General features: G+C 43.0%; 4 protein-coding genes across 9 annotated transcripts; all 4 read left to right on the top strand.

The window, feature by feature from the left end:
* The first annotated feature begins 5,710 nt into the window (after positions 1-5,710).
* sepsecs (Sep (O-phosphoserine) tRNA:Sec (selenocysteine) tRNA synthase) lies at positions 5,711-17,688 on the top strand. Of its 2 annotated transcripts, none has more exons than XM_080486825.1 (12): positions 5,711-5,791; positions 8,519-8,606; positions 8,698-8,852; positions 9,810-9,928; positions 10,027-10,185; positions 10,414-10,567; positions 10,682-10,784; positions 10,942-11,071; positions 12,085-12,176; positions 14,365-14,458; positions 14,552-14,642; positions 16,579-17,445. In XM_080486825.1, the coding sequence occupies exons 3-12, from the start codon at positions 8,764-8,766 to the stop codon at positions 16,817-16,819; spliced, it is 1,272 nt and encodes a 423-aa protein (XP_080342951.1). In that variant the 5' UTR covers positions 5,711-5,791; positions 8,519-8,606; positions 8,698-8,763; the 3' UTR covers positions 16,820-17,445. The 2 variants fall into 2 exon arrangements, with proteins under 2 accessions (XP_080342951.1, XP_080342950.1); XM_080486824.1 differs by having other exon boundaries at positions 5,724-5,791; positions 8,493-8,606; positions 16,579-17,688.
* Positions 17,689-20,287: 2,599 nt separating this feature from the next.
* LOC308123494 (leucine-rich repeat LGI family member 2-like) lies at positions 20,288-24,109 on the top strand (the record flags this gene model as incomplete). The annotated part of the gene is given in 10 exon segments (XM_080486006.1): positions 20,288-20,324; positions 20,327-20,358; positions 20,415-20,641; positions 20,888-20,959; positions 21,776-21,847; positions 22,364-22,435; positions 22,527-22,598; positions 22,742-22,911; positions 23,042-23,206; positions 23,292-24,109. Coding segments are annotated over 10 exon segments (1,737 nt in total).
* A 3,272-nt stretch (positions 24,110-27,381) lies between these two features.
* LOC308123471 (coiled-coil domain-containing protein 149-like) lies at positions 27,382-40,571 on the top strand. Of its 2 annotated transcripts, XM_080485978.1 has the most exons (13): positions 27,382-27,577; positions 28,946-29,107; positions 29,247-29,285; positions 30,057-30,164; positions 30,281-30,397; positions 30,910-31,082; positions 32,883-32,955; positions 33,105-33,189; positions 34,074-34,218; positions 34,411-34,487; positions 34,906-34,938; positions 38,242-38,334; positions 39,192-40,555. In XM_080485978.1, exons 1-13 carry the CDS (start codon positions 27,527-27,529, stop codon positions 39,743-39,745), a joined length of 1,710 nt encoding a protein of 569 aa, XP_080342104.1. In that variant the 5' UTR covers positions 27,382-27,526; the 3' UTR covers positions 39,746-40,555. The 2 variants fall into 2 exon arrangements, with proteins under 2 accessions (XP_080342104.1, XP_080342105.1); XM_080485979.1 differs by lacking the exon at positions 34,906-34,938 and having other exon boundaries at positions 27,404-27,577; positions 39,192-40,571.
* Positions 40,572-49,368: 8,797 nt separating this feature from the next.
* Positions 49,369-79,827, top strand: dhx15 (DEAH (Asp-Glu-Ala-His) box helicase 15). 4 transcript variants are annotated; one of them, XR_013936266.1, is made up of 14 exons: positions 49,369-49,607; positions 50,975-51,308; positions 53,228-53,421; positions 53,879-54,038; positions 55,364-55,582; positions 61,038-61,205; positions 68,571-68,657; positions 69,069-69,218; positions 69,738-69,846; positions 73,910-74,101; positions 75,101-75,215; positions 75,295-75,485; positions 76,670-76,839; positions 78,486-79,827. XR_013936266.1 is itself a non-coding variant. In XM_080486665.1 (14 exons), exons 1-14 carry the CDS (start codon positions 49,603-49,605, stop codon positions 78,601-78,603), a joined length of 2,220 nt encoding a protein of 739 aa, XP_080342791.1. In that variant the 5' UTR covers positions 49,388-49,602; the 3' UTR covers positions 78,604-79,827. The 4 variants fall into 4 exon arrangements, 2 of the variants coding, with proteins under 2 accessions (XP_080342791.1, XP_080342790.1); XM_080486665.1 differs by having other exon boundaries at positions 49,388-49,607; positions 75,093-75,215; XR_013936267.1 differs by having other exon boundaries at positions 49,605-49,773.
* The last annotated feature ends 42,069 nt before the right edge of the window (positions 79,828-121,896 follow it).

Genomic DNA, 121,896 nt, shown 5'->3' with positions numbered 1-121,896 from the left:
GTAGTAAAAACATTCTGAAATGTGTGAAACTGTACAACTTTCAAAAAGTTTACATTTTTCTTCTGTGATTTCAAGACGCCTTATAAAATTAGTGAATTCATGAAGTTGGAGGTTATTTTTTATTTTTATCTTTTGCTATAAGCTTGTTTATGTGTGGTTTTCTACAGGGGCAGTGGGATTGTGTCAAAATGACAGTGTCTGTAGTAATCTGGGTTAAATTATCAACGTTATGTACAGAGAAAGCTAGATTAATACCGAGAACACGTCACAACAATTTGCATTTAATTTTGGTAAAACGATCAAATGAGAGTCATCAGGACATTTAAGAATCACAATTTATACTGAAACTTTATAATTGAGATAAACTTGAGTTTTCTAATTAAAAAAAACAAACAATCAACACATTTTATACATAAAATACACGTTTGATACATAAAATACTTTCAATTATTTGAAATACAATAGAGGCTGTATTAAAAAATGTTTCAGCTTGTATGTATTTGTTCGAAAGTGCATCGCAGCACAGAACCTCCAGATTAGATCCGATTTCTAATTTATTCCTCCACGTGTTCTCGATTCATGAATCTGACTCATCAGCTCTTTTCATTTGATCTGATTGTGATTCGTACGGTCCGGACTCCAACGTGTAACCCTCCTTCTCACTTCCTATGAAAGACTCCACGGGCCTGGGAAAGCGCTTCTACTTGTCTACTTTCTTAAAAAGAAATAACTAAAAGGTGGGGATTCCTTTCAAATGTGTCAGTCCGAAGGGGGGGATTTCCATCCGTCCAGTTCCCCAACTTCCACCTACAGTCGGGGACAGCTCACTGGGTCTCTCTCTGTCTCTCTGTCTCTTCGCCAGCAGTTAATAAACTCCACATGCTTGCGAGGGCAAGTTTAGGAGCGGCAGGGGCGGCTTGTTCAGCAAGTCAGCCTGCTACCCGGCCCAGACTTTGCTCGGTGACTTCACGCTCTTACAGGGTGTGCTTGTATTTGACTCAGCAAAAAAAAAAAAAGGAGGCTGCAGGCCAAAGCCTGCTCCGTCTCATGCAGACTTCTCGCTGCCAAGTGAGAGAATAGCTTCGAAAATATCTCGGAGAGTCATCGTCTTTTCATGTTCAGGGGGAATTTATGTGACGGGTTATTTTCATAGATTAGAAAGAAACAAAATTGGGCTTTTTGGGGTCTCAGTGGAGTTGAGTCACAACAAGTTCTTGTGTTTATTCTGCGTGGTTCGGGCCGGCCGCACATGTGGCCGTGTGATTCAGCCTGAGACGTGTCTGAGGAACGTCTCTGCGTCGCAGAGCGAGCCGGTCCAACAGTGACACAAATACATGGTGACGTTCACGTGTTGAGGCTTCAAACCCGAGTCATGGAAGTGAGGAGAAACACCAAATAAGGAGAAAGTGCAGCTTTCTGGACTGAATTCACGACTTGAACTGATAGTAGAGAGACACCAGGTTTCTAGTCCGGAAAAGGGACTTTATTCCCTCGTGTTTTTGTTTCTTAAAAAGATTTACACCGAGTAATCAAACGGGATAAGAAATTAAAAAAAATAAAAAATGATTGTGTTTCTATTAAAATGTAGACGCACGTTCGCCTTGGTGGACTGACGGGTTATATTCCAGCTTTAATCAAGACACGATATGGAAAAAGGAGAATTGGTGTATTTGACAGTCACACAGAACAATCCATCCATCCATCCATCCATCCATCCATCCATCCATCCATCCATCCATCCATCCATCCATCCATCCATCCATCCATCCATCCAGGCTGGACAGTGCCATCAGGTGGACCAGCTCCCCACTGGACTCCCTGGGGACGATGGCAGAGAAGAGGACCCAGAACAAGCTGCTACCCTCTGCCACTACTTAACCCTAACTTCTGGTGGAGCACTGGGCAGGGACACCCTGGAGAGGTCACCGCCCACAGAAAGACGACGAGTCCTCGTGTGGGGAGCTCGGTGCTTCCCTCCGTTACAACTAGTCTCTCTAAAAAAAAAACCTTCTGTGTCTTGAATGTTTGATTTGCTGCTGCAGTCTGTTGAAGAACCGTCATAACGTGGGGCCTTCACACCTCTCCCTGCGGTCCTCAGCAAACAGCCATTAAACCGTAATACGTTCTATTTAAAGACGTTATTTAAACCCTTTTGTTTAATGTATTTGATCAGCATTGGTAATCAGGGAACCAGGCGTCACACTAATCAGGCGTCTTCTCTCTCGCTCTGCAGCCACGGTCCTCCACACGAAGTTAGTCCTTGTAAGAAAGATCGACAAGGTTTATAGAGCTTAGATGTAGGGTTTAGGATGTGTGTCCCAGTCTTTTTTTTTTTTTTTTCTACATTCAGAGTTCCTGCCCTGGCCATGTGTCCACGGTGCAAGTCTTTCCGTGCGAGTGTGAACTGCGTCCTCCACTCGTGGCTGGAATGAATGAAAAAAACCTCTCCCAATGGTTGCCACCTAGAATCTCCATGCACCATGTGGCTCCCGTGATAGACCAGCGCTTCCCGCACGTAATGGAACAGGACAAGTCCTGTAATTGTCTCTTCACCTCAAACTATTTGCTCTGTGGGAGTTTACAGGTGCGGCCCGAGTCGACACTTTCTCCAGTGAGTCATCAGAGCCAAACCTCCCGAAGTTAACTTACAAATTGTTTCACAATAGACAGAAAACTGCCTTTTTTTTTTTTTAATTTATCAGATTATTCTCAGGCGCAGGTTAATTGGACGTGTCACCTAGAATATTGGTTGTGCTGCATCATGTTGTACCCAGCAGGATAAGGAAAGAACAATTAACTATAGTGAATATGCACCAAAAACATTCCACATTAAATCTTATTTTCACGACAAGATAACCGGGAAATTCATTTCCTGCAGAAATATGTGTTCTTAATAGTGGTAAATTATTAAAAATAATGTAGGATTATGCCTAACTGGCAGTTCAGCATTTTGATTTGAGCAGCTCAAACTCTGGGTCCACCGTTTCAGGTGATTCATATTAAGCAAGAAACGAAAGTTTGAATCAACAAGTTGTGTTTTTTAACATCTGAAGACGAAGTAAAAATCCTCTAAAGAGTTTTGAGGGAAATCCCTATTTATAATAGATTTTTTATACATACGAGCCCTGACTGGTATTTTGTGTTTTCGGAGGTCACAAGGCAACAAGAGGTTCTTTTATACAGATAGTAAAGTTTAATATAAGCAATGGTATAGTTAGTTACACTTCTACCCTCTTTTGGAACACACACATATTGTAAAAGTGGAGTGTGTGTCAAATGGATGAGTCTTGTTTTGTTGTTCGAAAAAATATATAGATGTTTCTGGAGTGTATGTAAATATATAACTTAAGTAAAACTAAGGGGAAATGGATGAAGAAAGAAACTACATGGACTTCTGTATAAATTCTGTAAGAAAGAAAGATCCTGGTCATTCCTCAGACCGTGTCCTGAGTGGCGACCTCTCTCTGGTCTAGACACATTTTGAATCATTGCCTGTGATTCATTAATGATCCAGATCCTGAAGTCGAGATCAGCAAATACTAGTTTATGGTTTTCTTCTTCTCTTTTTTTTTCTTTTTCTTCTTATATATTTGAGACACATTTCCAGAGAGGCTTCACACGGTGATTTTTTTTTTGGGTGAGATCCTTCAGTCCGGACGGGTTTGGGCGGGTTTCGTCTCTCGGCGCTTCTTCTCTCCTCGGAAGGATTGTCCTCTGTCGCGATGAGGCCAATGGGATTCCTCGTGAGCGCCTAAAGGTGGCGGGAAGCCAAGCCCTTCAAAAACACACCTACCGTGCAAGTAAATTACCAGAGTCAGCGTTGATAGTGGACGTGGTGGAAGAAGACGGACTTATCTCGTCCTACTTTTTATTTATTTTTTTGTTTGTTTGTTTTTTTTAATCCGCGGGCCGCCTGATGCCATGAACGCACGTGGATCTATGGAGCAGGGAGCGCGCGGAGAAATGGTCCAACAGGTATGATGGTACGCCTAACAGGAGGGAGTGGACTAACTTTAATGCCTACGTTTCTATGGACCTATGTCAGCACTGAAGGTTGATTTCATCCGCAAAAGTGAAGCCTGGACAAAGTTACTGTTTAGTAAACGATCAGAATTGATCCATGCCCATGTCGGATCCGTCTCGATATTGTGTTTTGTGGAACTCTTGGTTTTCCATCCTCCTGCGTGGACCTGACCACCCACAGAGTGTGAACGTGGGTCTCGGAAGGAAGGCAAGATGTTGGCATAGCTGTTGAGTTCAGAGCCCTGCTATGCCATCAAATTGCCATCTTTCTCTCCACCGTGCAGCCGAAAAACCTCAGGACTTTTCAAGGCGTTTTTCCCCCCCAATCCATCTTCATCACACTGGAAGATTTTTCATCGTTCTACCACTCCCAGAAGTTGGTTGTAAGATGTTGCTGTATTTAAACTAAATTAATAACATTAAAATATATATATTCTAATGACTATAGCAATAATCTATGCACTTAAATTGTAAGATCAAATTTTTTCAGAGGGAAACCCATCCTAACAAATACATGCATTGCTTCCTGCCTATGGAGGATTATTTATATATGTATTTATTTATTGTTACAGTTGTATTTTCGAGATTATTTCATCTTTTTTTTTAAAGAATATCACAAAAGTAATTTCATAGTGGCACGACGTTGTTGTCGTTGTGGTTGTTGTTTTTAAAAATAAACCATTCTGTCAACGATTTTGTTTTGATGTTGCACAAAACACGGTGTGTGGGACTGTTTACCTGTTGTTTGTTCAATCAATTTGAGTCATAATTTCACATCAATATTCTCTTTTCCATATCAAATGTTACTGTGCTACTTTTTACCTGATCGTTATGAATATGCTTGAAATATTTATCATCCAGTATTGGAGAATAACGTTTCAAGTTTATAAATCTTGAAATGCTTTATGAGAATATTTCAATTTTATGGCGTTGATACACTAGAAATATATATTGTTTTCCTATATATTCATTTAAAATGTATTTTTTCCCTATTATTTGACTTTATAAACATATGTTCAAACATAGATATATTAAACTTGAATCGATGTGGTTATAAATTAAAACATTAGGTGTTTTGAACAATGATATTAAAAATAAATTTGGTTATCCTTGGTTAAATCACTGTTGTGCTGATATAATTGGAACTTTAAAATTGTGTTGGTTTTTTGTTTTTTTTAATTTATTATTACTAGTATTGATATTATTATTATAAGTAGTATTATTAGTAGTTGTAGATCATTCTTAACAAACTACTAATATCTATAGAGAAGGGGTATAGATAATGGATGAATAAAGATATTATTATTATTATTATTATTATTAATGGACATTCGATAGATAGATAGATAGATAGATAGATAGATAGATAGATAGATAGATAGATAGATAGATTTCTTTGATGTTATGTCAGCCAATAAATAAACTATGGCAATCAAGCATAAGCAATGAAACATGTTGTTTCTGTTAACTTAAATATTTTATTAAATTAAAAAAATTATTTGTCATATTTTTTGTTCGGTTGACTATTTCAGTGTAGAAAGTCTTTTCCTTGTTATAGCCCGGGAGGACAGTAGTTTATTGCATATTCGTTTAGTACAATAATAAATATAAAAAAGTTTAAACGTACTCATTTTGGCGGGAAAGGGAACACGTAATCAACGCGCAGACACGGCGTGCCTGTGACCTCACTTCCGGTCGTTACTTCCGGCTTTCTTCACGCCTGCTTCGGGAGCTGACAGCCTGAAACGAGGAGGGAAGCTCAGAAAAGGTAAGAAAACAACGTGCAGCTGCGCGGTGCTGCGTCCCCTTTGCTCATATCAGAGCCGCAGAAAGCCGAGACGAGAAAAGAGGCTTCCAGCGCATCTATACACACTTTATATGCTCTATAACGCAACTTTGCTTTTTCTTCTTCTATCATGTCCTAGCTGTTGCAAAATGAGGGTAAACAGAGGATGCAACCTTCATTTTTCTTTTTATAAATCACGTGTCAATTGCAAAACACGGGATCCTGATAAATGAGGTGTTGTCGCAAGTCTGCATTTTCTATTGAGACGCACCTTGATGCTTTATTTCAGCCTCTTTGTTTACTATACGGACTGAAACTGTTATCAGATACAAACAAAACTGCTTAGACTGATAAAATACAAAAATCCTGTGACTTCCTGTTGCCATAAGACTATAACTGTTCTTTATAAATAGTATTTGCTGTGTTTTAGTTAATGTTATCATTTCTGTAATTACTTTTAGTCACCTTTGAGCCTTATATATGTTATTTAAAATTGTGTGATTTATTTTTTTCATCCTGTCTTATTTGATATTCAGTTTTATTTCTTTTTATTCTGTGTGGAGCAATAGTTACTGGAATTTCCCTCTGGGATTGATAATGTATTTCTATTATATTCTGTTCTATTCTATTCTAAAATGACAAAATAGTCTGTATAATGCCAGAAAAGAAGGATGCAACCTTTAAAATCAAGTACAACTTCTGAAAATGTAATGAAATGCACTTCCCCTTGCTGATATAAGATACAGTTATTGTACGCATTTCAAAACTTCTGTATAATACCTTATAAACTGTCTTATTCTAAGTGTCTTGCGGCTCCACGTAAATTTGATTTGGTGGTCAAATCACATTAATGTCTCTTTTGGTCATAAAAGCTGCAGACTTTTTCTATTGTAGCGACATTATCATCAATCCACACTACGTTTGAGTGAAATCATCATACTGCAGCCTGAGAGGAGGAGAAAGTCCTTGATGGCCTCCCTCCTGCATGTTTTCTCTCCCAGTTGCAACACACCTGAATGCAATGAGAAGCTGTTTTTTTGGATTTTTTTAATAAGAGTGATGATGACATGGTCATTAGGTTGTGGTGTGCTCAAGCAGGGAGACATCTAAACACACGGGACGCCAGTTTGACACCACAAGTATCTCGGTTGGGGCAGGACATTGATCTGAAGTGTCGCCATGTTGCAATAATTTGCTGTGGTGACCCTGAAACTTTTAAGACAAACTCACAATGTACCCTGACTTCTTTGCTGTAAAACAAAGTAAAAAAAAAATTGTCTGTATTTTCAGCTCATTGTATTATATCTTTATTAGTCCACACCAGTTAGGACCAAACAAGGCTTAAAGTGGCCCCTGAAGCAAACTGAATTGTACATCTTCATTCATGTGGTAGGAGAAATGAATTCACTGTATTTGTATTTGTGTATTTAAGATCCAAACATAGATGATTACAGTTTAGGAGCCACCAGAGCAACAACATTTCACTTGTTATAAAAAAAAAACTCCACATTGCCAAACATGTGATATTTGTCTGAAATGAATTAAAAAAAAATTGATTTCAGCTGAATCTGCTCATGAATTCTTAAAATTGAACTCATGGATTATTTTCGTTAGTTCACTCATTTAAAATCCAAAACGTAAGCGATATTGTGCACATTTATCTACTTCTATTTTGTTAATAAAGCACTCAAAGCAGAGATACCTTTATCAATCAGTTATATATATATATTTATATATGGCAATTTTCATCCAAAATACAATGTAACACCAAGTGCTTTTACACAATAACCACCACGATGAGGTTTGCTCTTAAAACGTATTGACGTTCAAATCAATCTAAACATCACATTTCTGATATTCCATTTCTGCATAAGTCATGACAAGACTTGGAAGAGAAAACGTTTCCAACAAGTGACACATCTGTTCTGCAGAAATACAGGGGAAAAAAAAACAGTCGAAACAGCATGACTCCAATATGAGTCAGTCGGAGGAATTTTTCGCTGACTCAGGACTGACGGCGCAGCAGCTGCTGATCACTCGGCAGTGCTGATGCAGACACACAGTCCACGTGGAAGCAAACTTCACCTGCCACCTAATTTGGGAAAGTCAGCAAAAAGCAACATGTGGGTCGTGACCTTCTGGAGAACATCAACCATTTGGTCTTGATCACTTGAGGAATGTTTAGAAAGTAAAAAAAAAAAAAAGCAGCATTTTGTTGAATACAACATCATGTGCGGCTGTAAATCTTGGTTGTTTTTGCAGCTGAAGAAACACTGAACTGATTAAACTCTTAAACAAAAGCAAGATCTGGCTGCAGACGGTCTGACATGAAAGAGGAAACGGGAAATTTGCAGCAAGGATTCCTGTAAAGTGAAGCTCTGCAAATGTGCTGCTCTGAAAACCAGGAATCGACTTTGAATGGCAAAAACATGCCGCGCATGACTGGCCGCCTCGAAAGAAGTCATAGATCAATAATAGAAAGACGCTGTAAAGCACTCAGTATTTAATTCTGATAATATCTGGAATTTAGTCATTAGTCAAAAATTAGCTTTTTAGTCTCTTCTTCAGAAGACATACGAATAAAAGTGTAATTTCTTTTTGACAAACATTAAATAAGTGAACATTTTGCCTAAACTGTACCTGCTGTTGGAACACATTTAACATGAACGTGTGTGTCGGGCAGATGAACAGTGAGAACTTCACCCTCAGTGAGAAGCTGGTGTCGCCCTCCTACGTCCGGCAGGGCTCTCAGGCCCGCCGCAGCCATGAGCAGCTCATCAGACACTTACTGGAGCAGGTGAGCTCACACACTCCTTTCTTTTATTATTTAGTTTTCTTGATGTCACGTTTTGAATGTGTGTGTGTGTGTGTGTGTGTGTGTGTCGTAGGGAAAGTGTCCCGAAGAAGGCTGGAGTGAGAGCACCATCGAACTCTTCCTGAATGAACTGGCCGTGATGGACAGCAATAACTACCTTGGGAATTGCGGCGTGGGCGAGAGGGAGGGCCGCGTGGCTTCCAGTCTGGTGGCCAGACGACATTACAGGTTCGTCTGGGAGATTTTAGGCTTTGCCCGTCATTCAGCATTAAAATCCCGTGTTGCACCAAAAATATATAGATTTATGGTCCGCTTACAAGTTTTACTGAGGCGAATGTCTTCCTCGAGTGGTAGTCATCATGTCATTGCTGATTGCATCGGACACATTTCAAATCAAATTTAAATTTTACTCCCTGAAAGATGCTGAGTTTGATCACTATGTGATGATGTTTGATCATGTTTTATTGATGTCAGATGTATAAGAAGTTAAGTTTTTTTTTTCTGTACATTAAGCAAGAGTGGATTAATATCGAGGAGGACTGCATTAGATCTTTAATTGTCAAGTAGATTAATCTGGGCAGGTAACTGGTTTCTATTCAGCTCCTCCAGCTTCACTAACACATAAACAGCTGCTGGGTTTCACTTCCTCTTTCACTGGCTTGTTTCTTGAAATAACTGGGATGAAATTGACGCACTACCACCTAGTGGTGGAAGTGGGGAATTTGCTGTTGGAAGACGATAACTCCTTAAACGTGCCTAATTGTGAATATTGTGTCAACACATCGCCTTGATTACAGTGCAGTATAGGTCTGCATATTCACAGTATTCATCAGTTTAGAAAAAAGAAGAGGATAAAAAATAGTGAAGCACCATGTTTCTACATGTGACCGTCCTGGTCATGTGATTAGAGACACTCATTTCACTCATGGAATATCAACTTCCAGACAAAACTGGTCGAGTATTGATCAGATAAATGAAGAGAATGACACAGAATTTAATCAGCCTTTCATTTTTGACAGAAATATGTGTCTGTGTATTTTTAGTAGTAATAAACTAATTCAGCCTATACCCTTTTCTGTACGTGATGTATTGGAGTGTTGGGAGTGTTGGGCCAGCACATGTTTCCCAGGACTTGTCGGAAGTTGTTTAATGGTTGCTGTTTTGACCTTCAGCTGTTTCGTGCAGGTTGATCCACGGCATCGGTCGATCAGGCGACATTGCTGCTGTCCAGCCCAAAGCCGCAGGATCCAGTCTGCTCAACAAGCTGACCAACTCGGTTGTGCTGGACATCTTAAAGCTCACAGGTCAGTACAGGTTAGCAGTCAAACGAGGGGGTATCACTCGAATTTAGAGCTTTCGAGTATTCAAAACTTAAGCGTGCTCTCTCTCTCTCTCCCCCCAGGTGTCCGGAGCGTGGCGAGCTGCTTCGTGGTTCCCATGGCCACGGGAATGAGCCTGACTCTCTGCTTCCTGACCCTTCGTCACAGGAGACCCAAGGCTCGTTACATCATCTGGCCTCGCATCGACCAGAAGTCCTGTTTCAAATCCATGATCACAGCAGGTGAAACTATCCTCCCAACAACCACTCGGCCTTACATCCCCATCCACTGGCGAGATCACAATTTAAAAAAAAAACAAAAAAACGGTGTCGGGTCTCATTAAGCCTTTTCTGAGCAACTTTCGATTCCTTGTACTTTAGGATTAGAATACCAAACCTTTTCACTCTCTGCAGACTTTATCTGTGCGTGACGGTAAAACGTCCCCGCGTGTACGCTCCTTCCTCATCCAGGCTTTGAACCGGTGGTTGTGGAGAACGTTCTGGAGGGCGACGAGCTGCGCACAGACCTGCAAGCGGTGGAACGCAAGATCGAGGAGCTCGGAGCCGAGAACGTCCTGTGCGTCCACTCAACGACGTCCTGCTTCGCCCCACGGGTCCCCGACAGGTGAGAGAAGACTCTGGTCTACGCGTTTTGACCTGCCGTGCGCGCGATAGTGGCGTTATCCTGAAAAGTGGCCCACGTTCTACCCCGGTTGGTTGTTTGCCTTCTTTCTTGCAGACTGGAGGAGTTGGCTGCTCTCTGTGCTAAAAATGACATTCCCCACGTAGTCAACAATGCATATGGAGTGCAGTCATCCAAATGCATGCATCTTATACAACAGGTAGCTGCCGCTGCATTCATGTTCGACTCATCTAACTCGTCTGGAACTGGAGCATTTGCAGCTTAAATTCTGTTTTCAATAATTATTCAAATTGATGTCTTTAAACTCTACGATTTCCTCCCCGCCGACTCACCTGGTGACGGTCTCGTCTTCTCAGGGGGCTCGCGTGGGCCGAATCGACGCCTTTGTTCAGAGCTTGGACAAGAACTTCATGGTCCCAGTAGGTGGCGCCATTATTGCGGGCTTCGACGAGGCCTTCATACAGGAGATAAGCAAGATGTACCCCGGTGAGTAACTCTGGATTCGAAACTCCTGGCAGCACCGTATCGACTCCCCACTCGTTTCAGTCTGACAGCAGTGGCTGACTTACCGTTGAAACGGATCCCTTTATTTGTACTTTAACGCTCCAGGTGGCATCGACATGATGCCTCCTCCTGTTCAGAACGCCAGCGTGTGTTTGAAAACAAACAGGCCAACACTCAGATGCAGTTTCACTACCGGAGCCATTGTAGATCCGTACAATCTGAATGATAGAAGATTAAATGCACCTCTATTTCACAGACCAGTGGATTAGACTTGTAGAGATTTGCAAGTACACTGAAATAGTTGCAATTAGAATCTGTGAATCTATCTTTACGTAAAATGTTTTAAAGACGAGGTTTTCAGCTTTAATGATATAACAGCACAGCATCCAGCACTCTGTCTATTACTATGAGCTGCAAACTAATTATTCCTGCTCCAGATGTGATGTCAGATGTTTTTTGCAGCAAGACGACCATGAATGTGGTATTTAAATAACCAGTATTTTGAAGCTGTTTGGATTTAAAAAAAAAAAAAAAAAAAAAATATGGATCTGACTCCTTGTTCTTTTTTTTGCCATTCATTTATCTTCTGACGTGTCACTTTCATGAAGAACAGTCTGCGTAAATGAGTAAACAAGACTGAGTCTGACCCAGCGTTCTGCATCAACTTGACGGTTTTTGAAACCGACATTTTCTACTTTTATTCTCAAAGTGTTCAAATTTGACACCTGCCTCCATTTTGTTATTTAAAGCCTTTTGTTTTTTTTGTCGGGTCAGCTCTGATGTGCGGTCATACACAGTCAGAGAAAACTGATATCTGGTCTTATTCTAGACCTACACAAAGCGTTTAACCTCTGCAGAGGGCAAAGTGCCAGCTCATGTTTAGTTTCTTCATAAGGTAACGTGGCATTGAAGGAGATTGGGCGCTGCGTGTACAGTAACGGGCGGCTTTTTTTTAGCTGCTTAACAGAGTTCACCTCTTGGCCCTCTGCGTACAGGACGAGCATCAGCTTCACCTTCCCTCGATGTGCTCATCACCCTCCTCAGTCTGGGAGCCAGCGGCTATAAGAAATACCTGTCGGAAAGAAAGGTGAGCTCGATCGAACAGGACCTCGTCGCTCCGTGACACTTCACACTCTGTGGGACAGACTGACGAGCTGATGAAACTCACATTAATCACTTTATTCAATGTTCATTGAAACAAACAATCGGATCTCTTTATTGGAGAGAATTCAGTCAGATTGATCAGAACATGCACACTGAAAACTCTCATCTGACTTCTGCAGTGATCAGAATTTTCAAGTGATTATTTAAACTGCAAAATGTGATTTTTTATTATTATTTTTTTTTTAATCAAATAACAGCAGGTGTCTGATTATGGAAAATGGGACTAACACACCTGCATTTCTCCCCGATTGGAAAAAGTTGTACAAAATAGAGTGAATGTAGTGTCGTGATCAGAAGACCAAAAGAAATTGAATAAAACGTACATCATCAGAAAGTCGATAGCTTTTGGCTGTAATCAAATTCCTCCGCACGGAGGCATCGCAGTGTTTAATAAGACAAGACTGGATGTTGTGACAATTACTCACAGTTATGTAAAGGCAGTTAGTGTCATTCCAAGTGTGTTTTATGTCTGCTGTGTGTGTCTCCTTGAAAGGAAGACGTCTTACATAAGCTGCGGTGAGTCTTATGTCGCGCTTGTGTGTGTGTCTGTACGGCTCGTTTTGCTTCACTTGCATTCTGGCTGAGGAGAAAGTCTCGGGACTCCGGTGATCATTGTGGAAGGAGGAGTACGCTCCAGCAAGATAAAAATTGATCCAGAAGTTTCAGACAACGTCCCTCGTGGCTCCCCGCTTTAAAGCGGAGTTGCTCACTATGCCGCAGCCCTCTTCTTTTTGGCACTGCAGCATTCAAACGCCTCCGAGGCGCTCTGCCGCCAATGTACTACATCGAGATGAAATCAGCTTCTCTCGGTGCTGATATCGGAGCACATGCTGAACAAATGTGATACCCGGGAAGCTGAAATTTGAATTAATTTGAGAAACAACCCAAAGCAGGTTAGTTTTGTTTCCCCAGGCATGTATATTAGCGAGAGCTTTTAAAGATTCATATTTAATGAAGAGTTGCATACATCGGGATGACATACAACACCTCGAATCCTGTTTCCCTCACAACAGCAGGTATGTACATTTAGGAAACTCCTCTGGTATCTAACATGAGCTGAGCCCATCAAGGCCGATTGATTTCTTTCGGTCCACTTTATGAATAATTAATGTGCAGAACCGTCCTTTCTATAATGTCTGCAGAACTGAGTGAGTTCCTCACATCTCTCCTGGGGTCACAGGCTTTAAATAATTAAGACTTTTCATCTATTGAGGCTCATTTACAGCCTCGTGTTGCACAAGTTTTGAGAAATATCCACATCCGACAAAAAAAAACAATGAATCGCCCATGTTTGTATGTGTCATGTTTCTGTTGTTTTCTTTTTCTGATGTTTTTGTGAAGATAGGCTTTACTCATCGCTCACACTAAGTTATTGTCTGCAAAGTCTCTCCACCAATTGCCCTCCTTCTCCGGAATAATAAGCTGCTTTGTGATTTGGAAACAAAGGACACTTGGAGACACTTGATCTCACTGAAACTTTTGTCTTCGTCTTCACAGAGAAAATATTTTTCTTGACAGTTTCCAACCAGGACTGTGTGAGTCAGCGGAATCTGCAGAGCGCACGTCCTTTAATTTGCAACGCTTCTCTCTGGGGGGGGGGAATCTCGCACTTGTATCCGTCAACAAAGAAACACGGCGATGTGTTGTGCCGCGGCTCGTCGCAGCTTGCGTCCTGAACCCCTCAGCTCCGGTTCAGTCGTCCACACCCTTCTTTTGAGTCTCCAAACGAAACACTGTGTCAGCGTATTTCAGACATCTGAACGTCAGAAGCCTCGTTTAAAAGCATCCCTTCACCGGTTCTGGCTTACTAATTGATCCCCGGGGTGAAAGTTTGATGCAGAACATCAACATCCTGGTCGGAGAGGGACAGAAACTGAGCAGAAACAGTCATTCAGAAAGGAAAGGGACGTGGACTGACCGGCTTACTGGTGGAGCTGCTTTATTGGTAATAACAGCAAGGTTGCTACTGTTAAAACAAGGATGTGGCAGTGTGCAGAGAAAAAAAAAAGAAAATCACTGCTGCTATTTATAGGTCTTTTCTGGAGCCCCCCCACCACCCCCCCTCTGTTCTGTTTCTTCAAGCCTCTTGTCTGTGTCTGCATGGCCTGCAGGAGATTTATTCATTCCTGGCTCAGGAGCTGAAAACCCTGGCTTCTACACACGGGGAGAGATTACTCCACACCCCACACAACCCCATTTCACTAGGTAAGCTCCAAGTAGCAGCAAGTGATCCTGCTCACGTCTTGAACCCGAAACCTTTCACCGCGCTCACTGGGTGTGGCTCCTCTCCCCTCGCAGCCATGTCTCTGGATGGTCTCCGGGCCGGAGGCGACCAGGCCGTCACTCAGCTGGGCTCCATGCTGTTCACCAGACAAGTATCGGGAGCAAGGTATGACGGGTTTAGAGAAGGGCCACGCTGTTCTGCAAGTATAAGGAGGTTTGTGAAGGGAAACGGAGGAAAGTGACGGAGCGTGAAAGTTAAGAAATGATTTGTCCGTGCCCTTGGGCAGGAGGGGGTCTGGAGTGTTTTGCTAAACAGAGGGCCCCGTGAAAATCAGCAATCATGAAGATGGATTTGCTGAATGTGGCAGAGTGGAAACTACTTTAGAAGATTAGACAGCCTGTCGTCCGTCCTAATTTAACGGGATGTTTCCATTAGATGTGGAAAGATGTTTTCTCCTCTGGGACAGCCGGCGCAAACGGCTCAATGTCCCTTTCTTGTGGTTACTGGCGGTTTTAGGCACTTATATACACATTAAAGAAATAATTCTATGTTGTTTTAGGTGTTTGTTTTTCTTTTATAGTTTTTAAACAAGCAAGTGAATCAATATAAAGTCTCCAAACCTGATTCTTCTGTTTTATGTCAGTCAGATTTGAATGCAATTACATAGAAATAGCTTCCGTGCTTGCTTCTCCCAAGGTCATCTTCAAACCTGTGGCCCCCCTATTTCCACAGCACACGTTAGACGACACATTGACTTCTTGGCTTCATGCTTCAATCTACACTTTAATCTTAGAGAGCTGCAGCATTGTGCACTGCTTCTTTGATCAGTTGTGTTCTGTCCGTGAAATGTGTAGGAGCAAAGTGGCTTCATTTCACATCCACAGTGACCTGCGCCCTCGTGCAGCACGACCGATTAATAGAGGTCTACATCTCATTACGGTGCATTTCTCCACCATAATGGTTTCTCTCATGCACATAGTTCTAGTCGCGGGCCAGTAATTGATTTCACATTAAAGTGAGTCTAAACTGTGCTGACAGCGGAGAATCCCTGCCAAATCTGATGGGCATGCTTGTTGTCTACAGTGTGGTGGAGTATGAAGCTTCAAAACATACTGAAAGATGCATTGGGGTTTTGCTTTTATGCATATCTAGATTACACTATTTCGGTCATGTGGCACAACTCTGCTTTGTTGTTACTATTTTATAAACCTAGACTTATCAAGAGTTAAGCTGACAAAGGCAGTAGCTTAATCCAGGAGACTTTAATGGTAATTCCACGTCTTATTAAAACCTTTGACCCTCTGTGATGCTTGTGCTTTTCAAGAGCGGCTAAATGTAACCATATATAAGTTGAATGAAAGGAAGGTGACGTCTTCCAGCTTGTCATAATTTGCAATTAACAACTAGAGCAATCTGAGATTTCTGACGTCCGCTAAAGGTCGACCTGGAAAATCTGTCATGTAGTTTAGACGTGATCCTTCAACTCTATAAAATGAAATCCTGATCCAGAATCCAGATCCGCATCACCTCTGAAATATCTTGGAATTTTCCGCGTTCTAATCTCTACCTGTGGTGACATGTTTCGACAAAATCCTTGCAGTAGGTTTGGCGTGATCTTGCTGACAGACGTACAAACAGTTAAATACAGTGTACGCCGAGGATTTTATTGCGTCCTTGGCGGCTGCAATAACTCTGAATGACATTCTTGCTCGTCCCATGGAAAGAAATACGGTGAAATCTGAAATATAATAATCAAGGTAGTGACCTTCAAGTGAATGATAATACTGTTTTTGGTTCCTTGTTGAAAATAGATGGTCAAATAGAGGCACAGTCATTTTCTCTGGGAGCTTGTCGAATATTGTTGCTTCCCAGTTTTTCCTCTTTGCTCCATGACAGAGAAAGTCAGCAAATGTTCGCAGTCAAATTAATCTTTAACACAGTTTTCCTTCCTTTAGTGTGTACGTTATGTCAATTAAAAAGTTCTTGTGTATCAAGTAAATATCCTACTTTGAAGCTACTTTATGATCCTAAAACTACTTGATTACAGTTGTTTGCATACTTATAAAAGTTAAAAGATCCTTGTTTTCACCCATGTTTCCAGGGTGATACCACTGGGCAAGGAGCAGACCGTAGGCGGACATACTTTCCGGGGGTTCATGTCGCACGCCGAGTCGTATCCCTGTCCTTACCTCAACGCCGCGTCTGCTGTGGGCATCACTCGAGAAGATGTGACGCTGTGCATGAAAAGACTTGACAAGTGCCTGAAGAGCCTGAAGAAAGAAGGAAGTGCAGCGAGCAGCAGTTCCACGACGCCTGTTGAGAAGGACGCCGTTGAAATATGAGGGGGGGAAAAAATGGGACTTTTCTGCAGCGAGGATACATTTTGATGGGCTCCTGGATTATAAATTCAAACTTTTTTCTTTTTTTTTTTTAAATAGGTTCAATGACTGGCTGCAGCTGGCGATGAAGCCTCGGGCGTTTGTTCCAAAGTAAAATGACACAAAGTGATGCAGGTTGTTAGTTCCCTCTCGTGTGCTCATTACTGTCTGATGTGAGGAGCTGAGTCCGACCGTTTCCCTGTACTACAAAGTCAAAAACCACTGTTTTATCAAGTTATGGTTTAAAAAAAAAAAAAAAAAAAAAAAAGTAAATGCATTGGTGACTGTTTAAAAAGTTTAACTTTATTAGATTATTGCTCGAAATAAATTATAGATTCATCATTTACATATCGCTCTGTCATTTTTTCGTGCAGTAATGAATTGAAATGAGGCAAATTATGTAATTATTATAAACTGCTGCAATTGTTTGACACGTTGCAGACAAATTATCAACAGCTCGGAGAATATCATTTGTATTTGAGTCCATTCGGCTTGTCTGCTCACCGATGTATGTATATAGCTTTATGATATATTCGTTTGTTTCGTTCCTCCTGCATTGTCGAGTAACACGATACAAATCCTGTTGAACCATTAACTCCACGTGTATCCTGTGTATTATATGAGCTTCTTTATTTTAAGGCTCTATAACAGACGACTGGTAACCAATGACGTACACCCGACATAGATCAGTTCTGTCTTTAGAGAAGGAAATGCTCACCATCCGTCTCAGTGAGAATCGGGACATTACAGCATTATCTGGATCAGAAATCTTATCTCAGCTATTGTACAGCTTGTGCAGTGTTGGATTAATTTAAATCACATCTATTGAAGTCACCAGGGAGTTGATCTTTAATCACACAACCCTTCACAATCTCTTTTCTTCTGCAGGTTTTTACACAGTCTTTTTAATTAGCTCAACTCTCTCGTCGCAGTCACTACGAAGCGTAATGGAATGAAACCCTCGGTACAGCATCGACGAATCTATATTTTTATATTTTACTGTCCGAACCGCCGCCATTTCAGCCCCGGAGGATGATCAGGTTTAATAAGTCCTGGGAGGGTTTGTAGTTCAAACATGAAGCAGAACTGGAAACACGAGCAGCCACAGTTTTTATTTTTTTTTTGCTTCAGCTCCGCTCCCAGGTGTGCGTGGGTACGGGAGTGTAGGCACTCTGCACATGTTGGTTGTTCTCTAAAGCAATTAGTCATGCGGGGCGGAATCAACGGCACAACCAATCCACCCGGCAGCCTTTTGGAAAAAGTGGGCTGGACTCAGACAAGGGTGCTGTTTCAGCACACTTTGACTGTTCCCGAGCTGTGATGAACCGTTAAACGGAACACAGTGGAAAATCACCGCCCTGAGACTGTGGCTTTCACATAGAGCTGCTTTTTATTCGCTTCCTTTTCAGGTCATCATCGGCCTATCTTAACACCCACCCCCCCATGAAAATGGCCTCTACAATCACAAGCCCAGTATTTTCTATTCTATTCTATTAAATGTCTTGGTGGATGCTGTTGCTGCAGAACAAATTGCTCTTTGCTTTGGGCGGCCGGCAACGGCCAACAGGAGTTCAGTGCTAACGGAGTGCCAGAGGGCCACAGAACAGCAGCCAGATATACTTAAAGGACCATTGTCGCTTGTTGTCAACAAATATCAACCCTGCGTTGCCCTTTTAAAGCAGAAATGAGCTCTTGTTGTTTGTGTTGTCCGCTGGTTTTGGACCAGCTATCTTTTATACAGCTTCATCCAGTTCATGATTGCAGAGTGGCTGGAGCCGACCCCAGCTCTTTGTTGGGAGAAGGAAGAATCCACCCGTCTGCCAACACAGAAGAGACATACCACCAACACACAGACCAGGTAACAGGACTCAAACCAGGAACATTCCCGCTGTGACGGGACACCTTTTAGGTGCTACACTAACCCTGGTTTCTGTGTCAGGTATTTCAAATCACATCACCTCGTCCATACAAATTTCCTCCAGTTGCAAGATAATTAACGCTGTTGTTCCTTCTGCTCTTCCTTTCAAATCACACCAACACATTTCAGCATTATTTGACTTTGTAGCCTTTCTTTGTCATCCTGTCAAAGGATTCATCACTGGATTCATTGCTACCCTGATCGAACTTCACTCATTAACCAAGGTTCGACTTGAGCAGAAGTATTTGCAGTATTTTACAGTGACCAATTAAAGGAACAAGGAGGACTTGGAATTGTAGGAGAAGGAAATGCCTGAAAAAATTCATTCAAATTCACTCATACTTGTGCCAGAGAAGGTGTTAGTAAAGAGTCACGGACAAGAAATCACCTTATTGCTTATTAAGTATCACAAGCACGAAATGCAAAATCATGCATGAAGTCTAAATAATGCTATAAATTGAAGTCTTGGTTTTTATAATATAGCACTGTATTTTACACCAGAAATTCTACTTTTTTTCTTTGTGAAGCTCATCTTGTTCAGGCTTGATCTAAAGATAATGGATTCATTGTAACCTGTTTCCACTAAAACACTCAGTCAACCAACAATGAGTATTCAAATGTTGTTATGTCGGCATAATATTGCTCTGGCTCTATCTGGCTTGCTGGACTGAATTCAGCTGGACAGTCCTGCTTTGGTACATGAACTTAACCAACTGGTGTTGATGTTATGGAGTGTGACAAATGGAGTATATTACGATTTTACATTTAGATTTTTCTTGGAAACTACTAACAAGTATTTTTTTTTTTTTATATATATATATATCTAAAATAAATCACTACTGCTCTGTATTAATACCCATTATTGTTTCACAGAAGACCAAGCCAAGATTGTGGTGGGAATGAGTGTGAAGAGGAGACAGTAGACATTGTTTGCATGGCTTCACACTGTGTTTTGAGTCTGTGTGCGTGCGTGTGAGTGTGTGTGTGTGCGCGCGTGCGGACGGCCACAGAGGCGCTGTCCATAGTGCTGCAGTTATGCGCCTCAGACTTTATGGAGAAAGGAGGGGGTAAACCCACTCCTATTCTGTAGCTTTCTGCGTCTCCAAAATTTCTCCTGTGACACGTTATATAACTCCAAACCGCTCAGTCGAAAGCTTTTCAATGTTCCTTCCTGTGTTGTATTTGATTGGAGACATAAACAATCCCAGAACGAGGGTCGAAATAACAAGAAACCGCTTAGAATTGGGTTTGATTGCGCACCTATACCTACATTTCGCATTATGAATTTATCCATGCATGATTGGAAATGCTTTTTAAAAATTATTATTATTATTATATCAATACATCAGCGTGTCTCACTAACTACACATGAAAACGTGCTGCAGCTGTTTCTTTCTCTTCTGTCCCCTCCTCCGCGTGTGCAAACGCGGCTGTTTAACCAACAGTTATCCGAGCGAAGCCCTGACTTAATAAATAATGAAAGTGGACGGAGGGGAGCTGCAGCTGATTTGCTGATGTCAGGGAGCCAGTGCAGCATTTCATGGTGCAGGGTGGAAACGCGCGCTGCCGTCTGCCTCCTCCGTCGGTGCTCTCGGGCTCTCAGAAAAAAAAAAATACAACAAACAAACAAACAAACAAAAGAAACAAACCAAAAAAAAAAACCTCACACATGCAAGCCCGGCAAGAAAGATGCTGCCAACTCTCAAGATTTGGGCATTGTTTAGTGTGTGGCTGTGCTGCCTGTTTCCACCGGGCCATTTGAAGAGGGCTTTCCGATGTCCTTCAACATGCAGCTGCTCCAAGGAGTCTATCATCTGCGTCGGATCCTCCTACATCCCGAGGATTTCCCCCAACGAGATAAATTCTCTGTGAGTAGCTGCCTTGTCGGGCATTTATTCAGCAATCGTGCGTTGTTGCGCAGTCCACGCGTGCATTTCATGTCGATCCAGACCCGTAAAGCTGATTATTAACTCCCATTGTATTCCTCCCTATGTGATGCACAGCCTCCAAATAGGAGCTTATATCAGAAGACAGTGCAGGGTACCAAGTGCTTGGTTCACTTTCTAACGTTTTTACTGTCTGTTGGTTATTCGTTTCTGCTTGGTTTTTTACAGGAGTATTGTCAATGGGACTTTCACTGAGGTCAAAGAGGCAATGTTTTCTCACATGCCTTCTCTTCAGCTACTGTAAGAATACTTCTTCTGTTTCATTTATTTTTTTCATATTCATAAGGCTTCATAGGTTGATGCTGCCTAGTAATCAAAGCTTTTGCGGGATGGAATTGGGAAAAACAGGCCCAATAATCGGACGATTTTAAAATAAAATGTGAATGTTATGATCTTTTCTGAAAGGACAGAGGAATTAGCCTGCGCAGCCTTTATGGTGGTGGAGATCCAACAATGATGCACGACACAAGTTATTTAAGGTTACGACAGCATATGCATGCCCACCAGTCATTTCTACTGTTTCAGTCACACCAGTGCCTCCCGAATGTGTGTTATTCAACTATATTGCATGGAAGATCTAACCCCCAGAGATTAATGATGGAGGTCTAGTCTTGGGCTTTTAGTGCTCCCCCCTGCTGTTAAGCCATCAATCCACTTTTCTTACTCCAGGAGTGACAGCTGGGATGTCAGCATAAACAAAGGTGTGGCAAATATTGAGCATTGAGGGAAAATCCTAACAGACACTGGATTTTTTATTAAATCCTGATATAAGACATTTTTTTCTTTACAAGAAAAAGCTTCTCACATGTCACTGAGATGTAAAGTTGGCATAAAAAAAAATCTAATTTGATTTGCAATGTTCAATCTAAATGCATGTTTGAGTTACACAACTGACTGTATTAGCCAGATTCAAGATTTGATATGAATCAAAATATTTATTGTTCTGTGATGTAACTTCAATACCAATTGAAGAGTTTGCATAATCTTGAACATAGGCATGGATTACATTGTTGTAAGGTTGGCCGGCATTGTTCATATTCATTGTGTTTGTTGCAGGCTTCTGAATTCCAACTCTCTGACAACGATAAGGGATGACGCCTTCTCGGGCCTTCCTCATCTGGAGTATCTGTGAGTTCATTAGTGGTTGTGAACACATCAACAACACAATGTGTGTTCAGGATTAACTTGCCCAACCTGGAAGAAACCTTTTTTTTTGGGGGGGGGGGGGGGGGGGTCTATCACTGCACCAAGCCAGCTTCAACCACAAGCACACTAGTAGTTTCATTTCTACCAGACTAAGAAAAAAAAAACGTATTTTGTAAATCACAGAAGAAAGAAAAGACTTCAGCGAACTATAACAAGGAACAGTTCAACCAAAACTTCAGTAAAGATGTTGTTGCGGCTCGATTACTGATCATCCATAAATGTGGGTTTCAGGTTAAACATGAGTTTTAAATGATTTCCTAAATAGTCTAAAGTGTTTTTTGTCTTTTTTTTTTAAAGTATGTGCGTGTTTATTAAAGTACAATCGTATTCCTCAAGAGCAACTTTTTTGCAGTCCTTTTTTTTTTTAAATTATTAACACTGTTTATACTAATATCTTGTGTCCCTAATTGATTGGCTAATTTTATTTTTCATCCGCAGGTTCATTGAGAGTAATAAGATGGAGACTACTTCGAAATACGCCTTCAGAGGACTCAGGGACTTGACTCACTTGTATGCTGTATCTTTATACATTTTTCTTTTTATTTCTATTTTGGTTTGGAATTATGATAATCTGTCTGTATTTACTCCCCATGTGTTCTAGATCTTTGGCTCACAACAACATTAAAGCCTTACCCAGGGACCTCTTCATTGACATGGACTCACTGATAGAGCTGTGAGTATGTCATTCGGTTAATCTTCTATATAAAAAAAAAACAGTGTAATGTTTCCACGTATGACTTGTATTCCCTTTCTGAAGTGCCATGGGGGTCGTCTGCTGTGTTTTCAACATTGACATTCAGTTGTCTTTTCCGGCAGGGACCTGCGAGGCAATGCCTTTGAGTGCGATTGCAGAGCCAAGTGGCTCATGGCGTGGTTGAAGAGCACCAACGCCACAGTATCGGATGTCGTGTGTGCTGGGCCGGAGGACCTGAAGGACAAGCGCCTCAATGATATGACCAGCCTGCACAATGAGTGCACCTCAACGGGTGAGAAACACCGGAGCCAGCTGGATCGAGCTCAACTGGCGTCCGAGTCGGTCAGCTCTGCGGGACCACGCTAGGAAAATGTGTGTTTTTCGTTGAAAGTCTTTGCTTTTGCTTTCTACTTTTTACCCAGATTTCGTCCTCCATCAGTCTGTGGCTGCAGAATCGTTGTCCGTCGACACCTTCAGCTATAAGAATGACGTCTATGTGACCATCGCTGCTCCCAGCGCAGAGAGCTGTTTGGTTTTCCAGTGGGATCACATCGAAATGAACTTCAGGACTTATGATAATATAACAGGTCCTAGTTTTTATGACCGAACTGCCTCAGAAGGCCCCGGTAAAGTTGGTCATTTATGTAACTGGGCTGTGTCCTCTGTCCACAGGTCAGTCCATCGTAGGGTGCAAGTCAGTGGTCATCGAGGACGAGGTGTTTGTCATTGTGGCTCAGCTCTTTGGCGGTTCTCACATCTACAAGTTCGACGATGACCAAAGTAGGTTCAGTAAGTTCCAGGACATCGAGGGCTCCAAAATCTCCAAGCCCAACGACATCGAGGCCTTCCAGATCGGCTCGGACTGGTTCTTTGTAATCGCCGACAGCTCGAAAGCGGGCCTGTCAACTCTGTACAAGTGGAACGATAATGGTTTTTATTCTTACCAGTCGCTCCATGAGTGGTACCGCGACACAGATGCGGAGTTCCTGAACCTGGATGGGAAGGCCCACCTCATCTTGGCGAGCCGTTCGCAGGTTCCCGTGGTCTACCAGTGGATCCGGAACAACCAGAAGTTTGTCCTCCAGGGGGAGATCCCCAACATGGAGGACGTGGTTGCCGTGAAACACTTTCACATCAAGGACGAGCTCTACCTGGCCCTGACGCGTTACATCGGCGACTCCAAAGTCCTCCGCTGGGGCGCCAAACAGTTCTCGGAGGTCCAGGCTTTGCCCTCTCGAGGCTCCATGATTCTCCAGCCGTTCTCCTTCAAGGGACGCTACTACTTGGCTCTGGGAAGCGATTACACGTTTTCACAAGTATACCTGTGGGATGACGAGAAGAAACTTTTTGACCGGTTCAAAGAGGTCTACATCCAGGCGCCGCGGTCCTTCACTGTGGTGTCCACTGACCGCAGGGACTTCATTTTTTCCTCCAGCTTCAAGGGAAACACTCAGATTTTTGAGCACGTCATCCTCGACCTGAGCTTGTGAGGGGTTGTGCCTTATTGCCCCTCCTGCAATTAATCGTCTTCCTCCCAAAAGATACATTTGCAAAGGATAAGCAAAGGACTTAATGAACTCTTTAAATTCTCTTCATTAGTTTCATTCATGTTTAGGTTTCTGCCATGAATCTTAGCCCGGTCAGATAGTGGCACTGACTCAAAGGCCTCGTTCTACTGCTTGTTCTCATGGCCTCTTACATTTTTAGAGGTCGTACCATTTCACAAAGACTGCTGGTATTCATTTTCACATCCAGCCAACATTCCTGAAGGTGGAACTATTTGAAGCTCAGTGTGGGGTTTTTTTTTGGGGGGGGGGGGGGGCGGGGTGTAGATTTTCTGTCTCTGACTAGATACTAATAGTTTGATATCCCCTGAAACAAGGATGTGTGGATGTTACAAGTTTGTTTCCTCTTGTTCTAATGCCCTGTGGTAATGTGCAGAAAGTTGCCTTATCAGCGTTGGGGTATTGTGTTGTGATGGGCCTGCAGTGCCTCCCTCTGGCTGTGATGACATATCACACCCCCTCCTCTGCTTTTTCCATACAGGGAGTATCTCGAAAGCACAAACCTTTAAGTAACATAGGCAGTAACTTAGTGTGTAATTGATAATTAAAATAGAAAAAAAAACAATTGTCGGTGCTGCAGATAATAGTAAATACAGTAAAAAAAAAAAAACAGAAAACAACTGGTTTCTAAAATTAGACGGAGACTAGATATAGTGTAGTTCATTTTTAACAGACAAAAATGAAAGTTCCCACTTTGATACAACTTTTGGTTGAGGATTAGATTACATGGCAGAGTAGAGTTCTCTTTAAAATGTAATGCATATAATTTGTGTTCAGACGATGCCAAGGGGGGGGGGGGGGAAGCTACAGTTTAAAAAAAGTCAGAGGCCTCAAATAAATCAACTTGATAAGAAGGTGAACTTTATCTAAAACAAATGGAAGGGATGTAAATATATCTGCTGCAGTTGTGAGGCTTTTTTTTTTCCCAGTCTGCCATTCTGTTCTCTCAAACCACTGAATGTCAACAAAGCTACACAATGTACATAAAACAAGGACTGCAATGCCACTACCTGTTCTAAAGGGATCTTTGCACTGACTTACAAAAATTAGATGTTACTGCAGCTTGCAAGAGCATGGCACTTTTAAAAAAAAAAAAAAAAAGGGGTGTTTGCCAAATTCTTTTGAGATAAACTGATTAAAAGTCCTAAAGTGCTAAATAGGTGAATGGCATTGCAACTGAAAATTAAAACACAATGGAATATGCAAGCTTTATGTTTCTTTTGTATGATTTACTTTGAAGCATATTGAATGTTATTCTAATAATATGCTGTAAGTTTTATCGGTTGAAAATCAAAATAAATGTAATAATATGTAATACACTCATGTACATATCATTATTGATAATGAGGTTGATGTTGCATTGTCATGTAAAGGTTAATGACTGGAATAATTTGTTTGTAAAAAATATCAAATTAGGTTTTCTTTTATACTCCAGCTACATTTGGATGCTGACAGTAAAAGGTCTATCGACGATAATCCTCCTCTTGCACTAAAAACAAAACTACCCCACAGTATTTTTTACTCCTGCAAAGCATTTCAGCGTTTGCTATATCAGAAACAGTCAGCTTTAAACAGAGAACATGTCTTTTTGTTGTTGTTGTTGTTGTTCCATGCCTGAACACATTAGTGTATGACTATCAAAACATTTAAATATGAAGTGCAAAGTGCAGACATCCCTCTCCTCTGCAACGCTCTCCAACTCTTCTGAGTGGATCCCAAGCTGCTTCCAGACCACCCAGGAGATACACAACTCACAGAAAGTTAGGGATATTTGACTTTCACATCCAATTTCAGGAATGCTACTAAAATACATTACTTCTCCAGGATGATAATAATAATAATATTATATTTATTTGTATAGCACATTTCTAAACATAGTTACTAAGCGCTTTTACGTTGAAAACCACAATAAAACTTACAATATTAAAATACAGAGGTCAGATGTTTTATTTTGAGCTTCTCTTGACATTTCAATGTACATGTCAATATTTTGTATCTTAATGATTAACCGCTACAAATCACAACAAGTGTCTGGTCCTTGAATCGACCATTACAAACTGTCCTTTAGTCACAATCCGTATTTACTACTTTTCATATTTTGACATCATGAGACCAAGACGAGGCCTCACGATTGATCAGCAGTCCGTGGTCACTGCGAGGCTTCAGACAGAATATTCTCAGGGGGGATTTGTCACCGAACTTTGAGTGTCACAGTGTTATCAGCAGGGAGCCGCAGAAACGGAGAGAGACTGGAGGGTCACAGAAAGGCATAGAAGTGAACGTCTTTTGGCCACGACCCACAGCGGTGACAGTGCCCTGCAAACCCAATGATGTGTTCCACTCAACTCCAGGTATGTCCAGAGGAGGTAGGAGGTACCCGGGTATCAGCATGGTCTGCGTGCTAGACGACCTGCAAGGGAAGCTGACCACTTCATCAGACGCGGGCGTCATCGTCTTCCATTGGCCAGGGAGCAATTACACCGGACGAGGGACCAATTCAATTAAATGTTTTTGTATAGCGCTAAATCAACACAGTCATGCACTTTCACTGAGAAAAACCAATTCCACATGAAGAAATCTATAGAACCAGACTCAGAGGTAGAGACTTTCTGCTGTTTGGGATGCCGTTAGAGTGTGTAAGATGAACTGAATAGAATTTGACAACATTTTATTCCATTTTTATTTCTTCCTGCTGGTTTAATCTCATTCAAAAATAAACAGATTAAATTTTGATGGTCAAATGTCAAAGGCTTTGAGATATAGCCAATCAACTCAGGCCATCACATTTTCCATCCATCCATCCATCCATCCATCCATCCATAAGTTTTAAAAAGATAGCATACTTAACTTCACAGGTGTCAGGAAAAGCTACAGTGAACTCTACAGCCACAGGTGAAAAGCTTTGAGTTTAAACAAGAAAAATCATTAAGTTTATTTTAGATTATTTCATTTCACTAATTACACGATTATATCAGTCAGACGTAGTCTGAAAATCAAAGAACCCCAAACTATATATTAATACTCTACAAACATACACATTTATGTATAATTTCATTACTAGTAAACATGACTTTTGAGACACGTTTCACAACTTTGTGCTCTTATGATAAGACATTCACTCGTAACTCACAAGGAATCAAAAAGACTTTAATCAAGATATATTTGTTTTAAAATCTCGTTCCGGAAGTTGTTCCTCTACTTCCGGTTCTACAGGCCGACGACTTGACGATGGAGACAAAAAATAAAAACGTGACGTGACGTCGCAGGATAAACAAACGGAGGAGGAGAAGCTGTCTGCTGCCTGACATTTCTTTTTTTTTTTTTTATGCAAACTGTGGAATAATGCAGTCTTCCAAGAGGAGCGAGAGCGACTGGCAGGGGTTAGTCAGCGAGGTAAGTGAGGGGAAACACGCCGGGAGCAGACGCCGTGCGGACGGACACGTTCTGGAGATGTTGTCGGTCCATATGGTACCAAGCTCTCCGGGCTGGAAGCTGGTTAATGTCACTTTAAGTCTTCTCGGGTTTTTTTGGGTTTTTTTTTCGTCATATGGACTTCTATTTGTTGGGGTTTTCTATTTAAACGATCATCATCCGAGCCTTTCTGTGGAAAAGACCCTGCCCACATTTCTGTACACCTCATAATATAATCCACCTGTGGGCCCAAACTCTTTAAATAGTCTATATTCGCTTCAACCCACCTGGTTAGTTTATACTTGTATGAATGGATCTGATGATGGAAAGTATTACCGATTATAAATATACATTTAAACGCTTTAACGTCAAGATTAAATTATTATACAGTTCTCATATCTTTCTCTCATATAAGTCATTTCTATTAGTGGATAGTGGAGAATAGCCATCTGCTACTTGCTACTTGTGGAAATAATTACTGAAATTTGGGCGAATTAACATTTCTAAACCTTGTTGTTGAAAGCTGTTTGAAAACTTTTAAAATAACTTTTTATTTTTCAAGAGGGAGTTTGATAGACACTGTTTAACTGTATGGCATAAGGCCAGTAACCCATTGCTCCTTTAGACCGGATGTAGAGTTCAAAAAAGTATTATTCTTAAATCCGATTGTCTTTTTATTTGCACACTGGACTATTTTCTCATCTATAAAATGGCTAAAACTGTTCGAAAAGAGTACACAAATGAGCCAAAAGGCTAAAATTGCAAGAGAGGTTGATTAAAAAAGAGTAAAAATGTCAAAAGGCAGCTAAACTTGTAAGATTTCTATTAAAAAAAATCAGACTGCATGCTTTGGGATTGTAAAATAATCCATCCTACCACTTGAGACGCAGCAAACCCCAAGCTATGACACCATCTCAAGGCCACTACTAACAATAACCAACCAACAAACTCCAGCAGGAATGACACAGCGAACCTAAACTTCCATCCATCTGCAGTGTAAAGTCGGGTTCTGTGTGACCGGAGTAATGCCGGTCATCGTACCTCACTATGTTCACTGTCAATTTTGTTTGATTTGGTTCTGAGCTGGTCTGACGGCTGCTCGCCACACTGTTCCTGTTTCTTATCTCCACTTTGCACCTTTTCAGGAACTGGTCAGGGGCGTCACGGTTTGTGCAGTCAAGTAATCTGACCGGTTCCCTCACACATTTTGGACGGAAGGAAAAAAAATAAAGCCAAGAGCGAGCTTTGTTTTACACAGGAGCTGGATTCGTTGACGACTCACGGTGTGATCGCTCTGTGGCATGTGTTTTTGTTTGTTTTTTCTTTTCTCTCGGCGTTTCCTTGCTGCAGTTCCTGGTGTGCAAGCGTAAGCTGGAGAGCAAGAAGGAGGCGCTGCTCATCCTGTCCAAAGAGCTGGATACCTGCCAGCAGGAGCGGGACCAGTACCAGCTGATGGCCAACCAGCTGCGAGAGCGGCACCAGGGACTGAAGAAGAAGTACCGGGAACTCATTGTGAGTGGTTCAAACCTTCAAGGTGAAGCTTTTCAATGAAGTTACAGTTGATTAACAATCATTTTGCAGTATGTGTCATCACTCTATATAGTAGAAGCAAATCAACGAGATCTTAATCGGTCTCTCCGTCATGTTTTAGGATGGCGATCCCTCTTTGCCACCAGAAAAACGCAACCAAGTAAGTTCAGCTTTCTTGCTGCTGCTGATTTTAAAGATTGTTCCTTGATGTATCGTGGTGTATCTTTGAGAACATCTTCGTCTACATCTTGGTTGTTTTTTTTAATTCATGTAAATGAAGAGCACCAGATGATTATGGGTATGACAAACATTACAGTGGGTGTGTTTTGTTGGCGGATTTGAAGCCTGTGCTTGCTGTGACAGCCGTGATTAAAGAGAGCGGGCGGCAGGATAGGAGTGTAAAGAAGAAGTGAAAACACACTCACGCCGCTCCACAACATGTAACTTTAGCTGTAGCGTGTGTTTTATCTGAAACGTCTGTCTGCCATTTTTATGATCACTATTGTTAAATGAGGATTACTTGTTCCAATTATTATTTTTTTTACTTCTTTGTGTTGCGTTGTTGATTTTAAAACGTATAAAGCAGTTTGTTGTTTTTTTCCCCCTTCGAGGTAAAGGATGATTCTAATTCAGAGGCGCGCCATCCTGCTTTATAGAGGGCAGGGTTGGCATGTTTATGATGCCTCCCTGCTACGACGTACCTAAATCTTGTTAATGTTGCATTATCAAGATATGCGGACAGAAAATCCGACTTGAAGTCGGGAGACATCTAAAATGTTCAGGACTCTCGGATTGGGATTGAACAACTCTGTCCTCAGTGAACAGGACCCGGACTCTGTGAAGTGGCATGGATCACGAGCTGTTCCTCCTCCTCTCCTCCTCTCCTCCTCCTCTCCTCCTCTCCTCCTCCTCTCCTCCTCTCGCTCCCCAGGTGAACCTGGCCCAGCTGTTGAGGGACTCCAGGGAGCGATCGAAGCGGCTCGCCGAGGAGGTGAAGGAGCTCACTCAGAGGCTCACAGAGGCCCAGGGAGATAACAAGGTGCAGTCACCGACGCCAACATGGCACACGGCTGAAGTAACACTCCTGTAATGAACCCCGCGCTGTGCGTCGGTTGGAGACACCGTCGTGAAGAAAATCTGTCTTATTTCCCGCAGCTCTTGAGGATGACCATCACTCGCCAGAGGCTGGGGGACGAGGAAGTCGGGGTGCGCCACTTTCCCGCGCACGAGCGAGAGGATCTGGTTTGCCAGCTGGAGAGGGCGGGACTACAGGTAGATTGGCGCATTTGTTAAGCAACATATTTTCTCACTTCATCGCGTGTTCACTCGGGTGTTATCGCCACAGTTTGGCTGCAAGACGTTACTTAATTACCGGCACACATCTACTCACCAAAACCCTTAACGGTGTAATCCCCATTGTTGGTAATTACAGTAACGTGGTCGTTTAGTGTAATGGAGAGTAAAAGGAAACTTTCTCCTCTTTCAAAACTACTCTGGAGTTTTTTTTTTCTCGCTGCTCCAGTCGAAGCCACTTAGTTGAAAGCAGTAGATGAGGTTTCACAGTGGGGAGCTCCTGAGGTGCTGATTGCTGAGAACGGCATACGCACTATCAGCAAACTCTGCTTTAATGAACACCGCTTTCGAAAACCTGTCACTTTCGCTTTTTAAGTGTCTTCTTTTTTATTTGCCCCGGTGCATTTTTTTTTCTCTCACTCTCTCTCTCTCTCTCTCTCTCTCTCTCTCTCTCTCTCTCTCTCTCTCTCTCTCTCTCTCTCTCTCTCTAGATTGAGGAGATGGAGCACAATGTCAAAGCCTTGACAGACGAGCTGCAGGACGTGAAGGCCGAGCGAAACGTGTTCAGAGAGAAGGCCGACCGCCTAAATGTGGAGCTCAACCACATTCTGGGGAACCATGAGGCGCGTATCATTGACGTCGATGCCCTTTGTATGGAAAACAGGTGAGTTGGACACAGAAAGTATCACGGTAGAAGATTTCCGGTAGGCATGGATACAGTACATGCTCCTCAGGGATTCATCATGTCGAATGCGGTGTGCCCCAAAGCCCAATTCTTTTCTTATATACTTCCACTTGGAGATGTCACCAGGGGATATACATTGAATTTCACATCTTTACTGACGACATAAACTGTACAATGCTATGTGTCGTGAAGACATGCGGCCAATTGATGAACTTTTTAATTGTTATTTAGATATTAAGCCATGGATGGACGGAAACTTCCCTCAGGTCATTGAGGACAAAACAGAAGTTTCAGTTATCGATCCTAAAGCTCATTATAAGAAACATTGGTGGAGATTAAAGGCACCGTCTTTAAAAACATCAAATCAAAGTAACAAACCAAGTAAAGGTTGGGTATCACTATGTTTTTATCCAGTTTTTACCCTATAAATCACTTTTTCTTTTTCTTTATACTGAACGTGCAATATAATTAATGTTTGATGTCATATTAATTATTTTAGTTTCGCTCATTGGACATGATAAGTGAAGGAATTTGAATGAGTGTCTATAAAAGTTTTTGGGGGGATTTCTTTGGTACCTTTGTATCTATTAAATATTAGCTTTGCTCACTTATCCATTGTGAGGAGGTCATCGCCCGGACTGCGTTTGAAGGAAGTTCCACATATTTTTTACAGCTTATCGGCCTTTTTCCTTTACTGGTCCAACTTTTCCCATCCTTCCATCTCCTGATGCTTTAAACTTGCTTAATCTGATGTACGAGTGCATTACCAGTTTGATGTCCAGTCCTTGTATTTCTGGGTCTCCAAGAGTTATCTCCTTCTCACCGGTCGGTCCCAGTTGGGGGTTTATTTTCAGCGGTGTAACATTAAAGGTCCGATCCGCACGGCCTCCTCCTGTCTGATGATGTGGAGGTGTGCCGTTTGAACTCGGTGAAACATTGATGGAGGTTCTGATCTGAGGGGCCGTTAATTGGCCGTTTCTGAGACTGCGACCTCGGGTGAACCGTTCCTTCGCAGCGGCCCTATTTCCTCGGGCAGACCTCATAAGTCCTGATTACAATACAGACTTTGATGGGTTCTGGAGAAACTTTTGAGTTTTTTTCTGACCTGGAAGAACTGTAATATTATTTTGGATTTATTTTTTTTGTTGCTGTATGGTTTATGCAGCAGCTGTTCACCTCGATCACCGTCGCAGGACCAATAATCTCAAAAAATTAAAAAAAAGGCAGTGGGTGACTCCTAACAGGACTCATTAGTTTAAACAAATCGGCTTTATTTCTAAACAAAATAGCTCAAGCATAAATAAACCTGAACGCAGCGACTGCTCATTTACAGTGTTTTTATCCTCTGTCGATCATTAGACTTTATTTTTTTTTTTTTTTTTTCAGCAACAGCAAACATTGAGAAAATGGTTTCCCTTTATTTTAAGTTGTTTCACTTGAATCATCTCAGGTATATGTGAACAGATTGACAAATTATAAAGAGCGGTTGAATTAACAAATGAAGCTCATTAATCATCGGGGCTTGTGTGATGGACAAAATATATATATTTTTTCCTTCTTGATACTCTGACTGTGTTATAATACTAAAACGCTGGATAACTATTCCACACCTCAGCTTTCTGCAACCGTTTTTATGTTTTTCTTCATAAATCATAACTCCTCTTCTCTCTGCTTCAGCAAAGAACAAACTTTAAATGCTCTGTATTCGTTGCACACCCCCTCCTACCCGTTTGTGTCTCCTGACTGCATTTATCAAGCGGTTCATCGTTGCTTCTGCAGGTACTTGCATGATCGTTTCAGCCAGCTGCAGGAGGAGGTGAACCTGCTGAAATCAAACATCATGAAGTACAAGGTAGCAAGTGTTCAGATACTGAGAAAAATCCATTTAATCTCTTTATATTTGAAATTGTATTAAAGAAAAAAAAAGGTGCTGTTTTATTCAAACTGTGCATCAAACTCAAGCAGGGTGAACTTTGTTGTCTTGGTTCTCCCTCCCTGCAGACCGCCCTGGAGCGGAGGAAAAACTCCACCGCATACGGGAAATCAAACAGCAGCCCTCTTACCGGAGTCCTCTCAGCCAAACAAGGTGACAACCCAAACTGTTCTGCACGCTTTGAATTCCCTTTGAGCGCCGACGTAGATGGATGTCGGCGCAGCCGACGTGGAGAGCCAGTAAATGTTTTGTCTGTCGCCTCACGGTATTTCACATGCAAATGCTTTCTGATGCGATAAACTTCCCTCAACTGACGGGCCTGCCTTCCGTGTAAGAGAGCTGCTTCTTTGTTTCTTACTCTGTCTCAGTGTATTATTAAATAACTTTTTTTCTTTTCTTTTTTTGCCAATCCCTCAAGCCACCGCTCGGACACCAGCTGGGCTACTAATTGTATTCTGAGTGGTAGAGAGCACCACTGGCAGGGAAATGAGCCTGCCATGATGACTGACAGTTTCTGGCAGAAGCAGCACAGTGGGCTCTGGAGTTAAAGTTAGGAGAGTGTCACCTCGCAGACAGCTGTTTCCAACTCTCCATCTCTGTCTTGCTCTTGTCATGCTGTTCTTTGCCGTCTCTTGTTAGATCGCCCCCTTTTTCGCGCCGCTCTCTATTTTTTAACTTTCTGTGCCCAATGCTGTTGGTGCATCATCGGTAAGGCCGTCGGTTAGCGCGCCTGTCTCTTCAGTGCGCGAAGTCACGTCTTTATATCCTGCGTGTCTTTCGTCCAGTGAGACATTTCGGTGATCGTCGATCCCTGTTCGTCCTGTCAGGCTGCACGGTGGTGTTTGTCTTTAGAACTCTTGTCTCGTCGTTTCGTCCCACAAAAACATAACGTGTATTTGGGTTCATTTGTGAGTGTGTGACTTTCTGTCTGTCAGCCGTTGGTCTCTGATGGACTGTCTAAGGTGTACCGTACCCTCACCCACAGTCAGCTGGGCTCCTTTCCTCATTGCCCTTTTTATTTATTTATTTATTTTCAGTCCAAGAGATGCTTCTGGAAGAGCATGGCTGTAGCCTCCCAGCCACGCCTCAGTCCATCCACGACCTTAAGTCCCTGGCCACTGCGCTGCTGGAGACCATCCACGAGAAGAATTTGGTCATCCAGCACCAGAGGCACACCAACAGGTACTTGGACGACACCCGGGGCTATCAAGAGGAGCACTGTTACGAAGCCGTTACTGTTTAACTCCTGTGATGTTTGTCTACTGATTAGAAGAGTCCTTCTCCTCCTCAAAGGCAAACACATGAAAACATACACCTGAGCGTGTGCACACGGCGCAGTCCGCAGAAACCTGACACTTCCCACTTGGTCCACAGGATCCTGGGAAACCGAGTTGCAGATTTGGAAAGGAAGTTGAAAACCCTGGAGGTTTCGGGCTTATGGAGTCTTCCAGGTGAGGTTCAGCAACAAAAAGAAAGCAGTCATTGTCCTTACTGTAGACCTGAAACTATCGACATTAATTAGTCAAACATCCAGCTCTTTTTAGGTAAACAAGTCACATTAACGTCACAGAATTGTTATTTTTCAGATTGGGTATATAATGTTAAATGGGGGTTTAATGTTTTACCACGTCATTATAGCAAACATGACTGTGGCAATTTGCAAATCATGTGCTTCTGAAGCTGCATCCTCAGTTCTATCGTGTGTAATTTAGACTTTTTTTTTTTTTTTAAGTCATTTTAACCAGCCAACTGGTTTAAATAATTTCTCTCCATCTCTCTCTTTTTTTTTTTTTTGAATTTTAACACTTTAATGAGATTTTTCCCCTCTCTTAACACTGTTTCTTTCTCTCCACTCTGGCTGCATCTCAGGCTTGACCTACCACGTATCCGTGGGAATTGGGAGTATGTATTCCTTCTGCCCCACTTAGCCCATCCATGCCCTCCACTCTGTCATGCCAGGACAAATCTGGGCAGACGCCCAGAAAACATGTCACCTCACGCCCACCGTTTACAATGTGTCGAGTCCACTGACCACCCGCTCATGTGTCTGTTCATGATACCACTGACTGAATCAGGCTGCCTGTGTATCACTCTGACCCTTTTGGTCCAGTGGGCCAAAGCTGGCTGTCTTAGATCTTACACAGAGAAGGGAAGAAAAAAAAAGAGGCTTGTTCTTGTTTTAAGGATAGCAGAAAGATTTTAAAGCTCCTCTTATAAATTATTTTGCAGATAACTGTATGCATTTTTTTTTTTGGGAGTCAAATGAACATGCAGGTGAAAATGGATTATGAAAAAGAAGATGCTATAATCTGATTTTCTGACAGAATGGAGCAATGTTCATTAGTAATAATTAGCAAAAGAGCTGATATTTTATTAAACACCATTTTGGATTCATCGTCAAAAAAATAAAAATACTTTGACAGTCACTATCATCATAACGGCCGTCGTATTTGTCCCGAATACGGGGCTGCCAGATGTTTCTCTCTAGTAAACAAGCCCCTTTCTCACCGAGCAAAATGTCAAAACTGACACATTCAACAAAAACTCATTAAAAGCAACGTTTCCAAACTTTATTTACAGCAGCAAGCAATAAGGAAGTTCGCCTCAGAAAGCCGTTCCCCTTCCTTCCCACTGGAGGGCGATGTTGTGCCATCATTGGGAATGACTGAAAAGGTGGAGGGGCTGTGGCTGAATGGAGGTACCCTGTCATGAGACCGTCATTCTCCCTGCCATAAAACTGACAAGCATCCATTACTGAAAATGATTGCCCACATTACAAACACATTTAGGGGAATGTGCCGTTATTAGGGAATTTGTAGGCGAGGGCCCAGAGTGCCTGACGACCACGCTGTCCACCACAGTTAGGGAGACAGAGATATAGAGAGAGATGTGAGCGTCTGTGGCCTTGATGTGATATGAAGTTCGGCTGATGGATATTAAAGACGAACGGGATAGGATGGAGGGCCTTGGCCGCCTACCTGCGGCCCGGAGAACACTGGCGGTGACTACATTGTCTTCGGATGAGAGGGAGAGAGACGAAAACAATAACAATGACATGGGCGCAGTGAGTCAGATAAAGTTGTGATTGATGGATCGCCCCGGTCCCGCAGTTCACCTCCACCCCGGCGCTGAATGAGTGCAAGCTGAAATGTAACACGGCAAGTGAGAGCCTGTCACTGCGCATCGGCTTTTGGCAAGACGGAGGTGGACGCAGAATGCACCTCGCCAAAGCTCCGTTCTAGTCCTCTGACAGGCTTTCTCGAGCATAGAGGAAGACGTTTCCTGTCAGCCCAGAATGAAACGGCCCTCCATTCCAGTGTAGTTTTATGTTTGACAGATTTGTACACCTCTCATCTTTTTGTCTTCTTCTTTGAGATGCCGAGATCGCGATCTCGCCACGATAGCGTGCAGAATAGCGCAGTGCTGATGGACGTGCGCTCATGCATATACAGTAAGTTGTGTTACAGTGATAGACGGGTGACTGATTGACTGGACATGTGGCTGTCAGGAACTTTTAGAGCACGTCCACATGCTTTAAGCGTTTTCTTTTTTTTGCGTCCTCCGGGGTTCCACTTGCTTCATAGAGACGCGACGGTTGTGCACAGTCAAGTCTTTGCTCTGTCTATGTAAGAGCCGTCTGGCTGCCTCTCTTAAAGTAGGAGATGGTTCATTACGACAAACTGCATTTGTGATTTTTTTATTTATTTTTTTTGCTTGATGGGATGAATGTGGAAGTGGATTCCTTTTCAGGGCAGGTTTAAGCAAGGTTTCTGTTGTCAGGATTGTGTCTCGGCTGATGATGAGAGGAGAAAAGAAGGGGAGAATTAATGATTGAAACAAGTGGTGGGTACAGTTCAGATGAAATGGGACAATTAATGAATGAAAAGCAGGTTTTGGCAGGGTGGATATGAAGGGCATTGGAACAGCGCTGGGAGGGTTGATCAGCTTTAAGTATGCTGATCGTAATGATCACAGGAGCGTGTGAGGCGAGAGCTTTCCTTGAAGAACTCCTGTAAACAATTTAACTAGACATACACAAACTTGGGTAAGTGTTGAGTCGGCAGCCGGCTCACACACTGCCGTGGGACGGAAACCTTTCTTCAACCAGTGTTTGTCCAAAGTCCTCCAACATGGTTGTGTTGGTCACTCTGGCAAAAACAAATGGCACATTCAAGATGAACAAGAGTTCAATGGCAAGAGATTTAAGGCCAAGAAGCATTGTTGCAGCAAAGAAAGAATCTACCAAACACAAATGTCTTTACCATGTCAGCTGAAGGGAAAGGGAAACCGGGCAAACACAGACAAAAGAAGATGAAAAACAAAAACCAAGGTTAACAGTATAACCTTGTTGTAAAAACAGTGTAGTAAGGAGACTCGAGGAATTAAAAGTAAACTACAAAAACTCAATCTAAACAACAAACTAAGCCAGGGAGGAGAAAAACACCTTGTGCCCTGTAGAGCGAGTACTTTTATAAGGCAGCGACAGAGGTTGTCACGCTGTATGTTCACGTTATTAAAACAAGGCGTGGTGCTAAAACAAAAGGAAGATTCTTTTTTTTTTTTTTGACTTTTGAGATCAACTGTTAGGCTCTTTCTTGTTGGTGCTTCAGGATCCTCCAGTGTTGTTCTCACATCGCTGTGAACATTGAGTATCCGCAACAATATGGACTGCCTTCCCGACAATATGCTCCCCCGTTCACCACTCATGATTCTCATGCATTGTGTCACCCAGTCATCCATTTGCCCGTTCTTCTGTTTGTCTTCGTGCCTCACACTCCAACGATCATAGAATTGTGGCGTCCGCTCACACCACCATGTCCGTGAAGACAAAGCCTGCATGCGTACGGACTTCTTTGTTTGTGGCGTACACTTTTGTGTGTGTGTGTGTGTGTGTGTGTGTGTGTAGAGTTGTGACGTCTGGTTCCGAGCGCACGGTCTCCTATGAGCAACATATGGTGTCAGCCTAAGAGGCGTGCAGCCATCACTAATGAAGACAGATGACGGGGAGCCGAAGCCTCTTCCTGTGAGCTCTGCGGTGCATACGTGCATGGGTTTGGGTGCCGTGCGAAGAGCGCACGGAACGTGGCGGCGCACATGCGCGCCCTCCAATCCAACACACCACGACAACTCGGTGTTATCACTCTTCTTTCTCGCTCCCGAGCTCGATGCTTGAAAGTTTGTTGTTTTTTTTCCCCCTCCTCACAGGGCCACGGGACACGATCACGCTGAGCGAGAACCTTCAACCGGAGCTTCGTCCGACGCGTGCCGTGCCGTTGATAAACGTGCAGCCGCAGAAAGGTGAGGGTGTAATCGCGTGTGGCCTTCTTCTCCTCTCGTTGATTAGAGCCCCCCACAGTTAATGGCGCAAAGACGGCAATTAGCGTGCCGCGTGCTAAACGCGCCTGCCCGTCTTCCCCCATGTTTAACCCGAGTCCCTTTCCCTTCCCTTCCCGCCTCCCGACTCCTCTCCGCTTCTCATTGGTGCAAGCTGCCCAAATGCCATGGCATTTTGGAAATGTGAAACAAATTCTCGCCCACTGACATTCAGAAACTTCTGCCGTGTTCTCTTTGAAAGGAGGTGGGGTGTGGAGGGAGGGAGGGGAGGCATAAATATGGATGCCACTTCAAGTAATGTTGCCTCCTTGTTGCGTGTTTTTGCATGTGTGTGTGCGCGCACGGGGGAAAAAGGTGGCTCGGAGTCTGTGTGCAGTCTTTAACCTTTTTCCCTGCACATCCACAAATATGGGTCAGTAATCCCCAAAGTGAGAGCATATTTTGGCAAAGAAGCAGAACTAAGCTGTTGCTATTGCAAGGCGTCACACTTGTCTTGTGTCCCCTTGTCTGGGGCACGGCTGCTAAATTTAGGCTGTTGCCATGGAAGCACTTCAGTCATATAAGTAATTGAAATAACTTTGCACATTGACACAAGGGGTCCAGCTCTAAAAGTGGAAAGTGGCTTTTCGCCACTTTGCATTCAGGTGGCAACAATAATAATCTGTTTTCAAGCAACGCGAGAGTGTTCGGCGGAGAAAGCAGCGAGTGATCAGTCTTGAAGCGGAACACCGTCACAGCTGACAATACTTCTCTAATGTGGCTGTGGCTCCAGATCAAGTGAGATATTAAAATGACCAGTCGTCCCATCTTCCTTTTCCCAGGTCTGTCAGACAACAGAAGTTCGTATGAATCATCCTGGGAACGCCACACAGCTGGCAGTGACCTTGGCACAGATGGCGTCGGCGGGGAAGACGCACCTGCACTGCTCAACAGCCTGGATCCTCGCGAGGGGGCGGAGACAAATGGGATTGACAGGAGAGGGGGAGAAACGGCGACCCTGGTGGAGGTTCCGGTCGCCGTCGAGCTGGAGGAGGGACGGAGCCCGGTGGAGGAGTCGGGCCGCGAGGTAGAGGAAGTTGAAGATGAAGAGCTGGGCTCCACAGTGGAGGAGGGGGAAGAGGCGGCTCTAGCGTTGGATGCCCCCCCCACTCAATCAGACCGTCGGAGGCCTTCAATGAAACAACGACCTGTCAGTCGTTCAGAGGCGGTTCATCCACCCTGCGCCTCCCCGGACAGTGTGTCTAATAATACACCTGAATATGAAGCCGCCTCACGATCGGTTCCAGTGAGCCGAGTCACAGAGGCGTCGAGTACCTGCGAGTGGGGCGGCCATTGTCCTTCTGCAGAGACTTGTCACGGCGAGAACTTGGCATGATTCACGCTTCCTTAAATTCTCGGAATGATTGATTAACCATTCCTAGTTGCATTTCTATGTGAGCACTGCCCTCCAGCTCCCGTCTCATCCTCACAGCTGCTTTGGTCAGTAAAACACAGAAAAAAAAAACCTTCTCTGCCACACTTGATGAATCCAGGGGAGCACTTTGTATCGCGATGAGGATGGAGTCGCACTCGCTAGACCCTGGAGCACGAATTTAGCTGAAAAAAAGCAAGAAAACCGCCAGCATCGTTTGCTGTGCCCCATATTCCGATCCTCCGATCCCCTGTGAAAAGATAATCCCAATTGTTTGCTTTCGCTTTCTTCTTAAGGGATGCCACTAAATTCAATGCTGCATTTTGCTCCGACTCTTCGAGGAATTCTAAATTGACATATCAAATGTCACAATTAGTGTGTTGTGTAAACTGTGTGACTGAACCATCTTAACGGTAGAGATCGCATCAATGTCTTTTTATCTGTACGGGTGGAAATTGCTCATTGTATATTTTTCAGTTTTTGAGTGCCTTACATGTGGAAATACTGATATTTATGAATAGAAAATGATAAACCTGCTGCGTTGTTGGTTTTTCCTCTTCATCTCAGCAAACACACACATAAGATCAATCAAAAATGCATATTTTTAAATTGTCAAAACTTTAATAAATTAATTAATTGCTAAGAAAATTATGAAAAATGGAAATAAATAGTGCCGTCTGAATCATTAGAATGAATCAATAAGCTGTTGAAGATTGTAAAAGTTACGGGGAGACTTTGTAAACTATGAATAATCATCAAATAAAGTGAGAAATAAGGGGGGAAATGATTTAACAGATTTAATGATTGCATTTTAATACATTACATGTATAAGTACTGCTATTGAGAATATACCCCATTGTTAAAAATAGGCATTCAATTCAATTTACCTCTGTTAAAGCACATTTCTCAGACAATACAACATATACTTTTTGTAAATAAAAACATGATAAACAAATATAGAAAAGAAAGAAACTAATTTTCCCTGTTAAACACTAACATGCCTGTGAAATCTGAAATTGACTGTTAATCCAGATTGTGAGCGACCTCAGTTGAGACATAATCATTTGTCTTTTTGGAGCCGACAGTCGATGTAAGTGAAGGAGATGTTGAGCTCATCCGACGGGGATTTGGATCCGTCAGACGACAGGTGGAGACCAGGTGGCCTTGTGGGATTGAAAGCCCGATATTTGCATTAGGTCTTAAGCTTGAAGCCACACAACGTGCAAACTATCTGATCAAAACTGCAGCTGACAGGAGCTGACTTTGTGAACTTTTCTGTAACGCCTGTTTGAGCTTCCACACGCAGCTGGTTTGTTTGATGGTGACGTTCCGGAAGAGAAAATGTAATTTACGCCGCAGTGTTCGCAAGGTTGATGTTTCATTAATGTCAGATCTGGAAGCTCCAGGTTTTTTTTTTTTTGATGGTTGATTGATGGATTTGAGGATCTTAACTTGATTCCTGTCTCTTTTGTCTCGAATGTGAACTACACTGATTTGCCTTGCAAAACCTCTAATAACAACAAAAAGAGAAGGAACAGTAACAAACTCGCTGACTTGAGTTAACCTAACTGTATGTCGACAGCAGCAGGCAGCTCTTAGAAATATAAGTTGATATTTATCTGAGAGCTGTGGATCGCTGGCACTCAGGGTTGCCAGATGTGACTGACATTTTCCAGCCAAACACACCCAAGTTAATAAAAGGTAGTTTCCTGATAATATCTTCTTATAACAACCATAACGAAGTAATGCAGTAACAACAGATACTCTCACTCCTTCTTAAACTTGAATTAAATGCCTTTTTTTGTCCCACTGTACTGACATAAACATTCCACCAATTCCTTATAAACTTCATAATTTTAGTGGGCGAATTCATACACCAACAAAACCTTCACTTTATTTCTCCTGGAAACTAAAGTGCTTCACACGTTTTTAAAAATAACCAAAGAAAACGAGAAAATCTGACATGGCTACAATAAAATGACGGTGGACTTTCTCAATTCAAAATAAATGAAATGCTGATATGCATGATATGCAATATTTTGCAAAGCAACACAAAGTTGATCAAACTGCCAAATGTTATTTTCCCCAGCCCAACATGTTCAAAACAAGCCCAACCTGGCAACACTGCTGGCGGTATGGCGTCGGCGGGTGAACTCAGGAAGTTGTACAGAGAGAGAGACAGCAGCTCTACGACAAAACTCACCGAAACTGAGTTATTATTTCAAACTAGTCATCAGTTACTGGCTTGTTACTGCCAAGACTGATTTGTAAATACCGAGTCCCAGGTTAGGTCATTTCACTCAAATTAGTCTCATATGATTCTAAAAATAATCTTATAAACAGCAGAAATGTACCAGCTCTGTGTGTGTGTGTGTGTGCGTGCGTGCGTGCGTGCGTGTGTGTGTGTGTGGCCCCGCATGCAGGTGACAGCTGGCCTCTCCAGGCAAACACGGCGTCAAAGCCAGAATCCATGAACTGCTTATTCTGCAGAAGGCCACTTGCTATTTTTAATCTCCGACACAAAATAGAGGAGAGAGAAAGTATTCCAAGCGAGGGAGCAGAGGTTTGTAGCCGGGGTCGGCCTTGTGCCAGGCAGCTGATTTGGCACGCTGCAGCAAGACGGGCTTTTTTTTTTTTTTTTTCTTCTTCTTCTTAAGTTTAAGTTTATAAACCAGATGGAAACTGAACTAATGAATTTGCACGACGGTGCCAGCTTGCCATTGGGTCCCTCATAAAATCGCTGACCAATTTTAGTTGTTTGTTTGCGTCTGAATGCCTCGAGGAAGTTAGATCGCTTTGAATACATTAGAAAAGACGGAGTGGAGCAGTGAGCTGCACTGTCTGATCCGAGGGCGGAGGAAGTGGGTATGTGAGGTGCCCATATGGACAAGGGAGAAATGGATTGACATTGACAATATGCTGCAGGTACACAAGTCTACAGTTCACAATAGAGCAGATGTTTTTTTTAGCCAAAGTGGCAGATCTGGAAGTCCATGGATGTGAGTAAAGATCTATTCAGGAGTAAACAACCCGAGCAAAGTGCCATGAGTTCTGCTTTGAGTCTTTTAGGACGCAGGTGCCCTGCTGGGGGGAGACACAAGGATTTTGTTCCTCATCCATATTCATCGAGAGTCCATGAAAGAAGTTGTTCCTCAGCTTCGTCTTCTTAAAGAGAGATGTCGTTCTATCTGCTCTGCGCACAACTGTCATGTAAGTAGCCGAAACATCATAAATGAGGCGGGCCCATACATTGAGACATATTGGGAGTAATCTAGCTGTAATGCCAGTTAATTCAATTAATCCATTTTTGATTTTCATCGCTTAGAAATTCAAATTATATAGAATAAAACCGCTTACAATATTTCAGTTTCGGTGTGAAACTGAAATCGAATATGTACAGATACTGCACTGTGTGTAAATTAGGGAACGTGGAATGTTTTTACTTTTATACGATTTTTTTATATGTGACTTTGTATTGTCAAAAATCGATTCAAGTTTATTTAAAACTAATTGGATGATGTCCATCCATCCATGCAACTGTGTATCTGACCATTTTTTTAATTGGAACTTTATCTCACTTAAGATTGAGGCGCACTGAAGCAAATCCCAGCTGTTAATATTCCCCCGTTACAGGTACTACAGATACTGCAAATGGACAACATGCAAACGCCGCACAGAAAACACAAATTGAACCTGGATACACTCTCGATCCGAGACGGTGGGGTGGTGTGCAAACAGCTCAACTTCATTTGCTTGCCTGCAGCTGAAAGACGAAGGCTGTTTTCCTCACTAAAAAAAAAAAAAAAAAAAAAAAAAAGAGACGATTGCCAGGAGCTGTTGTAGTCTATAATCACCACTCGAGATAAATCCAGCCCACAGTACCGGCAACTAGCCCATCACAAAAACAAATCTTAGCCCCTTATCTGTGACGGTGACATCGCCCAATAGCAGGCAAGTAAAGAATTGTGCCCAGCGAAGGGTTGTAAGGCCATGTGCTTTCAGTTTCACTCCAGTGTGTGTGTGTGTGTGTGTGTGTGTGTGTGTGTGTGTGTGTGTGTGTGTGTGTTTGCATCTGTATATTTCGTTTGAAAGAGAGATCAAGGGATGAACGGTTTGTATGTGTGCACACACACCTGTCCTGTGATGTTTGTGGCTTTATACTTACCTTCAGCCGTTTCATGTTTTAGATGCCGAAGCCCATGAAGCGAATCTTATCTCGGCCTTAATTCGCTTTGTTCTGTTCGCTGGCTGGCCCTCCACTTACTCCGGGCTGGAGCATGAAAAGCAAGAGGCATCAGCCAGGTCACAGCAATGCCTGCTGGCTTTAATAAGTGTGGAGACGGGTGTCGGATGGGGTGGGGCGGGGGTGGGGGTGCGTGGAGGCTACAAGATGGAGGAGAATTTGACTCCCCATCATGTCTGGGTCCTCCAGAGGTTTGGTAGATGGGGCCATTTGGAGGCCGCCGTTTCCAAGCCATCCTCGCAGCAGGGTTAATTACTCCACCCACCGCGCACCCCCTGCCAGTGATGATCAGTGCCCTTATGATCCAGGCGCCGTTCGCTCACCTTGCTTTTTTTACGCTCACCTGAGTTTTATATCATGTAGCGCCTCCGAGATGCCGGAGTCGGTGGAGCCGTGCGGGTTTGCTCCCTCGGCGCTGCGCTTTGACGACCGCAACTTTCTGCTCCGTTGCTGACAAGGCTGTTATTATCTCGGATAATAGAAAGGGGGGGAGGGAGGGGGGGGGGATAAAACACAGCTGTCATCTTTTCCCTCCCTCATTTCACGTGGCGTTAATGTTGCAGAAGCCTAAATATCGGCATCACTTTGTAAAGTCTGAAGGAAAGAGACCAAATTAGTCTCATTTGCTTGGACACGTCTATTGTTCACTCCTGACCGGGACGTACCAAGAGTTTTTATGAATTCATGAAAATGGCGTTGAAAAGAGATTTTATTTTGTTGTGTGGTTAGTTTTATCTTAGAAATGTAAGTTAATCCAACTAAGTAAAGAAAAAAAGTGAAGGACAGAGTAGCTTCACCAAAGTCCCCAAAGCAGACTTTCGTCAAATTCTCCACTTGGTACCTGTAAACATTCATGCTGTTTTACAATTTAGGCCTTTTCGCTTCGTCAATATTTAATAGATTATTATATTTCGTCTCATTACAACCATGCCGAGGTTTCAATCAGACTAACAGGACTGTTTACCGAAGCATTCGGGGGAAAATATATTGCTGAGAAACAAACAGAAAATATTTCTCCCAAATGTGGGGACATTTCCAATTGCAATGCTTGAGCAATCACTTTATAGTCAAATATGTAAAGGAAAAAAAATTACAAACTGCTGCAAATTTCTGTGCATTTCTTTAAATTTGCATTTATTGTGATAGTTTCGTGAAATGACTGAACAGTCAGGGAAACTTCATTCCAGTTACTACGCAATATTATGACGTATTCCTCCTATGTTGATCATATTCCCACATCAATGACTAAACCACCAGGACGTGTCCCACCATTGCACAGTAACAAAAATTGGAAATAAACCTGCAAATGTCATCAGTCTTCACGATTATCTTTCGTAAATTCCATCCTAGTGTTGCTGGCTGCGCTTCGTTCCCCGTAACCTGCCTCAGAAGTTCCCATATTTCCTGCTGGCAAAACAAACTGACTGCAGCAACAACAACAACAACAACTTGGTCGCTGACGCCCCGCTGGGAAGCAAGGCAGGAAAATTCACAGGGCGTTGGAGGAGCAAGAGCTTGCGGACGGCCGATAAGCAGGAAAGGCCACGCGAGGGGTCAGCGCGGAGCCGGGCCATACAGTCAGATCTCCATTAAGATTGGAGATGGTGGGCCGGAGTGATAAGAGCTGACAGGACCAAGTGATGTGATATCAGTGATAGGACACCAGCGGCCGCCGCCGCCGCCGCCGTTCCTCACCGGCCGGGGAATCGGGTTGTTCTGGATGTTTGGATGATTAATTTTAATTATGCAGAATCGGATTTCACCGAATTTTTACACAAAATCAAGTGTGAAAAAAAAGAAAAGAAAGATAAATACAATTGCATGAATCTACATGGATATACATTAAAAGCATTTGAATGATCCTAACTTGAGGTTTTGATGTATGTTTTGTTCAGTCTATTGGGTTGAAAGTCTGATGAAACGGTTTTACTCTTTATCCAGAGTTCAGTAAGTTAATAGTGCCGCTAAAACACAATTATATGAAATGAATACGATTCATATAGACGCGTTTGTCACGTCCTGTAATTTACGCAACGTGTCCAAACATGAAATGAACCGAGAAATCCAAGTGAATCTCCGAGAGCTCCTGAGATCAAACTATGGCAAGCCATAGATCAGGGCAGGCGCATAAAACCGTTTTGAAAGTCTCAAGTGTTCCCGGCGGCACCGGAGCCTCAATAATTGTGAAACCGAGGAAGTCTGGAACCGTCACGACTCTTCTGAGAGTTGGCCATCTGGCCAAGGAGGGTAACCAAGTGAAGGGCGAGACAGGAGAAGAAGAAGAAGAAGACTCTTGAGGAAATGACGTTTGATCGTCTGCTCCGTGTTTGTGAAACAGAATTTGAAGGATTCTGTTAGCATGCGGGGGAAAAAAAGGCTTTCTGGTCTGATGAGACAGAAAATCAACTTCAGGCAACCTCTCATCCTTACGTTTGTTCGAAATCCGGCACAGCTCATCAGTCTGGGCTTTTAGCCTCCAAAAAAGAACGTCGCTTCGGCTTTTTATGAGAAGTTTGGTTTGTCAAGAGGCTTTTCTTCAACGTTTACGAGTTTTATTTTAGATTGCTGCAAATTTCTTCTTCCTGAATGACGCAGTTGTACGTCTGTGTATTTGCTGCTTGCGATTTCAAATGAGCGAACGCACAGAGCACTTTTATTGCCAGAAGCTTTCAGCAGGACTTCACCTCGCCTTGCTTTCTGCTTTTCTTTCCAGTACTACAGAATTCTCCATCACACATATGGGAGACCAGGGACAGTGTGACATTATTGACAACTGCAATAAATAAAAATAAAAAAAAGATATTTTTCTGGCCCTCTAAAAATATCTTTGTGGCATCGGGGTTAAACTGAGCATGTGCAGAGTGGATCACTTGTTGGTGACGCTCTCATAGATCGTCTGTTCTCACTCCTTTGTGATCATCGAGAACTTACTCGTCGTTGTTTTCCAGGCCCAGTTTTAGCGACTTTTTATTTGATAATTTCTTAATCTGCCCTCTAATCTGGTCATTTTGAGTGGAAAGCGAAAACGATTGTCAGTGATAAATGTTGCACGGTAACCTGCCTATCAGTCTCAATCCATACGTTTAACTGAATCCATTGCGTCTGCAGAAATGATCATTTTTCAGGGAGAAAAAACTACAAATTCAACATTGTGCCATTTTCTTCCGATGCTTCCTTGTGCCAAATTGAATAAAATGCATCAGAGGATCTGAGAATCCCCTCTACCATAGCGCTTCTCTTCAGACCGGTGTTGGCAAAAGCTGGTTGCTCCTCATGGCACAGGATTTCTGCAGCTTTCATCATGCACAATTTCACAAATTCAACCTCACAGTGTGGCTTTGATGCTAATAGGACTTTTCCAAGCAAAAGCATCGCCTCTGCATCACTGATCTCCCTGCTCAAGTCTCTTTGTATCGTTCTGTCTGCTGTCGCTTTGCAAGCTTGTCCGTTTTAGTTATTTTTTTTTTGGGGGGGGGGGGGCAAAACTTTAATATATTTCTGTAAAACCTCTGCTTCTGAGTGGGTTTTGAGTTTTAGATTTAATGTCGCAGTCACGTGCAAAGCGAAGTAAAACCGGAAGTAAACTAAGTACTTTGCAGGAGTTTGTTTGGCAGATACGCAATAAAAAAAAACTACCATTGGGACATTTTTCCTTTGAACTTTTGATTCTGGCTCTCGACAAAGAGACGTTGCCTCCTTTCAAATACGCTCCAGCCGCCTCAGGATCACAGAAATACTCAGAGCATGTGCCTGTTGATCCATTCCGTGCTTAATACGTCATAAAACCAAGAAATATGTACGTGAAAATAGCGTTTTATTTTTCTAATCTGAATGGATGTCCTATATTGTCATTTTGTCAGCTATGCTGCATCTGGCTCTTTAAAGCCGCCGGATCCAGATTGAGTTCATATTCTAAAAGATTAACCTCTGATCTGTGCTCACTGCCATCTCTGCAGCTATGTTTGCCAGAGCTATTTCATACACAATTGAGCTGCTATTTAATAGTCTGTGAAAAAGAGACAGACAGCAAGGTGGAAAACTATTTTAAATTATCCTTGAATATTAAAGCACTATTACTTTGTTGTAACGCTGACTTCGTCTTAACCACCGCCATCAATCCAACAGCTATACGCAATGAACCATTCAATATTATGCAGATTGTTAGCAATGTCCAGACTGCGTAATTACCAGTGGCAACAGCAATGATCTCCTGTGACAGATGATTCATCACTTCATAATTGTAGAGGCTGAAAGAGGGCTTTTTTTTTTTCCTTTCCTTTTCTCTTCCATACAGTTTAGAACCACAAATTGCACAAGTAGGTCAGGATGTAAGCTCCAACGTACAGTCTCCCTGATGTTTTCACCAACTGATGAAAGACGTTTGTGTTCCAGGTGAGGTCAGGTCAGATGTGATCATCAAGGGAATGAAGAGATCATGCTGATGGACTCGTGCAGAGGTGGGCAACTAATTTTACCAAACGGCCAAGAGCTCAATGATGCTCCAGGTTTTTTTTCCCACACACAATTTCTAGAAGCTACTGTTGCTCGGCGTCTATTTCTCCCAGTCTTTTCTAGTCTGTGTCTGGAATTAATGCACCGAAAAAAGAAAATAGCTGGAAATAGTTGGACCAATTTAATACATTTTTTTTAAATTGGTAACATCTTATTGAATCAAGTTCTTCAAACTCGGTCTAATTCATTAAGTTAAGTTTAACTTGATTCATTTAGATGCTACCAATTGAAGCAATTCAATTATGTTGGTCCAACTATTTTCTTTTTTCAGTGTGATTCTGTTTTTCTGATTTTCAAGTTCAGTAAATAAGTATATAGAAACTGCATTTTTACATTAACCATATTTCCCCCCCCCCCCCACTGTGAAACATCACTGTTGTGAGGTAATAATTGCCAACTCTGCTGCCAAGCAGCCAGACACAATCAGTAACGCAATAATGGCAAATAATGTGAATAATGTGACCATTTTAGATGTAATATTGGCAGTAATAGCAGTCATTTTCATTTGATTCTGGATTTACCAGTGAAACCCTAGGGGCCGGTCAAGCAGAGCGATACGGCCACATATGGCCCCCAGGCCTTATGATGCCCCGCTACTCTCCAGCCCCTCCACCAACCCAAATAGATCAGCAGCAGCGCATAAAAAACTAAATAAAAAATGTGTTTAATGCATTCAAATCTTAAAATTTTGGCTCAAAAGACGCAGATGTGTCTTATTTTCGGAAAGAAAATATTAAACAGTGACAAAGGGACAACACGGGGAGCTGCAGGAGGAGACGCTTCAAACTGCAGGGGGCGAGGCACACGCGAGCGCCTCCATCTCTTCTTTTTTCCCGCGCGCGCGTGTTCGCGAGCACGAGCCACTTGGCGGGCACACAGCATCCCGAAGCCGCAGCACGCACGCAGACTTCCCGCATCCTCCTCCCCTCCCGCATCCCACCGAACTGCCGCATCCAGTGTGCGGGAGCGGCATGAGCAGGCAGCAGTGAAGTGGAGTTTCTGCGCGCTCCGTCCTCCTCCTCCTCCTCGAACGCTACATCGACTCGTTTTGTAAAGGACAGGAGCGATGAGGTAAGAGCTTCCGGTCGCCATGTTGCCGGTCTTCTAGGGGTTTATCCCGACGCTGCGTGGAGTAATTAGCTGCTATCCGCACCGGTACCAGCAGCACCATGTCGAAACGACACCGTTTGGATCTCGGCGACGATTATTCATCGAGTAGAAAGAGGTCGTCTGAGGGGTATGTAGCCGCCAGCGTCACCCCGATTCGCCGTTTTTGATCGCTACATGCGGTTTGTTGTGGTTCCGGATGCTAACTAGCCGTGCTAACACGCGCTAGCCGAGCCTCTTAAGCTTTCCTCTTTGAGTTTAAATATAATTTTACCACGACACGCTGCACATGGCGACTACAGGACGAACACATTGTGCAGCAGCAGTTTGATAAGAGTCATCTTTCCCACCGACTTGGGATGCAGGTGGCTAACCGAACAGGCTACCTCGTGCTAGCTCAAGGTTGACACGTAAACTAAGGTCGTGGTTCGTTTATTTCAAACTCGATAGTTTGCTTTTTTTGATCCCCCCAGTTGTGACGAGCATGCTTTCTCAATCGAGGAAATGATCGCTCTAAAGTTGAACACGGGACCGCTATTTAGCTACAGGCTAATGTTTGCATCGTCTCGTGCAAGGCTCTGTAGGTTGCCTCTCGTCTCCAAAACTGATTTAAATCTACAAAGACAGCGCCAAGACGGTTATGCTTCCACAAATTCACTGAATTTAGGCTCCACGGGCCTTGCAGTGAGTTGGATGCTTCAGACAGGGTCTGATCTGACGGGGCAAATTTGTCACACCGAGATAAACGAGCTGTGAACTGATCGTTGTTCCAGTGCAGTCAGTGTGCAAACAATCAAAGCTGCAGTCTTTACTTCAGTCAAGGGCGCCAATGTGAGAGACGCTAAACATTCATAGATGCTTCTCAGCTCTTACAATGTCATGTGGTGTCACTTAGCATTCATCTTAAACTGCTGCACAACACAAGGTACTTTCTCGTGCACAATAGGTCTTTGCCACACAATTATTAATATGTTTAATAGTTGTCTTTCAAATACATAAATTATTTTCAAGGTCAAAAGCTTGCACGTTTCATGCAACAGAAAACGGCACATTAATTCCATGTTATAGCATAATAGTCACCCTTTTTATTGCTATGTGCAGTATTGAATGAAATCTCTGCACTTTTTAAGTCGGTCACTGGTCAAAACTGATGATATATCCTTTTCACATGTGAAATAAACACAAACTATTTCTTTTAACTGGGTAGTAAGTGTAGCCACATAACGTAATTAAACTTTGTCTGGAAAGTAACAAATAAATTGACACCTAATCACATGTTTGTAGAGCAGAGCCTCATTCAAATCTCAATCCCATGTGTGTTCTGTTTTCAGACGTGACAGAGACAGAGACCGCGATGATCGATCCCGGGGGAAAGACAGAGACCGGGACCGTGATCGAGACCGCGACAGAGACAGAGATATGAAGCCGCCCGGACTACCAGCACACAACCCAGCAGTGGGAAGTTTAGGCTTCTTTAAGCAGACCCCCATCCAGCAGCAGATCAACCCCTTCACCAACCTGCCGCACACGCCGCGCTACTATGAGATCCTGAAGAAGCGGCTGCAGCTGCCCGTCTGGGAGTACAAGGAGACCTTCAATGACATCCTCATGAAGAACCAGTCCTTTGTGCTGGTGGGAGAGACGGGCTCCGGAAAAACCACGCAGGTACAAACGCAAAACGGAGCAGTCATCGGCTGCACCCCCAAACCCCAAAAGAAGATCCTTTTCAGTGCATCAACTTTAATGAAAGCGTGAAATTCAGTGATTAAAATTGGTATAATTACATCATTAAAAGGGGGATGGAATGAAACGGTGAATTAAACAGATGATGCATTCCTCAGGAGTTACTTTTTACTGTTGATTCCCACTTTGTGCTTGTTAAAGTTTATTTTAAGTCCGCAAGAGAGTTGGGTTGTCTGGGTAATTTTTTTTTTAAATAGCAGGAGAGAAGATTAGAGTAAATCACTGGTTGAGCCTTCCCTTCCATCCTGAGGTGAATGTAAACTATCTCCCAAAGACTTTTAAATGAGGTGGTGTAATCTTATCGGCTGCTATGATGCTACAAGAAAACCCCACAGAAAGAAATGTTATTGCACAAATGTACACACAGTGCATGCTGTGAATCTTGTACCCTCTATCAGGGAAGTGACCTTATTCAGTAACGTGTGCATCTCTTTATGTTTCCTTTAAGTTAACTTGAGTAAATAGAAGGATGGCTCAGCAGAAAAAGGGGAAAAGTGCTAATTATTAGCACAGGTGTTTATTCTGTTAAATTTCTAATGATGGCATAACTATCACAGTCTTTGGCTCCTTTTCCTGAGCAGGGAAACTACTATCCCCGCTTAATGCACTTGATTGATGCATTTCTCTTGAAAACATGCAAAAACACTACCTACAAATCTGCTGCAAGCCGTGTGTGTTTGCGTATCTATTTTGGGACTCCTTACTCGACGAAGACATACTTAGTTTATGTTCCTTGTAAATAGGTCATTTTCTTGAAGGATACTAGTCCTCACTAATGTGCAGGACTACTGAAGGCCATTCAGTGATTTCTTTTACCCGGAAATGAAGAATAATGTGTGTGATTTTACTGTTTGAAGCCATTTTAGTAGATTGAGACTTAAAAACTTACTAAAAAGACGTAACATTACATAGCAATTATGCAAAGCATAGAGATATCCTTCAGTAACGCCTCAGGGTAATATCTCAATCGACGTGATTTTTAGTGAGTGCCTCATAAAGACGAAGGCTAAACTAACTTTGATTCTCTATAAATGCTGTCAACATTGATGAAATCACAATGGCCTATGCCATCAGCATTCCACATTGATCAGTATCACATCATTTACCTTTTTTATTTTTTTTTATTTTTACAATATTTATTTTTTCTAAACTAGATTAAAACTGGCTGACATTATAAAACGGTTGAGATTTGAATCCTCTAAAGTGCAGTCAATCAAAATTAAAGCTTTTCATTCAGGCGTCCCGTTGCAAGCTGCCTCTGTTTGAAGCATGAGCCTCCCCGCAGTGGACGTTTTGTCTGTTTTCTGTCTCGGCGGTATTGCCGCAACCCACCACCACCCCGGTGGAAAAGTGTAAAGACAAAAGGACATGGATGGAGTAGAAGAGTAAATGCACACGTCCACTAACATCCACCAACCAGCAAACTGAAGAGGGACAGAGGGGAGACAAAACTTAACACAATGAGATGAGAGTAATTGAACCAGTAATAAAAGCAGCCCAGGCAGGAAAATAGTTTTGAAAGAGTAAGTTGAAGAAGAAAAGAACTTCTTGATGGCGTATCTGTGAGGGAACATTTCTGCTGCAGAAAGTACTATAAAGGAACTAGGAAAAGTGTTTAAACGTCCTATATGTCTTTGCTCAGGAGGGGGATTATTTGAGCTTGTGAGACACTGAAGGACGTCAAACTCAAATAATGATCAAACAAAAATCTCATTCAGTTCTTTTTGCTGTTCATTTGACCTTTGCACCATCTATCTAATTCTCCTCTTCTGCCGACTGCCCGACATTCAGCTCTCTTCTGACATTTTTATTAAATGGCTGAATCGTCTGCCACCTTCCAGATCCCTCAGTGGTGTGTGGACATGGTGCGCTCCGTGCCAGGGCCCAAGAGGGCCGTGGCCTGCACCCAGCCCAGGAGAGTGGCGGCCATGAGCGTCGCTCAGAGGGTCGCGGATGAGATGGATGTCATGCTGGGTCAGGAGGTGGGCTACTCCATCAGGTTTGAGGACTGCAGCTCTGCCAAGACTGTGCTCAAGTAAGAAATGTTTTTCTTTTCTTAGTCCAAATATGTTGTTAAATACTTTATAAAAGGTCACATGTTTATCGGGGATAAATAGATAATGGAGAGCATTGGAAGTTCTTTATTATTATTGATATTATTATGATAAACCTCCTTACCCTGCTTTACTGTGAATAACCCTCATATCTAATAATTTATATGAATCAACATGTTCGCTTTATTCATGCTGATTGATAGTCACATTTTGGGACATGAAAAAAAACATACTAAAGTTAGATCAACCCACGAGCATTTTCTGATGGTCAAGTAAATTATGTTTGAAAAAAACTCCCTTGTGCAATTTGTAAAGGTGAAATGTTAACTGTTTGTCCGGCAGATTTATCAAAGTTTTTTATTAAAAAGTACATTTTATGTAGTTAGAAATATCATCTCCGTTCTCTCGGTACTGACGACACCTCCTCTGTTCACCAAGGTACATGACAGATGGAATGTTGCTGAGGGAGGCCATGAACGATCCCCTGCTGGAGCGCTATGGTGTCATCATCCTGGATGAAGCCCACGAACGCACATTAGCAACAGACATCCTCATGGGGGTCCTGAAAGAGGTGGTCCGCCAGAGATCTGATCTCAAGGTAAAACATTTCCCCAAAAAGCCCCCCCCCCCCCAAAACCAACCTCATGGTAATCAATGTGATAATAAATCACCCCCCAAAATGATCCGTGGTCTGTCCTGGCACATACGTTGCAATACCACTTTAAGTCTCTAGGTGGTGTTGTGGTTCCATTGAATGACCAGCAGCGATTAAATCAACGATATTGTCCGTTAAATGATAAATTAATGCAGTCTTGCAGATAGTTGGTTCAAGTCTATATTTTTTTTTATCAGTCCAGTTCCACTCTCATTGTTTATGGAAATGTTTCAATTAACGTGTGTGCTGCGTTTAACAACTAAACAACTTTTCCCCTATGATGAATTCGGTATCGGACAGCGGTTATGTTACTTTTTATTTCCGCTCTGTGACGTGACCCCCTGCCCGACGGCTGTCAGTGAGTCGAGGAAAGACAAATATTGCTGCAAGGTGCAGAAATGCACGTTTATGCCCACTGTCACCCCCCATTTTCAGCCACTTCTTCAGAGACGTTGGGGTAGGCAGGGTGACGGGGACATACCGGTGGAGCATAGACACGGGCAGAAGTTTTATTGGCTAGAGTGTGCCAGACATAATTCTCATAAAGCAGATGGATAATGACTAGTTGTTTGTCAGTGTGGAATCAAAGGTTAGATTGTTGTTCGCGGACTGTTAAATGAGGTCTAGGTTATTGGGAATGATCATCCACCCATACCCCTCTATCTCCTTCATCCCTATCGCCTACCAAATTTGAAAGTTTAATTTGCCTTGATTAAGAGCAATTATGATGTGTCGCAGAGCGTAAAGCGAGATGCGGAGACGCTGGCCCCTGAAAACGTTTGAGATTGAAAATGGGAGACGCGTTTCCCATCAGAATCCTAATGCACTCGATCTAATGGCTTTGGAGAGAACATTGTGTACCCAACCTCAGGAGCAAGGACTGTAAAAGCTCTGTGTAGGTCAGTGACTTCGACTGGAACGCCAAGTTTTGCATTAAGGACTCCGTTTTGGATTAGCACCGGCACCTTTACCCTAAATTCCAAGCACCGGCCATCCTGAATAAGGTGTTGCACTCTTCGTCTATCTATCTAATCTAAGCGCCCATATTTACTCTCGAGGAATCCTCTTCCCCAATCATCATCAAGCTATTTGACACGTTAACTGAGACCTCGCTTGAGTGCCGGTTCCCATAACCAGTGCAGCCGTTTCCCCTCTGCTCTCCTTCACTCTTATTTTTATCTTTTCTTTCACCTCCTTTTATGAAGACATTGTACCTCGCCGACTCGTTCCACTTCACTCCCTTTCTCCCTCGCCCCCTCTCCCCTCAGGTCATCGTCATGAGCGCCACGCTCGACGCAGGAAAGTTCCAGGTGTACTTCGACAGCTGCCCGCTGCTCACCATCCCCGGCCGCACGCACCCCGTGGAGATTTTCTACACGCCCGAACCGGAGCGGGACTACCTGGAGGCAGCCATCCGCACCGTCATCCAGCTCCACATGTGTGAGGAGGATGAAGGGGATGTGTTGCTCTTCCTCACCGGGCAAGAGGTAGGACGTCAGAGGTTTATCAGGATGGTGTTTTTTATGGATCACCTTTTATGTGTTCCAGACGTGTCAGATTAACTACTGAAGTTACTTGGATTAGAGGTGAAACATGGTTCAAGATGTGTGACCAGGTCGTTCAGATTCATGTAAAGCTGCAGTTTATAATGAACATAGTTTAAAAACAAAAACAATTGTGAATCATCTCAACAAAACATAGCAGGTACAATAACCCGTCTCAATTTAACTACTTTTCAACTGTTTTGCGTCAACGGTAATTTCTCTTCTTCTTCTTTTTTTTTCTATAATCTTTCTCAATTTAGCGACAGTATTAATGAAAAGAACAAACTCCCATACACACCAGGGGAAATATTTAAAACGACTCCTGGAGAAAATATCAACGACAGTCCGTTTTCAGGATAAATCTCCTCCAGGTTCTACCTTCCTCCACCGTTAAAGCATTGACAGGTCTCACTGTATTGGCAGAGGCAAAACAAGGAGTTGATGGTGGAGTAAACACAGGCCGAAGAAGCATTGTAGGAACATGGAAATTAATCTCATTTAGGAAATACCCCAAACGTGCTGCATTTTAAAAACAGAATTTGTCCTAATATTAAAAAGCCCTCCTTTTCCGAGGCTCATATTTGGGAAATGTTTTTGCAGATTACGTATTTTTTTTTTCATTATGACGACAGGAACTGTCTAAAATGAAGATGTTAAACATGTTTAAAATACACATACCACTTTTTTTTTTTTTTTTTGATAATTGGTCTAAGATCATCCGGCACATGTGGAAAGAGCGTAGACACATTCTAAACTACATGGCCAATTTGACCCTACTGAGGTTTCCCCTCGGAACGTAGTGATCATAAAAGGGAGAGTTGAAACATTTTCAGCAAGTTCGGAAACTTCCTCCAGAGAAGTTTGTTTCCATTTCATTCACTGATTGACAAGTTCCGTTGGATTGTAATGATCTGCCAGTGACGCATGGAATTCTCGGTCATTCAATTAAATTGACTAAATACATGGCTTTAGACAAAGATGTTTTATTTATTGATATTTTATGTGGGGTGACGTGGTAAGTGAATACATACAGTATTTACCCCGTGTACAAAATGTTCCCCTCAATCATTTGTGTGGACTGATAATTGTTTGTGGAAGGCTTATGACTGAATCTATGATCATATATCGACACACAAGGATAGCTCACTTCAGTTTTTTGGGCAAATGACTTGACAAGCATGAAAATGGCCAAAAATGTAATTGTTACAGAGTTATTGTAGGGAGACACAGAGGGTAAAATTAAAAATGGTGAGTCTGTTTGGTTTGGCGGCGACTCATAGAATATTTCCTTTTCAGTTGAAGTTACTTTTATGAAAAAGTGTCTGTGAGACTACCTTTATAATAAGATGATTTTCAGGTTCTTTACTTTTTCTTTCATATATAAATCTGTCTTTCCATACAGCACGATAATAGTAACCTGCGCCTTAGATATCGAGCAATACAGCGATCACCTGGAGAAAAGTGGCTCAAAAGTAGGTCAAATTAATCAACACAGGAGGAGTTAAGAGACAAATTCTAATCTGATGGTGATCAATGCAGCTGAGACTTAGAATAACCGCCAAGCTGCTAAAAAGTACAGCGTCACTGAGCGCAACATAAGAAGACGGCGAGCACAACCAGAGGAGCATGTACTATTATCCTCAAAGTGGTTTCCAGAAAGCGATAGGAGAGGGAATGATTACTGACTGAGAAACGTGAAGACAGATTGAACATAACGCGAGCTGTTATTCAAGTGAAGGCACGGGAAAATTCCAAAGAGCTCGACATCCCTGCCACCGAGTCTAAAGCCAGCCTGGGCTGGTGTAGAAGACTCATGTCGTGTAACGGGCTGCAACTCTATTCCAGTATGAACTCGGACTACTCTGAGATGCTGCTGTCTTTACAGCCTTATGGGTTCAGTCTGATGAAAAACACCCAGACCTTATGGGTACTCTGACATATTTGTTCGTTTCCACATGTTCAAGCCAACCCGTTTTAGCTCTCGGTTTTTGTCCCCCCCACCCCACTTTAAAAAAGATAAATATTTTGAAATATGAGGCTTGTAAAAGGGGGAGTCGCCTTATATTCAGACTACAAATAAACATTTGAATGGAGGGGGGGGGGGTCCCATCCTTGTGGTTGTAAAATAAGGTGGAACAAGCAGCTGTTTGGTGTTTATGGAAGTGAAAGGCATTAATAATTAATTTAATCTCATACATATCCAAAGTTAAACATGTGCATATTAATCTGATTACATAAATGTGTTGCTCACGTACAGCATCATAAGCACGCACACACACGCGCAAGCGCTCTTTGCACAGGAAATGATTAATCCCCAGATTGATAGATGTTAACACGGTGACTGTGCCCATTTAGGAACCACCAGGATTTGTACAGCGGGTGTTTGAGGGGAGGGAGGGGGGGGGGGCGACCCAGATTCTGTCCTCTCCACCAATCTCTGAAATTAAGTCATTTATTTTATTTTTTTCCTCCCTCTCTCCCCTTCTTCCCTCCAAATGTTGTCCACTGATGTGTAATGGAGGTCAGGGTCCATGCCCAAAGTGATGAATTTGGTCACAGCTGGGTGGGCACACACACACACACACACACACACACACACACACACACACACACACACACACACACACACACACACACACACACACACACACACACACACACAGAAAAGCACCAACAAATGTTTCAATCTCCTGATCAGTGGGCAGGAGAAGCCTGTCGGATCCAACAGCGCCTGTGTTGCTATGATTATTCTCTCAGCACTTTGACAAAATGCTGCAAGAGACCATGTGATTACTCGTGGCTGCAGAGGCGAATGTAACTCGTGAAAAATACTTTAGTCTTTCCACAGAACTACTTTTAATCTCCACATATTTCTGGTGTGAATAAGCCAGATCCTAATGACCCGATCCACCTGTCAAGCATCAACAAGATATCGCTGATCCTGACAAATAATCTCATGTTATTGTGGCTCCCCTCAATCACATTTTGCAAGCATTTGCTGATTAGTAGTAATTATTTGTCACTCAGTGCCAGCTTGACTGTTGTAGAACACCTACGTCAGTTTTCATTTGTCAAAGCAAGATCAATATGCAGCTTGTTACAAACAGGATAAAGTCATTGGGGGCCACGGCGTTTGAAGTGGTCTCCTTGGAGAACTGGTAATTGATTTTAGATTTAGTGGTATCCCGGCTGTTTGGACGGCCAGAAACATTGATAGTCGCTCCAGCGTGTAAAGGGGGGAAAAAGTCTGGGGTATTTGCGGGCGATGTGTTAAAGATTTATTTTTTTATTTTATTGCAGTTGGATGTAATTTGTTGATTTATATTCTACCCCCCCGCCCTGTGTCAAGCTAAGGCATTACTGAGAGCACTCCCACGGTGAGTTCATTATCACCCCCTCCTAATTGGGTTAAAGAAGTTAATGTGTGGTAGGTCTGGCAGAGATGGTTGTTCAAAGGATGCAGCAGCACGCCCCTCAAGCGCTTCTTAACCTCTCCAGTCTCCCAGCAACTTTGATGTAGACTAATGATCGGTAGGCAGATCCATGGCAAAGCCAACGACGCTTTTTATCCGACTGTTTAATTTATAACAGACGAGAGCAAACGCACAGGATCGTGTTCTTCTGCCTTCCTCCGTTTTTCTGTGAGATATTTCCCTTCCGCAAACAAATGGAACTGAAACACCAACTCCAAACAAGAAAGTGGAAACTTATCACAGCTGTCGAGCAAAGATAAGTCCTAATATTTAAGCTTCCCCCTCAGCAGCAAACATCAAAACACGAGGATTGGGGGTGGGGGTGGGGTGGGGTGGTGGTGTTGTTTTCTAGTCAAGAGGGGTGCCTAAATGTGTCGGTTATTAGCTTGGCTGTAGATTGTTGCTTCCGGGGTCGCAGGGAGAGCTCGTGGACAGGTTCCCAACACTGGCCAACTGCCCCCATGTGTGTACATGCACACACACGCACACACACAAACGCACTTTGTCTTCATGTCCCTCAGGGACAGACAGCCAGCTTGCTTCCAGCGCTTTGGCAAAGAGGTCCTTTTTCTTTTTTTTCTGCCTCCATGGCAGCTGCTGCATCCAGAGGCTTGATAGGCTATTAATACTGAGGATAATTTTACCAATCCATTCAGATTTACCGTTTTCCACATGTCAGCGTGTTGATTAAGAGGCTCATGGCCATCAGCCGGGTTCGACTTAATGCATTGAAGGGGACAAATGGGGCTGGTAACACTTTTCCAGTCCGGATGGGAAACCGGAAGCAACAGCATGGCGCTCTCTCACGTCAGACGCAGGTGTGGCCTCCACAGTGATGCAACTCAACTCCCAAGTTGCTGTCAAACTAATTTGAAAACAATAAATGGAAGTCAACTCAAATGTCCAAGTAGAAATTTCCCTTTTCATGTCACTGATAAAAGAACGTATTCTGCAGCCTGTTTTGCATCCATAAGACTGATGGGCAGGTAAAGATGGAAGCAGCGGTGACTCTTTGTCCGTCCATTCGTGGTCACTGTGAACGTTTGCTGCATTGCTCCCATGGGCCTGCAGGTGGTGCAACAGTATAGGCTGTGGCGCGACACGTTGTAGTAGCTGCAGCTATTTGAGGTTTAAATGATTGTTGTTGGGGAAAAAATGAGAAAATGGTTCTTAACGGCGGGAAATACTTGGAAATGAAATGCTTTTGTGGGCTGTTTTGGTCCCTACCAGAAGCTGAAAATCTTCAGTAATAAACAATTGGAAAATGTGTGTGTGAATTTGTATAGAGGTGGGTTCCTTGCCTGTGGATGATGTTGACATATTTAATACGTTTAATATTGTGGTCTAATAGGGCTTTGGAGAACAGACCCCAACCCTGCTCTCACTATCATGCTTCCTTATTCATGCTGCTACTCAGGGCCTCTGTCTGTCTGCCAGCCCACCGGCTCTAGAACGTTCAGCTTCACTAAACTGATCTGCCATGATTTGCCGCTGGTTATGCATCAGTGCTGCAGTCTCATATCACATTCCCCTCTACAATACTGCACTGTGGAATAATGAACCCTGTTTGAGTCTGTCTGGCTTTGTGTGCGCGCGTGAGTGTGCGTGTATGCGTGCGTGTGCACCCCTTCTGAGCGTGGGCGTCCATGTTTTCCATGATTGCTGCATTTGACAACAGAGCCACAGGGAGCTCAGCAAAGCATACTGCAGTCCAGGTTTAATTTCCTCCGTCAGATGGAGTGATAGTTAGAACAAATGTACTGTAGCAGGGAACCACGGTTTCCCCCGGCCGCCTCCTCTTTCCTTCCACTATCATCTACATCCACTGCCATTGTTTATCCAGGTGTTGTTCTGAACCTGTTTGATCTCCATGTTTGCATTCAGAAGTGGCGCCTGGATTAATTGTCACACCTCCCATCTTTCAGGAAATTGACGAAGCCTGCAAGCGAATCAAGAGGGAGGTTGACGACCTGGGGCCTGATGTCGGCGATATCAAAATCATCCCCCTGTACTCCACGCTGCCTCCACAGCAGCAGCAGAGGATCTTCGAGCCACCCCCGCCCAATAAACCAAACGGTGCCATCGGACGAAAGGTATAGCCGCCCCATTGCTATAAAAACCCTCAGAGGGGGGGAGGCTGGAGCGGGGAGTTTGAGGGAGCGGGTATGGGAAGAGTGATTGAGTGTGGTTGGTGTAGAAAGACCAGATGGGGAAATAAGGTAGGTAAAATAAGAGAGCTGGAAGGTAGGGACTGAAACTTTTTTCCCCTCTCAGCTTTAGCGCAGAACTGACTCACACAACATATGCTGCTTTTGTCAGCATGCGATTCTCTGCTCTAAATTATAACTGGGGTATTACTCACGCCCTCTGAGCCTGAGGAAAGTACTGCATTCTCAGTCATTTTTATCTTTCCACTAAATTTGCAAAAGCCCTGCTGCTACTCAAAGAAAAGTCCTAAGACTTCTGCCTCCTAAAACCATGCGGAAGGTGCTTGTTAATGCGAGCTGTCCACAGCACTGGCACTTTTTGTACGCTCCCCAACACGTGGTACAATCTTGTTCAGTCACTTAATCTAAGAGGAGTACATCATCCTCCCATTGATACAGCCACGGAAATGTTGCTCTCTTTTGTGTGACAGCTCCTATTCAGAAGGGCTCATCAGCTGAGTAACGGCGCCACCTGCACTGTCACACTGTTGGCCGGCGATCTGACAGAATATCAGAATATCATCACTGCCAGCGAATGAGCAAACATTCACTCCCAACATCTGATAGGGGACGGTGTTGATGAATGACTCATTGCTACGGCCTCTCTAATTGAGGCAGATCAGACTCGCATATGAGCAGTGAAAATATTTATAGGCTGTCAAAGTTAAACACATTCTGATATCCGACAAATTCTCATTTCAACCTGGATTCTCTGGATTTGGGAGTTTGATCACCACATCAAACCAGCGATTGCTGACATTTTCGGTAGATTGATGCCACGTTGTAATGCTCATAGTTAGAATTGCCTTAAAAATAATGCTTGTTGCATGAAAATAAGTAATTAATGAAAGACGGATCTGATTAAATTAAGCACTTCTATGTGGTTTAAGTTGGCCCCATTTGATTAAAACGACAATCCGATAGCAAAATGTGACGTAACCATGTTTATGGTCGAATCATTGGATTGTCTCCCACATGTCTATTACATACCTTCATTACATGGCCTTTAAAGCAGTGTTTTGAGAAAAATGGTGGCAAAGCAGAACACTGTGGGAAACAAAGCCCTTTTAAACAAATGATGCTATTTTCCTGAGCATACTCTGAAACAGTTACAGTTTGCGAAAAGATTTACAAGGATCGATTTAAAGAATATTTTAGGGATTGCATGCTGCGCAGTATCATCTTGAGTGGGCCAGGCTGATAAAGTGGTCACATTAACCCATCGGTTCAAATACATTTGTTAAAGTCAATTTAATGATGGTCCATGCAAAGTGAGCTGTCCAAAACCTATACTGTATAAGTACAGTTTAGCATTCATGTTTTGATCAACTCTCCTAGTATTAGCTTAGATGCTCGCCAATATTCCAACATTATCCAAAAGTTTGTCAAAAATATGTAACAGAGTAAATACATAATGTTATTCCACATCTGGCCATATTTAACCCTGCGGCAAACCAGTTAATAGCTCCGTGTTCTGCAGTTCATGTTTAAAATTGTGATTTGGGAAAAACAAACAAGTTTACTTTAAATCTTTTATCAATTAAAAAAGAATAGCTATTTAATTGTGTGACTCTTAATTAGACCAGCATGCATTCTGGCACTTTTCATGATGAAATATTGGGCTCGAAATACAGAATTCATCAACCAGCTACATCAGAAAATACTTTATTGAAAATGCCAAACGGGATTGCATCTGGGTGTACATGACAGTAGTTTTCCTTACAAATCGACCCTGTTTAAAATGTGGCCTCGTGGGGAAAACGGTAAAATAATAAAACATCACAACACGTATATTCCAGCTGACTTTATATCACTGTGTGGGTCAATCAGCCTCAAATTGTGAAAGAAAACAGGAACGTTTGGCACAGGATTCAGATCTGTCTTGAAGTATATATTGCTACAAAGGCCCAATCATTGTTTTGTCGTGATAAAACCTTGACCAAACATTTACAACATAAACGGAGATGACATTCATATTAGGTTTTATAATTTCTTCAGGCCGTCTGTTTAAATGGCCCATGTTTGTGCTGTCCGGACGTAGGTGGCTCTACATTCTTTGTGTTTTGATCGTTTGGTATTGGATGAGATACTTAAAAGTTCAAATATCTTTCCCAGTGGTTCCTTATGTGGTTTAAGAGGATGTTTACATGAAACATGGTCCTGATTTCCCCGGGACAGGCTTTAATAATACTTTGCTTCGGCAGTGATGCTTGTTTGGCTGCGTGTACGTAGACTCAGGTCTGATGGGCCAGTCTGCGGAGGAGCAGCAGTGGTCTGTCATTGTCTTCTTAACCATCTTTTGACAGCATCTCCGTGAACTCTCATAGAGAACATCAAGTCGGTTAAGTGGTCTGATCTTTCAGCTTCAGAACAGCTCGTTTTATGTGCTTTTTTTCCCCCCCCCGCCTGGAGATCGATTTATCAGGTGCTTGTTGAATTGGTCGAGGTGGCGTCTAAAGTTGCCGCGCTCAAAGTAAATGTGCTTCTCCTCAGTGACTGACTGAGCGACTTATCAAGTGAAAAATGCAGAGATGTCATCCTAGCCAGCCCAAGAGGAAGTAGTGAAAAAGAATTAAGGTTCGCCACATCTGCCACTATGCATGCTAACGACTGCATTAGGCACCCCTCAATTAACATAAAGCACCAGCTCCTCATTGCTCTATTTCTGCAGGAGAAGCCATGGATCTTCCCTTTTTGAGCAGTTTTATCATTTAAAGCTATGGCAGGAATTGACTAATTACCAACAAAGACTAAAATCCCACTTGGTTTTTCCGCCGTCTCAAAGATTTCTTCTAATAAATGTTCTGTGACGGGTTTTTTTGGGGGGGGGATTGTTTTTAGCATTGTCATGTTTGAATTATTCCGTCAAACGTCACTTGCGATGCCGCGACGCATCCATTTCGGCGATCCTTTAAAGTGGGTGCGTCGACGCTGCTCGAGGCATGTTCTCCTTTTCCCCAGTGAGGGGAAGGCTTTATTTGTCAACAAGACTGCCTTTCCCAGCAGGGAATGTAAAAAATGGCCCGTGTTAGCTATAGTCCTTGCTCTCCTGCAGGTAATAACCCAGAAATAACACGCAGAGATGATGCTCTAATGATATTACTGATGAAGAAGCCAGGATTATCCAGTGCAGCAACAGACTGGAAGGAGCCAGCCTGCGTTCAGTGTAATGGCCCTAGCCTGGATAATCCTTCAGAATCAATGCAGTCAATGAGGCCACCCATATGATCATGAAATGTGAGAGGGTGTCATGTGTGGCATCTGCCGAAGCTCTGACTGCGTCCCAACACGCGGCGCGGTGGCAACCTCCCCGACTCCATTTTTTAACCGGACTTTGAAGCATTCCATGCCTCCCGTTCCTTGCTGGTCGTTTGCTCACTGGCATATAGTGTCTGTCATGAGACACAGTCTAATACTCCCATTTTTTTTGGGAGCCAGCTAATTTTAATTCCAGGCTGCCACTGTTGGTAATTGGTTTCACGATGATGTGACTCCTCGCCCAGTGATAGTCTTTTTACGCTGCAGGAACAACCCATCAAATGGGGCTTCCCTTTAACTTAACTTTGAAGAACCTTGTGGGGCTTAGTTACAAAGTTTATTCTCCAATTTTCATTTGTTTTGTACAATCCGGGATGTGTGTATGTAGGTAGGTAGGTAGGTAGGTATGTATGTGTGTGTGTGTATATATATATATATATATATATATATATATACATAGATAAAATGGCAACAACAAAACTTGGTTCCTTCACATTCTTTGATTCTGCTCCAATTATTTCTATTTCTGGTACTCATCTCACAAACTGTTCCCTTCCAAATGAGTCATTCTCCGTTCCTAAAAAGTTTTCCCGTTTTATACAGACAGATGATCATTTTTATTTGAACTTTACATGTCTGGAGCACCTGTGATGATTGTTCACATTAACTTGACACATTCTGTCTGCCAGCATTGGCAGAATCTCCTGAAACACGGATCTTTGGTATATTTAGTCATAGGAACATTATCTAAAAAGCAAGTTTAGCGCATTAGAGCAAAACATCAAGAATATGCTGTAATTAGGGACCGTTAACTTAGATTCTGATCAATCCCAGCAGTGGAAATAGACTGGTATGGGTGTCGTCTTCCTTGGGCTCCAACATATTTGGTTTCAGCACTGACAGACATCCAGAATAGCAACCTTACAGGATGTGTGGTGACAAGTAAGACAAATGAATTCAAATGTGCAGTGATCAGCCAGAAGGACACCGTAAAATGCCAATAAACAATATGGCGTATATCACAAGCAGACATACAGAGAGCAGAGGACAGTCTTCAACCCCGGGCAGAGTAATAAACAGTCTGCTGTTCGTTAGGCTTGTGAGTCCGAATCAGACTTCTTCCACCACACCGTACACAAACCAGTCATTTCTAATATTTAGCCCTTTCATGTGAAGCCTGCTGCCTCAGTTAGAGTATAACAGGTAAAGCTGTGTCTTACACTGCAAATTACAAAGCTGAAATAAGTTTTACATGGTAAATCCCAGGAAACCCCATTTTTTATTATGAATTTATTTATCCTGCAGATGCCCTTCTGACAAAAATCATGCCATTAATAGTTTAATTCTGTTTAAATATAGATATTAAAGTCACTTGCTGATAATGCTTGTATTTCTTTTTAGTATGTTTACTTTGTTGTCACAATGCTTTAGTTTTACCATTGAACCAAAGCTGCTGCTTCTCATTTTTAAATAACCTCAGTTTTGATCATCTGTCTATGAAAACACGGTGTGCTCAGTCACATTTACATAACCAAGAACAACAACCAAACCTATTTGTCAGATATTGCTGCCGGATCATCTCCGTACGAGCGTTTACCACTTATCTCTTCTCCATTTGGTGACTTGAATACTAAGGGGAGTGCTCCTTTCTACAAGTGAATTACTCGAGGTCAAGGGCTGAATGAGAGGGGAAAGGCCCTCCCTGGCATTAATAACTAAACAGCCAAGCATTCTCAGGGTGGAGAGAAATCCTCGCCTAAAAGGTGGGATTTAAAATTCTCTAAGGCTCACAGCTTGAAGACAGCCGAAGAGGCACGGCTACAAAGGAAGTGTGTCAAGTGTGCGAAATTGCTTCTGTGGACCTGTATCAGCAAAGACTACAGAGAGCTGTGTATTATGCCTACCATTTCAACAAGACGACTGCCAAGGAGGCAAACTGCAACCATCTAATGGATGCGTAGGTCAGCCGAGAGCTCTTCCTCGTCGTGGAACATGTTGAGCTTGTGCGCGAGGAATAGATTTCAAAGTGTGGCGAGGCATTTTACCAAAACGCCCACATGCTTATTAAGCTATGACACTGGAGTAGCAGTTGCCAGTAGAGTGGGCCGTGACCCAACTGCCACAGTTTGAAGTGCCTTGATGCATCGGAAGGGTCTCTGGGTCTCGTCGGTCGCCGCTATACGGAGAAGTCACCCGAGCGGCGGTCAAGGTTCACATTGGAGCAGCTGCACATTTGCATTGCCCTTCTTTTCTTTTCTTTGGCCCTTCATTTGTGTATATGCTGACAGCAATTGACCCAAAGGGCGGTGTGACTCAATCGATTTGTGAGGTTTTTTTTTGGTTTGTTTTCCTCTTTGATGCAGCTGTCATTTCCAGTCATTCCTTGCTCCGGGGTACAATTTCGATAGAAGATCAGAGACTGGAAGATGAGGCAGTGTCGCAGTTTCCACACTTGCGTTCTTTGAAAACAAGCAGCTTTTTCACTTGTTTTATCCTCCAACCGGTTGTCATCTCCTTTCACTAGTTCCTACTAACCATAACTGAAATGAAGTATTGCATTTTATGGCCCTAAATCATCACAATATCAAATAATATAGAAGTTTGTTCATCTTTTTGGAGCTGAATAGTTTTTTTTCTATGGATTTCTTAAATAAATGCACATTTTGGTGAGGATCCATACATTCATACAAGCTTTCCTGTTTTAGTAACATCTAATGATTAAAGGCCCATTTATGCTTCACGCAGATGGATACGGACACAGCCTCTAATCCTCCTTCTGCATTTATTACCAGCTTGATTTGGTCCGTTTCCAGCTTGCAGATGCGTAGCAAACTAGAGTGGTACTACTGATGACCGTGGGGCAGTGTCACCAGTGAAAGAAACAAAGAAGACAAACAGAACTTCAAAGACTGAATGTCTACGTGTCTACATATAGACAAAGAGGCTATTAAAAATACAGTTTGGAGGGCTGTTGATCTTCTATATTTCACGACCCTGAAGCTGCTCAACAACCTCGTCAGCTGGTTTACTTGTATGAAGGGAGCATGAATTATCCTTTAAAGCCATAACTTTTATCATGTGACAATGTGATGTGATCATTTTCCATTGGTCGGGTCAGTGGCGGCCACCATATTTCAAATACAATTTGGCCAAACCGTTTGCTATTTGCAGCTGGTTGTTTGAATCATGGCTCTGAAGGGAACCAGCTTTGCATTTCAGAAACTGAGAGCCAGTCAGCAACAATGAGCCTTGCCCAGTTGGCATGTCTGCGGTGTTCCAAATATCTAGAGACATGTACTGGATCCACATGAGGGATTTACAGCAGCCCTCATTTGAGGGAGAAAGAAAGTTTGGATGACGGCAGTCTCCATTGTTGAGCTCTCGGTGTGTTAAAAAACCAACAAAAAAAAAAAACACAGGCCACCAAAAAGGAACCATTAAATCAACAATTTTCTGTGGTTTGTGAAAAGCGGTGTTAGAGAGGGAAGCTGACATCTCAACACAGTGAGTAACACACTGAGGACAGTCAGATTGAGATCTCGAGCCACACGCACAGAAAACCCAAGATGTAATGTGTTTTGATGGGGCACTAAAGCAGCTCTGTGCGGAAATACGCTAATACCACATTGGAAAGGATTGAATAAACTTGTGGTCCTATCTCATTGGCTTTTATTGGACAGCGTTATGGCGTTTCTACAATTTTGGTTTTGGACTCTCTGCAGCAGTAACTTAAAGGTAGATCCATAGTATATGGGAACTACCGTTAGTCTACAATCCTCTATGTCTTGGTTTAAATTTGCAAGCAATCACGAGTACCGAGGGGTAAAGGGTGACCCATATCCGGCACAGATCACCTGCAATCTCTCACGCCATGACCGTACGTGACATTACCCCAAAGTGCATTGATGCTACAGCAGTAGTCTGTGGTCTTGTTGGCCCCTCCGTACGCCCTGGCCGGATCATGTCTTCACTCGCGTGTTCTCCTTTCCACAGGTCGTCGTGTCAACAAACATTGCCGAGACGTCCCTGACCATCGATGGCGTGGTGTTTGTAATTGATCCGGGATTTGCCAAGCAAAAGGTTAGTTCCCCCCCCCCGTTTTTTTTTTTGGGCCACCACCCCCATCTTCTTCCACCACTCTTTATCTGCCGCGATCATCTGCGTCTGTTGCCTGAGAATCCCCAGATAAACACAGCAGTGCACACCTGACAGCGGCAAAGATGGAACAGCCTGTTATTTATTCCTCTGACATTTCACCAGCCTGGAGCCAAGTCATACGCATGGCACAAAAACACATTATCCATGCACTATGCTGGATTGTGAGAACACTTTTATTGTCCATTTATTGTTCCCCCACTAGTATATGCAGAAGATTGTGGATGTGTGGATATTTGCTTAACTCCTTAATTTGACCTATACCTTTAGGAAAAAAAAGTCACCTAGAATGTAATTCCTCCGTCCTCTTCTTTTTTTTTTTTCCCCTCCTCCCAGGTTTATAACCCACGTATCCGAGTGGAATCCCTTTTGGTCACAGCCATCAGCAAGGCCTCGGCCCAGCAAAGGGCAGGTCGCGCTGGTCGAACACGCCCAGGAAAGTGTTTCCGCCTCTACACCGAGAAAGCTTACAAGACAGAAATGCAGGTGAGAGAAATGATGCCGTGTGAAATATTTTTATTTTATTTATTTTTTTTAATTCTCCGAGGTGTAAACACATGATTGATTCTCATATCTTACACTCTGCAACGCCAGGAGCACTTTGTATTCCCCCAGAGCAGCCTTCGAGCTGGAAAAGCTTTCTGTTATGCAATATTTGTTCTCAGAACTCCTTGATTCCCGCTTCAGCCGAATTAGAATTCCAGTAGCCACTTGCTGAAGCGCACCCCTTCCACTCTTCCTCCTAACCCATGTTAAAGACGCAGCCATCTTGTGAAAAATGGACCTGTGAGCGCGTAGTTCTTCACGATATGGGGCTAATTCTTTCACATCACGCTGAGTGGCTGAGAGCATTTTTAAGCAAGTTAAATAGCCCTTCAAATGCCCTAGACTCCCAGTCTCTGTTGAGGTTGACATATGAGTGATGCATGAGTAGATAATAGGCACCCTGACTAATTCATTTGCAATCGTTCCTTGGGCTTCGACTGTATGTCTTCGCTGGCACAGGACAACACATACCCAGAGATCCTGAGGTCTAATCTGGGCTCTGTGGTGCTGCAGCTGAAGAAACTGGGGATTGACGACCTGGTACACTTTGACTTTATGGATCCACCAGGTCAGTATTTTTTTTTCCTTTTCTATACTAAGTGTTATTCATGTTATGTCGTTTTCATGCTATACCAACATTTTTATGTTATCTCTGTCTATCTTTTTGAGGTGGAAACTAGTGGTTTCATGGATTATTTCTAATTGAAATGATGCCCATTAATTGTTCCTTATTGATGACAAGGTCTGCTCTTCAGCACCGGATTCAAATGACAAGGAATACATATCCAATCCATAATGATGAGCACCTATTACATAGTGATATTTCTTTTTGTCACATTCAAGAAATAAACCCTTACTAATTGAACAATTGTGTCACTACATTAGTAGACCTCTTGTCTGTGCACAAAACAAGAAAACCAACTGCTTAACTATTTCAAAGAATGTGAAATATATATAAAACACGCTCTGTACATGCAGTTGGACCCCATTTTCGCTGTGGTGCTTTTCCTTTTTTGAGCTGATTTGAGCTGCTTGACAAAAGGTACTTGTTCTCCAACTCATTACCACCAATATGGCCCTTGAGCAAAATCCCATAATCCCCAGCCACGGCACGACGGCAAAAACTTTTCCCGGTACGTGTAGTCAAAATTAACCAAGAGAATCGATAAAAATAGAACTTGAGTTCCAATTAATGTTTTATATTAACTTGTTGCTTGCTGCTTCCGTCACACTGGACCACAGGTGCCTGTAACCGGCCCATCAAACTCTGAAGTAGAACTATAATTGAAGTTCGAACTGGTTGATGGGTGGAGTCAATTTTCTCTGTTAATTTAATGCTTCAACTCTGCTAAAAGAGTCTTCAAGCTACCAACTTATTGGTAGCACTTATTCTCGAAGGAGAATGTGTGTTCCCACGCCTTCCAGTGGAGACCACCCCTCCTTTCCCGATCTTTAACCCCCCTCCCCCTCCCTCCCTCCTTTTTTTTTTTCTTCCCCCGCCATAATATAGTTTTCATCTCACCTCTGAGATTAAACCCATCTCTCCCCGTCCACTGTGGCAAACGCCATTTTGAGAATGAAATTGGTTACATCAATAGCAGTGCTATCACCTTGGCTATTGCCTTCCCTTTATATTCCTCCAGTGAAACGTGACTGACCTCCACCGCCACCCCCACATTTCTCACAAAACGCAGTGGTATACGTCAACATATGGGATTGGCCTCGTCAGTGCGGTGTAACTTGGAGTAGTGGGGTGGAGGAAAAGAGGCGGATTACCTTTTTATTTATTTGATCCACCGGTGGCAGGAGGTTTCTTCTAAGTAGGTCCTGAGGAGCCCGGAGGCGGCAGCTAGTTGGGTGCAACAAATGAAGTCTGCTTCAAGTCTGAGAGAGTTCCGAGACAGGTTTTATAACATCTCTTTACAGTGGATCAGTTTTGATATACCGTGTCAAAGGCCCACCTCTGAGAAAATGGATAGGTCAAAGAATTCTGTGCCGAGTCGAGCAATAGACGAAACAATAGCATCACCCTAGTCCCGAGATTTCATTTTTGTCTTTTGTGCACCTCCGTGTGTTTCTTTTTCCTCTTTAACCTGGTTTCAAATGGGTCTTTGGTGTATAGCAGCTGTGTTCCTTGGTGGGGATATAAGGTGGACATGTATTTTGTCCCATTTCTTGCTGTGTAAATTGTTGTTGAAGACATATTTGTTGGATTTGAGTTCAGGCAATAGTCCGCCTGATGATCGGAGTCTTGAACGCCGGTGGCTTTTTCTATTTGAGCTTGTCCATAATGTTAAATGGAACCTTGATTTTCCCTTTACCATGAAATGTCCGAATGTCTCGTTTATTTCTCTCTTTGCCCACCCACTCCCCGCTCGCTAAACACAGCGGCGGCCGTGTGAGCCAGACAGCCAAATAGAAAATCCAAAAGAAATCAGTAGCGATTTACACAAGGACTTGGCCGGGGTGGGATTCATTTTGCTTGTGACATTTCCAAAGAAGTACCTTTCGAAGCCAATGTGGTTTAATGTACCTTTAGCCTTTCGTCTCATTGATTTGGCCCTTGGTTAATATATCGGATTCTTGTGTGTTGAGGCAGTCAATACTTACTTTCTGATGAGTTGCGTAGGGTATAGATTGAATTTCCACACTGGTTCATCATGCTAGCAGTACTTGGAAATCAGATTTTCACCTTTTGTTCAGCCGTGCTCAAGCCATTGGTGTGGCAAGTAATGTGGCCAGCGCTCACTTTGTGCATTAGAAAAATAGTAGCTTTGATGCCCCAAATCAATATTTGTTAATCATAAAAAGAAAAATCCCTCCCTGCTGTTTGAAATGGAATTCTATGGAAGCATTTGAAAGCAATGAAAGTGAGCGAGCGCCGGAGCTTGGAGCTAATTTTCAGTTAACATGCAACTGGTCATTAGGCTTCAGCTCTCGGGAGCCAAAGGTCAATAATTGCATCTGGAGGAAAAATCTTTTAACCAAACGGTGGAAGCCTTTTGTGTTGAAGCATTAAGTAGAAAGTTCCCCTGTAATTGCATTAGTTGTTTAGGATTGCCTGAGAGGAGGATGAAAAATGAGCTCTGCCATGATTACTTCTCCACTAAGTTGCTGTCTAGCGTAACTCCCGCCGTCACACACACACACACACACACACACACACACACACACACACACACACACACACACACACACACACACACACACACACACACACACACACACACACACACACACACACACACACACACACACACACACACACACACACACACACACACACACACACACACACACACACGGCGGGCGTCTTCTCATTTTGATTCACCTCATGCTCCCTGCCACCAAACCCACTAACGGCTTCCCTTTGTTTGAGTGTTTGTGTCTTTTCTTAACTCGCATTCCCAAGTACAGCAGGTGAGGGGAGCTCTGTTTCGCTGCTTCACAGCCTTCGCCCCCCCTCCTCTCCTGGTCAATCAGGTTACCCAGACAATAAAGTGTTTGTCTTGGCCAATAACAGCTGGAACATGTGACATAGAAATCCAATTCTCTGGGAGACGACAATATTTGAAATTTTTGATCTGAATGTTTTCGTTTGCTTTAAAAAAATCTTGATTTGAGTGTCCATATTTGCAAATGTGAGTGAAACCGTACTGCACTTTTGATCCAGATTTGATTAAATAACAAAGGGACAAACAAACCTAAGGCTTAATTTAAAAAAAAACAACAACAACCTTCAGGCAATTTTAATATCAGCTTGATTTTACGCTATAAAGTGCAGCACAATGTGGTATTGTTTGCCTCTGCAACGTTAATGGTGAGTGATTGCTTTGTTTCTTTTGTTGTTGCTGTTGTTTTTTTCCCCCACCAAGCCAATGTTTTTATTTTCACGATCATGACAATGATAGCTTGGGTGCGCAGGTCACTGATAGAATCGTAAAACTTCATCTACCTTATGGTCGGGGAGCGCTGGAGCCAATCCCAGCTGACTATGGGCCAAGGCAGCGTGTGCCCAGGATGTCTCATTATTATATATTATATATGCATCCACACTTTGCAGAAACATGAAATGCTGCTTGTTGCCAGGTAGAGAGTTGCTAATTGACGCATCAGTGTTCATGATCCAATAACACCAGTATATTAAAAAAAAAAAATAACAGCCTTTTGAAACAGATTTGTCATGTCGTGCATATCACAATTATTCAAAACTAAAATATGTGCGGACGATTTAAACAACGAGGCAACAAACAAGCTTAATTTTTACAAGACTAATCCACATTTTCTTCAAATATGTTGTGTTAACTGTCAGATATGATATTTAAAAAAAGCAGTAGACTGAATTAAGTGTTCTGTCAGTGTTTGTACTCATCAAATTACTCCATTTCATAAAAGTTTTTATTTTGACTGACTTTTTGCTTTGGTCCTAAATGTGAACATGTGATCCGAGACTATTAATCAAATCTGACATAGATTTGTGTGAAAGCGTTCCAAAATTGTCATTCTCAAGTGTCGCCACGATGAAAGAGTGACAGCCTTGCAGATTGTCCCGTCTCTGCCATCTGTGTGTGCTTTGCCCATGGGCCTGGAACATTTTAATGGCCCATCTCTCGCGCTCTTGTCTCGTGCAGCCCCAGAGACCCTCATGCGAGCCCTGGAGTTGCTGAACTACCTGGCAGCGCTCAATGATGACGGTGACCTGACGGAGCTGGGCTCCATGATGGCGGAGTTCCCCCTGGACCCCCAGCTGGCCAAGATGGTCATCGCCAGCTGCGAATTCAACTGCTCCAACGAAATCCTCTCCATCACTGCCATGTTGTCAGGTAATGCTGCGGGCCGGCCCACTGCGTGGGTGTGAGCTGCTACTTCTGCCTTTTCCCCCATGCCCATGGAGCACACCTCAACAATGACCAACAGAGCAGACACATGTACATCCTTCACATACTGTAGCCTGATCGTACTTTTGTAACGCAGACACATTTTCCAGCTACTGCATCCTCTCACCTACAGATTTCACTTTTGATATATGAAAACAATGAGAGTCCAGTCAGAATAAGTGTAATGTCTACTTACTGAACTTCACTACAAGTAGGCAAATGGAGGATACAGTCTGTGGTGTCGGCTATTATTTGTGAAGAAGAGGGGGGGTACATGTCTGTACAAAATGTATAGGTGTAGCTGGAGCAGCACCTGCATGCTACAGCAGTAATTGCACTTTGGGCTTGCCAAAGCAGAATGCTGCTCATTGAGATGAATCCTGACGCCTTTGAAGGGAGTGCGAGGGTCTTTGAGAGTGGGGAAATGGATTTAACTAGCTGCCCGGACATGGTGTGCACTTAAAGCAGGTGTTTCAGGATGGCAGTTTTTTTTTTTCTTTTTTGCTGAGTTCATTAGAGTAAGCAGCAAAAAGTACACCTGAGAACGGTCCCGCCACAGCAACCAACCATGAGGCTCAATAAAACCCAGCTTTTACCCATTAAAGCCACAATCAAGCAGCTCTGACGTTAAGCAATTCTGGGCAGGTTCATCGAGGGGGGAGGGCAACACCAGGGTGAATGCTGCTGCAGGACAGGATGTTTGTTTACGCACCGGGCGCTGTGTGTTGTCTGCATCTTTAGAGAAGCTGTACTGTAGCGGATCAGGACAGAGAAATCAGTCTCTTCCCCCCCCTCTTTGACCCTCCCTCCCTCTCTCCCATGATCACTTGGCAATGCAGTGTGCCTCACTTGAGCTGAGGCCTTGTTCCTCTCTGTGGGATTTGCTTAACTTATCCCTATGGGCGGCTGTGTTGGGGCCTATACCAACCTTGTTTAGTCCCACAGTGCTTCGTCCGACCCACGGAGGCCAAGAAGGTGGCCGACGAGTCCAAGATGCGCTTCGCCCACATCGACGGAGACCACCTGACGCTGCTCAACGTCTACCACGCCTTCAAACAAAGTGAGGGGCGGCGTTACGCTTCACCCAATGCTGTTTTGACGAGAGCTCCATGCTAAAGCTGTAACATTGCTCCACTCAGACCACGACTCCACTCAGTGGTGCTACGACAACTTCGTCAACTACCGCTCGCTGATGTCGGCTGACAACGTGCGACAGCAGTTGTCCAGGATAATGGACCGCTTCAGTCTGCCGCGAAAGAGCACCGAGTTCAACAGCAGAGACTACTACATCAACATCCGCCGAGCGCTGGTCACTGGCTTCTTCATGCAGGTCAGTTGTAGTGACGGTTGCTCAAAACCTGTATTGTGTTTACATATTGGTCAATTGATGTACCGGATGGAGCATCTTCCACTTTAAAACAGGCAGAACTTGATATTCTAACCGTCAAAGAGTCTGTACCTCCTTAGAATTAGCTAATGAGAGAGACACATGATGAAATATCCCATTAAATCTAAAAGATCATTGTAGAAAAGTATAAATTAAACTCCCTAACCATCATTGCTCACTGGGATCATGGCCTTTTTTTTGTTGTTTTTTTGTAGCTGTAAGTGAAAAGCTAAGCTGACTCATTCAGTCTATCAACTGCATTGTTTTCAGTGTCAACCATATATTTCCCCATTATTTTTGTTTGGTACGTTTCACCTCTGAGTAAGCACCGTCTTCAGATCCAGCTCCACAGCAGCTAATCCCGTCCTCCTTGAAGTTTGCCCTTGTTGAGTTTGAACATTGGAGGAGAAAAAAAAAACCAAGTATTTTTGTGCAGAGGCCTGTATTAACTGAAAATGTAGCTGAGGCCTGCCTTTAAGATGAACACACACACACACACACACACACACACACACACACACACACACACACACACACACACACACACACACACACACACACACACACACACACACACACACACACACACACACACACACACACACGGCGTAGCTCTGTTTTAAACACATAACAAGAAAACAAATCAATTTGTTTCTCACTCAAGGAAACAAATGGCAGTTTTGCAAGAAGCCATTTTCAGGGCTACCTGAAACAAGCAGCCTGACAAGTTGAATTATGGCGTTAATATTTAAATATTTGTCAACATTAACCTTTATCTCGGTGACAAATTTGCGGCTCATGTTCAAGCATTCACAGGGTTCGAGATCATGTCTTTGTTTGGAAAGGCCTTTATTGAGACTGATTGCCTTGGTTAATCACGGCCGCCACGGCAGCTCGACCAAGTGGGGGGAAATCACTCACCACCCCGTTAGGAATTTGTGTCGAGTGCCACGCTACTTTTTTATCAAGGCAATAAGAATTTACTTGTGAGATTTTCGCCTGGGTCTGTATTGTTAAGATATGGGATGGAATTAAATAAAGGGAGAAATACGGCTCCTTTTTTGTCTTTCTTTCTCTTGACGTCGCCACATTTCTCTTTGATCCCCCCCCCCCCCCGCTGCGAACAGATTGCTCACCTGGAGCGCACCGGCCATTACCTCACAGTGAAGGACAACCAAGTCGTGCAGCTGCACCCGTCCACCGTGCTGGACCACAAGCCCGAGTGGGTGCTCTACAACGAGTTTGTGCTCACCACCAAGAATTACATCCGCACCTGCACTGACATCAAACCAGAGTGGTGAGTTTCAACCGGAGCTGCTTTGATGCATGTTTGAGTCGCGCTCTCTGAAGGCCGCTACACACTGTGTGATTTTCAGCCGTCCCACATGAAAGATTGACCGTCTTGAGTGAATCGTAGTGATATTTTTGGTCTTTGCTCCAAATCGGCGGCCCTGTGTTGCATTGTCAGATTGACACAGACGGCATGCGATCAAATTTGGGTTGATGGTGACTGCTGCTGCAACCTACGTTAACTAACTAACTAACCAATAGAAATGCAGCGTGGAATTACATATTTCTCTCCAAACACATATATTCCACAAGGGTGAGAGCTCCTTCCATGCTTTGCTGTTTTGTTTTTTGATTGGATGAATTTCTCAGTGGACACATTTGTTGGGTTTCTCTGTGAAAAGCACGTAGAAATGACTGTGTGATGCTATATAAATAAAGTTGAATTGAAGTGAATAGACAGGGCAAGGTGGGTGATCGGACCACCAACCTTTGGGATTGGAAGATTATTTATCGTTTACTGTAACAATGGTTCCTGCGGGTATGTGGCATTGTGAGATCCTGCATCCATAGTGGAGACATTCACCTGAGTTCTTGTGAAAATGTGTGTTCATCACTGAAGATAAACTGTTACATTCCGTTTATGACGTGAAGAAGTGTCGACTTAATCAAGAAAGATTGTGAGTCATTTTAATCCTTCATAATCTGACTGTTCAGCAGATATCGGAAAGACTGAGCAAGTTGATTTTCATTAAAAGTGTAAGATTTACTCCTGGTCTTATAGAGTTCTTGTGTGAAGATGGAGCTAAGATGGGTAGAAATTGTTGCCATCCCTGCCAACCAAATGAAGTCGTTAAAGTTTTCAGTATTCCCCGAACCATCTTGGTATGAAAGCACCCCAAGTTATACCTGAGCATAGGTCGCATCTGTGAAAAAGTGCCTCAAAACACACATTTCTTTTAACATGCAGCGTGGATAGTCCTCAGCCAGCAGCAGCTGCTCCAGAACCATCTGTGGATTTGTTCCTTTAGCGCCGAACGCCCTGCTTTTAGCCCGCGTTTAGCCTTCTGCGCTCAAGTTTTTCTGATGCTCTTGTTGGCATTTCCTGCTGTTGTTTTTTTTTTTTTTTTTTTTTTTGTTTCTTTTTAGAAATTCTACACATTTTTCATTTTGTTAAATATGATGGTAGTGAAGGTTTACCAGTGATACTTTAGCCGCATTCTGTTGTCATGCAGTGACACCTAGTGGCCCCAGATGATATTTACGGGTATATTTTGAATATAAATCACTTGTATAAACAACAACAAAAGTGTGACTTAATTATTTGGTCTGTAAGATGTTAGGATAAAATATCTCGCCTCACATTCCTCAAACCTTTGGATGTTATTGTGAGCATGAACCCAAAGATATTTGATTTGACTTTTTATAAGCTAAAATAAAATGATGCCAGCGACCCCTGGTGCAGACGCACAAGCATTGTAGCGTCGTATGCCGTCGTTCCTCCAGCCCCGTGGTGACTTCCAACACTTGCGTCTTGAAGTCGCCGTGCCTGCGCTGCTCGTCACCTCGTGAATCTGAAAGGAGCGCTTCCTCCCACAGGTAAACACCGAAGACAATTTTTGTGACTAATGTTTACTTCTTCTCCTCGTTTCCTAGGCTGGTGAAAATCGCCCCGCAGTACTACGAGTTGAGTAACTTCCCCCAGTGTGAAGCAAAGAGACAGCTGGAGCGCATCGTCGCGAAGCTCTCGTCCAAGGAATACACTCAGTACTGAGACGGTTTGCGCGCGCTGCAGCGGCGTCCCCAGTTTCCTGTCCAAGAGCAAATCTGAACTCATTTGATTGTTGTTTACTTTTCGTTTTTTTTTTTTTTTTTTTCGTTTTTTTTTTTTGTGAAGAAAGCCTAATTTTGAATTCTGTTTTTCTCTTGCTCGACGTGAAAAGAATGGTGGTTATTAGGATTTTTAACCCCTTTCTGTCCGAAGCATGATACTTCATTTAAATTTCACCATTCCAGAATACTTTTCTTTTCCCAAACGGCTCTGCTTTTGTTTGACTGGTTCTGTTAAAACCGCATTTCTGGTCCAGGGAAAGGCTTTTTGATCAACTGTAATTTATACTGTATTTTGATGCAGGCGAAATGAATTGTGCTCTTGTCACAGAGATGCTAGGAAAACACTCTCTGGTCAAATTTCCTGTCAACCGTTCAACTTAATAAAAGTGACTTTGTAATAAAACATTTTTAATTTTATTTTTTTTCCTTCCTGCATTAAAATGACAGGATAAGCCGGACATAAACTTCTCATTTAACCCTCGCTCGCAAGCCACGGGCGTGCGCACTGAGCAGTCACGTTCTGACCCGACAAATCCCGCTCGTTTCCTGGCTCTTCGGGGAAGTTAAATCTTCTTACTGGGATATTGATAGCTTCAGAAACAGTCGGAGTGAGGGGAGAGGGGGGGGGGGATGTTAATTACAAATGTTTCGGAACAAGATCAGTGTGAAATCCCCGCTGTGCCGGAGCCTGTTCTGGCTGTACCGCTTTGTGTCCCCGCCTTTTCTAGTGTGGAAGGTAAAAGCTCGGGAGAAGCACAGTTTCCAAACACTGCAGTGATCTAAAGAGAGAAAAAAGAAACACCAAAATAGCCGGAATAATGGCCGCTGACGTGACTTTTCTTACATTTCTTCAGCTTCAACATGCCGGCGTTCAGTTGCAATGTTTTAAAAAACAAAGAAACTTCAGTGTGACGAAGTTTGTCGCAAAGCTCTGCCTTCCCCTCGTTCTGTAGGTCAGTAGCTTCAAGTGAAGCGGCGTCTGATTGGCTGGCAGGCAATCTGTGAATCACACGAAGAGTCTAAACAAGAAGCGGTCTTGAGAGATCAGCTCTCACCGGCCTTTTCCTCCGTTGTCTTTTCGAGTGGCGGTCTGTGCGAGTACGTCACCCGATTTTTCCACCCTGAAATGTAAAGGAATACTGATATTAAACTTTTTCTCATGCTTTATTCTCGTTACGTCGTTTTATGATCGACTTTTTCTAAAAGTGGACTTGGCGGATACCTGCCGAGATGCAGGGTTGAGTGCTTGTAATTTGACACCAGCGTCTGTCTTTTTGGCTGTTCTGTCTGAAGTAGGCCATAAAACCAAGATGCCAACTCACTGGCATCCTCAACAGAATGTAATCCTACATGTATTTCTGAAGAAAACATGGCTTTTTCATTTATTACCACCTTTATTTCTATTTTTATATATTCATTTCTTTAATAATGGAGATTTTATAGTCGGACTTCAGTCCAACAAACTGGCCGGTTCACACATTGGCAGATGGAACAATAAATATGATCACCGAAGAGACTCTGGACATTACAGATAGCAAACTGACCAAACTCTCAAAAGTCCTCGTAATTTGACACCAGCGTCACTGTCTCGTGCATCCAGCAGACGAGTAATGACATCAACACTTTCAACCAGACATAAGCCTGAGCTTTTTCTTTCCAAAAAAACTTTCCCGAAGTTGTGGTTATAACCTCATTTTAGACGGACATCTGGAACCGCAGCTCGATTTACGTAACAAAGCCGAATCTTTTAAGCTTTTCGTTTTGACACCGCTCGGCTCTGTTCAACATCTTAACATCAATTATGAGGGAATATACATAACATTGAACTCAGAATAGAGGCAGAAATGAACTGGTAAGCATTTTCACAATCTCTGTAGTGTCTGGATGTAGGCAGGCAGAGATACCAGACCTGCTAAGGGAGTTTTAAATTAAGTCTGCAGATTGTGTAATATGCGAAGTCAGGAAATTAGCATGTGTGCTTCAATATTTTTGGACTGTTGGGAGACAAGTTTTTAAGTGGATGGCCTTTTACTGGGGAACTTACACAGAACCACAAAATGGTGCCAGGGAGATTAGTCTCTCCCTCCGAAGTGAAGCCAATAGAAAACCCATTAGTTTGAGCTGATTTGGAAATTATATAGAATTGATCCTGAGGTAAGAACAGTTTTTCTTGCTCAATACTTCCCATTGATTCAGGCTGCCATAATTACAAATGAAAATCATTATGTCTCCAAGTTGTATTTTGTTGGTGTCTGATGTGAGGCTACATGATGAGAGCGTACAGTCTTACTTCTCGTGCCTAATTGGGTGTCTGTTCGCCAGAAGTACATACATACATACATACATACATACAAAGACATTCCCAAAGAACAAAATGGGCTCCGGTGATTATCTTTTCTCGCGCTTTTAAAACCTACAAAGTTCTCAAAGTCAAGGATATGAAGCGCTGAACCGCCCAAAAATATACTGTGAATTTCATCCCACAGCTGTTCCGCATCCATCCTGCCACCCTGTGCCGATGTTAGGGGACATTTTATGTGGCTTTTTGACAGTAACTCACCAAAAGTAGCAAACACAAACAAATACCAGACAGGTATTGTTCAGCGTGTTTCCAAACAGTGTGAATCACCACCCCGCTACAGCTCAATCTCCCGCCACCCACAGAGTCCTGGATGGTGCCTCATCATCATTTGAGACCGTGGGTAGGGAAGTTTATTGCAGAACACCTCAGCGTTTCAGGAAATCCATCCACCCACCAAGTCCTCCTCCCATCCCACGCTGGTCCTTACCCCACCAGCACCAAGACAGGTGTCTTATCTCCATCGCACAGCACAAGCACAGCCAATCTTCCAGGAAGATGGCGACTGGAATGTGACAAATCCATCTGTCCTGGTTTGAATTTGTATGCTAATTTGAAGTAATAGCCCCTCTGGTGACAGTGCAAGGGAACAATTCAATCATGCCATCTATGACAGTTGCTTTCCAGCCTTCTCTGTGATATGGGAGTATATGCACGTACGGCCGGGTTAGGCTTGATAGATTGGTTATGTAGGGGAGATGTGGCATGTAGACTGCATGTTTAAAATGGGCTGCCAGTTTGAAATGAATCACGCCACCACTGAAGGCACCTGTGCAGAAATGTGCAGCCACTACCTGTGGGCAGAGAGGGGAGGAGGAGGCGGGGAGGGGGATATTTGATTTGACCTAATTTATTTTGCCTTGCAACGCTGTTGGATCAGTCGGCGTCCCGAACTTTCACCCAATTTCATTGCCTGGAGCGTTCATGAGATATGTGCGAATGATAGAAGTAGCCCCCACATAAGATCACACTAACACAATTGTTACATTGTCACACTGAATTATCTCAGGCTGTTGATTTGATTCAGTGAAAAGCTTTCATGTGTCACTGGGCGAAGAAAGAAACAAGTCCGAGGGAAGAACAGGCAGACTATAGGAACCAGCTGAGCTGTTCCGTGTCTTTAGAAAAGAGCCGGATAGAATTTGTGATTTCTCTTGTGCTGTGGCACTCCCCCTGCACCGTGCAAATGTATGGCACTCCATAATCTTTAAATTAATCTACAGCACAGGACAGATTATGGTAGATGGTGACAGATAAGGCTCCAGAACAAACTGCTCTTCATTTTGCTTGCATCATTCTTTTTCCGAACTTCATCATCAAACCCGGGCTTCTGTTACAGATTTGAGCGATTTTGCCACATTTAGCTGCCGATAATCCATCTGTTTAAAGGTGCAACAAGTTATAGTTTGGAGTTTACCATTTTGAAAGCAAAAATAAATAAAGAACAGTCCTGGTGTCAACATGTGAAATATCCTGCAGAAATGTCTCCCAAAGTTAACAGGGAAACCACCTGTTTCACAGTACTGCTTTGTACCACAAGATGGTGTAGTGAGTCACTATTCCTGCACATCCCATCTATATTTCTATAGGAGTAATATCTTAAACTGGAATTTATAGTAACTCACCCATTGGTACGACACAAGCCAAAGATCCACATAAACGTCCATACATTCGTCTTATACTGCCCTGGAGCTGATCCCAGCGAACAGTGAACAAAGGTCGGCTACGTCCTGGAGGGGCTGCAGGTCCATGACAGGGCAAATAGAAGGATAAGAGTGTTTTACCCCTCCCCCAGTCGGCCATAACTTTCTCCAGTTCATCTGGGCGGATAGCTTAGATATTGAGTCTTTTACTAAACATAAATAACAGCACAGCTTTTGTTAAAACAGCAGACCTTTGCAAGTCCTTCAGTTTCGAGGCTATTTAAAAGCACAGGAATATTGTGCATTTCATCATAAATTACAGTTTTGACACTCGGAGTGGGCCTCGTGAGAGCGCGTTAGATGAAATTGTGTGGGCTGGGTTATGACCAGTCACTACAGAAAACAACCTCCGTCTCACTGAGACTGCGGGGTATTTTCAGCAGGAAAAGAGAATATAGAGCGCTGCCATAATTGACCACACTTCAAACAGGCGGTGGGATATCATGCGTGGCAAACGCGTCTGATCAAACGGGAAGGCCCGACGAGGACGACTGGGGCACAAAGGGCCCGTCACACCGCATGTTGCATACCTTGATAGCGGCGCGCTCAAAGACGGCTCTCGACATGAGCTTTGTTAGCCCGTTGTCTTTCTTAATAAAGTCGGTCCAACTGAAAGTGAGGAACACTTGCTCTGGAGTATGATACTGTTGTAGATATTTTTTTATTTTTTTGGACTAAAGAGACATTTTATTTCATATTGCTTACTACTGGTTAAAAAATACCTTGAATTGTGTGTTTCCTCCCCATCGGAGAGTCATGTAAAGGAGAGAACATGTCTGTTCGATCCGGGGCCCGGGGCTTCCTCCAATCCAAATACAAGAATGTCATCTTGATTCGTCAATATCGATGGCCTGTAGGTGAAAATGTGTTTGTGTTGGATTGTTTATGTCTCTCTTAGCCCTGTGATGGACTAGGAATACCATCTGCTGGGATTGGCATCAGCGACTAGTCACCCTAATGTGGATAAATCAAGTACAGACGTAGGATTCATTTCATAAAAAAAAAAAAAAAAAGCATTGGAGTAAAATGTTGTTCTTAATAGTTTTCATGACTTCTGTCTTAGTTTAGATTGTTTTCTTAGTCGGATCTCTTACAGTGATGCTCATCATTGCCAGACTATCCTATGTCTGAAACATCTGTCTGGGCGTTCTTCGTGCGTTTCGAAGCGGCCAAAAGGTGCGAGAGAGTACAGCGAGATGTACGAATGATTAGAGAGTACGGCGGTGAGTTACAGGCGGTGATGAAAAGCCTGAGGAGGAATTCCAGGTCGAGTGAGTTTACCTTTTATTTCAGTACCTGTGCACTTGTTTTCACTTATTCCAAATGATTAGACCTCTGCCGAGGCTGGGTTTACAGGCCGAGCAATGCTGGAAATTGTGTGCTGTCAGCAGTCTCTGTGAACAAGACGCACAAATGACATGGAGGGGAGTTGTCTCACGCCAACAGGAACAACAGAACTATCAAGACAGTAAAAGAGAGTGCGAGTCAGTATCCACTTTGGACACTTGATTACTTTTTTGGGACTTTTAACAGTATTCAGTTGCAGCATTTTCGTCTACATCTACATTTAAAAATAAGTCACATTTAGAAACGGTGTGTTTTGAGAATGGCAGAAGATTTAAGTTTATGTAACAGGATCAGCTGATTCTGAATGTATTCACTGTATACATGCTTGAAGAAAGCGTGACAATATATTAATAATCATCCAACTAAATATGTATACTGTACTTTGGTACCTTCATCAGAATAGAATTTAATAGAACTGAATCCTGAATGAAAAGACATTTGTGATCATATATGTTCACATTGCTGACTTGCAAAAACTTTTTCTTGGATTTTGAAAACAAAGAGGAGGTTAGATGTTGGACTTTAAGTTGCCTAAAGTTCATAAAGCCGATAAGTTAATTACAGGAGCATCGCAGAGTAAACAAAGAGTATACCCTCAGAGAGACATAGATCCACACACACTCACAGTCAAACCTACAGAATTCATAAATGAACCTCACATGCATGAAAAGAACAGGCAAACTCCACAGAGAAAAGCCCTGAAGCCCAGTATCCCCCTATGAGGTGGGAGTACTAACCACTGACCCACTGTGCAGCCGGAGCATTTACCCTTTTATCCTTATAATAGACCAACTTGTTGCGAGAAACCCCAGAGTGCACCATTGCCATTAGTTCCATTGGCCTTCAGCAGCAACACGTAAACGTGCGAAAGTATTCAGAATGTCAGTGTATCTGGCAAAATTCACAGACGATGGGGTGAGAGGTCATGAGCCTCAGGAGGATTTATTTTTTTGTACGAGTTAAAAGAATTCATATTTTTTTGCACAACTGAAAGTGGAATTAAACTACTGACTTTACATGCAAGAAGACCAACTGATGCATGAATGATTTCAGATTAGTGCAGCCGTCAGAGTCGATGGTAGGCTCGAGAAAGAGTCATGAGGCTAAAACACCGAGCTGCATCTGGCTGGAGTTTGTAGTCAGAAGGTAAGAAGGTAGGAAAATAGAGTCTCGGTCTCAAACAAGGTCGGCGGTTTTGCTTTCTGATGAGCGAGTCGGGAAACTCGAGCACTTCACATGTCCGTTTGTGATTCTACCTCTTGAGGTCAGGAGCTGATGCAACTTTAAGGGACTAACCACCTCCACAATACTCACCGACGGAAGAAAAACAAAGGACTCCCTTTTCCAGTTAACTTGCATTGTTCATCAGCTGAAGCAGAGGCGACATTTATTACTATTTTACACCAGTTACAGCACATTACAGCCGGATCCTGGGTTACAATGGTTGCTATTGGTTGCACTCTAATGCACACAGAACAGGAGCAGAGCTAATCTACGTACAATTACTGCTCCAGATATCTGCATAAACCTGTGAACACTCACATCGCCGAGCTTCCACTCGCCTCCGTTTAAAAATGCAGCGCAGTGTGACATCGTCTGCTATTGATATTTCTTTCCCCACAAAAAGCCTAAAGCAATGAAGTTGCAAAAAGTTCACTTTACAAGTGGCTGCCTGACATTATTGGCTTGTAAAGTTTTTTTTAATGGCTCAACCTGGACTCAGTGAACAACCATCCATCTTCTCTACCACTTTATCCAAATTTGGGTCTTGGAGCCAATCCCAGCTGAATATATGGCTGGAGCCAAGATGCACCTGGGACTCATCGCCAGTCCATCACAGGGGAAACAAAGAAAGACAGACAATCACACTCACTCACACAGAGGTAACCTCAAATGCAGATTTTAGAACCGTGTGAGTAAACCCATGAACACACAGGGAGGAGATACAATTTCCACTGAGAAAGACCCCAAAACCCGGACTTGAAGCAGGTTTATTCCGACAGTAAGGTGAGAGTGCGCCGGACTGAGTAACTGTACTTAAGTATATAAATCAAAACAAACCCCCCACCAGAAGGAATATTGAAAAGTTACCCGTGATGCACTGTATGTCATATTCAGATCCCCAACTCAAAATTAAAATGATAAAAATGCTTCCCTTAAACTCTATTATTAGTATTTTTTTTAGGGTCAATATTATTTGCAAATGTTTCTTTTCCATGTGTGGAAATGCTGCAGTAGTCCAGGCTCATGATGTCTGGCTATTTCACTTTTACTAAATTTTATTCCACAGAGCTATATTAGGAAATACTGTTGTGATGAGCAAGATGGAAAAAAAAATGTCAATAATGCTATTTATAGGATTTCACTGTGTTGATATTTTTCATTATTGACACACACAAAGCTCATCTCACCTTTCCTCCAGTGAGTTAGATTTACTACAGTGTGAATTTAAAACTTTTCAAGTCTGAACTTTCCCCCCATGAACACTCTGTGTATCATCAAGGCAAATTAAAGGGGAAAAACCAGAGTTATGTCGTTCGGAGTCACCGGGAACTTACAGCGTTTCTTCTTTTGCGCACCCTGACCTCGAGGGCGGTCCGCGGACCCCACGTTGAGAAACACGTCACTCGAACGCATCCTACTCCTATTTTTTGGGGAGAAGACGGCCACGTGACCGGGGCGTGCAGCCAGCACTCCGCAGCTGTGCGTTTGATTGTCTCCACCGGACGGACGGACGGACGGACGGAGACGCGGAGCGGAGCGGCTGCAGCGGGGAGCGGAGCGCGAAGACACGCGGCAGAAGAGGCACTTCTTCGCGGCGGGACGCAGAAAGAAACCCCCACCCCTCCCGACACCCACCGAGCCGGGCGCACCATGGACGGCTATGGCCGGACGGAAGAGGAGCTGTTCTCCTCGTGCCTCCTGAACCTCACCTGGGAGACGTGCTACGAGCAGGTAGGACGCGGCGGCGCGCGTCTCTTCCACCAGAGCGCAACTCTGCAAGCAGCTCATAGTCAATCTGATTAAAAATATTAATGATAAAAGAAAATGATAGAATAACTTCAAAAATGTGAGCACCAGCACTGGGAGCGGGCACAACTTCAGAAACTTAAAGGCGCAAATGTCACGTCATTGCAGGGGGGGGATTAACAGCAACATTACGCAGTAGATTGATTTAATAGTTTCATTACTATTGCTCAGAGACGTGTGTGTTTCCAGTGTGTGCCCCAGTCCAACAACTCCCCATGATTTCCGCCTGTGTTGTTGTTAATTTCTTTTCTTTCCATGTGCAGGTCTGCCTCAGTGTCTAGGAAATACTTTTCTGAATGGTTTCCTCCGCGAACTTCCCCCAGCTCTCCGCATCTTGCCCTTAAAATCAATAATGAATTAGCCTACTAGACAAAATAAATCGTATGCCAGGAATTTTATCAATAAATTAGAGGTAAACACACACTTAGCATTCCTTTGAAGTAGCGGGGAGGCAGTATCTTCCGCGTGCGCGCCGAGTGATGCCTCTCACGCAGAGATCATAAGGCTCCGTCCTAATAATAACCCGGTGTCTCCGAGTGAGACCCGTGGGTTGCCAGGTAAGGCATCTCATATCAGGCAATGCAAACTCTCAGCCCGGGGAGAGCGGTGGTCCTCGTGGTGGTGGATGCTGAGCACTTTGATCCCGGGGAGTTGTGGGGCCTGTTCTCACCCGGCTCAGCAGCTCTGCTGTCTGTTTGGAGATAATTACCTCATTCCTCCCCTCTTCCCTCAAGCTCAATCAGTTCTGCCTTTAAAACACACTTATGGTGCTGTATGAAATCTCCCTTAATTCTCACATTTCTAATTTGCGCGAGGAATGCGTGCGGCTCAAGTCATCTGCCACAAGAATGCCAATGAAATCATTCCCTATGAATGCTAAGAGGGCTCCCAGCTATTTAGCAATTTATGCTCAGTGATTGATGCCAAAATATTTGTACAGTGATTTTTATGGTAATTTACTTGAATGCCACCATGAGAGCTCAGGATATATATACAGGATATTTGTTTCTCTGTTATCAGCATCCAGGTTGCAATACAGCGGAGGAGGACATTTAAACAATCAATCTCCCGTGGTTTAGTGGGCTACCATTTTGAATTACAAGTAATCACAAATTAAAGAGGATTAGGGCTCCTGATTGGCTGCAGCCAGAGTGGTATTGTAACAGTCATTTAGGCGCAGGAAACAAAAGCCACCCCAAACATGACTCAGAAGTGCAAAGTCATCCTGAATGGCATTTTTAAATGCACAACAGTTAAGCCTCATCTGTTTCGGTTGCAAAATGGATGGAGGCGCACGAGTTGCAAACGGCGCTTTAACAAACCAAAGACGCTTAAATCCACAACGAAGCGACTCCTCAGCATTGTCGATTTTAGCTGCATTCACACAGACGTCTCTTGGACTCGGCTCGCCTACTGAAGCCTTTAAAACTTGCTGATGTACTTACCCCCACTGTCAATCTTATTGTGTTTATTTCAACTAAGTAATATACCGCAAAGGGCGGCGCAATAGTTGGCACTCCTACCTCATGTCCTCGGTTCAATTCTGCATAGGATTGGGAGTCTTTCTGTGTGGAGTTTGCATGTTGGTCCTGTGTTTGTGCGAGTCTTTTTTTCCTATGACGGACTGGCAACACGTCCTATATCTGCTGGGATACACTTCAGCATTCTGCATCGATGAGTTGGATATACACCAGTTAGAAGATAGACGAGCTCACTGTGAAAATTTGGAGTGTCTTTGGTTCATTTAGCTGAATCAATGTTAACAATAACAGATTTGCTAAACAATTGATTCAGAGGAAAAGGTACCAAACATATTCAAATTCTAACTTTCTAAAAGTGAACGTTTGATGTTTTTTGCCTTTATGTGTCACCATACAATGAGTGATCCCAATTTAGAACATTTGCTCAAGGAAAAATATACTTTCAACTGCGCGAAACCGAGAAATAACTGTCAAAACTTAAGTTTTGATTATGGGAAACTGTAATGATTGTATTTCTGGCTTTTTATGGAGTAAATGGTGATTGGATTACCAGACACTTCCAGACTGATTAAGACAGAGATTATGATGGATTATACTCATGCCTGCAGGCCGTTTGTAGGTGTTTCACGAGTAATAAAGTTGGACGGTTTTTGCATGCAACTTCCCCAAACTTGTTTGGGAACTGTCTGCACGCTTCCCCCTCAAAATCCTTCCTTGTTGTTCGCCATGCACATATCCTCTCTCGCCCTCCCACAGTCCGACGGCGGGTAAATAAATAAATAAGCAAGTAAAGGGAAATGTTGACACAGCCTGTCCTTGTGGCCAGATTATCCACTCATGCTTGAGCACTGGGTAAAGGCCCTGCATTATTCAACCTTCGACACAGAGACGGGGAAAAACTGGAAAAGCTGGATTTTGCCGCAGGAGGGTGTGTGTGTGTGCGTGCTCTGGGGTGAGCGCCTCCACTTTTAGAAGAGCAGACGTGGGGATAGCTGGGAAAGCACGGGGTGGGGAAGATGCTGCCTTTGCTTAATTATCAAATGAACTTATTACCCCCCCCCCCCCTTCCCCCCCTACACACACACACACACACACACACACACCCACTGCACTGCCCCTCCTGCCTGCTCCATGCTTGTGGAGGGCTGCCGCTGTCCGTGGTGCTGAAAATTTCATCACACATTTTGTGCTTTTTTTTCCCTCTTTTTTTTTTTTTAACTTGGGAGTTCCAGGCTCCGATCCCTGCCCAGCCAGCCATCCGTTGCTCTTCAAAAGCAATGTATTCAGTTTGTCTCGACAAAAAGCGTGCCAGCACTTGGCAGCCGAGCTCAAAAGGGTGAAGTCTATCATTCAAGACGTTTCAGAAAGAGGGGGGAAAAAAAAAAAAAGAAGAAGCTGCAGGTAACGCAGCATGCTCTCAGAAGCAGTCAGAGCTAATGCATTTATTATTTTTTTTTTTTTTCATGCGTCTGCTTCTGCCTACAGCATGTTTCATCACAGCGAGGCTCAAGTTACTTTACTACTTACTCAGTGGCTGGACTTAATGAAAGCTCCTTTTGTGTGCGCTCTTATGTTCAGTATTTGATCCATGCAAGTCTTTTTTTTTTTTTTTAGGTAAAGAGTCGGTAGCTTGAATGGTTGTTAAAGACACGCATTTCACACCAACTAAGAAATAAAAACATTTAATTATGCTTGTTTTTTTGGGGGGGTGCATAAATGATCACAGGCCCGGCACAGTGTGAGTGTGTACTCCTAAAATACGCCATTTTCACTAGTGGGGAATAAAATTGGTTTGAATATTGTTGGGGTTTATTTATATCTAAAGTTTTTCATTGGAAGTTTGGTCCTTATCTTCCACCTGACTGTTTAGAGCTTTCGAAGAGCCGAGTGGTGCTCGAGTGAAAAGCCCTTTGCAAAATCAATCAGTTATTAACTGTTTATCTCGTATTTGGCTATTTCAAACTGCATTTGTCTGGACAGTGTCTCCGGCGTGACTGTTGGCTACTTCATTTTGTGTGTTTCACTGCGCTGCGGTGGCCGAGAAGCGAGTGACGTGAGCCTGTAACCAGAAACTTGCCACTTTGGATCCTCAGTAAGACCTCAAGCTGCTCAGGTTGTCAGGAAAACCCTCGGGTAAGAAACTTTCATCGAATCAAACATGTGAATTACACAGTCTGCCGTGGCCTGAACTCATTATTTATTCACTTAAAACTGTTGAAATTTCCCGACATCGTAGATTATAGTATTCTGCAAATTATTAATAAAGCTCATAAAGACACTTGACCAGTCAATGTTGAGAACCCGATTTGCACAAAGAAAGTAAGTAAACTTCACTTAAGAGGAACAGAGAGTCTCGTAAACACCAAGATTTAGCACAAAATTAACAGAATGCTGCATCTCTGTAGAAGGGGTCCATTTATTTAACAATCTAAGAATCTATCACACGCAACATTTAAAAAATGCAATTAAAACCAGCATATTAATAGAAAACAAAGAGTTTTATAGTTTTGCTATGATAGGTAACTCTAACTCTCAGACTTCATAGTCATTTAGTCTGTTTTTTAATTTGTAGTGATTATTGTAAACTGACTGTTTATTACATAGCGGTAGATCACATTAACGTATTCTTCTTCCTGCCCCCTTTCAGTCAGAAACTTTTGTTCGTATTGACTTTTCTTCCTTTTGTCAATGAATTAACTTTAACTGACTGACTAACTTTGCACTTGTTCCACATGTTTGCGCATAAACCTTCTCTGTGATCCAAAGACAGAGCTATAGAGTTTTATATCCCGCAGGTTTTTTTGTGTGTCGCTCGGCTTTGTGACGAACTTTGGATTTTTTCCAGGATAGAAAAGCGCACAACTGCTCTGCTCCACATTTCAATGTCCACTCCCTCGCTAGTCGGCCCAGAAACATTAGTCAAGTAGTGTTTTATTCATGTAAGAGGCATCGTTTAACGATCACGGAGCCTCTTGCCAATAGTTGTTGCCACAGAGCCAGCAGACAGCAGTCCGGTACCCTGCAATTATTGTTGTGTCGAGAAATAAAAAACGTCTTGTTCCAAAACAACATCTCGTCAGTACTTTTCATCTACAAACGTCAATACGGTAGCATGGAGGCTGTTTAAAGAAATAGACTTCACCTGTTGAGGGTGAAGTCTGCATGAACCTAGTGGGAAACTTTTAGCCTGAATTAGTCCCTTACCGGGACTCATAACTCATCCGGAGTTCCTCGGCAACGGAGGAATCAGCCGTCGGGAGCATCCCCAGTCAGGGCAGCCTCCTCCCTTTTGCCCATAGTCTGCTTGGATCAGCTCCAGCTCCCCGCGACCCCGGCGTGGATAAAGCGGATATAGAAGATGGATTAATAGATGAATGTTACAGGGGTTATCGTCACGTTTCTTGATTGGGAGATTTGAAGGTATTACTGTTGGATTTGCGGTATTGTCCCATGATTTAGAAGTCAAATCATCCATCAGTTGGGTTTGGTTAAACACGGCGTCGAGCTCTGGAGGAGCTGCGAGTTGGTTCAGGAGGTTCCGTGCGCGTGGGGCTGCACAGTGTTTGTTAGCCCCATTGACGGCTGTTGCTTCCTGTGAGGCAGAACAAAGTTATCTTGCAAGCATGATGTAATGTGAAGTCAGACGCTGTTTGTGGCATTTATTCAAAACCTCAGTAAATTATGATCCCTCGATTGTGTTTTGCGGAAAGTTTTCACCAGATAACAAAACCCTGCTTTGTATGACGGCGTTGCAGAACAAAAACGGCAATGAGACATTCATCATTCCTGTTTTATTCGTCTTCAAGCTTTTGTTTGTACTGAAGATCTAGGTGATGGTCTCATGTAATACAAATGATAAATGAAAACACTGTGTTGCTTTTCATTGGTATTATGATGATAAGACTTGAATCCAAATTATAAAGCCAAATAACAAAGATGTCAAATTTTCTGAAAGGTTTTCAAAAAGCACATTTTGTCAGGCTGTGGCGCAATCTCGCTCCAACAGATTAAGAATAAAATATGAGAAATGTAATCTGCTGAATACAAAGCCTTGCAGGTGTGATGCTTCATAATTACTTTGTTCTAAAGGTAGTAGCACTTCTTGGTATTTCTAAGACTTTAGTTGTAACTTCAAACAAATTTTTTTGGCATTCATCCATCCATTCATCCATCCATCTGTCCATCTTTTATCCGACTAATTGAGTCCCATCCCAGCTTACATTTGAGTAAAAGGCAGTGGATACCGTGAACAGGTGTCACTTTCACGTACTACTTTGTTTCTCTTCACTGAGCTCTCAGCTTTCAAAAGAAGCCATGGGACCCTCTCCATCCGTCGGTGCCGAAACGTGTCGCTCGCACACAAAAACGCTCCAAGAAAAACGCGGATTCAATCATCATAGCTTTTTGTTGGAATTATGCAACAACAGCATCAAGCCAAATAAGCATTATAAAGCTTGCTGTTATCACAAAGTGGTTTTTCCTCATATTATCCTCTTAAATGATAATGTGGCTCACCTGTAGTGAGCAGAATAACGGCGTCATCTGACAGGTGAAAGATGCTCCTGGGTGTTTCGGAAAGTTTTTTTTTTTTCCTGTGTTGACTGTGCATTTGTATTTGACAGTAAGAGGAAAGTGGGAAAAAAAACCCAATTATTAGTGCCAATGCCACAGTCACCATCCATTTTGCCTTGTTCGCTAAACATTTAAACATTCATGTAAAAAGCATTTTTGTTGTCTCCCTTGTTGGAACGTGAGTTTCAGATTAACATGAGGGAGTTACTTTACTAAAGATCACACCAATGCTGGAAGTTGCGTCCCAAGGCCTCATGTAGAACGGTTGCCACTGCATCGGGGTCAGACGAAGCCTTGATGTCCTGAATTGTCCCGACCCAAGTCAGAACAACAATCCAAAACGCCGCTCCAGGCCGGTCAGCAGCTCCGTCGTCCTTCGGCGTGTTTGTGTGTGACGGTGGATTATAGCCTCGTCCACTTCTGTCTCAGTCAAACTTCTGTCCTTCACTGTTAAATGCAGCCCCATTTGGAAACATACCGGTTGCCATGGTGACATCGATGAAATCTTATTTTAGTTTGATCACATTATTGTCTCCAGTTATTACGTTTTTACAATGTTTCTTTTATTAAATGTTCCTTCAATAAGGTGATAATTTCTTGATTCAATTCTAAAATTGCCTCAAACATTTAATTGCGCTGTTGGATCAGTTATTACATAACTGTCTGTGACGCTGGTGAAAATTATGCCGTGAGGATTTATCTTTAAGCGGTTTGTCATAAATCATAAAGTATTTAGTGACATCTGATATGCGATATTGTGAAGATTGTGATCATGATATCATTTAAGATCAATACAAACACTTGAGTAACGATGTTGTTGTCTTGCAAACAACTGTTGTTGTCTCTTTCTTTTCCTCCTGCTGTGACTGGGCCACATTTCTATTCCATTCCATTATTTCCTGACTTCTGCCCTGTCGACACCGCTTATGAAATTATTGCCACTCTTGATAGCTTTTAAAAAAAAATTAACTGCACATTTTTTGTTAATTAGTTGTACTGTATGTGACATAATTTATTGCGGTTCAGTTAAATTGTATGGATAATGTGTATTGCAAATGTTTAAATCATAGATTTGATATATTTCACGAGGACATTCTGGACTGCAATGTGTGTTGAGGATAAAGAAATCATCATTTGAGAGGAACTAGTGACTGGAGATGTCAAATAAATACAATTATTTAGATTTGTAAGGTATTATAGGAGTTTCAACCAGACCCGCTATTAATTGTACTTCAGTGTAAAAAGATGTGTAGTTTAAAGAAAGCCGATTTCGGTTCAAGTGCTGCTTCGTTATTTTCCTTAAAGACAGATTCGAAAGCCTCATTACCTCTTCCAGCTTTCAGGATCTCACTTAATGTTTGACGTGGCTTCAGTCCATGATCTGCTCCGAGTCCTTAACCCCCTCTCTCACTTCTCTTACAACCAACCCCCAAAGGAGCATATCTAATACCCACATTGGCACGTCTAGTTTTTTTAATTTATTTATTTATTTTTAATCAACAAGTGTGTGCGCCTGCTCGAACACCTTGCTCCTGATAGATGGGAACCCGCAGATGCAGGGCCTGTCAGCGGTGTAATGAGAAGCGCATTGTTCCCTTGCAACATATTGCCAAGATATGGATGGATAATTATCTAATCAAGACTTTGTGGAAGTGCCGCCACTTGCTCACTGCTGACCTGCTAACCGTCTGCCAGAGTTTTTCTGCTGCAAGATGTTTACACACTTTGAATCCGCTTAAAGTGAGGGAACATGTTGGCTCTTTGTGGGAGCAGCATTAGCGTTTACAAAAAGACCATATTGTCAGTGGTATGTACTCGAGCTTGACGAGGAGTGGGTAAAATATAACATTGTTAGTTTGAAGGGATGGCCACTGGAGTTGTGTCAGAGCAGATGCTTTATTTATGTGCGGCGTCTTGCCGTTTCGCCGCCGCTCAGCATCTCCATGGTCATTTTCAAAGCTTTGACACAGCTCAGAGTAAAGGAGACGGACGAAAGCGGGTTCAGTGGCCACTTACGGAGCAGAAATCTCGCCAAAGCACACTTCATTTCAATTCCAAAGGGAGACGTGCACCACCAGAGGGAGCAACAAGCTTTGATTCCTGGTGGAACTTTAAAATCTGTCATGCAGAATATCTAATTATAGACAGAGGGAGAAGACTTTTTTTTTTTTTTTTTTTTAACACTTTACCATTGCAGAATACCTAGTATTTACTGGTTAATTCATTTTGGGGGGAAAAAAAGGGAAAAGCACTTCACCTTCCTTTCTAATACTCAGTCTCTGTGAGGTGCTCGTTTCGACACTAAATGAATGCAATCACAGTATTAGTTTCCCAAAGATATTTATCTTGTTTTGCAGGCTTCCTCGCGCTGTGCCGTCTGAATCCACGCCGCATCGTGGGGAGCGCGGGCACGCCAAGACTACATTCTTTGATTATGTGTGGGAAAAAAAAAAAATAAATGTCTTCCTCACCATTGACAATCTGTTGATACCTTGCAAAATCTGAGATGAAAGGCAATGCAGCTTAGACTGTGAAAAATCCTTGCCTTCGCACCGGGAGGTAAAAGTGCTCTCACAAACATTGAATTGTACATCTGAAGTGTTATCAATTCCACCTGAAACGGAGGGCCCCGGTGGCAGAGCTGAACCCCCGCGCTTTTGATCGCACCAGCAGCGCCTGTAAACAAGTATTTTCCCATCTTCCTCTCTGTCTGTCTCTGCGTTCCTCCGCTCTCGCTCCCCCTCTCGCGCTCCCCTACCAAGGTGTCTGGAGGGGGAGGTTCCTTTGATTATCTCTGCTGCCGATTAATTGCTTTTCTTAACCTCTGCACAGACGTGCTCCGACACTGCCCCAGAGCCCGCCGCACGCGCCCAGATGGACCCCTGCCAGGAGGAAAACAACCATGCCTCTGCCTCCCCACCTTCTCCCAATTACTGACCTTCATCCTTTCATTTTCGCCTCGGATGTTATCATCAGCATTATCAGTGTATTTACTTTGTTTGTTTAGCTAGTTACTTGGTGCACTGCAGCATTCTTGGAGGTTTTTATTTGAAGCGTGTGAGCGGGGGGCACTTTTGGGCAGCAGTTACAGCAGCGGATGAGATGAGCTTCTGTTGTCAGGTAAATGTATTGCGCATCATAAAGGTGACGCGGGGGGTGGAGGCGTCTTTTTTTTTTTTAAATTTATTTCTTTATTTTTATAGGCAGGGAAATTACACAATCTTTTTCTCAACTGTCCTTATTCCATGATTAAATAGATTTTGGCCTTGAGTTGTGCTGGCCAAGCAATTTCAGTCACGGTTGTTTTTCTTTTTTTTTCTTTTTTCCCCCTCCCTTCCACGCTGAGTGCTCTTTTCCATCTCATTTTGCCTTTGAGACATGCATGTGCATCACGTCTCTGAAGAGGCCTCCTTCAGACCTTGGCCTGTTTTTTTTTACTTGCCTCCTTCAGGATATCCTAAAAGCATGTCCAGGGACCACCTGGATGATTTATGCACTGCGTCTCACATGCCCACCACCTACTGCACCTTTACATTTTGGAAAACACAGGGTGATAAAATGTTCTTTGACTATTCAGCGGCGGTTTGCCAGATAAAGTTTGACTCGAAAAAGCTTTTTGTTGCCCTTGTTGGTTATTCTTTCCTGACGTCTTAGCAGTGACTGACAAATGGAAGTTTAGACGTGAGAGTGTTTGTTTTTGCTCAGAGATGTGATCGAAGGTGCTGGGATATAACTTTTCACAGCTCCATAACTCTGACTTTCTGGTGTTGGTCTCCCACCAGATCATGTTTTTTGTTTTTGGATCTATTCATCCATCTTCTATACTGCTTTATCCAACTTGCATGAATGGTGAATGTTTTTTTTTTTGGGACTTGTACAGTGCTTTCACGACTTCAGTAGCCCCAAACCAATTAACACAGAGACAATCATACCATCCCACTCACACCTACAGGCAGCTAAATCTGTATTTACACGTTTTCGAGTCTTAACGGGTAAACTTTTGTTGTACTTTGCTTTTTCATTTCCAAGAAAACGACGTTTGGTTTTCTTTTAAAAACGCTTCCAGCGCTCGCCATGTAAAGTGAGAGAACCACAGCTTTTCTGAAAAGAGCAAAACTGGACACGTGCGAGAAGTTCGACCAGGATAATTCAAGAGTGCTGCTTGTGCTTATTTACATGCACCGAACGGTGAGTGGGCCAAAGCGACAGACGCAGTTTAAAGGGGCTTGACTGTTTTCATGGCACTGTCCTCTCTGTTCATGCATGTCTTTCATGGCCCGACATGCAAACTGCAGCATTTTTTGTTATTTCCCCGTGTACGGCCCTGACTGTGTGTGTAAATCACAGTAGCCAAAGAAAAGTCACGCATGCACAGAAAGAACATGCAAATCCGCCTCACAGAGAGGACCCAAAAAACCTAACCTGGAGTCACTATGAGGCAAGAGAGCTGAGCAGTGTGACCCTGGCTCCTCTTTTCTCTTCATCTGGATGCACTCCTTTAGATTAACCCTTTGCTTTCCTTCAAGTTTCTCGTGACATGACTCTACGTGTCTGTGGGGATTTTCCTTCTTTTTTTATCTTGTGAGTGGAGCCTAATTGGTTCAGGTGTTTGATACGGCGTGCACTGTGAGACCAGACAACACACACACACGCACACACTCGCACTCCCGGATGCGCACGTGCAAAATCTGCATGTGAGGCATGAACAGACACATAATGTGCACGCCGGCTCACTCATTCACTCACTAACAGGCTGGACTCCCAGGACTGTACGGTACAGTGTGGCGCTGCTGATTTTTTCCCATCAGCAGAAAGCTGGGATGAGCTGAGCTAATTGAGCTGGGAGGCCCGGCGGGGGAGCAGGGCCCCTTCTCACACCGGCTCGTCACTTCCTTTTCTTTATCCATCCACCGCTGTGTCTGTAGTCCCACATCTCCAAACCACTCAGCGTTCCACAAAAGGAATGGCTTTAATGCACGATTCGACGTTTCCTTCAATGCCAGATGCGTATCGACAACGAGACGAGATCTGGTTTTGAATGCAGTAGATATTTGGTCGTTTTCAGTGAGCGACGACCACGCTGTTTGTGCTCGTTGAGCTTTAGCATGTAGCGCCGGCTTGAATTATCTCTCATACGTGCCCAGTCCGACGCTGAATTGTTTAGTGAGTGCTGCGCTACGCCGTTCCGCTCGACGCACTCCAAGATAAAATGGACAAAGTGCATTGTCTGTAGCACAGCAGACCAGCCGACAACAAAAGCAGATTACCTGTTCTATTTGAGGGATATTAAGACATTACATGCCATTCAATGGGCCCTGGGAGGCCCGTCATAAAAGCCACAGCAAGCTGTTGAGACGGAGGCTCGGAGTTGTTTCCATCCTTTAGCCGCACTTGGGGACTGATTATGGTCAGGGAAACGGCCTTTACCTGGAAAGTCACTTTCACTTTCTCGTCCACCATTTGTTAGTATGGCTAATGTCTCATTAAGTCTCACAGAGGGGAAATGATGTGCTCTTTGGGTGAAGGTTAGGCTCTCGGCTTATCATGAGACAAAAGAGAGACTGATTATCGCAGCGCAGGCGTGCCGTAGCCCGTGTCTTTCACAACAAGTCCTATTTGTGTTACTGCTCGGGCTGCTTCATTACCCATAATCTATTAGCCCTCCCTCCGCCTCCCCCAAGTAAAAGTTAAAACATTTGGGCTAAATGATGAATGCGTGATCACTTTTGCTTGGTGTGCCATGGAGAGGAGTGGACGGAAAGAGGGGGTGGGGAGTATAATTTTACATTATCAGGGAGATAATTACAAAGCAATCATAAGCTGTTTCCGGTAAAGTGGTAAACAAGCCAAGGGCTTGTGCTCTTTTCCCAAGAATAATTAAAAGTCGCTTTGCATTCTATGCATCAGTGTCCTTTCCTCCACTCCGCGGCCACCTCTTGGCATAATAAAGCTGGCTGGTCCTTGGGCATAGGGGAGGGGTCCTCCACTCAAAAGTGATTTGGCATTTTCCAGACCTTTTCCTGTCTTGTACCGTCCAATAAATCTTCGATAGAAAAGTCATAATTTAAAATCTGTAACTTGTGGTTGTCTGTCCTTTTTTTTATTTTTTTATATTTTTTTATTTTTTTGCAGCTGTGAACAGCTGTGGATTGTGTCACGCTGCAGATATGGACTACTACTCCTCCACGGTTTTGCTTTTAATGCCTCGGTAACAAGTTCATTCATCGATTGGTGTCGACCTAAAAGCATGCCAGGAGAGGTGTGAGGGAATATTGGATGAGAAGCTCATCCGTTTGGCTGAATTCTCAACCACAAAAAAAATTAAAAATAAAATCCCAATCAACTTATGCTCTTGAGTCGCAGTCCAAATTAATATTTTTGTGCAACGGGCATTTCAGCCAAAATGCAGCACTCGAATTCATTGCAAATTAGTGATTTTCATGTGTGGTGGCTCTGAAATTCATATTTTATTTATATATTTTTGCTTATCTAAGTCTTATGAAATGAGATTATATGATATACATGCTTCAGGGATATTCATAGTTTAAAATAGCACTCTAAGTAGGCCAGAGTGGTGTTTCTTAGACAATCATAAGTTTGCTCCGAGCGTTTCGGGTGAGAGAGGCTGAATTCTTGGATCAATAAGGTGAAAATGTGTAATGATTTGCTTAAAATGTCAGAAAATAGGATCAATAAGAAAGTTTTATTTGCCGACTGAATCGCACAATTCTCCATGCTGTTACAGAGCTTCGTGTGGTTTATAAAGCTGAATTACAGCATAAATTCACTATTACTTGATCGTTGAGCATAAACACAATTAGAGAGGATTTGATGGAGTTTACAGAATTTGTTTGAAGAATGTCCTGTCCTTGAGTCGGAGCGATTCACTGCATTGCTGAGAGGAGAAACTCTTCCTTTGGTCCCTGAAAGATCCGAGCATTGAGAAGCGATCGCTCATTTTCTAATAAAGGTGTCTTGTCCTGCCTGTTTGACTTGAGCCAGCAAAACACAAGGTCCAAATAAATGGGAGTCCTCTGCGTTTCTGGAAATATTACCACACTGTCTCCCTGTTCAGCCCTTTTGACACAACCTGAAGCTAATAAGAGCAGAATTAAAAAAAAAAAAAAAATCCTTTGCATGTTTATCGGCTTCCATTCGTACTTTCCGATGCCTGTCTAACTCACGACGCCCACAGGCGTCACCGCGTTGACACGTAGTCGTTGCTCCACTTCTAACAACACTTGAATCAGTCAATTATCCATGGAATCAATCAACATAACCCCACTGCCACTCATTTAAAAGAGCCAATCAATCTGCATGCGTTTTCTTGCATTTTCCTCCCCGTTGTGTGTGTGTGTGTGTGTGTGTGTGTGTGTGTGTGTGTGTGTGTGTGTGTGTGTGTGTGTGTGCATGTGTGTGTGGGCTCAGCCGCCATAACTTGGCCCATGATGAATCTACTCAAGTGACAGCTCGCCTTCTGATTTATGGTTGTTTATCACCGGAGTACGACCGGAGCTGACCTCTTGTCTGGGTCGAAACGACTCCTGTGACGCCTGTAAAACCTGCGCGTCGAGTTTGCATGTTAACACGTGACTCACCTTTTTTTTTTTTTTTTTTTTTTGGTGGACAAAAAGCGTGTTGCACAGGGAGCAGGAGAAGTTTTACGAAGAAGTCTGAGTTTAGGCTAATTTTGACTGACTTGCACCTGTTTTTCCTTTGTTGCTGGCTGAGCTCGCCGACTCCTCTGTGGCTTCATTACCAGATGAAAGAACCCATAATTCTGCAGCTCGCCATGGGTAAGTGCTGTAGAGGCAGCCTCGCAATGCACAAAGGTGTGGAGGGGAAGGGAGGTGGGATGGAGAGGAGACGGGGAGGGACACCTCGTCCTCCATACCTGATGACATGCAAGGTTTATCACGTTGAGCAGAGACATGGTCACCTTACCCCGGGCCTCATTGTGACAGCCAGCAAGTCACTGGAGAGCACCATTGGAAATCAATATTTCCCCACTCTTTTAATTGTTAGAAAAAAATAAAAAATCCTCCCCTATTTACAGCGTCACATCATCAGTCAGGACAACCTGACTTTCATTTATTTTTCCCTTTTCCCCTCTTCCTCACGTCTTTCCCGAACACTTTCTCCTCTGCGGGATGTGCTGGCTCGCTGATTGTTTGCCCGATTGCGTAACAGCAACGGGCTGGATTGTTATTGCGAGGGAACCTACTTGATATGCACACTGGAGCTTTCCCGGTTAACTTCAGGGTGCTTTGGGCATTTGTGTGTCTTATCTCGGCGTGAACACTTCCAGTGTTGTCCTGAACTAATACAGGACATGAGCTCGACTCGTGTCCTCTGTCGACTCCGAGGTGCAACTTGCTTCTTCTGCCGGTTCAGTGTGTCTGGTCACATGTAAAGTATTCGACGAGTTACAAGCCAGGTGTTCAATTGTAAGGTTTACAAAAAAAAGTGGGTTGGACAAATGAATATTTAAGAGAAGTGCCGATACTTGACTACTACAGGTCCAAAGCACAGATGCTTGCTTGCTACCTCTGTTTGTGCCACACACTTCAAACTGTAGAACCGTTTCAAACGGGCAGAAGCTGCAAATGTATCTCAGGGGCCACATATGCCGTGAGTGGCACAGATTAATAAAATAAGAGCCCAATAAGTCCATGAATGATTACAACTCCAAATGATTTTCTTTTGATTTAGTGCAGCGGTATGAATAAATTATGAAAATAAATTGATACATTTTTAATTTTTTTTTTGCAGAACATGAACGATTTGAAACTTCAGAGAACAGTTCATGTAATTTTGATATCGAGCCATTGTAGAAAAAATGCCTCTGGGTATGGAATGCCAAGAAAAATGTGGAAATCATGGCTCATATCTTAAGTGTCCAAAAATGCAATTAATGACTTTGTGCTTTTGTGGCTCTCCACACCTGCAGAAAGGTCTAACGTTTCTCGTGCTGCATTCACCAATTCAACCTCACAGTGTGACTTTGCTGCTAATGCTATTTGATTAATGATAAAGCAGCTTTCGCTGCTGCGTCGCTGATCGCTCGGCTTTCGTCTCGATGCTGTTTCGTGAGCTTACCAAAATGGTGCAATTGCGAGTGAATAGTAACAGTAACAAACATATTGAAATGACCAAATTGATAGTGTTTGACTTGATAAAGAATACTGTTATTTCATTTTACATACTAGTTTAAGGCGTGCTAATCTATATTCCATGTATAGTTCTTGTATTGTACTCAGTATTTTAAATTTAGATAAATACAGTTTTTGTATTTACTAAATTCTACATGATGACAAAACCCGTCGAGGATGATGAATTTATTTGGAAAAAAAAAAAAAGCAAAAACTTACAGACAAGAGGAGTAAAGTTGCAGTTAGCTGACTGAAGACCGACACCACGAGCAGTTTTTTGTCTCCCAGCAGACGAGCAAAAAAATTAAATAAATAAATAAACCAAGCAAACACAAGTTCAGGCGTGCAGAGCCTAAAAGACCCGCCGGGGCTTTAACGCCGCGCAGTCCGGGAGGATCAATAACATGTCTGCAGTTTAGTTAAGACCAGTGGTCCCATTAAACCTCTCGTACTTTTGAGGATTTCATGGTTAATTACCTAGCGGGTCGCTGCATGTTGTAAAGGGTGCATGTGGAGCATGTGAATCACCTGTTGGGATGAACCCGTGATTTAACTGGGTGTCTTGGTATTTGCTTTTAAAAGCGGCTTTCTTTTTGTGGGGCACGCTGTGACCCTCCCGGTGTCTCATCATCGGCTCTTTTTCACTTTTCCACGATGTTATCCAGCTATATTTCTTTTTTTTTTTTTTTTTAGGCTAATGGGTTTACTCACTGTTATGAGCACAATTCAGGACAGGCAGCGGCAGGAGTGGGGCATGCGTTGGAAGGGCCAATTTCTCAAATCGACAACACGGCCTAATGGCACTTTTACAGGGGAAAACCCAATTATTCCACATGAGCAAGCATAGGCGATGGTCGAAAAGAAGGAGATTAAGGCTTTCTGCTGTCCTGGTTGGGGTTAAGGGATAGATGGAGAGAAAAGGATAAGACAAGTACAGAGAGTAACAAGCAAGAAAAAAAAAAAGAAGCCCTGTGCTTCCTGTCCCCTTTACATCTGAAGCGAGTGGATTCACTGGCCGTCTGATGTCAAACTTTAAGTTCCGCCGTCAGAGATATCGCAGGAAGGTACGCGGAAAGAGGGGGCATGGACTACAGCAGTGAAACAATGTTATGTAATGGGTGACGTATGGAGAATGAGAATCGGAAGCAGTAACGATCTCCCAGCAGTCTAAACCTTTAGCAGCCTCACTAGAAAATGGTCCAGGCTGGCCTGAACCCGTCTAGAAAAGTCTCAATCCTATCTTTAAATATTATCAACTTTAGTTGCTCAGAGCTTCATTTATATGTTAAAAGAGGAATTTCAAACTGTATTCGAGATTTAACAGGAAGCCGAATGAAGAGGAACTAACAGCGGAGAGTCGTCGTCTGGTCTTCTGGTTCATGTCGGCACCATGTACTTTCAAATTCTTTCCTTAACGAAATGATCCAGCCCACTACTGCTTTGCCACCCTTTGGGTTAAACCTTACGCAAATGCTGCTTCTGGACAATATTGACTGTGACCACACATCATTCTAATTATGATGAAAGCTAAGAAGTACTCACCTTTTGGATTACCATTCCACCAGTAATTGCGTCATTCCTACATCTCATCTCGTTTCATTTGATGTCTCTCTTCATTCATTAGACGGAAACGACGGCCACCACGCGTGGAAGTACTCCATTAATCACCAATGTAAAGATCCGTCCTGTTTTCAAACTTGCAGGCCAGAATCTTCCCCGTGACAAGCCCAAAGCCAATGCTTCGCTCGTCCCCGCTTCCCCACAAGCTTCTCCTATTAGTGCGTTACCTGGGGAGGACCGCAGCTCCAAAACTGTGATTAGGCCCTCTCTGGCTAATTAACTGCTCAGGCCACAGTTGGCCATTTGCAGCGTTTAATGGAGGGATGATGCCGCAGCTGTCCTTCGTCTGTCATTCATCTGACTTGTGCCCTTTATACTGCAATTTGTGCCATAAAATTTATAAATAGCCAAAGCTAGCATAGCATTTATCACTCTCATTAAAGTTGAGGGAGAATATGGTGCATTCTCGTGGCGGCGGCGACGAGGGCTGTACTTTAATTACGAGGAGGAGAGGGAGCGTGTCGAAGGCTTTTGTCCTAGTCGGAGAAATTCCTGGTGATTCCTAGAGAGAGGACCTAATTATGACAATGTTGTGGTACTTTAAAATGCCGCGAGCGGGGCTGATCGCTGTTAATTTTCCTCTGTGCTGCCTCTTCGCTCTCGCTCTCCGGCTATTCAGGGCAACAGGCCGCTTAATTATTTATACCTATCCATTACGGTATGAAAATCGGAAGGACGCTAACATGCATACAACTGAAGGAAACTAATATTTCCTTCCTTTTCTTTTCTTTTTTTTTTTTTTTTTAGTGTCGCCTGTAGATTTTAAGTCCGATTAGCAGCAGTGATGGGTGGGTAATTTGCCATCTATTGACTGCTGAAGAGATGACTTATATTTCGTTTACCTGCTTGCGCCCACATGAACGTATTGAATTAAAAAAACAAAAAACAAAAAAAACACAGTATATACTCACACTCTTACCCTCCCACTTACTCACACAAGCCCCAGGCGTCGTGTGTTCATTAGGCAGGGAGAGTGTTTGCCCACTCTGCCCTCTTGTGTGCACAGAAACAGTTTAATCTTTTCAGCCCCCCCCCCCCCTTTTTTTTTTTTTTTTTCTAGTGCAGCTGGATTATTTTGAAACTGTTTGATTTCATTTGTACTTCAGGCCATCTTTTACATTCCAATAATTGCGTGAAATTCTGCACAAGCGTGTTTGTGGATGTTTTTTTTTTATTTTTTTATTTTTTTTGCAGTGCAGCAATTTAATCGAGACACGATCCTGTTTTTTGGACTTCAGCACCTCCGATGTTCAAACCGGTTCCCGTTTCCAGCTTTTTGCCCTCTCTGGATGTTTATTTCCAACACAAGCCTCTCGTGTCTCTTACTGGCCTCCACTTTTTTTTTTTTTTTTTGCAGTCCTCCCGAGGGAACGTGGATAGCACATGTGAACGGATCACTTCTGATTAGTGGGGTTGCTTTAGAAAGGCGCCTGTAGTGTTTTTTTCCCGCCAGAAACAAACAGTGGTGTGGCTTCCCCCGGGGAAGACTGCCTTTTTCCTAGCGCGGCTCAACCCCTGAGAGAAGTTGTGTTATCTCCCAAGTGCTGTTAACTTTGGGCTTTAATATGTGCGCACTTTCCCATGCCTTGTTTATCACATCATCGCGATGATATCAAGCAGGATGACCACAGAACAAAAAAAAAGAAAAAAGGAAGCAAGGTTTTGCTTTGACTTGTGCTCACATTTGATGGCTTTTTTTAAAATAATTTTCTGCGTGCCTCACAACAGAATCCCGCTGTCAGTCAATTCTCAAACTGCACATTTACATATAAAGTGTCTGATAAGCACATTTGTGTCGCCAATGCAATTCCCACAATTTGTGTCGAAACGTAAATGCTGGGAGAAATTTGACTTTTTTGTTTTGAATAAATTTGAATCGTGTGGCGTTTTGCGCCGGCGAGGCACGGCGAGGAAAGATATGGGCGGTAGGTAAATAGCGGCGGTGGGAGGGGAGCCGGGCGCCGGCGACTGATTTGTCTCCGTTCTGTCGGGAGGATTTACGGTGCAAGTGTGTTGAGCCATCAATCAATTGTGGCGCACTCCAAGGACAACTTTGTCTCTTTATGCAATTTGTAAGGCTGTCCAGTCAAATTGATTCCTTAACCGGGAGCCGTCCAGCTCCCAGCGAAGAGTAAAACCCCCCTGAAAAGAACATCAACCTCTGTGTTTGCTGTAAAGCAGACAATAAATGATACGACTGGTGACTGTCAATGGACAAAATCCAACTGCAAAATAAAGTGGGTGACAACAAAACAAGATTAAAAGCGATCGCAGAAGTGATTGATTAAATGTGATTAAATGGAACTACTGAGGATTGATGCTGTCGAGCGCCGGTGACGAACGATTCTGGCATTATGATCGTTGTACTCCTTTGTGGATTATATCAGCAGGGAGCTAAATAAATTATATTTACAACCCAAAATGGACATTTATACCCAAAATTGAATACTGCAAACACTTACCCTCTGAAGTATTAGTTGTGCAATTTGAACTGAGCATTCATCATTTAGGCAAATTGGTGTTGTCCTCTGAGATTTGTAACTGTAAGTCATGTTTGTCATCGTAGCCCCAGCAGTGGCGTGGCTCCAGCGCCGGGTTGTTGGTTTGCCAAGTCTTCCTGTTGCGTTGGGACTGAAATATCCCTCCTAATACTTGGTGGCTCATTGTGAAGCTGCGGTTCACACGACAGAAATCCCACTGACTTTGGTGATCCAGTGACTTTTAGTGCGACGCACATTTTTGTTCCATATTCAATGAGGTATTTCGGCACACATATACAGGACAAGGACACATTTTAAGACATTTAAAGAGTGATGAATTCGAATGACTTTAATATTACTTGAACCTTTTGAGACGCTGACATTTATGCTTTTGAGAGAAAATATCAGACGGATTATAGAATCTTGGATCTTTGTGGGACTGTCAGAATAAATTGTAATGGCTTTGGAGATCCTCTGGCTTTTTCATGTTCTGCTATCACTGGCTGTTTTGTGCTTTGCTAAAAACCTACAAAGTACCGGGAAAGAAAGCTGTATTTTTCATTTAGTTGTAATTATCTACATAAGCCACATTTTGATTTGAACTTTTCCTAAGTAATGGGGGACCATCACAGGAAGTTGATGCATTTTGACCCCTAGAAACAAGGTTTAAATTCAGTTCCGGGGTTATTTCTTACCCTCAAAATGTCCCTGGTTGCCTTGATCAAACAGAGGACTCGTGAGTTTCTCGTCTTTTGTATCCACCTTGGTACTGGAGCTCATCTCACTTCCAGTGTTGACTCAATAAATCTGTTTGATTTGATTTAAACGCAGCAAACTGATGTTCCTCCATGTTTTACAGTCCATCCAACGAGGACGGCGGCCTCTCGTTTGCTGTTATGGCATTTTTGTATAACTTTGTTTTTCTCTTTATTTTCCGATGAGCAGAAAACTTAGGCGTGTTGTTTTTTTGTTTTCAGTTCTCCAGGTTTACTCGATAACACAAACATGCATTTGAAGTTAAATGTGGCTCAAAATTGCTCCGAGACGTGAATATGAGTGTGTGTAATCCTTTGTCTCTTGGTGTTTGCTGCTTTTATCCACAGTCTGCTGGGATTGGCTCCAATCCACTGCTACCCTCTATGCTCAGTTGGATAGAAGACCACATGGATCGATACTAATATGCATAACATTATACATGTTAAGCATCCCTACGCTTCCATTGTTGGTGTGAGATGGTACCTCTGGATGTAGCTGTTGCATATCTGCTCACCTTTTGGGTATATTCAACTTTGTAGCTTGGGGTTCTTCATATACTTTGAGACTAATGATCTCTTTAAGTGCAGTAAGAGCAATACCTTTAGAAAATAAACTCGAACTCTAACTTACAGCTTGAGCAGTATGTGTACTTTACGTGATCATATAAGCACACACACACACACACACACACACACACACACACACACACACACACACACACACACACACACACACACACACACACACACACACACACACACACACACACACACACACACACACACACACACACACACACACACACACACACACCATTGTAAGGCACTCCAACACCAAAGGGGAATTAGATTGGAAAACAACCTGCTGTAAATGATAAATGGATTTCACTTATATGGCGCTTTAAGCGCTTGAGCAGTCCCCAAAGCGCCTTACATTGTTAAACACGTTCACCCATTCGCACACACATTCACACCAGTGGAGGCGGCCACCATGCAGGGTGCTCAGTCCATCCGTTGGGGTTCAGTGTCTTGCTCAAGGACATTCCAGCATGTGGACGGATGGGGAATCGAACCCCGGCCACAGCTCGGAAATAGGATGTGTCAATGCCAAAAAAGGAACTTCCCCAAGGGGATTAAAAAAAAAAAGTGTGATTATTTTAGGGACGCATATACACTTTTGCATGTTCTATTTGAGGTAACAATTTATGCAAAAAATTCTTCCCATGATTTAATTTGAGACAGATGAGCAGTCGGATTTTAAAAGTTCGGTTTTCAAATTGTACCGTCAGAAAAGAAGAGAAAAGCCACATCCGATCGTTTCCTGCTGAGCATGCACTCGATCTCCTTTCATGTCGACTGTTTGGTGATTTGGGACGTTTAGCGGACAATAGGGGAATGATTACAAAAACAGGCTGTACACTTGAATAATTGATGCCGGAAATCGCGCTCAGCCTTTCAGAATTCATAATGATCCCCCCCTTATCTTTTACCCCAACACACACACACAGATTTTGTCTTGCCTCCATCACTTCAGAGGACACAACATTTACTTATTTTAATTTCCTGAGATTTATGTCCCCACAATATGAGTAATACAGACACGCTCACACACCGCATTATTCCATTTGTGTACAAAACACCCACAATCAAATGCTGTGACTTGTCTAGGTGCAGCGATCACATTAATGTGGCAAGAATAATAATAATGAAAAAACAACATTAATGGCACATGATAAATTACACTGCTGAGCAAATGCCGTCGCAGCGGGTTTCATATGGTCTTTAAGATTTTAGATTAGCATCCCTTCATTTTTCTGCTGTGAAAATCAAATTCAAAGAACATTTTCCTTCCTCCCAGCTCACTAAAATGACTCCAAACATAAATATAGAAACAAATTGAGTCAAAGATTATCTAATGGAGCATGCGTCAGTGCAGTTTGTCACAAGCTTTATAGGGAGTATTGCTCAACGGCCACAGCTCTTTAACTATTGAAGCCGGTTTATTTTCCAAATAGCGTCAGTTCAGAGCCGATGCAGTGAGCTTTATCATTCATTTAAGACATAAAAAACATTGTGCCACCAGTGAGACTTTGACAGCGAGGACAAGGCTCATATCACAACCGTGTGAAGAATGGCTGCGCGCGTGACAACAAATAGCCTCAAAATGTAGTTCATTTCAGTTTGATCAGGAGAATGGAGAGAAAGAGAGAGAGAGAGCGAGAGAGAGAGAGAGAGAGAGAAAAAAAAAAAACAAGCTTTCTATCTCACGTCTTTCTGAGAAACGGAACCATAACATGTCAGCCTCACTGCACATTTTCTGTGTGATAAGGCAAATCTAGAGAGAGCTGGAGATCCAGTATTAACAGTGCCTTCTTTCATGAAGGAGATCTTATTTTGACAGTCACAACGTGTGACTCGGCAACGGGGCCGCCTTTAGACCCGGACCACCGTGACTCCAGCCACATCCTTCAATGGTTTTTGGTAGTCGGGGCATGTTTTTAAAAAATGACCTAACACATCTTGCGTCATCGGGCCTTTTTTTACAAACATCTGAAGACGGATAACAGTGGTCGCAAGTCTTATGACTTACTTTCTAAGCAAATCGGATGGAAAATGTACACAGCAATTCTGAAGTATTCAACAAAAAAGTGAAAAAAAACTGCTTTTACTTCAATCTCACATCTGACTGCATGGTGACAAAGTATTTAAGATGCTGTTTGAAAAAGACATCAAAACAATCTCGAAGGTAAAGAATTTAGCAAAACATCTGGCGGAGACGCCGTCGTCTGAGTCTGCCTCGTACCGCGTTGGAAAGTGAGGAAGCTCATGTCGATGGAAACATCAGACAGGAACAGGAACTGCAGGTCACAAGGAGTCTCCAGTAGGATTTTTTTCAGCTGTCATTATTGCTGGTGTACAATACTTTTTTCAAACCTTTAACACCACTATTTATTAATTTTTTTTATTGTTGGCTAAAGGTGGCAAGTGGTTAATGAGTACGTTTCAAACCAGGTCAATGAAGTCCTTTGCCAACTCCCCAGAAAAAAACGCTCTTAAATTAAGTGTAATAATCACTTGACTGATGGACTCGACTGAAGAATTTTGGGGAGGACAAACGTGCGCCAGGAGAGACTTAACCAAGGTCGTTGGACTTATATTGCCAAAGCTAATCGGTTACTATCCCAGAAGGCGAGTTTGGTATTTGAAATTCATGTAACAGAAGGACACCATGGAGAAAGAATGGAGGTTGTTTTTATTGGATTATATGGATATGGTTTTCTTGTGTGGCAGAAGAGAAATACTTCAAGATGAGGTTTTCTTGGTGTGATAAGTTCACAGCTGTGTCAGAGGTAGATATTAGTTTGAAATGGGATGGAGGGTGGAAGGATTGTTATAACGCCCCCCCCCCCCTCCAAAAAAAATAAATCTTTTCAAACCCTCTTGTACCATGTTCAAACAAGACATTCCACAACAAATCAACCAGCCACAGAAAGTGAAAGGGTTGACGGTTCGAATCCCGCTCTATTCAAGTCATTGTCGTTGTGCTATATAAGTTCAAGCCATTATTAGTGTTTAAAAATTGTATCCAGTAGTACAATGTCCATGTTTTATCTCTCTATGACTTTATTGATAATTACGAATAATTTCTGCATGAATTATGTGGAAGTCATCACGGTTTACCTTGATAAATGAATAAACTAAATGATTTTAGATAAGAAATCTAATTTTAGTGCATTAAATAATAGTTTCAAGCTTTTAAAATGATGGTTTAAAACATGTGGATGGCAGAACAAGGAAGGGTTTTCTTCTGAAGATGAGGAAGGGCAGCCTTATAAATTTTAGCTGCAATCTTTTATATGCTTATTTGATTGACACTGAAGTTTCATAAATCAAATTTTGTAAAAAAATGTCTTTTCGTGTCTTCACCATTTGAAATTTGGTCGCCCTCCATGTTTCCACTAACCCCCCAAAAAAGCTGTGTGTCGTATTACACCTGGGTTGAAATTGGTTGGTGCTTTACAAATTTACTAGAATTAAAGTAATCGTCGTTACACCTGGTCTTCACATTTGAAACCTGAATTTTAACCAGAGGTGTAACCTTAACCAGGTGAGAGTTTCATCCTCTGTGTGATGTCCAGCTGCTCGGCTCACAGGAGCTTTTCCCCGGCTCTTATCTGACTTGTAGGACACGACCACTCGCGCTGCCACTTCGGGCTCCATTAGAAAGTCGTTGGTCGCGCTCTCCCACTGCTTATTTGACATTCCTCTCACCTGTGCCTTTGCCAAGGGAGGCATTGTGTTTGTATTGATCGGCCAAGCCCGGGTCAGTCAGGAGGAGTGTGTGCCCGCCAGGTTATCAGTGACATCACTCGGCAGAAAAGTGGCGTTGGCCTCTCCTTTTCCTTATCGATAGTTTGGGGAGTGCATTAAGAGTGGCTGCTCAGTCTGATTTATTGAGACACGCCAGCACCTCTCCGCGCACGCCAAAGGCACCAGGTAGCAATCCAGTCTCACTTCCTTTCGCCGCAAACAGTGTTTATTTACTCACTCTGAGGGAGGCAATGAATGTGGCTCTGACTGACAAACAATCTTATGATGCAGCCTTCATGTCAGGACTGGATTTTGTCTCTCTTTCTCTCTCCCTCTCCCTCCATTCTTCCTCTCTCCAGAATATCTCAGTCAGTTGTCAGTCCTTTTTCCCTAGCCATGGGCCCTGTTGACACAGGAATCCGTCACTCCTCACATGGGGGAGAGGGGGACATGTTGGCGGCCATTACTATTCATGAGGCAGTGTGATCCACTCTGTCACCCGTTGTCAGCGAGAGGTGTCTGTCTGCACCGCCGCTCCCCTTACTCTCTTTATCAGCCAGGGGTGGCTAATGAGAAGCACCAGGTTAATACCACCAGTAGAACAGCAATGGCTTTAAACCTCTTAATTCATTTAGACACCGCTAATTGAAACCCATGTGAACTACACTCAGGACACCATCCATTTTCCTGCGAGCCGCCGCTGAAAGGGAAATATGAGTGCAATTTGATCTATTTTTTATAATTTTTTTCTCCCAAATTTGACGCCAGGATGGGCTCACCCTGAGCCAGGTCACTTGGCTATGACTTTTCCTTTTCTGCGTGAGCCGTTTCCAAGCCTCGCGCAGGATCAACGTTAAAGTCGAAATCAAGTCCTGATGGAAAATATCAGGAGACAGCCACAATCCAAATAATATACTTAGAAGCAAGCAGTGACACGCAACACCAAAAATAACCAGCTTTGGATAGTCAAAAACGTCTAAGTCCAATTAAAGCGGGTAAAAACAGCAGCCATGACTAAGACCAGACAACCGCGTGGAAATGGCAGAGTGGAAATTAAAAACTCCTTTTCACCCCGCAGTTGTCAGACATGACTTAGTCATCCTGCACTTGAGCATTTAATCGACAGGCAGCCAGCACTGCGGGCTTGTTGACTGAAAACCAGGAGTTCTGACTCTCCTTCCCTCCGCCTCCTTCGGGCCTCCTGCATATTTATCCTCACAGGTTCCGTCAATGCTGCTGGAAATGAATATTGACAAGAGTGAGAGGGCCTTCTCCATCCCACCACACGGTCAACTCGGTGCATCTCGCACCTTGAGGCTTCTCGGTCTTTCACTCGCTGTTTGAGGGATCGCTCGGCACACTGCGAGCCAACGTTCTTTCCTCTTTTTTTTTTTTTCTTTCTGTTATCTGTGATGCATCTTTCTGCTCCAACGAGGGGCTGTGGCCTAATGATAGGAGATCATTCTACCTACCTCAGATGCAGCTGTAAATATTCAAATGAGCCATCATCAGTCGATGGAGTGAGAGATAACGGGTCCATCTTTTACTTGCCCCTTCTTGTGTGCGACAGCAGGATGTATTTAGTTGACGGCATCATCATCCCCAAAAGCGCTTGATTTGCCAGCATAAATTTAGCAGACGCGCACTCCTCCCCGCGCCTGCAGAGGCAAATGCTTATTCATTTACCCGTTTGTCATTTCAATAGTTATTTTATGGTGGTGCTGTATTAATTGAACTGCTTCTACTGCACAACAATTCAAGGCCCAGTACATCTATTACAAAGGGGAGTGTGCCGGAAACATCGCTGAACGGGCTCACAAATCAGCCTAAGCTGAGAGGGGAACCTCACAATAATGTAACACAATCGCACTAATCTTTCATTTACAATGTGCTCCTTCCTCAGCCATGCAGGGAAAATGTCTTAAAAGCCCGAAGTGGCTGCGGTGGAAAAATCAGATTGGTTGCATGGGAGTTCCACCAGATTACTGCGCCCTCCGAGTTGTTGTCGGGGCTCCGAGGGAAGAAATATCCCAAATGTTAAAGAAGATTACGGCTCATCATTTGAACTGTCAACTTAGAGGATTGTGCAGGTTTGCTTTTAAAGTTTTTGTTTGCCTTAAGTTTTGAGGTGGGCTGACATTTCTGCAGCCAGCTTATTATTTCCCAGAATCATCGTATTGGGTAGTCGGGCAAGAAAAGAAATTGATCCACTGCAGGCTAAAACTTGTAGAATTACTATGCATGACACTGTGTAACTGACTTCAGCCTTCGTTATTTTTATGCATTATAGTACCCACTATAATACATGTAGTTGCAGTACACCCTTGCAGTACTTCTGAAGACTGTGGTGATATTCGAGGAAGAGTCTTTCTGCTCCATCTTGTTTGATTATGACTGCCGATGTTAGTCTGATAAGTTGGAGGCATATTTAGTAGTTTCAGATATCAGTAAAACCAAAAGCTATTCATTCAGCATTCCCAGAATTTTAATTGCTGTTTGTTAAGTAGACTTTTCACAAGTGGCGCTCCAAACATTATCAGGGAACTGGAATAACAGTGATTATCTTTTAACCATGGCACCTGTTAGTGGGTGGGATGTGTAAAAACCGACCAGTGTAAGACTCTGAGGGAGTCTGAAATTGGCCAAATTGTATATAGAATATAGCTTTTTAGGTTTATATGCCTAGATTTACTCACGTTGTCCTTGGCGTTCATACTTTCTACTACTGCCTGGAAATATAAATGCTTCTTGATTGGTTAATCCACCAGGTTCAGGGTTTCCTCAATCCCAAGTCCGGTGATGTTTCTCGCCGTGGATTTGAACTTGACAAGTTATAGAGTTTTAGCTCCGGGGGACGGGAGGACGCGAGTACACTCACCGTAGTACATTGTAGTGAAATAATAAACATACAGGGTCATTCTAGTTTCTGCAGTGAAGTAGTGCTTGATGATTAATTTTATCTGCATAAAAAAAAATGTTTGACAGGTTTTTGCTTTTAAATTAAAATGTTTTAATTGCCTATTTTGTTTTTTGTATTGTAATTATGGAGTAATAATCTTTGCAGAAGGTGGAGCTACCAGTGCAAACAAAAGGGAATAATAACATAAATACCAATCTCCTGGCGGTAAACCGTTTAGATCTTTAAATTTAAATCGCGTCTCTATTGCCTGTCGGTGGTGATGGAGTTTGAAAAAGCTGCATGAGCAGAAAGTAGTATCGAAACGTCTACTCTAGTAGTACAGGTGTTTTCAATATTTAGTTGTTGGTAGTGTAATATGTAGTACTATAATTCGTTTTCACATTTAGTGCAGTAAATGTTGAAAAATGAAGGATAAAAGTTTCGTTTCCACTCAAATTGGAATTTTCATATGCAGGAATTATTATGATGCTCATTGAAAAATAAAAACAGCAAATAGAAATTATAATTTATTGTTGAATAAATACATCAGTTCATAGCATTATACAATCGATGTTAAATTAAAGAAGAGAGGCACATCGCAAATTGGTCATCTGCCTTGTTGCTCCTGCACAGTAACCGAGGAAATGCCGCCTAAGTTTCTGAACGCTTCAAATACACAGATTTTACATTCAGTCAAACCGCTCACACACAGCTCGCAGACTGCTTGCTTAATACAGCTGAAGCCAAGCAAATCACATCCATCAGCCCACCGCAGCACAAACATCCGAATCAGAGACAAACTGCGAAACCAGCTGCTGACGTCAGACGGCTGCTTCTTCCCGATGGCCTCAGGATCAAATCACGGCCACATTTTTAAATATACTTAAATTGAAACAAGTTTTTGCGCTTGATGTATCCACGATAAAATGGTCACACAAAAAGTTTGTTCCCTTCCTGCAGGAAACAGTAATTTACTTCAGGTAGAGATGATGAGAAAATGTCAACCACAATGTTGTTGAAACTGTAAAAAACACACCAAAAAAAGTTCTAAAGTCAATTTTTTACGGGAACCTATTCATGTACTTCTCAAACGCTGTGCAGGATTAAAGGGGGACTTTGATTCATTGTCAGAGTTTCGTGTGATCTGTGATGACTCCAATACTGTCAGTGTCCACTTCATCTCCTGCCTATGAAAAATGGCTTTCTTTTCTTTTCTTTTAACTTTATCTTGCTGAGAAAAACCTCATTGGGATTAAAATTCTCTTTTACCGGAGTGTCCTGGTCCTTTGCTGCATTGTTCGCCATCACATATTCCAGTCACTGATGATTGAAACTTTTAAACACATTTTTTTTTTTTTTTATTTAGTTTTTTTTTTTTTACAAATGAGAAAAATCATTTTAATAACAGTAGTTTATCTGAAATATTGATTGTGGCCTAAAAGTGTTTTGAGTTCTAGTTTTCTTAATAAAACTGGTTGGAGAAAGAAGAATAAAAAAAAAAGCAACCAGCCGCTCGCTCACTGTGTTGCTTTAATTCATCTGTTATCTTCTGAAAGACTTAATGATAATACTTCTGTGACTCAGCATCCCGTTCTCTAAAACAAACAACATGCTCCAGAGCTGATGGGGACTTCCAATTTAACTGCCATCTTAATGGAATCTATAATAAGCGCAGGGGCACAATAATGGCAAAGCACTGCATCTTCTGATAACACAGCAAGCATCAAAACCCCTGTGATCACCAAACAAGTCCACTTTTCTCCCCTCAGAGAAGCCGCGAACAAAATGTCTAGATGTCATTGTCAAGTTGCCGGTAACGTATTCCCTGTGGCCTCCGCGCAGGGGGCTGCCTCGGCTATCCGGCGGCCCTCACGACACATAGAGGTAATCTGCAGTCCGCAGCACAGGGGCTCCTCTGCATCGCCTTCCACACTTCTGAAAACTCCCTGCCCCCGACTTTAATTTCACGGGCACCTGTTCCCTCATGTGCTCGTGGCGAAGGAGTCAAATCACAGACTTTCATATAGGAACTGGGGGCGGAACTGGGGGCCGAGCCGGAGACTTGGTGATTCGAGGAGAAGGGAGGAATGCCTTCACTGTGGGACTCTGCGATATGACGGGACTGTCTGCCTCTGACACATGAAGCAATGTTTCACAGGGAAACGTTTGTGCTGATGTTTGTCATCTGAAGTGGCCGCCGCAGTGTTGGTTTGATGCGCTGGCATAGCATGGAAATAATAAAGCAAACAGGAGTCCACGTCGTCTCGGGGCCCCATTACAGGCACTACAGGGGCTGCAGATGGATTGAGTTGTAGAGAGATTGGAGTTTGTCACTTCCAACTGCTGCATAAACACTTTGATACTGCACGGAATGCAGAGAAATACTGGTTTTGGTGAGTTACTATAGCATGCAGTCTGTATGTTGGTGATAACACCTACTACATTGTCTTTTTGTGTTAGTTTAAAGCAGATTAGATGCTAGAGATAGTACATTACGACATCTTTTGGTACAAAAGTGTTGGCATGCTGGGACAAATACAGCTCATATTTATTTACCAATTTAAAAAGGTGAAAGCTACATATTAATTTCAGTTCATACGATGTTGTCCTCTTTTGGATTTAAATATAATCAAAGCAGAAAGTTTACACTCAAAGCCCATTTAGATTGTTCTAATTTTCATTGGGGTGATTTACATAGACAAAATGCTCAGAATTGTGTCAACCTTTAATGAAGTTGGGGGATTAACTTGTGGCTCTGCCTTTTAAGACACATGAAATCTGCTAATAGTGTAGCATGGAAAATGTTCATTGGCCTTGCTCAGTCTAAAGGAGAGATGAAATGCTCCGCACTGAGGTTCAACGAGCACTTTGGTGCCACATTTAAAGCACAAATGTTCAACTATACCGAATCAGTTGTTTTGGTCACAGACATTTTTTGTGAACTTTGAATTTTCTCCTTGAGTTTCCTTTGACAACCCCAACTTCTCCCAGTGTGGAAGTAAATGTAGCTTATACATAGATTTGCACCTATGGATAAGTTAGAGTCACAGACGAGTTAAATTTCCTGGTGTTTACACTGCAACGGACTGGAAACCAGTGCAGAGTGCGCCAAATCCCTCGCCAGGACTAAACTTCCAAGTGTTGACGGCTATATGGATGAATGCATGGATTGTATTTGTACTCGAGGAAGCATGTTTTTAAATAGTGACGCTCGGAGTGTGTGTACTTCTTCTTTGGAAGTGCACGTTTACCCTCGGGCTCCATTCTGCAAAAGTTGAAGCAAAGCGTCCGGCGAGAAGCTCGGAGAATTCAAAAGTTGGCGTAACGGTTTCAAAACCAACAGAGCTCGCTGAACTTAACGCGGGGCTATCAGGCAGACTGGGCAAATAGGAGCCGGGGAGAAACGCGAAAGCAACAGCTCGATGGAACGATAGCGACATTGGCTCCTCAACAAATATTCAAATGAGATTACATGAAAGCCAGAGGAATGACAGACAAATGGACACAAATCGGGTTTCATTTGTTTACTCTTCTGCAATTGTGTTAGCCATCCCCCTCCTGGCTCCGGAGGTAATGATTGTGGTGGGACCAGATTAAAGGCTGTAGTCAGCTGTTTAGTGGGGCTCTGCTAACAGAGATTAGCGGCAGCTGCTTGGCGACAGACTTACAGAGGGAGAAGAAAAACATCTCGGCAGAGGGTTTCATTGTCTCGGACCGCGAGCACCTTGATGAGCAAGAATCCTGACAACAGGAGGCAGTATGAACATGGAGCATTGGCAGGCTCCGCGTTTCTTCAAGCTACATCAAAACTAGCACACCAGCTCGTAGACTTTCTCCTCTGCCCCCCCCCCCCCCCCCCCCCCCCACCCCCACCCCCACCACCACTTCTTGGTTGCGTACGCATGGCGAGTCGTTGCAGATGTTGCCTGTAATGATGCAGACGGCACACACAATCATAGAGAATGGAAGTGGAGCTAGCTGAAATTAGTAAAAATTACTTTCTCATTAACTCCCTCATTGCTTCTGTAAGTAGTCTGAGTTTCCGCACGATTAGGAGAACGAGCCGTGGAGCACCAGGCCTTACTGCACTCTTGCACACACTCAGCTCACACACAGACACACACACAGAGTGAGCAAAAGTAACTAAGGCGAGCATTACTTCTATTACTTTTATGATCTGCCCAAACAGTCATCACCTCACGCCACCTCTTGACTAACTGGACTGTTAAACTACATGCATCGGTGTCATGTTTCACGTTTGGCCTCTGCCCTTTCTTTTTCTCCCAGTATTAACTTTAATGTTTCACCCAGCCAGCCGTCAACCTTTCTTGAGCCTGACGGGAGCTAATTATCGCCTGAGCGTCACTGAATGCATTATGCCCATTTGTCCTTGTCGGAATACAATCAGACTCTCCATTGGCGTGGTGCTGAAAAACCCCAGGCCAACGGCATTTGAATAAACCCTCAACGTGAAATTACCTGTTATGCTCGTGGGTTATGATGAGCGATACCAAGTGGTCACCTCGGTGCGCTTGAGGAGATCCTTCAAACGTGTCGGTGTCGGGTTTAAGCCTAAATCTCAACATTAACTGGGTGCATGTGCACACTCCAAAAAGAAGGGAATCAAAAGATCTGCAGTCGAAACGTGTGCCGCAACGAGTCACCCGGGATGAAATTTCTGATTGTGTGCCTGTTTTTGCGAGCTGCCAAAGCTGGAAGACTTAAAAAGGGTTCAGTTGGCACGGCTGAGTAATGGATCACTCGAGAAGGTCCGGAACAGTGGCGTGCCAGGATCACTTTACACGAAACCAAGGAACAGAGAAAATGCAAGATCCGCACAAAGCATTGCAACAGGAAACCCGGAAACTAGAAGTTTGTGAACTACACACAAAACTGTGTTTGCTTTTATTTTATTTTTTTTTTCCATAGGAATGATAGCCTTTCCCCCCCCCCCTCTGCTCTGAGTATATGAGCGAAGTGTGCAAGGTGTGCTGTGTAAATCTAGGACATGGCACGGCGCCCAGGAAGGCGTTGATAATGTAATGAGTCTCTCTGTGCAAGAGAAGATATGAATTAGAGTGAAAAGGGGGTCCTTCTATACCTGTGATGTGCGGCGTGTCGCCGCACATACAGAATCTGCTGTTTGTTCTCGTTGATTCTCGCAACTCGTTATTCATCTAAACATGCAGGAAATGCGATTCATCTGCAAGAGACACGGGTGTAATCTAAATCATCAAATATGAATTCAGCAGAAGAATTAGAGGTTTTGTGTACAACCTCACAATCAGGGACGTCTTCCAAGAAAACATCACAAGCTTTTTTAGAATCGGGGACCAATATTGCACCACCAAAATTAGACTTGGTCTCCATCCAAAAGCAGGGTGATGACTGCATGTTGGATATAGTTGTTTTAGCACCTTTCGCTGGCGGCAGGACCACATACAGTGTCAGACGTGTCGCGCACTCATTTCTTCCAACTGTGTGGTATTTCTCTCCGCTGTGCCTGATGCCTCATAAAGCGTCGGCCAAAAATAACTTCACCACTGGAATGCTGGAAGTGGAAGGAATCGTGTTCATCCAGTCACACTCTCTGGGAACCCACGCATTTCATCCCAAAATATTCCGCCGTGCGTCACGGCTGGACCTTTACATAGGTTTTAAAAGCGGGAACGGGTGCCAGCTCCAGCAAGAGCATGAACGCCGGGTTTGCCGATGCCAAGGTCTCATGGTGTGGAAACGCTGCCAGCTGACTCCCCTCCATGTAAATGAAAAAGGACTGTGTTTTTCTTTTTCTTTTTTTTTTTTTTTCTGTCTTGGCCGGGTCGCAAGGTTGAGTCAGCTGAACTGGACTGTTGATCCTCGCAAAGAAAGCTGTTTCCTAAAGCATCAGGTTGGCAGTTCGTAGCAGGAAGCTGCTTGTTCTGTTGAAGGCCTTTGAGGTCTGTGGGCAATGTTCGGTATAACAAATAATAAATCAAACCATAACTTTAATGCCACTACTTTTAATAATTATGATAATAATAACTTTATTTATATAGCACTTTTGTAAACATGGCTAACAAGCGCTTTACATTACTTTTGACAGGATCTGATCACTATTATGAACATAGCAATGCAATAACTATCACAGTTTCCCCTGAGCTTGTTAATCATTAGTCAATTAGACATACTTTATTACCGTGTAACTTTTCGTAAGTGCTTGGTACTACAACTCCACTATTTCCAAAGAGGTTGCTCAGAAATCTTATCAATCACTACTTTTTCTTAATTGCTTCTGGTTGTTACTACTTTTGTTTTGTTTTGTTTTGCGTTCAAAATGAATAGAAAATCTGGCAAAAACAAAGTCCCCCCCCCCCCCCCAAAAAAAAAAAACAACCAGTGTTGCACTCTGAACTTTTAGAGTATAAAGCGAGTATGGACATTGTTTCTGTGTCCACTATATCTTACACATATCTATATGCGTAATATAAAAGATGCCTTGCTGCATATTTCCTCTCGTTGAGCTCGCCATCCATTTTCTGTTTTTATAAGAGGCTTGGCTCCTCAGTACTCCCTCACTAATTTTGTTTTTATAACGGAGGCTGGAGCTGTTAATCTTGGTGTGGCTGCAGGGGCTTGTGAGGAAGCGGACTCAAGCAGGCCCGGGAAACAGCCACCGGGCCTCGGCTCTGGCAGCCGACTTCAAGCAGTGACCAATGAATGATGGTCATTTTTTAATTTCCAGTAGTCTTTCATTGAGCTCGCTGTGGGGGTATTGTAGAACAACTGATGATTTAAGACCATCTTTGATTACCCGGTGGCTCCCCCAGCATTCACCACATTCACTCAACCGGGGCTAATTAATTTGGTATAGATCAGATTTTTTTTTCTTTTTTTTTGGGGGGGGGGTAATTAATGCAGCACTAAAATCAGAAGTGGACTGAGCCTCCAAATTGTTCTCAGTGGAGGGATATGCTTGGATACTCACAGTGAGTGTAAGTGCGGGTGTTCTCTTTACCTTTTAATGGCAGATGTACAACGACTGTCAATGGACACAATTATTCCATCTACTATATGTTATCTAATCATGAGCGGAGACGATGAGCTTGGAGATTAGGAGATTAGGAAACATGGATTAAAAACAACTGCACACCTCGATACATATCAGAGATGCAGGTTATTTTTATTTATAATACCCGATGGTTTCAAACTCTCGATGACGACTGCAAAAATGACTGTGTCGCCTCTTGTTTCCAGGAGGGAGCATCAACGTTCTCTCGTAGTGGATTTAGCGTCGGCAATCGTTGCGATCGTTCACTAACAAATGCACGCGCACATTTATTGTATTTCAAAGCGTATGCCATCCATATTGCATTAGAGTTCCTCTTTTTTCCTCTCTATGTCTCAATGAAATATACTTTGAAATATATACATGACACCTGCTGGTATATACAGTGTAGTTGTTGTGCTTAAATAAGCTTAATTTAAAAAAAATTTGCAAAAAAAGAAATCTGCACCACTAATATGCAGGTAATTTGGAGCATAT

Source organism: Lipophrys pholis (genome assembly GCF_963383615.2).
Source record: "Lipophrys pholis genome assembly, chromosome: 18".
NCBI classification, from domain to species: domain Eukaryota; kingdom Metazoa; phylum Chordata; class Actinopteri; order Blenniiformes; family Blenniidae; genus Lipophrys; species Lipophrys pholis.
The sequence above is the reverse complement of the archived record's forward strand: the minus strand, read 5'-3'. Positions and strand labels throughout refer to the sequence as shown.

Excerpts from the sequence above, each read along its gene's own strand:
- sepsecs (XM_080486824.1), top strand. The coding sequence starts at position 8,493 with ATGAACAGTGAGAACTTCACCCTCAGTGAGAAGCTGGTGTCGCCCTCC. Across the intron at positions 9,929-10,026 it reads GGACATCTTAAAGCTCACAG|GTGTCCGGAGCGTGGCGAGC; the intron begins GTCAGTACAGGT and ends CTCTCCCCCCAG. Across the intron at positions 14,643-16,578 it reads AGACAAGTATCGGGAGCAAG|GGTGATACCACTGGGCAAGG; the intron begins GTATGACGGGTT and ends CCATGTTTCCAG.
- LOC308123471 (XM_080485978.1), top strand. The coding sequence starts at position 27,527 with ATGCAGTCTTCCAAGAGGAGCGAGAGCGACTGGCAGGGGTTAGTCAGC. Across the intron at positions 31,083-32,882 it reads GCCCTTTGTATGGAAAACAG|GTACTTGCATGATCGTTTCA; the intron begins GTGAGTTGGACA and ends TTGCTTCTGCAG. Across the intron at positions 38,335-39,191 it reads AAACGTGCAGCCGCAGAAAG|GTCTGTCAGACAACAGAAGT; the intron begins GTGAGGGTGTAA and ends TCCTTTTCCCAG.
- dhx15 (XM_080486664.1), top strand. The coding sequence starts at position 49,706 with ATGTCGAAACGACACCGTTTGGATCTCGGCGACGATTATTCATCGAGT. Across the intron at positions 61,206-68,570 it reads ACGGTGCCATCGGACGAAAG|GTCGTCGTGTCAACAAACAT; the intron begins GTATAGCCGCCC and ends TCCTTTCCACAG. Across the intron at positions 75,486-76,669 it reads TCACTGGCTTCTTCATGCAG|ATTGCTCACCTGGAGCGCAC; the intron begins GTCAGTTGTAGT and ends CGCTGCGAACAG.